This window comes from Dendropsophus ebraccatus, chromosome 13, assembly GCF_027789765.1.
Source record: "Dendropsophus ebraccatus isolate aDenEbr1 chromosome 13, aDenEbr1.pat, whole genome shotgun sequence".
Taxonomy (NCBI): domain Eukaryota; kingdom Metazoa; phylum Chordata; class Amphibia; order Anura; family Hylidae; genus Dendropsophus; species Dendropsophus ebraccatus.
The window spans coordinates 10,220,069-10,350,243 of record NC_091466.1 but is presented as its reverse complement, the minus strand read 5'-3'; the positions used below and the strand labels follow the sequence as shown (position 1 = coordinate 10,350,243).

Here is a 130,175-nt window from a genome sequence, read left to right as displayed (position 1 = left end):
ATCTCCTATCTATCTATCTCCTATCTATCTATCTATCTATCTCCTATCTATCTATCTCCTATCTATCTCCTATCTATCTATCTATCTATCTATCTCCTATCTATCTATCTATCTATCTATCTATCTCCCTCCTTCCTATCTATCACACATCTCTATATCTGTCTAATGTCTATGCCATAGATATTTGTCTCATACCTATCTATGGATATGGCAGTATGCAAGTTAAAACCATGATACATTACATTAGATAACAATAGGCTTCATATACAATTATATAGGATACATACATAGGAGAGACCCAGGTTACATGATAGATATACTAACAGATAACCAAAAGCTAAATATACAGTTATATGTTTACGATATGAAAGCGAGAGAGATAATAGATAGGAGAGGTAAATAGATAGATCTATAGATAAATTGAAAGATTGTTGGGAGATAGATAGATAGACAGATAGACGGGAGATAGATAGGAAATAGATAGTAGATATACTGAAAGGTAGATAGGAGATAGATCAATCAATAGATGATAAATCAATAGATAGTTTTAAGATAGATAATATATAGATAGGAGATAGCTAGATAATAAATAGATGGATAAGAGATAGATTGATTGGAGATAGATAGATATAGATAGATATGAGATAGATAGGAGATAGATGGATAGATAGGAGATAGATAGATAGGAGATAGATAGATAGGTAGGAGATAGATAGATAGATAGATAGATAGGAGATAGATAGATAGGAGATAGATAGGTAGGAGGGAGATAGATAGATAGATAGATAGATAGATAGATAGATAGATAGGAGATAGATAGATAGATAGATAGATAGATAGGAGATAGATAGATAGGAGATAGATAGGAGATAGATAGATAGATAGATAGATAGGTAGGAGGGAGATAGATAGATAGATAGATAGATAGATAGATAGGAGATAGATAGATAGGAGATAGATAGGAGATAGATAGATAGATAGGAGATAGATAGGTAGGAGGGAGATAGATAGATAGATAGATAGATAGATAGATAGATAGGAGATAGATAGGAGATAGATAGATAGATAATAGATAGATAGATAGATAGATAGATAGATAGATAGATAGATAGATAGATAGATAGATAGATAGGAGATAGATAGGATAGATGATAGAAAACAACACATAAATGCTAATAGACAGAATTCTCCCTGTTCCTATAGGCAGCAGAGCCCCAGCCTGACCTCTCTCTATATGTTCCCATCCTCAGGCTCCTGTACAGAGGAGGCGGCTGCAGCTCTAGGTCCTGGGCTTCTTCCTATAAGGAGGCAGCAGATTCCCGGACTCCTTGGGTTGAGCTGTTACTTGGAGATTTCTTCATGGATTGGAGTGACAGCTGAAGACTCCGCATGGTGGGATATGAGTAAGTGCTATTGTACTGAGCATTGTCTGTAATGTACAAGTCTTATGGGACAATGGCCGCTCCCACTAGCTGCAGCACAGCTAGTATAGGATGCTGAGACTTGTGGTTCCCCAGAAGCTCAGACAAATTTGTAGCATTTTCTAAACAGATGTCCTTAGTGCAGAATCAGGTGGCGGGGTCCCTCCTCATAGCTCCCATTTCCAGCATTGCTGGAAGGTAAGCTACTATAGATGGATACGTATGTTATGGAGATGTTGGTTCAGGCCAGAGTCTCCTGGCCCTCACAGATAGTCTATAGGGGACAGGCTTGATGGCCAGGCCATTGATGCCATTCATTGTCAGCTCCTCTTTGGGGTCTGCAAAGAATGAACAATGATGGAGGAGGATGGAAGTGAAGAGAAAGAGCTGCAGCATGGAGAGCTGATCCCCAATACATCTCCTCTTCCCCAATGAGAAGATCATCACGCCATAGATGAGGTCTTTGTTGAGTTGCTCATTCTCATCCAAGAACCTCTCAGGTTTGAACTGGTCAGGATTTTTCCATTTGTCCACATCGTGGTTGACTGACCATTGGTTGACAAACACTATGGTGTCTCTGGGGATGTAGAAGCCATCGATGGTGACATCCTTGGTGGTAGAGTGAGGGATGGTCATTGGCACAAAGCTGCTGTAGCGCATGGACTCATAGATGAAGGCTTGGACATAGGGGAGCTTGGCTCTGTCCTCAGCACTGGGCATCCTCTCCGGCCCCACCACCCTGTCTATCTCCTCCTGCAGCTTCTTCTGTATCTCAGGATACTTGATGAGCAGAAGAAGGATCCAGGTCAGGGCTGTAGAGTTGGTGTCCTGGCCTGCACCCAACAAGTCTGTGACTGTACTTTCCACATAGTCCTTGCTGAGGACTTCTGCTCCCATCCTATTGTCAATGAGCCCTATGAAGGCATCACTTATGTCTCTTGTGACCTTAGGGTTGTAAGTCTCTCGATGCTGGCTGACCTTTTCCTTCACAAATTCAAAAAACTGCACATTTAAGTCTTTAAAACTCTGATAGAGGCTCCTTACAGGGTTTGGGAAGGACTGGAGCCAAGGCAGAAGGTCCACCAGACTACCTGAACCCACAGTTTGACCAAACTTGTCATTCCTTCCAACAAGAGCCTTAAACTCCAGGTCATCATGGCTGTAGCGTTTCCCAAAGCACAGGGCACAGATCACGTTGGCGATGGCCACGGTACACTCATGGTAAGGGTCAAAGTACTCACCCCCAGTACTGAGGCGCAGGAACACCAGGATGAGGTCCTCGACCTCAGCCGCTACATGTTGCTCAAAGAGTCTGGTGCTTTCCGTGTTGACAGTGGAAAAGGCTCTAAGGGTGGAGTGAGCGATCTTCTTATGAGCTTTCCACACGTCGCTGTATGTGCTGAACCCAATGCTCTTGCCCCCTGATACCACCTTGAAGGAGGAGAAGTTGGGTCTACCGGCAAACTCTGCACTGTGCTTCACCAAAGCTTGTCTGATGGTGGACTCTCCATTCAGGACAACAATATCATGGGCGCCCAGCCGGATCTTGAAGACATTTCCATAGATTTGGGCCATCCTGCAAAATGTCAGATGAGGCATTAGCCCTAGTTGCATGGCATTGCCCACAAGCGGCCAAGGATAAGGACCTGGGGGTCTCTTCTTCTGTCCATGACCTCGGACCCACAGACAAGCTTCTAGGCAGATCAGGAACACAAAGGAGCACATGATGGCTGGATGGACGCTGCTCCTCCAGTCCTCCCAGGGTCCAGCTGCTTCTATGTAATTCATTGGAGACATCTTGCACATCTTAGTTGGTATTGGGTGTATGGAAGTCACCAGTTCTTCTCCATCTCGTGGGCTCCTGAGATCTCTGTAATGACTGTAAGTTCTCCACAACTTTTTGTTTATCCAGCTCTCACATGCCTCCCTATTAGAGTGCACAGCCCTGTCCCTTATATATAGCATGCAGGAGTGAGGTGGGGAGAGCCGCCCTCCTCCCAGCCTTGTGGACCCCACATCCCATCCAGCCCCACACACCACATCATCCTGTGCCTGTATACTGATCCCAGCTCCTGTCTCCAAGAGAGAGAGAAGGAGAAACCAAGAGGACTCACAGAAGGCAGGAGCATTGGACCAGATGTAACACAGGAGGTGTCCATATATACAGAGCAATATATGGGAGATAGATAGATAGATAGATAGATAGATAGATAGATAGATAGATAGATAGATAGATAGATAGATAGATAGATAATAGATAGATAGGAGATAGATAGATAGATAGATAGATAGATAGGAGATAGATAGATAGGAGATAGATAGATAGATAGATAGATAGATAGATAGATAGGAGATGGATAGGAGATAGATAGATAGATAGATAGATAGATAGGAGATAGATAGATAGATAATTGATATGAGATAGATAGATATAGAGATAGGAGATAGATAGATAGATAGATAGATAGATGATATAGAGAGTGTTATAGATATTGTTGTATACCCCAGAATATAGAAGATTGTTCTATGTGTGTGTGTGTGGGGGGGGGGGGGGGGGGGGGGGGGGAGGGGAGGTATTGCAGGATATCTGGTTTTAAAGGGGTACTCCAGTGAAAATGTTTTTCTTTCAAATCAACTGGTGTCAGAAAGTTCAAGTAAATACTCCACACTGCAGCTACCTTAGTATATATATCCGAGAAATCACACTTCGTAGGTGTTGAGACCTAAGCTCAGAGTTGTATAGTCGCGGTGTTATATAGGTGCATACATGGGGGAATAAGTGCAGCTGCACACTCACGGTTTCCCTGTATTACCCTTTGACTCCTTCACTGCTGTACTCAACACTGTTCTATCTGATTCTGAATAGTCGTTATACAACATTATCTTTTAACACTTGGTGGCTACTAATGTATATAGAAGAATTTTAATACATATCAATAGATTTAACATTATATTTGCTGCTGGGGAAAGAAAGGTTATTTGTGCGGATTTAGTTCCTTTACTGAAATTATTTTCCATATAGAAGATAGACCCTTTCTGCCCCCTATATAGTAGCCAGGCCCCCCTCTGTGCTTCCATATAGTAGTTAGATCCCTCTATGTCTCCACAAAGTAATTAGGCCCCTCTGTGCCTCCATATAGTAGTTAGATCCCTCTGTGCCTCCATATAGTAGTTAGATCCCTCTATGTCTCCACAAAGTAATTAGGCCCCTCTGTGCCTCCATATAGTAGTTAGATCCCTCTGTGCCTCCATATAGTAGTTAGATCCCTCTATGTCTCCACAAAGTAATTAGGCCCCTCTGTGCCTCTATATAGTAGTTAGGCCTCCATATAGTATAGACGCCCTCTTATCCCCCATATGGTAGTTAGACCCCTCTGTCTCCATATAGTATTTAGACCTCTTTGTGTACAGTAGTACACATAGTACATATAGTAGTTAGACCCCTTGGCGTGTCCCTCATATAGCAGTTAGGCTCCTCTGTGCCTCTAATATATTATAGGTGCTCTCTTTGCTCCCATGTCGTAATGTCCCCACTCTGTCTCATATAGTAGTTAGGTCAACTATGTGCTCCTATATAGTAGTTAGTCCTTTATTCACCCCCAGTAGGGAGTATTCCCCATATAGCTAATCCCCTCACCTGGCTGCACAGGGGCCCCTGGATTACAAGAGTGGGGGCTGTGGCAGCTGCAGGCCCTAAACTGCCCATATAACACACCACAAGGTCTTTAATGCTTCCCCAACCCTGACGGTCCCCAGATCTGAATCCTATCGAGCATCTCTGGGAGAAGATAGAACATGTCAGGACCTCCACAACGAATGGCAGCGGTTATGATGGCGGTCTAACACGCGACTAGCCGGCGGCTGTAATATAAAGGCCATTCCATGTACTTGTGATAGATTACTGGAGCAGAATTTCTTACACTATGCGGCACGTGCAGCCACATTCCACTCCGGCACACATGGAGTTAATTGGCAGGCTCTCTCCATTCAACCACAATCCATTGAGAAAGAGCGAGCACGTTAGTATGAGTCAGCATCCAGCGACTGCTTGTAACCTAATCCCAAACACTGAGCGCCGGTGTTTCCAATCACGCTGACTCCCAGCTCTCCAGTGTGTTTGCTATTATACGTTTATTCAATATCCCCCCCCCCCCACTTCTTGTCTTTTGTGGGAATTGCCAGTAACTGAAGACAATTTACCCCCCCCCCCCCCTTGTTCCTTCCTCTGCCGGACCCCCTTATATTATAGAGGGAGTGGGCCGGGATCTCGCCTAGATTTGCATGTGAGCGTATTGGCAGTGCTGGCGGAGGGGCTCCTGCAGTCACGAATAGCGAGGCGGCACTCTCTGGAACTGATCACTGTTTATAGCGCTCACTTCCCCTAACTCTCGGCTGCTGTCACGCACTGCTTAGGGTGAGCAGGACACGGGGGGCTTATTCTGGGGGATGGAGGATGGCGTTGCGCTGATTTCTTACTCCGCACCTTATTTCTTGAGTTGCAGTATACACGTGTATATAAGGAAATGTCTCCATCTCTCCTCTAATTCACAGAATAAATGGGTTTTCCAATAATTTGAATTGTTGGCCTGTCCTTAGTATCCAAACTCATCAACATGGGATCCGTGAGGATCTGACTGTAGGTGCCCCCAGAGATCAGCGACTCTGCTCCATACACTTTGTAATAGTCCTGCTCAGTATTGCAGCTCAGTCCCACTCTCTTGAATGGCACTGAGCAGCAATAAGCTGCAATACCAGACACAACCACTACAAATGTATGGCGCTGTGCCTGATAATAAAGGGGATGTGGTACTTCAGCCCCTTTATAGGCTGATTTGTTTGGTTGGGGTGCCAAAGGGTGGACCCCACTGATTGAACATTGATGGTCTATCTTAAGGTTGGATTCCCTGGAGTCCAAGTCTGACCACTGATCTAATAACCTGACCTTCATTATTTACCATAGATCACTATGGTGCTTTCAGGGTTGTCAGACTGTGGTTGGATGAGTATTTGCAGCCATAGCAATGTGTCCGTATTTTATTTGGGAGAATCCAGCCTTGGGATAGGCCATCAACGTCCCCGAAAACAAATTAGGAAACAATCAGCTGAGCCGTTTAAGCTATGAGACTGTCCGTAGGGTAAAGCCTGGCAGACATATTGATCACTGATTTTGGCTACATGAGCCGACCTTCTAATGTGTATAGGAGCCTCCCGACTGAGGTCAGGGGAGAGCTGGATCTTCACTATTTTGGTGGGACAATAAGCCACTGCCAGAGCTGTCAGGTAGCGGCTTTTTTCTCTCTATACAGAGAGCACACATCCCGTGTATGCCTGGCTTCGTTAGATTAAAGGGATTGTGTGGTGTTAGGCATTTATTATTGTTATATATTGCTGCATATAACGTAATAAACATCCTATACAAAACTCTCAATACGAGAAACTCGTACTGGGAGTGACAGCCTGCTCAGCCAATCACTGGCCGCGGGGCGGTCTCATCTCAGTCAGTGATTGGCTGTCACTCCCGATAGGAGTTTGTCTCAGAAGTGCAGGCTCTGCAGTCAGCGGGGGACACCAGAGGGGGAGTGCAGAGAGATACATGTAGAATGTTTATTGTGTTATATGCACCAGCAGCCAATTGTTAAAAAATAGTCAATGCTGGACAACCCCTTTAAGGGAGGGAAGACTACACTGCAGCATATACAGATGGCAGTAGGGGCACTGGTGTTATTTACACAAGTCACAGCTGCCTAGAACTGGTGGTCAGAGATGAATAGAAGGCCTTGATTTACCTTTCAGGTACAGTGTAGATCATGTTCAGCAGACAGATTGCAGGTACACAGCCCAGGCTGCCCCTCCTGCACAGAGCACATGGTAAGCCCAACACCCATTTGTCCTGATCTAGAAACATTTCCCTGACAGCTGGCGGTGGAGAGGAGGGAGACAACTAGTGGCCTGTTGGTTTTGGACACTGATCTGAGGGTTACTGGCTGGTTTGGTGAACTGAGCAATGGACTACACACACACCCCCCCCTCCCCCAGCAGCCGCCCACCATGCTCATGAATATAGAGGTGCCGCCGGATAAATATCCAGCGGAGCAGTGTGGTGAGGGGAAGGCTGTAGTCCCAACCCCAAGTGCACCAAACCTAACTTGCCATTAGATTCCCTTTAAAGAACACGTCAGGCCGTAGGTAAAGCCTTCCGCTACATGTGACCCGCTTGTAGTAATGGATCCCGAGTCACAGATGTGGAGGTTAGCTGGATATATATTCCAGAGGATGGATGTGTAAGTGGAGGAATTACAGAAACCGAAAAGAGAATGGCGTGTATCTGGTCAGATCCCTGGATGGCTTCCTTAGGAGTCGCTTGTTCCCTTTTTGGATTAGATAGAACTAAATATGAAGGATTACAAAACATCTTAGCGTTGGGGAGACTGTCAGACATGACGTCACCCATAAATGCTAGGCAGAAGCAAAGGAGGGCAGTGAACCAATCGACCATTGCTCTCAAGGTGACTGGCAGCGGCTTTTTCCCCCTTTAGTACATGCCTGGCTGTGTGAGACATTAAGGGCCCTACACCGCCATTGTGATTAGCTGTTTCTGAAGGTTTTATGTCCAAAGCAAATGATCACTCTATAGGACAATCAAAATTCTTGTGTGAATTGCAGCGCCATCTAGTGGTGTACAACACTTATTGCAGAGGGATAAAATGTAGATCAGATTATATACATTATATACCATGACAGTGGTATCTGCCAAAAGGAAGCGAGCGGCTCTGAAAAGGGGCTTATAGTGATTTGTAGACGGGTGGGGGTCCAGGGGCATCTCCAGAATGGCAGGTCTTGTGGGGTGTTCACAGTATGTGGTTACTACCAAGCAAAAGTGCCTCAAAGACAGAGAACCAGTGACACAGTGATGGCACCACGATGGCAGGTGTCTCTTCCAGTAGGATAATGCCCCGGCCATTCAGCTACACGTCTCTATATTATATAAGGAATAGGCACATACCTCTGGCAGGTGTGTCAAGTTATTGTGTAGTTTATTCTCAAATTATATTTCAATATATACATGTATACAGAGACAAACGCCACATCTATACAAGGCTACAAATAAAACACGTCTATATTACAGGTCCGGGAGGAGGCGACAATCTAGTGTCCTCAGTGTATACAGACAGGAAATGGTATAGAACAGAGGTGACCACTTTGCTTGGTCTGTGAAGAGTCATGAGAATTTGAGGCTTTTGCAAACAAGAAAACTTAAACAATTGCACCTTAGGGTTGTCAGGAGTCAGAAGGCGGCCAGGGTGGGCTTTGTGGCTTTGTCCTGCGTTTACAGTGGATTTCAGCTCCATGATGTGACCAAGGATCTTATGGATTTACACTGGTTGATGCTGTACAGTCTGTAAGCTTGGTAGGGGGTGGCATGTCACTAGAATATGCCAGGGGTCCAACCTCAGGGTCCCCACTAATTCTGAAGTGGGAGAAAGAATGGGGGGGGGGGGGTATCATTGCTGCTATAGTCCATAGTATATGGAGACAGGTGTAGTTTAAGTAGCTGGGGACACCAGCATGAGGAGGAGGGAAACACAAGGCACTGCTGAGGCTGCTTCATTGTCAGGATCAGCATGAGTCTCAGAGGTCAGACAGCCGCTGATCATGCAGTGTTGGCATATCCTAGAGCTGAACCATCTCCTTCACACTCATCAACCCGCTTCATTGGTAGTCGCTCTGATATATGTTCAGTCTTTAGCATCACCAACTCCATCAGCATTAATAGCAAACATGGCCTCAGCCTCCGGTAAGCAAGGAGAGTCGTAGATCTTGCAGATCCGGGTTTCTCCTCTACCCTTTCGTAAGTACAATCTGGAGAGAAGAATAAATAGTGGTAAATCTTGACATTTGAGGTTTGATCTCAGTACCTGGTTAGTACCATATATGATCACTAAGGGCAGACCCAACGCCACATGGCATATCGTATACTTAAAGGAGAAGTCTGGCGAAAATGTTTATTAAAGTATTGTATTGTCACCCAAAAGTTACACAAATCACCAATATGCACTTATTACGGGAAATACTTATAAAGTGCTTTATTCGCTGCACTTACTACTGCATCAAGGCTTCACTTCCTGGATAACATGGTGATATCACTTCCTGGATAACATGGCGACGTCACGACCCGACTCCCAGAGCTGTGCGGGCTGTGGCTGCTGGAGAGGGTGATGGCAGGAGGACACTGAGGGACACAGGGCACTGGAGGGACACTGAGCATCCCTCTGCCATCACCCTCTCAAGCAGCCCGCACAGCTCTGGGAGTCGGGTCGTGACATCACCATGTTATCCAGGAAGTAAAGCCTTGATGCAGTAGTAAGTGCAGGAAAAAAGGGGGGGGGGGGCAATACAATACTTTCATAAAAATTCTCACCAGACTTCTTTAACCCTCTCAGCTTCTTCACTTTGTGTGTTTTGGACAACATCCGTTCTCTACAGTTGCTCACCATCATTTACCACGTAGTCGCCTACCAGGCCTTAGTGTGATGCACAATCCCAGTTTTCTTCCCCAGAACTCCTTACCTTGTTGTGGATGCATGGGCCATGATGTTTCCTCCAATGGGTTTCTTAGGATCAGCAGCAAACATGGCTGCTCCGTCCACCTGAGCTACAACCTGGTTGGTGATCACCACAGCCACACCGAACTGAGGGGAAAATATTTTTACGTTGAGACGTTCATAGAGCGATATAAGATGTCAGTGTAATATAACATGTGGACAGTTACATAAATGAGCCTGTACATCCATCACTAGGGCGCCATTCACACTACATTTTGTTACTTTCACATTTTGTTATTTCAGAGTAAAAACTCCATGTGTAATGACCTCCATCCTAGAGAACCCACAGTGATCCCCCCCTCTAATCCCGGCCATTACAGGAGGCTTACCACTGATGACGGTGCAGGGACAAAGCCCAATGCCACCACCTTATTACTGGTATGGGGGTTCCCAGGACATTAGGACATGATACGACACTGGGCGGGAAGAGGCTAGGATGTCTGCACTCCGCTTACCTCATCAGCCAGCCGCAGCAACATCCTCAGGAAGCGTGCCAAATGCATCTGACGTGCAGATAACTCCCCTCTGCCCGAGTAGTCTGTTCTGTATAGAGCTGTGGCGCTGTCCACTATGAGAAGGGCGTACCTGCACAAAGGAACAGTAAGAAACAGCCGTCAGTAAACTATTTGGCTGGAGCTACAAAAGCAGATGTGGTTTCAGGTGTATGAAGAGAAAACCTGTGAGCCAGAGCTTCCCGTTCACCACAGAGCACATATAGCCCAGGTATTTATATGATATGAAACCAGGATGTCTGGTAAAATAACTCCTAAAAACATGGCTGCCATCCTTCCACTAACCGGGCTTCTGCACAAGTCAGGAAAATCTATCAGAATTTCTTATCAGAATATCTGCATAGCTTTCCTGACCCATAGGGTTCCACTGGGAACGGCAGAAAACAGGCCCACAAATTTTTACGACAAGTCTTATAACTGTCTGAAAACCCCCGTGGTGGCCCCATAGACACCTATGGGAGGATCTGAAACCCTGGACAGCTCCGGCTGACCTATAAGCCAGACTGAGCCAGCGCTTTATTGTATGTGCTAATCCGGAGCCCATACAGTTAAATGCGGTGTTATGCTTAATGGGGCGAGAAACCATTGGCTCCTGGCCCTATCAGTGACTCCCCGGGCCAGAGGCAGCATTTTGCCTCTGGCCACAAGAGGCCACTCTCTCTCCACCCTCCTCGGTGTTTTGGAACACGTAGGACGTCACTTGTTCTCACACAGCCGGAAGAGAAGACACAGGGGAGCACTGCCGCAGCAGGTGAGTATGGCTTTTTCCCTCCTGTTCAGTTGTTACAGTCAGATTAGTATTTTCTGACCTTAAAACCAACCACAGACGTGTATAGGAGGCCTTAAACAGATCCAGCTCAGACGGCAGCAGGAAGGATTCCTAGAACAGGACGAGCCTGCAGGATGCCCATCCTCAGAAGGGCCACGTTGTCAATCTACATACAGATGCGTCCTGTTACCTTGATTCTGCCATCATGGCTGCGGCCTGGTACAGAAGTTGGGTCTGGTGGTCAGTGTTGAAGGCACGAGCGTAGGCCACATTGTCCAGGACATCGCTGCCTGATAATCCATATCTAAAAGTGTGAGATACGAGACACAACATCATAAGAACTGAACCAAGATGGGTCTCAAGTACAAGCTGAAAACAAAGGGCCAGACCTACCTCTCTGCAACAGCAAGAAGCCTCTCCGGTCTGAAGGTTCCCTCTGTGTCTATGTACATGGCCTTCCCTTCACCACCACCCCTGTCAATGGGAAGCTGGAAAGTGCGAAACAAGAGTGAGACCGAGGGGGACAATCGATCTAGGTTTAACACGATAGGTAATCGAGGAGGATTACATTCATTGCTGCAGGACCTACTGATGTCCAACAGTTCTATTCTCTAGTGCCCTGTACACTCAGCTGAGAATGGGTAGAAAACAATTCTCTCCCCTAGAACAAAAGCATTGGGCATGTTAACCTTTTCATGACCTGGGGTCATTGATGCCTCGATGTCCAGGATGAGGTTTGGACATCAGCTAATGGGATCATAATGATCCCATGATCTGATGTCCCTGTGTCTGCCCCCTCTCCTTTGTCCCCTGCCGCTGTTACAATTTTGTGGCAGGGGAGAGAGGGGAGGGGGCAGAGCTCAAGGCACCCAGCCTTCCCTCCCTTTCTCACCCTGTCGGCCTCCGTAGCCAGCAAACCAGAAGCCTGAGGTTTCCCGTTTCAATGGCTATCATCGGGGCTCTGATCACTTCGCAGAGCCCTACAGATGCTGCAGTTGTGCTGACAGCAGTATCTATAGGGTTAACTCTCAGCACCGGAGAACAGCTCCGGTGCTGAGAGTCGTGGCGGGTCCCCGGCTATCATTGATAGCCGGGAGCCGCCACTGATGACGCAGGCGCAGCTTTCAATCTGCCATTGGAAAGAGTTGGGAGGTCCCATACACGATAGATTGTTGGGTGATCCAGCCAAAATTGTCGGGTTTGTCCAACTTTAATCCAAATGTTTATATGGTCAGCTTAAAAGGAGGCAATATTGCTCTGTACTAGGATAACATACAACGGCCGTGCACTGCAGAGTACACTAGCCCTGACACGGGACTTCGGAACATAAGGGGGGCTACCACTCACATATGACTGACATGAGACCATTGCAGGACATGGACATTTGTAAGTAGGGATGTGCAAAACCGCTCACTCATGAAGCAAAAGACTCGCAGACATTCTCACCAAGTCCATTACATATAAGCAAGGATGTTAGGGTTGCGAGTTCTGATGCGTACCTGACAGGTGACGGCTAGAGTGTGACATAACTGCGTCTTCCCTGTGCGAAACTCTCCAAACATCTCCGTAATCGACCCGGTTTCAACGCCCCCTATAGAAAAGCATTACCAGATAACAAATGTGAGTCAGGAATGAAGTGTATAACATCCATAAAGCAGCTGCAGACCCTAAACGCACCTTGTAATAACTTATCCAGCTCCTTTGACCCTGTAGAAATCTGTATGATCTCGGAGCGTCTCTGGTGGAACTCTGTGGCTGTGGTAAATCCCATAGGGACGAGCTTTGCCGCCTCTGCCTAGGTGGTGAAAGAAAGAGTCTATTACAAGCGGTAGATTTCAGGGAACACTGTTCTAGCGGCACCAAGGGGGGACAGCCAGCGTTACCCCTACACCAGGGAACACAACGGGTACAAGTCACGTGTCCACAGTATGTATATCCGGAGAGGCCCTCAAAAGGCGAAGACCCTTGCTCGCCTGCAGTGCTGTGCCCATTGCTGTATCAATCAAGCAGCCATTAGCATTGTCATCAGCCACACACGCCCGGGCAGCAGGGCAAACAGATGACTAGACAGAAAACCTAGGACCCCAGCGTGACCAAAGTCAAACACCACCCATCACACTGGAGCCTGCAGACATCCCCGCACTGCGGACTCTGGTCTCGCTGATCAGGACACCGGCGGCTTCTAACTTACCAGGATCTTATCGGCTTTGGCCTCACTTATGCCCTTGATATTGATGAGCTCCTTCTTCGGAGCATAGGCCACCGCCTCCACCGTGTGGAACCCGGCCTCCTCCAGCTTCTTCACATCATTGGCGTTGATTCCACATTGCTGAAACGGGAAAGAATAGGTAAATTATAGGTTAAGGTGAGACCCGATACCGTTGTTACCTTGTTATATTAGTGGGCTGCTGTAAAGATGCCACTTTTTCAAACCCCTGACCGCTTAATAGTCACATGGTGAGAAGTCCTGTCAATCTTAAAAAAAAACAAAAAAAAAAACAGGAAGGCAGAGGAGGGGGCAGGTTTTTTTGGTGGTCACCATTGTCCTTTTTGGCGGGTGTGCAGGTATGTCATGTACCCAGCTCCTCTAGCTGAAAGGTCACGTACCCGGCTGATGTATTGCCCGCTCAGCCAGTGGTGTCCCGGCCCAGTCCATGATTGGCTGAGTGGGCGATCCATCAGGCGGAGGAGGCCGGCAGGGAGAGCCGGGATACTTTATATTGTTATATTTATATTGTTACTCTGCCTTGCTGTGATTTTTTAGTCTCACAAGACTCCTGCTTTGATAAAGTACACGGACGGTTAATGCTGGCATACAGGGAGGGTGGGAACAGCCCTGGTTACTACAAGAATATAAGCACACGTTACCTCCAGACGAGATATGGCCTGAGGTCCAAAAGACTCTTCTTCTGCAGCCGCTTCGTACTGTGCCTGCATGGCCATGGTGCTCCAACACAAACCCTACACAGAAGAATAATACGTCAGTGTATATAGCGCTAACACACCAATACTAACATCAAACTCTTTTATATATTATACTTTTGTATTATGGTCTAGGAGTCACAGTCCTGCAGTTACAGGTGCCGGCTCTACTCCCCATGTACACTACAGAGCACCCGGCCGGGGGGCTCATAAGATACACCAGCTATGTCCCCTGACCCGCCACCATACACACTGCGCCAGTACAGGATTTCATCTTGGATGACTACAGGAAAAGAAAACAGCAGCATCGTGAGGTGGCGCTGCAGTCCCCATGCTCTACTCACAGTGAGGGGGCTGCAGTACATGTAGTGGCAGCATAGTGAGGGGGGAGGGCTGGAGTACATATAGTGGCAGCATAGTGAGGGGGGGCTGCAGTACATATAGTGGCAGCATAGTGAGGGGGGGCTGCAGTACATATAGTGGCAGCATAGTGAGGGGGGGCTGCAGTACATATAGTGGCAGCATAGTGAGGGGGGCTGCAGTACATATAGTGGCAGCATAGTGAGGGGGGAGGGCTGCAGTACATATAGTGGCAGCATAGTGAGGGGGGAGGGCTGTAGTACATATAGTGGCAGCATAGTGAGGGGGGCTGTAGTACATATAGTGGCAGCATAGTGAGGGGGGCAGTAGTACATATAGTGGCAGCATAGTGAGGGGGGAGGGCTGTAGTACATATAGTGGCAGCATAGTGAGGGGAGGGCTGTAGTACATATAGTGGCAGCATAGTGAGGGGAGGGCTGCAGTACATATAGTGGCAGCATAGTGAGGGGGGAGGGCTGTAGTACATATAGTGGCAGCATAGTGAGGAGGGGGAGGGCTGCAGTACATATAGTGGCAGCATAGTGAGGGGAGGGCTGCAGTACATATAGTGGCAGCATAGTGAGGGGCTGCAGTACATATAGTGGCAGCATGGTGAGGGAGGGCTGCAGTACATATAGTGGCAGCATAGTGAGGAGGGGGCTGCAGTACATATAGTGGCAGCATAGTGAGGGGGGGCTGCAGTACATATAGTGGCAGCATGGTGAGGGGCTGCAGTACATATAGTGGCAGCATAGTGAGGGGGAGCTGCAGTACATATAGTGGCAGCATAGTGAGGGGAGGGCTGCAGTACATATAGTGGCAGCATAGTGAGGGGCTGCAGTACATATAGTGGCAGCATAGTGAGGGGGGCTGCAGTACATATAGTGGCAGCATAGTGAGGGGAGGCTGCAGTACATATAGTGGCAGCATAGTGAGGGGGGAGGGCTGGAGTACATATAGTGGCAGCATAGTAAGGAAGGGCTGTAGTACATATAGTGCCAGCATAGTGAGGGGGGAGGGCTGCAGTACATATAGTGGCAGCATAGTGAGGGGGGAGGGCTGTAGTACATATAGTGGCAGCATAGTGAGGGGGGAGGGCTGCAGTACATATAGTGGCAGCATAGTGAGGGGGGGCTGCAGTACATATAGTGGCAGCATAGTGGGGGGGGGCTGCAGTACATATAGTGGCAGCATAGTGGGGGGGGGCTGCAGTACATATAGTGGCAGCATAGTGGGGGGGGGCTGCAGTACATATAGTGGCAGCATAGTGGGGGGGGGCTGCAGTACATATAGTGGCAGCATAGTGAGGGGAGGCTGCAGTACATATAGTGGCAGCATAGTGAGGAGGGGGCTGCAGTACATATAGTGGCAGCATAGTGAGGGGGGGCTGCAGTACATATAGTGGCAGCATAGTGAGGGGGGAGGGCTGCAGTACATATAGTGGCAGCATAGTGAGGGGGGAGGGCTGCAGTACATATAGTGGCAGCATAGTGAGGGGGGAGGGCTGCAGTACATATAGTGGCAGCATAGTGAGGGGGGGCTGCAGTACATATAGTGGCAGCATAGTGAGGAGGGGCTGCAGTACATATAGTGGCAGCATAGTGAGGAGGGGGGCTGCAGTACATATAGTGGCAGCATAGTGAGGGGGGAGGGCTGCAGTACATATAGTGGCAGCATAGTGAGGGGGGGCTGCAGTACATGTAGTGGCAGCATAGTGAGGGGGGGCTGCAGTACATATAGTGGCAGCATAGTGAGGGGGGAGGGCTGCAGTACATATAGTGGCAGCATAGTGAGGGGGGCTGCAGTACATATAGTGGCAGCATAGTGAGGGGGGAGGGCTGCAGTACATATAGTGGCAGCATAGTGAGGGGGGCTGCAGTACATATAGTGGCAGCATAGTGAGGGGGGGAGGGCTGCAGTACATATAGTTGCAGCATAGTGAGGGGGGCTGCAGTACATATAGTGGCAGCATAGTGAGGAGGGGCTGCAGTACATATAGTGGCAGCATAGTGAGGGGGGAGGGCTGCAGTACATATAGTGGCAGCATAGTGAGGGGAGGGCTGCAGTACATATAGTGGCAGCATAGTGAGGAGGGGGCTGCAGTACATATAGTGGCAGCATAGAGAGGGGGGCTGCAGTACATATAGTGGCAGCATAGTGAGGGGGGCTGCAGTACATATAGTGGCAGCATAGTGAGGGGGGAGGGCTGCAGTACATATAGTGGCAGCATAGTGAGGGGGAGGGCTGCAGTACATATAGTGGCAGCATAGTGAGGGGGGCAGCAGTACATATAGTGGCAGCATAGTGAGGGGGGGCTGCAGTACATAGTGGCAGCATAGTGAGGGGGGAGGGCTGCAGTACATATAGTGGCAGCATAGTGAGGGGGGCTGCAGTACATATAGTGGCAGCATAGTGAGGGGGGCTGCAGTACATATAGTGGCAGCATAGTGAGGGGGGCTGCAGTACATATAGTGGCAGCATAGTGAGGGGGGCTGCAGTACATATAGTGGCAGCATAGTGAGGGGGGAGGGCTGCAGTACATATAGTGGCAGCATAGTGAGGGGGGAGGGCTGCAGTACATAGTGGCAGCATAGTGAGGGGGGGCTGCAGTACATATAGTGGCAGCATAGTGAGGGGGGCTGCAGTACATATAGTGGCAGCATAGTGAGGGGGGAGGGCTGTAGTACATATAGTGGCAGCATAGTGAGGGGCTGCAGTACATATAGTGGCAGGATAGTGAGGGGGGCTGCAGTACATAGTGGCAGCATAGTGAGGGGGGGGGCTGCAGTACATATAGTGGCAGCATAGTGAGGGGGGAGGGCTGCAGTACATATAGTGGCAGCATAGTGAGGGGGGCTGCAGTACATATAGTGGCAGCATAGTGAGGGGAGGCTGCAGTACATATAGTGGCAGCATAGTGAGGGGGAGGGCTGCAGTACATATAGTGGCAGCATAGTGAGGGGCTGCAGTACATATAGTGGCAGCATAGTCAGGGGGGAGGGCTGCAGTACATATAGTGGCAGCATAGTGAGGGGGGAGGGCTGCAGTACATATAGTGGCAGCATAGTGAGGGGAGGGCTGCAGTACATATAGTGGCAGCATAGTGAGGGGCTGCAGTACATATAGTGGCAGCATAGTGAGGGGGGAGGGCTGCAGTACATATAGTGGCAGCATAGTGAGGAGGGGGCTGCAGTACATATAGTGGCAGCATAGTGAGGGGAGGGCTGCAGTACATATAGTGGCAGCATAGTGAGGGGGGGGGCTGCAGTACATATAGTGGCAGCATAGTGAGGGGGGAGGGCTGCAGTACATATAGTGGCAGCATAGTGAGGGGGGAGGGCTGCAGTACATATAGTGGCAGCATAGTGAGGGGCTGCAGTACATATAGTGGCAGCATAGTGAGGGGGGGGCTGCAGTACATATAGTGGCAGCATAGTGAGGGGGGAGGGCTGCAGTACATATAGTGGCAGCATAGTGAGGGGGGAGGGCTGCAGTACATATAGTGGCAGCATAGTGAGGGGAGGGCTGCAGTACATATAGTGGCAGCATAGTGAGGGGCTGCAGTACATATAGTGGCAGCATAGTGAGGGGGGAGGGCTGCAGTACATATAGTGGCAGCATAGTGAGGGGAGGGCTGCAGTACATAGTGGCAGCATAGTGAGGGGGGGGCTGCAGTACATATAGTGGCAGCATAGTGAGGGGGGGCTGCAGTACATATAGTGGCAGCATAGTGAGGGGGGCTGCAGTACATATAGTGGCAGCATAGTGAGGGGGGCTGCAGTACATGTAGTGGCAGCATAGTGAGGGGGGAGGGCTGTAGTACATATAGTGGCAGCATAGTGAGGGGGGAGGGCTGTAGTACATATAGTGGCAGCATAGTGAGGGGGGAGGGCTGCAGTACATAGTGGCAGCATAGTGAGGGGGGGGGGCTGCAGTACATATAGTGGCAGCATAGTGAGGGGGGGCTGCAGTACATATAGTGGCAGCATAGTGAGGGGGGCTGCAGTACATATAGTGGCAGCATAGTGAGGGGGGCTGCAGTACATGTAGTGGCAGCATAGTGAGGGGGGAGGGCTGTAGTACATATAGTGGCAGCATAGTGAGGGGGGAGGGCTGCAGTACATATAGTGGCAGCATAGTGAGGGGGGGCTGCAGTACATATAGTGGCAGCATAGTGAGGGGGGAGGGCTGTAGTACATATAGTGGCAGCATAGTGAGGGGGGCTGTAGTACATATAGTGGCAGCATAGTGAGGAGGGCTGCAGTACATATAGTGGCAGCATAGTGAGGGGGAGGGCTGTAGTACATATAGTGGCAGCATAGTGAGGGGGGAGGGCTGTAGTACATATAGTGGCAGCATAGTGAGGGGGGGCTGCAGTACATATAGTGGCAGCATAGTGAGGGGGGAGGGCTGTAGTACATATAGTGGCAGCATAGTGAGGGGGGAGGGCTGCAGTACATATAGTGGCAGCATAGTGAGGGGGGGCTGCAGTACATATAGTGGCAGCATAGTGAGGGGGGAGGGCTGTAGTACATATAGTGGCAGCATAGTGAGGGGGGCAGTAGTACATATAGTGGCAGCATAGTGAGGAGGGCTGCAGTACATATAGTGGCAGCATAGTGAGGGGCTGTAGTACATATAGTGGCAGCATAGTGAGGGGGGAGGGCTGTAGTACATATAGTGGCAGCATAGTGAGGGGGGGCTGCAGTACATATAGTGGCAGCATAGTGAGGGGGGAGGGCTGTAGTACATATAGTGGCAGCATAGTGAGGGGGGAGGGCTGCAGTACATATAGTGGCAGCATAGTGAGGGGCTGCAGTTCTCCTCTCCGCACAGGGGGCGCTGTAGTATATATAATGGCAGCATAGTGAGGGCTGCAGTTCTCCTCCTCTCCGCACAGGGGGCGCTGTAGGACATATATAGTGGCAGCATAGTGAGGGGCTGCAGTTCTCCTCCTCTCCGCACAGGGGGCGCTGTAGTATATATAGTGGCAGCATAGTGAGGGGCTGCAGTTCTCCTCCTCTCCGCACAGGGGGCGCTGTAGGACATATATAGTGGCAGCATAGTGAGGGGCTGCAGTTCTCCTCCTCTCCGCACAGGGGGCGCTGTAGTATATATAGTAGTGAGGGGCTGCAGTTCTCCTCCTCTCCGCACAGGGGGCGCTGTAGTATATATAGTAGTGAGGGGCTGCAGTTCTCCTCCTCTCCGCACAGGGGGCGCTGCAGTATATATAGTAGTGAGGGGCTGCAGTTCTCCTCCTCTCCGCACAGGTGGCGCTGCAGTATATATAGTAGTGAGGGGCTGCAGTACTCCTCCTCTCCGCACAGGGGACGCTGTAGTATATATAGTGGCAGCATAGTGAGGGGCTGCAGTTCTCCTCCTCGCCGCACAGGGGGCGCTGTAGTATATATAGTAGTGAGGGGCTGCAGTTCTCCTCCTCTCCGCACAGGGGGCGCTGTAGTATATATAGTGGCAGCATAGTGAGGGGCTGCAGTTCTCCTCCTCTCCGCACAGGGGGCGCTGTAGTATATATAGTAGTGAGGGGCTGCAGTACTCCTCCTCTCCGCACAGGGGACGCTGTAGTATATATAGTGGCAGCATAGTGAGGGGCTGCAGTTCTCCTCCTCGCCGCACAGGGGGCGCTGTAGTATATATAGTGGCAGCATAGTGAGGGGCTGCAGTTCTCCTCCTCGCCGCACAGGGGGCGCTGTAGTATATATAGTGGCAGCATAGTGAGGGGCTGCAGTTCTCCTCCTCTCCGCACAGGGGGCGCTGTAGTATATATAGTGGCAGCATAGTGAGGGGCTGCAGTTCTCCTCCTCGCCGCACAGGGGGCGCTGTAGTATATATAGTGGCAGCATAGTGAGGGGCTGCAGTTCTCCTCCTCGCCGCACAGGGGGCGCTGTAGGACATATATAGTGGCAGCATAGTGAGGGGCTGCAGTTCTCCTCCTCTCCGCACAGGTGGCGCTGCAGTATATATAGTAGTGAGGGGCTGCAGTTCTCCTCCTCTCCGCACAGGGGGCGCTGTAGGACAGTGATTACACAACCCCGTAGTGTTGCTCCCAGCACAGCAGTGTTATAGTGAGGGCGCCTCCTCTCCTCAGTGACTATACCGCACACATCCTCCGGTATAGTACACGGGGGCAGTGAGGAGGGAAGAAGCTGCTGCTCCGCCGGTTACAACCGACCCAGAGTCCCCGCGACCACCCCCTCCTCCCACCCGCACACATGTCAGCACTCATCCCGCCAGCTCCATGCCCCCTATACCGGCCTGAGCTCACGTCACAGCCGGGGCCTCTCACCTCACACGGTCCACGGACACCGGAGCCGCCTCACCTCCACGTACAAATATCCCGCCAAAGTCTGCGCATGCGCGTCACCCGTCTACCAACTTCCGGGTAGGAGCTCGTCGCTGCTGACCGCCGGGTCCTAGTGCCCGCACTCACTCATTGTTATTGTGATGGAGCTGCGCATGCTCCATACATTACTCACTGCTGCCCCCTAGTAGAGGAGCAGTTCCCATTACTACATCATGTTCCACATTCCCTCCCGGCAGCTGCAGTATAGGTAGAGGCTAAATACTATCACTGGTGGCTGCACAGGCATGCTGGGAGAGTATAGGGCCCATATGTGGCCCCTCAACTCTCTGTAGTGATGTCCCTGAGTGTACATGGAGCATGTGACCCCCTGCAGCCAATCACTGACCTCATTGGTCACATGTATATACTAAGCTGATGGCTGGGGTCTGATGGGGCTGTAGTGGGCGTGCTCAGCCACTCTCCATGCATTCTCTATGGCACTGCTGTTGACAGTGGTTAAAACCATGAAAAATTCGATTCTAAAACCACTCTCCCCCACGCTCCCCAAGATGCAGCGTCTTCAGGTTTAGTGCCTAGGGCAGCAGCAGCTGTTAATATGGCCCTGACAACACATACTCCTCTCTGCTACACCGGGACATAGTGGAAGTGGGCAGAGAAGGCTGGCACTGTGCTGAGGTGATGGTCTACACAGATGACTATACTGTACAATAGATGACATGTGGGAGAGAAGGGGTTACTGATGTATGGGGAGTAGTGATGAGCGAGCGTGCTCGTCCGAGCTTAGTACTCGATCGAGTATTAGGGTGCTCGATGGTACTCGTTACTTAGACGAGCATCTCGTGATACTCGAGAAAATCTCATCAACCGTTTCCTGTAAGTTTGGATGCTATTTCTCAGCCAATAAACATGCAGGAGAATCTTTGGTACATCCTGCGATGACGTGGGACCCATACATGTCGATAGCAGCGATTGGTTGGCCAGATCAGATGACCCTGCCATATAAAACGCGCAGCCGGCAGTGCTCGCTTCAGACGCATGCTGTGAGAGATCAGGGACAGAGCTGCTGCTGGTCAGGGAGAGTGTCAGTGTAGGATTTAACGTTCCAGTAGGCAGGGTATATACTAGCAATACAAACAAAAGCTTTTTTAATACTATTACTACAGACTGCTGGCTGGGAGTTGCAGTGCTGCTACCGCTATTTAAGCAGCACACTGTGGTGACCGGCTGCTGGCAGAAAGGGGACATTAGGTGTTGCATACACACCCCTAAGAAGTGCTCAGTGTACACCTTTTTGATTTTGGGGCTGGTGGTGCAGCTATATTACACGGTATTGCTGGGATTTATAGTACATCCTGCATACAACTACTTCACTGCTGATGTTGAAGGAGGTGTCATAGTGTGCATAGTTCATGTCAATAACAGATTTAACCGTCCAGCCCCCCCCATAAACTTGTGGGCACTACATGGTATTGCTGGGATTTATAGTACATCCTGCATACAACTACTTCACTGCTGTGCTGATTTTGAAGGGGGTGTCAGAGTGTGTCTAGTTCACGCCAATAACAGATTGTACCTTCCAGCCCCACCAAACCAGTGGGTACTCCAAGTATTTTTCCTGATTTCTGTATTTCATACGCAAGGCCTATCTCAGTTCCATACTGTGCAGTGTCCATAAAATGGTGAACCCCAGGGGTAAGGGTCGAGGATGAGGCTGTGGGGTTCCAAGTGATGTGGTTGCTGGAGGCCGTGTTTCAGGGCAGGGTTACACAGCAGCACCTGTTGAGGAGGTAGCAGTGGCACACCGCAGACGTGCACTCCCTAGCTTCTTTGACCAACTTACAGGGTCTCATTGTAGACCGTTATTGAAACCGCAGCAGTGTGAACAGGTGATCACATAGCGGATGTGTCCAGTAACTTATCCACCACCCAGTCTTCCATGCAGTCCACCCACGCTACCCAAGGGAGTGGAACCCTTGCTCCAGCAGCTCAGCCTCCTTCCCCACAGCCTGGCCCCTCCAGGGAAAGAAGGGATTCAGATCCACCACCATGCTCCCAGGAACTCTTTTCTGGACCCTTCCCTGAGTCACAGCAACCGGAGCAGTCGATCTGTCCCGATGCCCAAACTATGCAGCTCACGCAGTCAGTGGGGGTTGGGAAAGGTGTCTGATGATGACGACGATGAGATCTGGTCAGACAGTGAGGTTGTTGTCATGGATAAAACTCAAAGTGAGAAAGAGAGTGAGGTGACTGACCCGAGCTGGGTGGATAAGCCTAGTGAAGACCGTGCTTCTGAGGGGGAGGCAAGTTCACCCGCAGGACCGGTTGGAAGAGGAAGAGGGGTGGGTAGAGGGAGAAGCAGGGGTAGAGCAGGTAGATCAGCAACTGTTTCACGGAGTCAAACTCCCGTGGCCAGGGCTAGATGTTCCCAAGTCTGGAGGTTTTTTAAACTGTAGTGTGCAACGTGTGCCACGCCAGGATCAGCAGGGGAACCACCACTACCAGCATGCGCAGGCATATGAGTGCTAAACACCCCACTCAGTGGAACCAAGGGCGTTCAGTGACTGCAAGTGGCACCCCTGCTCCTTCCCCTGTGTCACGTGCTGGCTCTGTCAGTCCCGCCTCCCACCCTACACGCACCCCTTCACCTCCACTATGCTTCACACTCTCCAGCAAGGTGTCTAAGCGCAGCGTTCAACTGTCCCTGCAGCAGACATTTGCACGGAAGCGCAAATACACTGCCACTCACCCGCATGCACAAGCCCTAAATGTGCACATAGGCAAACTGCTAAACTTGGAGATGCTGCCCTATCGGCTGGTAGAGACAGATGCTTTTAGGAACCTTATGGCGGTGGCTGCCCCTCAGTACTCTGTCCCCAGCCACCACTACTTTTCACGTTGTGCCGTCCCAGCCCTACACCAGCACGTGTCGGATAACATCCGTGCCCTGACCAACGCGATCAGCGTCAAGGTCCAACTAACCACGGACACAGGGACAAGTGCTGGCGGGCAGGGACACTATATCTCCCTGACGGCACATTGGTTCAACTTGGTGGAGGCTGGGACAGAGTCTGACCCTGGTTCCGCTCATGTGCTGCCCACACAGAGGATTGCGGGGCCTACCTCGGTCGCGGTCTCTCATGAGTTGTACACCTCTTTCTCCTCCTCCTCTCTATTACCCTCCACGAGCACGTAGTCTCCATCTTGTAGCATCAGCAGTGCGGTGGGTAAGCGCCAACAGGCGGTGTTGAAACTGCTGAGCTTAGGCGACAAGAGGCACATGGCCCAGGAGCGGTTGCAGGGCATCACGGCACAGTCAGATTTTTGGCTCACGCCAGGGAGCCTCAAACCAGGCATGGTTGTGTGTGACAACGGGCGAAACCTGGTGGCGGCTCTGCAACTCGGCAGCCTCACACATGTACCATGCCTGGCCCACATGTTCAAACTAGTGGTGCAGCGGTTTCTTAAGACCTACCCCAATTTGGCTGACTTGCCCACCAAGGTGCAGCGCATCTGTGCGCATTTCCGCAAGTCAACCACGGATGCTGCCACCCTTAGGGCAGTGCAAAGGCGCTTGCAACTGCCGGCTCACAGACTGCTGTGCGACGTGCCCAAGAGGTGGAATGCCAGCTTCCAGATGGTAGCCAGGGTTTACCAGCAACGCAGAGCCATTGTGGAATGCCAGATGTCAACCTTGGTGCGAAGCGGTAGTCAGGTCAGTCAGCTACCTCAAATCTACAATGAGGAATGGATGTGGATGTCTGCTATCTGTCAGGTACTGGGCCCAGATGGTCAGCGGACATGACGCCATCATGAGCCTCACCATCCCGCTGCTGTGTCTGCTTCAAACCTCCCTGCTCAGCCTGAAGTCTGACACTTTGCCTTTGTTTTAGGAGACGGGTGAAGAACAGCCGCCGCTAGATAGCCAGACCACCCTGATGTCAGTTTCTCAACACCGAGTAGAGGATGAGGAGGATGAAGAAGAGGAGGAAGAGGAGCAGACTGGTGCCGCCACTGAAGAGGGTACCCATGCTCGATCCTTACTTGAGCGTGTATGGCCTGAAGAGGATGAATTGGTGGAGGAGGAGGAAATTGAAGCTAGTCAGGAGAGGGAGTTCTTGTGTGTTGGGACCCTGGCGCACATGGCTGACTTTATGTTAGGCTGTCTTTCCCGTGACCCTCGGGTTAAATTTTTTTTTGACAACACAGATTACTGGGTGTTCACCCTCCTAGACCCTCGGTACAAACAGAACTTTCCCACTCTCATTCCTGCCGAGGAACGCAGTATGAGGCTGGGTTCACACTACATATATTTCAGTCAGTATTGTGGTCCTCATATTGCAACCAAAACCAGGAGTGGATTAAAAACACAGAAAGGATCTGTTAACACAATGTTGAAATTGAGTGGATGGCCGCCATATAACAGTAAATAACGGCCATTATTTCAATATAACAGCCGTTGTTTTAAAATAACAGCAAATATTTGCCATTAAACGGCAGCCATCCACTCAATTTCAACATTGTGTGAACAGATCCTTTCTGTGTTTTCAATCCACTCCTGATTTTGGTTGCAATATGAGGACCACAATACTGACTGAAATATACCTAGTGTGAACCCAGCTGAGAGTGAATCAATATCAACAGGCCCTGGTGCAGAAGCTGAAAATGTACTTTCCATCTGACACCAGCGCCAGAGGACGTAGTTCTGTGGGCCAGAGGAGCGGGGGAGAGGAGTGGTGGAGTAGGCAGCTTGTCAAGGGGCAGGGGAACACTCTCCAAGGCCTTTGACAGTTTCATGGCACCCCAGCAAGACTATGTCAACCGTCCCCAGTCTAGACAGAGTAGGGGAGAAGCCTTCAGGAAGATGGTGAGAGAGTACCTAGCTGACCATACCACCGTCCTTCACGATCACTCTGCTACCTACAACTACTGGGTTTCAAAGCTGGATACGTGGCCCCAACTGGTGCTTTACGCCTTGGAGGTGCTGGCCTGCTAGCGTGTTGTCAGAGCGGGTCTTCAGTGCAGCTGGTGCCATAATCACTGATAAGCGCACCCGCCTGTCCGCTGACAGGCTGACGTTTATAAAAATGAACAAAGCCTGGATTTCACCTGAATCCAACTGTCCACCCGGGGAAAGCAGCTGAACATGAAGATTCTTGGTATCTCCTCTCCTCCTCCAATTCTCAGCCAACTGCCAAGTCTTCTTCCGCCATGCAGGGTCTGGCCTAACTATTGGGAGGCTCAATTGCTTCCTCACTCACTTCTAATGGTTCTCTGTGTCCTCACTGCCATGCTCTGACGTCACACTACGTCTGCGGAGGAGCGGGAATGGTTGCCGGGGCCCGCCGATCGCGCCACGCCAATCGGCCAGCTGTTTTATTTTATTTTTTTGTCTAGCCGTGGCCTCACCACCCCCAGTCGAGAGGCATCAAGTCTACTCTTGATGGTGAGTGGTGACTGACAGCAGGCCTAGCCAGTAAGCTGTCACCACCCGTCACACTACGTCTGCGGAGGAGCGGGAATGGTTGCCGTGGCCCGCCGATCGCGCCCCCGCCATTCGGCCAGCTGTTCTATTTTATTTTTTTGTCTAGCCGTGGCCTCACCACCCCCGGTCGAGAGGCATCAAGTCTACTCTTGATGGTGAGTGGTGACTGACAGCAGGCCTAGCCAGTAAGCTGTCACCACCCGCGTTCATGTCCACTACATATCCCAGCCCCTGGACTCACTCCAATTTTTGGGTGGGCTCACTTGATTCTTCACTCACTTGTAATGGTTCTCTGTGTGTTCAAGGCCCTGCAGTTTCTGGCCTAGTTTTGGGGAGCCTCACTAGCTTCCTCACTCACTTGTAATGGTTCTCTGTGTGCTGAATGCCATGCTGTGTCTGGCCTAATTTTTGGGAGGCTCACTTTCTTTCTCACTCACTTTTAATGGTTCTCTGTGTGCTCACTGCCATGCTAGGTCTGGTATAATTTTGGGGAGGCTGACTGGCTACCGCTTCTACCTTGTTCACTCGGTCCTCACCGCCATGCTGTGTTAGGCTGAATTTTTGGGTGGTTCATGATATGCTACCTCTGTTTTAATGGTTCCCTGTGTTCTCACTGCCATGCTGTGTCAGGCTGAGTTTTTGGGTGGTCCATATGCCTATCTCTGTTTTAACCAGGCTGTTGCACAGAATAAGGCATAATGGTACCATTAGGCAGCCTCAGAGGCATGCATACATGCTGCCCCTGCTGTTTCCTGTCCATTTCCGTTGTGTTTCCATCAATTTCTGAGGTTGACAGGTTTTCACACGACCTTCCCTCTACCGAACCTGAGTCCCCTGCAAAAATGCTCGAGTCTCCCATTGACTTCAATGGGGTTTGTTACTCGTAACGAGCACTCGAGTATCGGGAGATATTCGTTTCGAGTAATGAGCATTTTAGTACTAGCTCATCACTAATGGGGAGTTATACAGTACACTACTTTAGATGACATGTGGGGAGAAGGGGTTACTGATGCCTGGAGAGTTATACAGTACACTACTATAGATGACATGTGGGGGAGAAGGGGTTACTGATGTATGGGGAGTTATACAGTACACTACTATAGATGACATGTGGGAGAGAAGGGGTTACTGATGCCGGGAGAGTTATACAGTACATTACCATAGATGACGTGGGGGAGAAGGGGTTACTGATGCCGGGAGAGTTATACAGTACATTACTATAGGTGACATGTGGGGGAGAGAAGGGGTTACTGATGCTGGGAGAGTTATACAGTACACTACTATAGATGACATGTGGGAGAGAAGGGGATACTGATGTCTGGAGAGTTATACAGTACACTACTATAGATGACATGTGGGAGAGAAGGGGTTACTGATGCCGGGAGAGTTATACAGTACACTACTATAGGTGACGTGGGAGAGAAGGGGTTACTGATGCCTGGAGATGTATACAGTACACTACTATAGATGACATGTGGGAGAGAAGGGGTTACTGATGCCGGGAGAGTTATACAGTACACTACCATAGATGACATGTGGGAGAGAAGGGGTTACTGATGCCGGGAGAGTTATACAGTACACTACTATAGAGTTCTCAGTTACTGGACTGGGACTGGACTGTAAAAACATGAATAATGAAGCCCATAAGATGAATATATTACATTAGACCTGTGCACCTATAATGTGGTGTCAGTGAATGAGTGGCTCACATCTCCGCCATACTGCAACCCTACACCTCCTTATATCTTGTGTATACCTCAGAGTTGTTCAACACAGAAATATAGGAAATAATTTATTGATCTCCCGGGACACACATGATGTATGTATTCCAGTGTCCACACGTCACATCCTTCACACACAAGTTATTCTGGGGGAAAAATTCCACCCGCTTTGGCTGATCCAGAGTCCTGGAGTCACCATGGCCGAGCTGACCGTACTTCCCTAGAGAAGACAAGGAGATAGCGATATTACACAATGATATGACCCCCTCCCCCACAGCATCTCACATGGCCCCCCCATATACCTCATATCCCTCTATATACATCACCGCCTCACATCCTTCTATTTACAGTGTCAGACACCGCTGCTTCATGTACAACATTCACCTTTTCTGTGCTTCAATCCTTATGTCTCCTCCCCATTAAACCATTTTTTTTTCTTTCAAATCAACTGGTGCCAGAAAGTGCCAGAGATTTGTAATTTACTTCTATTAAAAATTCTCAACACTTCTCGTACTTATCAGCTGCTGTATGTCCTGCAGGAAGTGGTGAATTCTCTACAGTCTGACAGTGCTCTCTGCTGCCACCTCTGTCCATGTCAGGAACTGTCCAGAGCAGCAGCAAATCCCCATAGAAAACCTCTCCTGCTCTCCAGACTGGAAAGTATACACCACTTCCTGCAGGACATACATCAGCTGATAAGTACTGGAAGTCTTGAGATTTTTTTGATAGAAGTGCAGCTGGAGAATTGGTTCCTATATCTTATTAAATAGGCTTCATGCATGGAACCAACCCCGTGTGATCAAATCCTTCCAGGAACTTCGGGCAGCAGCACCGTCTGCACGCCAATCGGGTGAGTAAACCCAATGACAGGTCCCCTTAGGGTAGGTTAACATGGCACATGGTGTATATATATATATATATATATATATATATATATATATATATATATAATAAATGAGATATATCCTTACCCCATCCCCAGGTGTACAGCTCACCGCAACCTGTCAGACAAAACAGGACAAGGTTTATGGTCTTATCAGACCCCGGAACATGTATAATACATGTATACACTGTCTGCAGCCTCACACCCCTATCTACACGGAGCGGCTCTTACGGGTCACAGCGGCAGTATGGCGGGATCCACAGCTGACTATAGCTGCTTCCTTTTCTTGCGGTAAATCAATCAAAGCCGGGAAAGCCTGAATGGCGATGTAGTCGCTGTCTCCATCATCACATCCGGTGGATCGTGCTTCAGCGGAAACTCCTGCAAACATGGAGAAGTCAGAGGTGCACGAGGTGCGGCGGTCAGAGGTGAGCGCGGGGCGGACATCACATGTCACCTCACCTTCTTGTTGTACAGACTTGGAGGGAAGTCCCAGCTGTCCGGACTCATTCCACCCCCAGCAGTACAGGTCTCCGCTCTCTAGGTGAGGAGAGGATGGAAGCCTGTTAGTCATTAAAATCACTGAAATAAGAAAGTTATTTATCTATCTATATATAGAGAGTAAGGGGCCACCGGATGCGGCGGTAAAGGACCACATGGCAGCTAGCGCCCCCCAAAGCACAGAAAGATAATGTATGCTTGTAGACAGGGCCGGCTCCAGGATTTTGCTGGCCCCTCATCCATCCACTAAGCACAATCACTTGAGACACCACTAACATACACAAACACACACACTACTGACTGATACAGTCACTGACACACACACACAAACATTACTGAGACACTGACACACAAATTACTGACACACACACACATACCACACATTACTGACAGACAGACACAGTACTGACACACTGACACACAAATTACTGACACACACACACACACACACACACATACCACACATTACTGACAGACAGACACACAAATTACTGACAGACACACAGACATACCACACATTACTGACTGACACACACACATTACTGACACACTGACACACAAACACACATACCACACATTACTGACACTGACACACACAAATTACTGACAGACCAACACACATACCACATATTATTGACAGACACTGACACAAATACCACACATTACTGACCGACACTGACACAAATACCACGCATTACTGACAGACACTGACACACACACACCACATATTAGTGAATGACGCACACACATTACTGACAGACACTGACACACACCACACATTACTTACTGAATGACACACATATTACTGACTGACACACACACATGCAGCACTTACAGCTCCACATGGTAATATTGAGGACCTGAGGGTCATGTGATCAGGTCCTTCTTCCCTCTCTCTGTACATGAGGCTGACAGGTTCGGCTTCTTCTCTGTCCTCTGATGTTCAGTGCCCACATTGCTGTACAACAAGCAGGCTGAATATTACATTACTGGGCCCTTCTCCCTGTCTGGGCCCCTAGAGGCGCTGTGGGCCCCGGCACGTGCCCGGATAAGCCCTTTGCTGACGCCGGCCCTGCTTGTAGATCTATGTGCTATATGGAGAGTGCACTCTATACATGGCGGCTGCTGGCTCTGTATTACAGCTGACTCTGTCTGGGATTGGTTTAGTCCTGTTTCCCAGGTGCGGCTTACCACTGACAGCTCCGCTGTGCCATCCTCCGGCTGCCACCTCCCTCATAGCCACACCATGCAGAGCTTCCACTATCCGCGGTTCTGCTGCGTCTTCCACATCTCCGTGTCCCAGCTGCCCGTGTCTGACAATCAGAGACTCCATGTAAGAAACCCATAAAGCTTCCTCCTCCCTGGCCGTTATCTGTGATAGGCGACGTCCCCGGTCCGTACCTTCCTGATCCCCAAGTCAGCAGTGCCCCAGCATATGTCAGCATCACAGCGTGCTCTGTCCCCAGCGCCATCTTCTGAGCCTGCAGAGTGGGGGGCAGCTCCCTGAAGAAGGGGGGCTGCGGTAACACATAGCCTTCAGCCACCAGGGGGAACCCTACAACACACAAATATATAAGATATATATACGAGGACAATAACTACACTGTACATGGTCCTGTGTGTACCAGCATGGTGTCCTTCAGCCAGCTGCTTCTTCCACATGGGTTGTGGCAGCGCCCCCTCACAGTCCAGGCCGGCGACGTCCCAGCATTCTGCACCATCTTTCATTAGGACAATAAGATATTTCTCTGACGGCAGAACATCGCGACATCCCAGAGCCGGGAAACGGACAAACTGCTGCGGACTCCCAGCGATGCATCCGGAGAGCAGGAGCGACCCCTCATCTGTAGATCACACAGATCCCTGGGTTACGGCTCACAATGCACTGCTCCATAATGTTATCAGCTTCCCCCAGCACACAGAGCACACATTGATGTATGTGGGGAGCAAAGCGCAGCGCCATACTATTGTAAGTGGCTGTGACTGGTATTGCAGCTGAATCCAACTCAGGTGCATTAGACTGAGCTGCTTCAACATGTAATACCGGGTATGACCACCACCAGATGTATGGCGTGTGACAGACAGCTGGTGCAAATGGTGTCAGTGCATGATGGGAGTTGTAGTAGGTGTTGGTGGCCTCTGATCTAGGCTAAAAGAAATAGCATTTAATTTACTAGAAGGCATATGATGAGATGCAGGACTAGGGGAATGGTCTATATACTATAAAGGGACTCTATAGTGACGGGGGGAGTCTTCCTCTATAGCGCTATAACCACTTGTGACCACTAGGTGGCGCACCTGTGACGAGGGCGGTATAGCTCCAGGACGGCACCGCTCTGCGCACTCTCCTCTCCTCCGTGTCCGCCGCTCGGCTCTGTACGGGCTGCGGGAGGTTCCGGGTGATCTCTGCCCCCGCCCCGAGCTGCCCGAACCCGCTGAACCCGAAACCGAACCACAGCATCGGGGACCGCAGGTCGTACAGCAGTGCACGGGGGCCGGGGTATAGGAGACCGGAGCAGCGGGTGACGTCACGGCCATGTGATTAGTCACGTGCGCGGATAGAAAGCTGCAGCCTTGGCATTCTGGGACTTGTAGTTCTTATGTTATATAATATAGAAAGTAACATCTACAGATGACATCCTGGGACTTGTAGTCCTCTTATGTTATATATAATAAAAGCTAATAAAGTCGTAGCTGCAGCCTTGGCATTCTGGGAGTTGTAGTCCTCTCTCACACTCCCCTGACTGCAGCCCCTCCTGGTGTCCAGCTTATCTGCAGCCTTGGCATTCTGGGAGTTGTAGTCCTCTGTCACACTCCCTGACTGCAGCCCCTCCTGGTGTCCAGCTTATCTGCAGCCTTGGCATTCTGGGAGTTGTAGTCCTCTGTCACACTCCCTGACTGCAGCCCCTCCTGGTGTCCAGCTTATCTACAGCCTTGACATCCTGGGAGTTATAGTCCCCCTGTCTCACGCCCTGACTGCAGCCCCTCCTGGTGTCCAGCATATCTGCAGCCTTGGCATCCTGGGAGTTGTAGTCCTCTGTCACACTCCCTGACTGCAGCCCCTCCTGGTGTCCAGCTTATCTGCAGCCTTGGCATTCTGGGAGTTGTAGTCCTCTCTGTCACACGCCCTGACTGCAGCCCCTCCTGGTGTCCAGCTTATCTGCAGCCTTGGCATCCTGGGAGTTATAGTCCCCCTGTCTCACGCCCTGACTGCAGCCCCTCCTGGTGTCCAGCATACCTGCAGCCTTGGCATCCTTGGAGTTGTAGTCCTCTCTGTCACACTCCCCTGACTGCAGCCCCTACTGGTGTCCAGCATATCTGCAGCCTTGGCATCCTGGGAGTTGTAGTCCTTTGTCACACTCCCCTGACTGCAGCCCCTACTGGTGTCCAGCATATCTGCAGCCTTGGCATTCTGGGAGTTGTAGTCCTCTGTCACACTCCCTGACTGCAGCCCCTCCTGGTGTCCAGCATATCTGCAGCCTTGGCATCCTGGGAGTTGTAGTCCCCTCCGTCACACTCCTTGACTGCAGCCCCTCCTGGTGTCCAGCATATCTGCAGCCTTGGCATCCTGGGAGTTGTAGTCCCCTCCGTCACACTCTGTGACTGCAGCCCCTCCTGGTGTCCAGCATATCTGCAGCCTTGGCATCCTGGGAGTTGTAGTCCTCTGTCACACTCCGTGACTGCAGCCCCTCCTGGTGTCCAGCATATCTGCAGCCTTGGCATCCTGGGAGTTGTAGTCCCCTCCGTCACACTCCGTGACTGCAGCCCCTCCTGGTGTCCAGCATATCTGCAGCCTTGGCATCCTGGGAGTTGTAGTCCCCTCCGTCACACTCCGTGACTGCAGCCCCTCCTGGTGTCCAGCATACCTGCAGCCTTGGCATTCTGGGAGTTGTAGTCCTCTCTGTCACTCCCTGACTGCAGCCCCTCTTGGTGTCCAGCATATCTGCAGCCTTGGCATCATGGGAGTTGTAGTCCTCTCTGTCACACTCCCTGACTGCAGCTCTTCCTGAGATCCAGCATATCTACAGCCTTGGCATTCTGGGAGTTGTAGTCCTCTCTGTCACACTCCCCTGACTGCAGCCCCTCCTGGTGTCCAGCATATCTGCAGCCTTGGCATCCTGGGAGTTGTAGTCCTCTCTGTCACACTCCCCTGACTGCAGCCCCTCCTGGTGTCCAGCATATCTGCAGCCTTGGCATCCTGGGAGTTGTAGTCCTCTGTCACACTCCCCTGACTGCAGCCCCTAGTGGTGTCCAGCATATCTGCAGCCTTGGCATCCTGGGAGTTGTAGTCCTCTGTCACACACCCTGACTGCAGCCTTAGCATCCTGCTATACTCCCCTGGCTGTCCAATAATAAAGACATTCTGGGACTGGTAGTTCTTAGCTTTCTTGGTTTCTAGCTGCTGCCTGCTCCCCGCTGCTGGAACTTCTTAGCAGTCTCTGAAGTTATAGGTGGCTCAGCCAATCACTGGCCGCGGTGCTGTCCTGTTGCAGCCAGTGGTCGGCCTGTCACTGCAAGAGTCCGGCTCACAAGTCACAGGCCTCTGAGGATGAGGCAGCTGAAAGTCACCTGCACTCTCAGCAATTTATTACCGGTGGCTGAAGTTGTTGGATGCCGCCCTGAGGAGTCCAGGAAGACATGTACAATATATAGCCTATGGCCATATCCATGTTATCCAGGCAGCAGCCAACTTCTTCAGCCACCGGTAATGAGATGTTAAAAAAAGGAGATTTCAGCAATAAATCTGCTCGGAATCACAGGGAGGGACGTGAGGACCTAAGGGTATTCCCACCTAATAAAGCTCTGGCATGTGGCGTGTATATACAACCACTGTATGACCAGTCTGGTGCGAGACCCTCCATGGTCCTGTATACAGAGGCTGCTGCAGAGCTCAGGTGACTGGAGATGCTATATAGTTACAGTGCATAATATCTGGGGGGCCGGGGCACCTCTGTACAGGAGGAAACACTGAATGAGCCGTATACCCGTCATCCTCTGGGGGCCCTAACAATACGCTAATCACTGATTCTATCAGGAGACATTAGAGACATGCCGTCACCCAGTGTCTAGTTACCTCATGGATGGGGAACCTTCAGCCTTCCAGCTGTTGCAGAACTACAATTCCCATCATGCCTGGGCAGCCGAAGCTTTAGCTTATATAACGGCCACATGGATAAATGGTAATGATCACACTCCCTCAAGCAGAAAACTTCTATATGCTCAGAATACGGATATATTATTAATGTGTAAAACGTGAAAGCAAATGTCTGATTCACATAAAAAGCAACACGGAACATAAATTACAAAAAAAATAAATAAGCCTTAAAAAAAAAAAAGTAAAAAAAAAAAAAGTTATAGAACAGAGGTAATCAAATACTGCCTAAGGGTACGTTCACACTTACCGGATCCGCAGCAGATTTCATTGAAATAACTGAACACACCATCAAATGTGATGCGGATCCTGTAGGTGTGAACGCACCCTAAAAGAGCAAACAAAAAAAAAATATATATATATATATATACACACGCTCGAATAACGTTATTTGTAAATGGCGGCCATCCACTCGATTTCAACAGTGTGTGAACATAGCCGGTGTTCTCAATCCACTCCTGGTTTTGGTTGAAAAATACTGAGCACAAATACTGTGTGGGAACATAGCCTTAAACTAAGTAAGTGTAAGCTGTGATGTCATGTATTGTATTATGATGTCAGTATGTTACACAACAAGTAAACACATCACCCAGAATACACACATTTTTATTAAGAAACACAGAAACCAGAACAAAGAACATAAAAACAGACAACATTCCGAATCAAAAGGTCTCTCGGTAACAAACGCCATTCACAACACATAAATAACATTAATGTCTGTACAAAAGCAAAATATATATCTATAATATAACTTGTAAAACATAAAACTGGTCTCCCAATCAACATCCTACAACTTTGTTATAACCTCAACTCAGAACACAAAGAGCTGGTCGTCTCATAAGTAACCACAGAGAGGGTTAATCCAGGCTTAGGAAAAAATGGCCGCTCCCCCCCCCATAAACAGCTCTTGTCCTCAGTTTGGGTGTGGTATTGCAGCTCAGTTCCATTGAAGTAAATGGAGTTGTTATACCACACACAACCTGAGGACAGGGGTGGCGCTGTTTTTGCAAGAATCCAGATTTTTCTAATCCTGATATCTCCTTTAAGCAAGGACTAAAGATGAGCGAACTTGCCGGATTTCTGGTTCGAATGAACCAGAAATCTCGGCTTCTGATTCCCGCTGTCTGCCGGCTCTGTGCAGCGGGTGGATGCAGCGTAAGGAATGCCTAGAAAACTGGGATACAGCCATTGGCTGTATACCAGTTTTCTAGGCGTTCCTTATGTTGTATCCACCCGCTGCACGGAGGGAGCAGACAGCGGGAATCAGAAGCCAAGATTTCTGGTTCATACGAACCAGAAATCCGGCAAGTTCGCTCATCTCTAGCGAGGACCCCAAGATCACAACTGAACTGGGCTACTAAGCAGCATCCATGCGGCTCTGTCAGATCAGGTATCACTAGTGAGGAGACGTCCGATCAGAGGAGGATTGACTGGATTGTTAAAAACTCTTCTTATCCAAGTAGATTTTCGTGTATGGATTTCACCATTCTCTTCAGGTACCAGAGCCCGACGGGCACCTTTGCCATAATCCCAGCAATTCTGCTGTTTCTGCAATGTAAAGCGAGGCACGAGTTAGCATTAAAGCACAGAGGGCAGTCACATGTCAGCGTCTCCACCTTCACTGCAGATAATGGCTTCTCCATAACAGATACGCCCGTTATTATATACAGGGATGGGGAAACGTCTGACCCCCAGCTGTTGCTAAACTACAATTCCCATCATGCTAAAGCTTTGGCTGTCCAGGCATGATGGGAATTTTTGGGTAGTTTTAAACAGCTGGAGGGCCAAAGGTTCCCCCGTTACTGCTCTAATGCAATGATCACCTGTCACAACTCCCACTATGTCTTGACTGGGAGTTGTAGTTCTGCAACATCTATGGAGCAGCACACCATTGCCACCTATAGGTAGAGGCCCTCGATGTCCCACCATGAAGCATGGCCTCTAATACACCAACAGGATCTCCTTAGTGTAAAATCAATGCACTTTCCATCCCCAGAACAATTCAGCGACACGTGAGTATTTAGTGAGAGTCATCCACACTTACGTAATGCTTCCGATAAGATTGTTCACTGTGAAGGTGAGCGGGGTGGTTGGGTAGCTGTCCGATAGATGGATTATCACCTCAAATTTTACCAGAGCGGCCAAGCTTGAGAACAGCAGCCTTATCCTGGGAGAGAAGAGTTGTTAGAGCCAAGAAGAACTTTATTATTTCACCACACTACACATCTGCAGAAACCCTCACATATCTCCCTCCTTCCTGCTCCAAATAATGTCCTTGTGGTGTACATAGAGAGCAGGAGAGGTTTCCTATGGGGATTTGCTGCTGCTCTGGACAGTTCCTGACATGGACAGAGGTGGCAGCAGAGAGCACTGTGTCAGACTGGGAAGAATACACCTTTTCCTGCAGGACATACAGCAGCTAATAAGTATTGGAAGACTGAAGACTTTTAACAAAAGTAAATTACAAGTCTCTGGCACCAGGTGATTATAAAGAAAATTATTTTTTGAAGCAATTCTATCATCTATCCATGTGTGTGAAGGTCTGACTGGTGACAAAGGTGGCCTTTTACATCTCCACAGAGGCACTGGAGGGGAAAGGGGTCCACCACCTGGTTTCTATAGGCCGTGGGCCCTATTGATCGCTGTATCTGAGGGGATAAACAAGTATCTGTTGTCCAGGCATGATGGGAATTGTATTTTGGGCCCCAGGTTTATGCTGCCATAGGCTGTAGCCATGTTTTCCAGGCCAGTCCTTGGGCTCTCCCCACCTCCCTCGGAGCGGGCAGACAGCGGGATTCATAAGCCAATCACAAATCATGCTTCCCTCATCTCTCATACTCACTCTTCACCGTGAACTTGGGCCCTGAGGACGTTATATTTGGCCCCCCACTTTGTTAGGTACTCCAGCTCTTCTCCCAGTAACCTGCAGCGGCTCACCACCAGGGACAGGTCAAAGAGAAGCTGCAAAGCAAGAAGTGCACACGTGTCAGTCACCAGTCATGTTATCACACGTAGTGAGACTGTCAGTAAGCTACAGGGAAGGCGGTGTTACCAGCCATGGGTTACGTCTATAACCAGCCATGGTGTGTATCATCACTAGGCGTCAGCTCATGGAGACAGGTTACCTGTGGTAGGTCCTTCTGAGTCTTATAGGTCTCATGTAAGGCGTGCTTCTTTTCGATGTACTGAAAGATCAGTCTCTGCACTAGACTAGATGACGGAGGCGCCGACTTATCTGCAAAAAAACAGGAGGAAGTGCAACATTTTTTAGATGTATTAAAGAATCCTCATCTCCCAAGAGTTCGGAATGGTTGTTATACGGTCACTAACGTTGCATAAAAATCAACGGCACAAGCCAATGTAAGAATCCTATCAGATCAGAGAAAAATGCTTCAGTCTCCTCTTATCAGGCTCATTTCTTGAATCATCCCCCACCCAGTCTAAACCTATCATTCATTCTGGAAAACCTGGACAAGGTGGCTCTGATCACTGAGGGATCAGGTTACAGCTGCCCATAGACATCTACAGAGATGGGACAGGGTGGTATGTCACCTCTTCTCTGGATTCTGCTCACTACTGCTAGGCTTCACACTCCACAGGGACATTAGAAATGGAGCTTTCAGAGGGGAAAACTGGTTAAAAATTTCCTTTACAAGTTATATAATGACTGGTGCTACTCCTTATTGCACACATAAAAGGTCAACTTAGTTTAGTGTTAACTTCTAAAAAACCACAACTCACCGTCCAGCTGAGATTCCACCATCACCTTAGAGATTCTTCTGCATTGTTGGTTATTAAAGTTTTCACCATCTGAATTATTTAAAAATAAAATATATATATATATAATAATCATAAAAATACTAATAATAAATACAAAAAAAAATATTATATTATAAAATATAATTATTAGTATTATATTGGAATATAGAATATATTGTATGCATGACATGGAAGCCAAGAGTCACTTTTGTTACTATAAGATACATACCAATATATTCTCCAAACGAGATGAAGAGCTCAAGGGAACCATAGAGGAAAAGAAATGCCGCCTCTGTGTCCGTCCATTTAGCCATTTCCCATTCTGAGAAACTGAAATCAGAGCAGCAGAGAGGATATAAAGCTCATAGCTGTGACCTATGCCTATAGCGGAGCCTCCCCACCCTGTATACGGAGACCATCAATAAAGGAATAGAGATCTGTGTGTAAGGGTCTTCCCATTTGTGTGTACTAACTACTTAAAAAAGGCAGACACGGTAGGAGAAATGTACTACTCATCCAACAAGACTATAGTATCTCTATATATCTAGATATATCTATGTGGGTCCCCTCCCTAGAATGAGGAGCCAAATCAACATATTACAAGGACATGGACTGGTCGTGTAATATCAGCTGTATACTGGGAGCCGGAATGAAGCTTTTTGATTGGTTGGACATTACGAATGGTGTAAATTTTTTTATATTTGTTTTTACTTATTTTTTTCTTTGTCAGTATTCATCATGAGGCCTATGTCTATATCCAGAGGAGTTGAATGTCACTTTGCTACCTGGTTTCTTGTAAGCGCTTGTCAATGACTAGAGCTTCTTCTTGCAGGTGGCCAAGCTGTCCTAAGAGCTCGTGTTTCCTTTCTTCTAGCTCCAGACTTTCCCTGTATGAAGGATTACATTTAATCACACATTGTCCTAACTAAACAGGGACCACATGGGTCTTCTGCCGTAGCCATTCTGACTGTGCCTGGGTCCCTGCTGCCCACTGCTTCCTGTTGGTGTGTTAATACAGTATACGCCTACTCAGCCAATCACAAGCCACGCAGCAGTGACCCATCGTACCCAGGTGATGGCAGAATGGACATTTCCTGTGTATCATGGAGCAGTGGGGACCAGGGAATGGGGCCCCATCACAACAGAGGATGTGGCTGGAGGGCAGGTCTGTATTTTTAGGGTCACACCGACACCCTATAAGAGGTTTTTCCATCTCCATTAAAGGGGTTATCCAAAGTTAGAAAAAATACAAACCTGTTTCTTCAGATTGTGTGTGGTATTACAGCTTTGCTCCATTCACATCAGTGGAACAGAGCTGCAACACCAATGCACAAACTGAGGACAGGAGTGGCACTGTGGCACTAGGGAAAAAAGAAGCCATGTTTTTCTAATCATGGACGACCCCTATAAAAGGGTTAATTCAGCAAAAAAACGTGTCTGGGAGCAGATTTCTCACCAATCAGAACACATGGATGTACGAGGGAAGCCGGGGAGATTATATGAGGTGTACGGTCAGGCCAATCTAGACCACATTAATTATAGATGAGATGTACAGTGACTGACGTGTTAAGCTGCAATAACATTTCCTGTCCAGTACTGGGTATGTGTTACAGTCCGTGTGCACTGAGGGGCCTCACCTGATTAAATTCTGCTCCTGGCACTTTAAGGCCTCAATTTCTGTTTATAAAAGGGGTGAAAAAAAAGTAAGAACCACATCCAGGATGAGACGTCATTATGTCCTCAGAATACACTGTATTTTATACTATAAATAAGCGTACTGGTTCTTGTAGTGCACCCACCGGCCTGTAGTTGTACGCAGCCATGGCCTTTTATTGCCGGGTTGTCCTCTCCACAGTCCTCATGCAGTTTCTCAGTTTCTTGCAAGAGAAAAAAAAAAAAATAAAATTGTGATTTTTTTATTTTTTTTTAAACAAGCTGAGAGAACATTGGAGTGATCGGCTTATGCCGATGTTTACACGGAACGATTATCGTTCGAATTTGCACAATAATGATCGAATTCGAATGATAATCGTACGTGTAAACGCAGCGAACGATCAAGCGACAAATCGTTCATTTTGATCTTTGAACAAGTTCTCAAATAGTCGTTGGTCGCTCGCAAAAAATTTGCAGATTGTTCCGTGTAAACAGTCGTTCACCGATTTAACCTATGTGCGAGATAGGCTTAAGCAATTGCACGATATACCGTACGATATATCGTTCCGTCTAAACGCTGATCGTTATTCAAAAAAAAAAAAAAAAAAAGCTTGCATGGTATAGAACTGTATCCCTGCAGACAGGTTGGAGAGCTAAGGCTGACTGCTATCACCCCCCCTGAAAGGGCCTACGATCTGCACATGAAGCCGTGGAAGCCTAACACTTGCTGTTGTGCTGTGTGTCCTGGCCAAACCTGAAGATCAGGGGGTCTAAGCATGGAGACCACGATCAATCAAACAGGTCTAAAATAACTGCAGCGGCTTAAAGGAGTACTCCAACTAAATCTTTTTTTCTTTCAAATCAACTGGTCTCAGAAATAATTTACATATCAATATAACCTTCTATTTAAAAATCCCTAGTCTTCCGGTACTTATCAGCTGCTGTATGTCTTGCAGGAAGTGGTTATTCTTTCCAGTCGGAGTGTATTCTACTCTGAGGAATCCGGGGGATCACCTGCCACGGATTCCACCACTCACGGCCTTGCGCATCTCCACCCGTGCCATAGACCCACATCCTTTGGTCGGGAAGATTCCGAAAGAATGAACCTGTTGGTTCTTTGGACTGACTGCAGAATCAGTCAGACCATAGAATGCAGTCTATGGCATTGGCGAAGATGCGCGCAGCTTTGAGCGAGGGCGAGCAGTGGAATGCACGGTGGGTGATCCGCCCAGATTTCTCAGTGTGAACATATAGACAGTGCTCTCTGCTGCCACCTCTGTCCATGTCAGGAACTATCCAGACCAGCAGCAAGTCTCCATAGAAAACCTCTCCAGTTCCTGACATGGACAGAGGTGGCAGCAGAGAGCATTGTGTCAGACTGGAAAGAATACACCACTGCCTGCAGGACATACAGCAGCTGATAAGTACTGGAAGACTAGAGATTTTTTTTTTAATAGAGGTAAATTACATATCTATATAACTTTCTGAAACCAGTTGATTTCGCCTGGGTACCCCTGTGTACAATAAAGGTAACCACACTGTAGTATACATTAAAATACATACCAATCTCTAGGCTGGCAATGCAGTCATCGAGCTCTTTCAGGAGCTGGTCGGTCTCAGCGAGTCTTGCTTGCAGCTGTTCAGACTGTGCCTGTGTCAGTAAACAGCAGATTATTATAGCAGAGCCAGGCGTACCAAGCGCTATCAAACACTACATGGTCAGAGAATGAGAATACCTGAGCAGAGTGAAGCAGCTTGGTGTATGTAGAAACCTTCTTTTCATGGGCGATATACTTGCTTTTCTTGGAATACAAAGACTTCATGTTTTTCAGGGTGACTCCGAAGTACATCAGCTAGATTAAAGGGAAAGGCATACCTGCATGAGCCTTACAGTATAACAAGCACCATAAAGCTGCTCTATGGCGGTCCTAGCGTTACCTCATTCTCGGAGCACATCCTCAGGGCCTCCCACAGCACACTGTTCACCTGCACCAGAGGTTTGTGCTGCAGCTCCGTGGACACCTTCATCCTGCAAAGAGAAAGGTCAAAAATGTTCCAGGCTGCTCCGACCGCCATATAGCTGTGTGATGCTTCCTGGGAACCTGTCAGGTCTTATTAACCCCTAAACTGCCGCCATGCTGTGATACATGGCATGTCTATGTATCTACAGATATCCCATCTATATACAGAAGACACAATGGAGGAGCTGACATGTTCTGATCAGTCTGTTCTACCTCATCCCAGAAATGTCTATAGGATCTGGAGACCAAGGAAGAAAGGAGCACGGTCATGTTTCTACAGAAGGATTCCGGATGTCGTGGATTTCCATCGAATGTGGACTCACACTGAATCGGACCACTGGATTTTATGCTGCACTTAGGGGTCACGGGTTTCAGGTCCATTTTTAGCCATAACTGACTATAATACTACACGTGAACTTGGACTACCTGGTAATTTATATACCACATGCCCCATTTTTAAAGTTGGCTTTATAGCTTGTTCTGCAGCTAAAAAATACTAGGGCAAGTTTGGAAACCTAGGGACATCCTGTATTACTGCATTAAGGGGCGTAAGACCCAACATGCCCCCCTATCCCACAAGAACACATACTCCTCTATGGTTTGGTACATAGTGTGGCACTCCTCCTCGTAAACCTGCAGTTTGGGTAGATACACATACTGATCCAGCAGGATTTCAGATGCGGTTACGTCTTCGTCCATACCACGCTGTAGTGAAGGAGAAGAAAAATTAAATATTCATCATTGTGTGTGAACATGGCTGTAAATGGCCAGGACGTATATATAACCCACCTTGGATGGACGCTCACTGTATCTCGGCTTCTGGATAAGAATGTGGATTCTCAGCAGCACAAAAAACTCCTGGACTGTAATGGTGCCATCTTGAAATTTCTGAGAAAAGTACATAAAAAAATAAATAAATAAAAAACACGAATTGAAGAGGATATTAATTTAGTTAATTTGTTTTCCATGAATGCCCATTGTTACATCTGTTTTATCTCCTTAGGTCACGCACATTTTCCATTTGTAATATGGGACCAATGGTTATCTATGGGCCTATTCACACAGGCATATAACATACACCGATTATAAAGACACCGCAGGCACTGACCATGGAAGGCTAAGGGTGCGTTTACACAGACACATCTATCTGACAGATTCTTGAAGCCAAAGCCAGGAACAGACTGTAAAACAGGGAACAGGTTATAGAGGGAAAACTGAGTTTCCTCCTCTTGTCACATCCATTCCTGTCTGTGTGAACACACCCTAATACACAAACAATTGTAAAGGATGACAGCGGGTCCACCTTCAAACAGAGCAAATAAAAGGAAATAACTCAATATAGCTCAACTTTAATGCCCGACGGAGAGGATTTACCAAGACCAATGTTTTATGTACCTGGGGTATTTCAATCTCAGCTTGTAGTTTGTTATTCACTATCCCAGGGATGCTTGGCTGTCCAGGCATGATGGGAATTGTAGTTTTGCAACAGCTGGAGGGCCAAAGGTTCCCCATCCCTGGGATAGCAGATAAACTAATCTCTGGGGTCAGACAGATGGTCGCAATAAATGGAGTGCCCGCCTTCCATAACAAGCTTATCCATCCATCTATATCCCCTTTTCTCAATATAGTATAAATATATTGTAGATGAAAGTGAACACGACAACAAAAGCCATTACTGAGGGCAGGTGTAACAAGAGATGAGGGTTATAGAGTCCTACCTGCCAGAGGCTGTGCTCACATCCATTGTCCCATGGGAGCTGAGAGTCCATTTGACTGCACTGCTGACCTGTAATATAGGAGGCAATACATTGTCACCTCTAAAGGAGCATTCATACCTTACTACAATTCTTAAGATTAAGCCCTGGCCCAGCGATCCAGCTATAAAAACCTAGGAAATCTATGAAGTGGGATATAACTTTGTTCATTCAACAGCTCTGTAGAATTTTTTTTTTTGTTTTAAAGGCAAGGGACCAAAACATAGCATTTACCATGTGGGATAAGTAATGTTATACTATAGGTTTTTGGTAGTTTAATGCTTTATTTGAAAAGTAAAAGTGCAGGTAGATTTTTAATAATTGGCTTTTTTCTTAACTTTTTTTTTTTAATTGAGCATGTGGTCGCCCCTTGTCATTTCATACTATTCCTTAAGTGCCCTAGTACTATCAGGAACTTTATTAGGCCCTCAGCTGTCATGACAATGCAGCGGTATTCCATGATAGATGGTGGGAGCGTCACAGCCACCCAGTGCTAACCACCTAGATGCCGCAGTTGCTGACTGTAGCTATCTAGGGGGCTCAAAGGCTTCAATACACAGCTGACACACTTTTGGTGTCCATCAGGTCAATGTGGCCTATGACTACTTTCGGTGTATGCATCATATTTCTTGCATATCCTGTTCTGAGCCTATTTAGGGGTTATAAGTTAGGACTTGTATAGGTTCCCATTGTATAAAATACAAAAACATGTTCTATGCAATATGTATTGGTAATGTATACCGATTCCATTTGTTATACAATGGAAAAAAATATATATAGCAATGAGTATTGGTCTAGCGTGCACTTTGGATGCATGGGAGCCTATAAACACAGATGGATGCTGCTGAATACTCCTGGTCTATTAAAAAAAAAAAATTAAAAAAAAATAAAATTTATGAACAATACCTGAACTGCAGGACGACAACATGGTATGCACCTAGCCCAACACAGATAGATAAAATAAAAGCTTACTGCTCAGTTCTACAGACATGCCGCCGGCGCGGGAGTCCTGGGAGCTGCTGTAGTACGTCTGCTCCATGGTTTTACTGGCGTGAGGATTTGTATCATCACTTCTGTACGATTTGTCAGAACATCTGAAAGCCGCTGTTGTCTACAAAAAAAAAAAAAAAGTCATCACAGCATAAAACGGGGGGGAGGGGAGTGTCAAGGCCAATATAACTAGAACCCAAGGAAGTCTTTGATGTCTGTCTTCCAATCCCTATTTTTAATTCCCCTTCAAACACCATATTGGTCATTCACAGAGTGGGCGATTCTTACATGTCTCGGCAGTGAGCATGGCTCAACAGGGACAGTCAGGGCAATCCTGCCCTTCTAAACATTTCTACCAGCAAACTAGCTGAACAACATGGAGATGGTTCAGTATGGGGAAACCAAGTGTCTGGTATTTTAGAAAAACAAAGCTTCGACTTACTTGTGCCTCATCTTTTTCTGGAATCTCTTCATTCCACCGTGCTCTCTTTTCTCGCTGACTCTCCTCATTATCATCCTTGTCCTCTGTGTATCGGACTCTTTTCTGAGAGTTCATGGATTCTTTTGGCTGAGAAGTGGACACGTTCAGGTCCTGCTGCCGGGCTTCCTTCTCACACAGCTCCTCCCAAGCTCCTTCAGGCACCTCGTATTGAAACACACTGTTAATCTCTTGATCCTCTGGACAAGCAGGAAGCATCTCTTCATCTATTCGCTGCCCTTCTTCCATAACACCTAATGACTTCAGACGTGCCGCATAACTGTCAAGGTTTTGGGTTTCAGCTTCGGAAGCTGAAGGTAAAATTGGTTCGAGGATGTTACTTGTACTTGACGCCCTTTTGTTGGGCAACCTGGGCTGAAACACTTTGACCGATAGCCTGTTTGAAAAGCGATGTTCCTTGGCCGTTTCTTTAGGTTGCTCATCATTTGGTTCCTTTCCTTGAATGTGTTCTCTGTTAAGTAACTCTGTGTTCAATCCTTGTTCAGAACCTAAAGGATCCGAACCCTGGGAGGTTGCTGGGAGCTGATCGATAAGGCTAGAGACGGGCGCGGTGTGATGGGGCGAATCTTTCCACCTCTGGGACAGACTCCTTATCTTTGAGCGAATGTCTGCAACGCTTCTCCGATGATTTCTGCCTCTCAATGAACATTCTGAAGCCACAAAACCTTTAATACAGGAGGAGATGTCTTCAGGAAAACTAACATTCATTTCAGGGTCTTTGTGAAGTGATCCGTCTTCTGGGTTTTCAGCATCCTGCACGGCACCTGTAACTTGGTCGATCAAATCAGACACTGGGTCAACGTCCTCCACAGTTGTGTCTTGATGTTCAGGGTTTTCTCCTTTCACTTCTGGGACTTGGTTGGACATTACATCTATAGCCACAGTGTCTTTGACTAGAAACTGAAAAGACACCCTTTTTCCCTTTCCTTTTGTCAGCCTCCTTTCAGGTGACGTTCCTGGGTCTTTTTGAGGATCAGAAGTTTCTACAGTAGGGATACATGTCTTCTGTCCTTCAGGTTCGATACTGTCTCTAGAATCAGAGGGATCACAGTTCAATGCGCCCATCTCCTGAACAGATCCAAGTTCGCTGCACATGTTCAGATTCTCAGTTTTTGCTTCTAACAATTGGCCTTGGAATCCATTCTCATGTTCCAGTTTATCATCAGGAATATGATGTTTAGAAGCCAACATTGGTACACTTTCAGCATGGGTGCCATCACTCGATTCAGCTTGTGTTCTAGATTGATCAATTTCACATGAAGTTCTAGAAACTGGAGAACAAACCTTTACAGGAGCGGTGATCGGAGCGACTTCCAAAGCTTTGTTCTCAATGGCCATTGTATGAGATCTGGTCATTTCCATCTCACCCTGACTACATATAGTTTTATCGTAGGAAAACTTATTGATTAGACTCTCAGTAGGATCAACATTCATGTCACTCTCCTCCATGTTATAGACTAGAAGTGTAGTTTTATCACTAAATGCTACAGACTTCCTGTGGGAAGAAACACTTTTCCTATTTGAAAGAACGTCCGAAACATGAAGACTTCTACTGTGTGGTTCATCTGATAGATGATCAATAAAGACTGGCTTTGTACAGTCCATGTCTTCATCCTTGGACCATATCCTGTTCGTAGATGTACCATATTCGCCATTATTTGTTAGATCAGGAACGGCATTTCCATCAGTCAGCTTCTTCACATTAACGCTTTCATTCTTTGTGCTGTCCAGTATTTTGCTTTCGATGGCTGTAGTAAGGGATCTGGAGATGTCCATCTCATTCTGTCCATATAAACATATAGTCACATTCTGTGATTCCACAGATACAGGGGTAGGTTTCTCCAAATGGTTTCCAATTTTTTTGCCAAATGCCGGGTCTGTACTGCTATCCCTTCCCATTTCTATATCCAACGTCCTACCTTGGACAAGGGATCGTCTGGACAATAAGGAATGGTGTGGATCAGTACTTCTTCTATCGGTTAGATTCTGGTTTTCGGTCTTCGTACCTTCCTGTATTTTGCTGTCGATGGCCGTAGTATGGGACTGAGTAATGTCCATCTCACATTGAAATACAGTGTTACCCTGCAATTCAGTAGAAACAGGAATATTTTTCTTTAAATGGTTTCGTTTATCTACGCCAAATGCCCCATCAAGGTCTTTATTCCTTCCCATCTCTAAATCTAAAGTCCTCCCTTCTACATAGGAACGTCTTGACAAAGAGGGATGCTGGGAATCATTATCTGCTAGCATAATATCAGCACAGCTCTGTGTTTGATTCTCGCCATGTGTGCCTTCTAATATGGCTGCAGTATGGGACCTGGTTCTGTCCATATTCTGTTCATACAAGCATGTAGTCTTATCCTGCGACTCAGTGACAGAAGTGTTCTTCTTATCCTTGTCCAACACAAGGTGGAGACCTTTATCCTTTGTCATTTCTAAGTCTAAAGCCATCCCTTCTGCTAGGGACCGCCTCAACGATGCTGGAAGTTGCAGATTATTGTTGGTCAAGGAAGCCGTTCTTGGTCTATCGGCTGGCTTTTTAGCATTACTGTTCTTCATCTCTGTGCTCTGTAATGCTTTGCTTTCGATGGTTGTAGTATGGGTCCTGGTAATGTCCATATCATTTTGTTCATATAAACGTATAGTCTTATCTGGCGATTCAATAGACACACGAGTGTGTTTCTCTAAATGGTCTTTGTTATCCTTGTCAAATGCCCAGTCCCTTCCCATGTCTACAGTTTTCCCTTCCACAAGGGACAGTCTTGACAATAAGGAAGGCTGCAGAGCATTCCCAGGATTTTCACTGTCAATAAACACTGTATTTGACCGAGTAATATCCATATCTTGATCTGACTCGTTTCTCTGAGTAAAGTCATGCACCGAAGGCCTGGAAATATATTTTTCATCACCAAAATGGCTCTTATTTGTCAATAAAGAACCAACGGGATTTTGCAACGTATACTTCACATGATCATTACCCACATCCGTGATAAGCTTATTTGCAATAGATACTGTATGTGCTCTGGTCATATCCATATCATCTTGGTCATCCAGATACATTGTTTTATCCTTGAAGGAATCATATGGTGGCATTACCTTGTTCCAAGGCTGTGTCTTCCTTGCAGCAGTAAGATGACCTGCATTGACATGTGTCATGTCCATATCACTTTCCTGATGGACGGTCACATCAGAAAGCGGCTGCTTGGACTCTTTACATGCTGGGTCCCTCTCACAATAACTCATGTTTGTTACAAAACCTAAGTTATCTAGAGCGGATTTAAGAGGGACGTTCTTTTCTGAAGCGGATAGATCGTGTAACCCTACTTTATCTCCCTCAATAAGCATTGTATGACTTCTCGTAATATCCATGTCCTCTCCCTGAGGAAGAAGAGTTGTATCCTTAAAGCAAAAGACTTCTTCCTTATTTATTAATGAAGCGTTAACGTTTTGGGACACACTTTTTACACGGTCACTAACTGCATCTACAATCAGCTTGTTTTCTATAGCTACTGTATGCACTCTGGTCATGTCCATATCATCCTGGTCATCTGGATGCAATTGTTGATTCTTGGAGTCAAATGGGGGATTTACTTTGGTCCAAGACTGTGACTTCTTTGCAGCAATAAGTAGCCCTGCATTAACATTTGTCATGTCCATATCTCCCTCCTGATTGACAGTTTCATCATGGAGCTTACATGCTGGGTCCTTCTCCCAATACTTTGTGACTACACTGTCTACACCAGAAGTAGCAAAAGAAACATCTTTTCCTGACACGGATAGATTAAGCAATCCGACTGGATTTCTCTCAATAAGCATTGTATGACTTCTTGTCATGTCCATGTCCTCTCCCTGAGGAAGAAGAGTGGTAAGCTCCAAGCCAAAGGCTCTCTCCTTCCTTTGAGTAGACATTACATTAGGATTGTTGCTTAATAAAACTGTATTGTTTCTAGTAAGTTCCATTTCATGCTCTTTATCAAAATGAAGAGTTTTATCAGGACCGAAGCCAATCTCATTTTGGTACGTATGGGGCTGGCCTTCTTCTGCGGGGCCATCTTGCCTTATCCGAATAGTATGACTTCTCGTAATGTCCATGTCCTCTCCTTGAGGAAGAAGAGTGGTAAGGTCAACGCCAAAGACTCTTTCTTTCCTTTGCGTAGACGTAACACTTGGATTGTTTAAGAAAACCGAATTGTTTCTGGTAAGGTCCATCTCATTTTCCTTATCATAAAGAATGGTTTTATCAGAAGTAAAGGCAGACTCATTGCGGCACTTAGGCATTTGAATTTCCTCAGAGGGGCTGTCTTGCCTTATGTGAACAGTATGACTTCTTGTCATATCCATGTCCACTCCCTGAGGAAGAAGAGTGGTAAGCTCCATGCCAAAGAATCTCTCCTTCCTATGTGTAGATGTAACACTTGGATTGTTTAAGAAAACGGAATGGTTTCTGGAAAGGTCCATCTCATTTTCCTTATCATACAGAACTGTTTTATCGGAAGTGAAACCAGTCTTGTTGCAGCCCTTAGGCATTTCGACTTCCTCAGAAGGGCTGTCTTGCCTTATGTGAACAGTATGACTTCTTGTCATATCCATGTCCTCTCCCTGAGGAAGAAGAGTGGTAAGCTCCATGTCGAGGAATCTCTCTTTCCTTTCAGTAGATGTAACACTTGGATTATTTAAGAAAACAGAACTGTTTCTGGTAAGTTCCATTTCATTCTCCTTATAATGAATGGTTTTATTAGAAGCTAAAGCAGTCTCATTTCGAGATGTATGCAGCTGGACATCCCGAGCGGGGCCAGTTTGCCCTATGCGAGCAGTGTGACTACAGGTTAGATCCATGTCATCTTCTATGAACACGGACTGGTTACTGGAAGGGAATCTGTGTAAATCTTTGCTTCTTACATCACTAAGGTCAGATACAGAAAACAGCTTAGGTTGACTGGTGCCATTGTCACGGCCTGAGATTTCTCTATTAAATGTTGGAAAAAAAGAATCAATGTTGGCGGTGTGGCACTTGGTTAGGTCGAGCTCATCCTCCTGTTCTCGGAATATCACTGTGAGGTTTCCTGTATTGTCCTTGGTCAGAGCAAATGGAAAAGCGTTCTCCTTTTCATCAGCTCTTAAAGAATTTGTTGGTTTTGATTTATCACTTTCCAAACGTGCCAAAAAGTCGCTAAAGTTTATTTTGTTGTCCACCGAAGAATCTCTCTTGGACATAACGTCAGTAGGTTTCTCAACAGCGGTAACACCCTCGATGGTTTGGGATTTTAAACTGGCCAAGAACTGGCTGGTGTCTATCTTCTTTGGTTTCTCCTCAAGTAGTCCGTGAATGGCTATTGTGCTGTTTGCTGTCATTTCCATGTCATTGTCCGAAGAGAAGAAAATCGTTCTGTCTTTAGCTCCATCAGAATAATCCCACTGTAAAGTGATAAAAATAATAGGTTAGATAAAGAAAATACATACTGTAAAGACATCTTACACAACCTGCAATCATATCACAAAAGGGTATACCAGGCATGCAAGCTTATCGCAAGATACTTGAGTGAGCCTACTGCACAGACAACTACTGAATTAGGGGGCTTATAAGAAACTGAAGGCCATGTCTAAATTTGAATCTGGGGTCCGTGGATAGACACCTGGGGTTGCCTACTCTATTTCTAAAGCGGATTCCTATAGAATCTTTTTCATTGCTGGTGGATCAGAATAGAAGTGTAGCTGGGAGACGAGGGTTGAGGGACTGAGTGGGGTAGGGCTGGGCGATATGGCCAAAAAATAAAGTCTTAACATTTAGCCAGTGCTATAATAGTGGCAGTAATATTACATAATAGATCTGTCACTTGATATATGATGCCTTAAATAAGGGCAGCTTAGACTAGTGCAGACATGTCAAACTCTGGCCCGCGGTGCCATTATTTTTGGCCGCCACAATATTCCTCTCATATATATTCTGGCCCGCCGACATCGCAAATTATAATATGGGAGGTCCGAATGGCCACTCAGACCTCCTATATTATAATCTTGTAGGCCACAGGAAGTTTTTAGCCTGCGGCCTAGCAGTATGTAAGAATTGTCCAGGCACCGAAAAAGGCAGTCGTCATGCGCGTCCAGCGCCGCAAACGCAATGACGCCGTTGTGCGCATCCTGCGCCGAAGACGCGGTGAGGTTGACGTGCGGCCGGTGCCGGGCACCTCCTGCGCCGGGTGGGGCTGCAGGAAGGGAGAGTCTATGGGGGAGGGCTGGCTACTACATAAGAGGCTATGGGGGAGGGCTGGCTACTATATAACAGGCTATTGGAGAGGACTGGCTTCTATATAAGACTATTGGGGAGGGCTGGCTTCTATATAAAAGACTATTGGGGCTGGCTACTATATGGGGTACTACTGGGAGGGCTGGTTAATATATGGGACATTTGGGGGTGGTAACTATTATATAGGTCACCATTGGGAGGGCTGGCTACTATGAGGGGCACCAGTAGTAGGGCTAACTACTATGTGGGGCAATATTGGGAGGCATGGTTACTATGTGGGACACTATTGGACGAGTTGGCTACAGCATAGGGCACAGTTATGGGATAACATACTGCTTGGGGGAAATAATGGGTAACCGTTGGGGTTGGGGTTTAACAATATCATAGCAATTTATCATAGTACACATTACAGACAGTGCCAGGAACACTACACACTAATCTGAGAGTGCCAGGAGCGCCGCATGCCCTCTTTAATAAATATCAAGGTTGGCCCGCGACTTTGTCTAATTTTTTATTTTGGCTTACTGTGTATTTGAGTTTGACACCCCTGAACTAGTGACAGAACGATATATATCTTACATCATTCTGATCAGCAGTTTTCCTGATATGCAGGAGAATAGGCTTCATGCCACACTGCACCCTCCTGCCGCTGATAGACAGCTGTCTGCCTATACACATACACACAGAATACATAGACAACTGCCATTTAGCAGCCGGTGGGCAGAGGGATCTGGTGCTCATGAATATCAAGGGCTACCGAGTACATGCACACAATGGGGAGGACAAGCATGAGGTGGTCAGAGTCCTTGTTATGAGAGAGGGCTTCTCCTACTGACAGAACCTCTTTAAGAACAAGAGAAAACTACACTTACATCTGCATTGTGACCGGGGACTTGAAGAGGTCCATGAAGCAGGGTTTCCATTCCTATAATTTAATAGAAGATTGTTAGCAAAATTATATTTTACCCTGCAAGTGAAAAAGACATGTAGAAGAGATGTGTGTACCTGCAATCTCACATGGAGCAGCCGCTGCTTTATTGCTGTGAAATAAAGACAGAGAATAATTAAGAGAAGAACAGGTACAAGATGAGGGAAAAGTCTCAGGACACCCTATTATTTAAGGAATGAAAAGAAAATGACATATACTTGAACACCCCCGGCTTAAAAGTATCACAAAGTTGCAACAACCAGGAATGCTTCCTGTGGTACACCGCTATTTGACGTGTTCAATGTGTTGTGGACACAGGGAATTTAAAGATGCCATTTTTGTCTGACATTTATAAAAAAAAAAAAAAAAAAAAAAACAACAACATTGTCCACAGGGAGGCTCCATTAAAACAAAGCGAAACTGGTGGAATTCTGCCAATCCCGCCAGCCTCAGTGTCATAATGACTATGTCTATGGGAGGCTTGCGCGCCTCTGTTCTCCGCGCTGAAGAATGGACATGTTCATTCTTCAGCGCGGAGAGGGGAGGCGCGCGAGCCTCCCATAGACTGTCATTATGACAGGGAGGCTGGCAGCATTATGCCGGTTTTGCTCTGTGTGAATAGAGCCTAAGGCTGCATGCACATGCTCCATAGATCACAGGTGCTGCGGAGTGTGAAGCTGAGGGCCAGCATTGGGAACTCCAGGCGTCATGTATCGTTACTAAATTGGGAACTCCAAAGCTATTAAAATCTTCCCGCTACTGTAGTGTCACCCAAAAGTAGGGTGAAGACTTGAATAGGCCGTCAATTTCACTACACAACCAACACGCAACTCTGGATTATACATGCATTTCAGTCAACTAGCTTGTATACAGTGTTGGCTAATAGGAGAGCAGACCAGCGTTTGTAGCTGTAGACCCAAACACAAAGACTGGGATGGCGGGCCTCTCACTTTGGTGCACATTTACTTAGACATCTTCCACTAAGATTCACATAAATAAGCTAAATGATAGATTTTTTAACTTGTATCTGGCGTTTCAGGTGACTTGAAGGAGTTATCCAGCAATACAAAAAATTTTCTACTTTCTTACAGAGACAGCACCACTCTTCTCTCCATGTCAGGTGTAGTTTGCAGTTGAACTCCATTAACTTCAATAGAACAGAGAGTTACAGAACCTGCACCCAAACTGGACAAGAGCAGTGCTGTCTATGGAAGAAAGGGACCATGTTTTTCTAAATGCTGGATAATCCCTTTAAAGTGACACTGTCCCCCCCCCTTTGTGCATTCTGACATCTCTACACAGATGTAAAGGGTAAATTTAGCGGTTTTCATACCTTATTTTATTTCATACGTCTGGGGGGTGGTTCAAGTAAAAAGTCATCTTTTATCAACTGCAGATTGTTAAGTGGGCGGGGCCTCGCAGCATTAGCGCCACTTAGTACCGCCCACCCCACCGTTGGCCCCGCCCCCTCACCAGCCATTGGAACAGGCTGACCTAAAGGTCTAGGCCACACCCCCTCTAGACCAGCCCACCAATGACCACCAAGGGGGCGGGACCAACTGTGGCGTTGTGGTCAGAGCTAAGTGGCGCTAATGCCCCGAGGCCCCGCCCACTTAACACAATCTGCAGTTCATAAAAGATCACTTTTTACTTGAACAAGCACCAAGACGTATGATATAAAATAAGGTGTGAAAACTGCTAAATATACCCTTTACACCTGTGTAGAGATGTCAGAATGCACAAAAGGGGGTGACAGTGTCACTTTAAAGGAGTTGGCCACTTTATAGTAAAATTGCTCAGTGTACAGTATTAGTAAGTGTATTCACTGTATATATTACAAGAACTGTATCACTGTACTCACTGTACATACTGCTAGCAGCTCCCTGTCTACTCACTGTATATACTGACAGCTAGTTGGCAGAGCCTAATGTCTGTACTCACAGAGGAGGAGATTCTGCACTGTCTGTGTAGAGCCCAAAAAGCAGCAGCATGGAAGTAATAACAGAGCAACAGTGTGGAGTCTAAACTGTGTATAAGATGTTGGGAGGACGGCACAAAGTATTCCTAAGCTGATGAAGGCCATGCTTAGCCGAAACGCATCCTTACTGTACCTGAAGTCTACTGCACTAGAATAAATTAGCAGAACTACTTGGTGAATGCCGGGTCCTTTCTACTACCAATCTAAACTGAGTATAAAACCTTGGGGTCAGATGATCTACTGGTCTCCAGGCTGTCCCCCAGACCTCCAGAAACTACCACAGCAACAAATATGAATGGCCAGCAGAGGAGTCTAGCAGGAGCTTTCTCTCTGGGAAGATCAGGCTTTCGGTCAAACCTTCAGCTGACTGCTATCCGAAATCCATGGCTCGCTTTACCTAACTGACCTTAATATAAAGGGTTACTTAGGTGATTTTTTTTTATAATAAACTGGTGTCAGAAAGTTACAAAGATTTGTAAAAGACTTCTATTAAAAGGGGGGGGGGAGGAGTCCAAAGCCTTCCAGTACTTATCAGCTGCTGTACATCCTGCAGGAAGTGGTGTATTCTGTCCAGTCTGAAACAGTGCTCTCTGCTGCCACCACTAATCTGGACACTACCTGTCACAGACAGGAGAGGTTTTCTATAGGGATATGCTCCTGCTCTAGACCCTTCCGGACAGAGGTAGCAGCAGAGAGTTCTGTGTCAGACTTACTGCAGGACATACAGCAGCTGATAAGTACTGGAAGATGATTTATATAATTTTATGACATCAATTGATTGGAAAACCATTTTTCTCTCTCTGGTAACCCTTTAATCTATGGGACTAGACATGAGCTAGACATTATGTAGGTAGATCATATTCTGCATTGGTAAGTTCCATTATTATAATTTTTCACTTAGGGTAGCTTCACACACACCGTATCCCAGCAGATTTGATCTAAGCAACTGAACACAGAATCAAATCTGCACCATCACATCTGCTGCGGATCCTGTATGTGTGAACACACCCTTAAAGTGATAGTCACCCCCTTCACTTTAGCTTCATTTAATCAGTTAGCAGTGTCAACTCAGCGAGGTTTCACTGCAGTTGGGCCCCATCTCCTGGCTGGTGAAGGGCCCAAGTGTCAAAGCCCCGCCTAGGTGACACTGTCCACCGATAAACCCCTTTGCGTCCCATGACATACCTGGTACGTCATAGTGGCGCGAGGGGAATTCAGAGAGGGATCCTGCTGGGAGCCCGCTCTAATTGGCGCCGCTCCTGGCTGCTACCTGCAGCCGGGGAGCACCTCTATTAGCCGGCATGGGTCCCGTTGCCGCGCCGCCTAATTAAGCATTTAAATGCAGCTGTCAAAACTGACAGCTGCATTTAAATGCTGTGCTCCGCACATCCCTGGTGTTTACTGGGACGGATGGGGGGCAATCCGTTCTTCTGGCCGGGGTAGGCCTCAGCATTGCAATGAAGCTAATCCCAGCTCGGCAATACATTGCTCTGATCTGCAGCAGGCCAGAGCAATGTATCAAAGATCTAATGGATCATTGCTGTGTCCAGATGTTTTGTTTTTTTTTATTAATAAAAAACCCCCTCCCCTAATAAAAATCCAAATCACTTCCCCCTTTCCATTTTATAAATATAAACAAACATATTTGGTATTGCCACGTGCGTAATTCCCCGAATTAAATTATCACATTCCTGATCTCGCACGGTAAACGGTGTAAGCGCAAGAAAATTCCAAAAGTGCAAAATTGCACATTTTTGGTTGCATCAAACCCAGAATAAAATGGGTGAAAAAATGCAAGCGCTACGGCCTTTTAAACAACGTTGAAAAAGCAAATGCACATATCATATATGAGAATGTCCGCGAGAATTCCGTAGTGGGAACCCACCCTTAAGGGGGTGACAGTATCACTTTTACCTCCATCCCACGTTCACGAGAACTGGAGACTGGGATGGGATATACATTTCTGTAACATAATACCCATAATAGACAGAATGAGAAAATACCACAATGTCCATGATTTCTGTCTGTCTCTTTACTACAATGTATTTGTAATTCTGTTTCTCTGCTTTCAGTCTTTGTACTATGCACTAGGATAATATATTCATATACGAGATGCCCAAATTTTGTGTAGAAAGCAATGAGTTTAGAAAACCTGTCTGCAAATGTGCAAAATGCTGATATTCATGTAACCGTACTTACATGTCACTGCAGGAGGCGCCAGTCCCAAAACCTGTTATAGAAAAGCAAAGCCAGAGCATAAAACAACCTACTGTATGACATACAACACAAAGACATAACAGGAAATCCAAACTGTCAGGATCTGAGCCATTACTGATCCCAGCCATTGCTGGCTGCTGTGAGCAAAATATACTGTGTGTGGAAGAGGATCAGCTCTTGAGCCCACTCCATATGTCATTCCCGACAACATGATGTACAGACATAAAAAGCCTTAGCATGCCCCAACCAGCATGTGGTACACAGTGAGGCTCCGTTCACACAGAGCAAAACTGGCGTAATCCTCTGCTGCAGAATCCCGCCAGCCTGTGTGTCAGAATGGGAGTCTATGGGAGGCCCGCCGCCTCTTCTCTCCACGCTGAAGGAGGAACATGTTCATTTTTCAGCACGGAGATGTGGAGAGAGGAGATGCATGAGCCTCCCATATAGACTCATTATTCCAGTTTTACTCTGTGTGAACGGAGCATAAGGTCACAGTTCAGCAGGTCAATGGCATTAAAGGGATTGTTCACACACAAAAAAAAAAAAAAAGTTTCTTTCAAATCAACTGGTGCCAGAAAGTACCAGAGATTTATAATTTAGTTTTATTTTAAAAAAATCTCAGTTCTTCCAGTACTTATCAGCTTCTGTATGTCTCGCAGGAAGTGGTGTATTTTTTCCAGTTTGACAGTGCTCCCTGCTGCCACCTCTGTCCATGTCAGGAACTGTTCAGAGCAGGAGCAAATCCCCATAGAAAACCTCTACTGCTCTCCAGACTGGAAAGAATACACCACTTCCTGCTGGACATACAGCAGCTGCTAAGTACTGGAAGACTGGAGACTTTTTTTTCTTTAAATAGAAGTAAATTACAAATCTCTGGCACCAGTTGATATTTTTGGGGTGCACTACCTCTTAAAGGTAAGATGCAACTCGCATATAATAGCAAGATCAACACCTGGGACTAGGAAAGGAGCAGCCCTTCAACGCAGATCTACATCACGACAAAACATTTTCTATATCGGAATTCAGATGCTATACAGTAAAATGTCTGATGTACAAAAATGAAAAAAAATAAATAAATAAAATAAAAAAATCATCATCATCTCTAATGTTCAGCAGTTTACAATCCTCTATTGAATTACATAAATTTTAGTGCATAAAAAGAGTTAAAGCAGTTATCCAGTTTGAAAAACATGCCCACTTTCTTCCAGAAAAATCTCATCTCCTGTCCTCAGTTCGGATGATATTGTAATACCACACACAACCTGAGGACACGGGTGGTGCTGTTTAGCAAGAAAGTAGCCGTGCCTTTTCTAAGCCTCTATAACCTCTTTAAGAAACTAGTGCCATGTCTACCCTACAGAACGTCCACAGATTACCTTCATTTTCCTGATCAGCTGATCCGACTGTCTGTAGCTCTGGTGCAAAAACTCTAAAAAGTGACAAGATAAAGTGACCGATCATTTTATTGTAAAAAGATAGTATACACATCCAAGGGCGGAGTCTCCCTGCCTAACACCAACGTATATTTGCTGCCATATTACATTCACAAGTCCTGGCCCAACCGCTGGTTTGATGAACTGACAGCTCTCAGATGGCGTCAGACCAAGAGTTAAAGTGTCACTGCCGTATTTTTTTTTTTTTTGCAGAAATCAATAGTCCAGGCGATTTTAAGAAACTTTGTAATTGGGTTTATTAAGCAAATCTGCCATTATCTGCATTCTAAAAGACTTTCCCCAGGTCCCCCCCTCCATCCTCTCTCTCTCTTTCACTGCTCATTATCAGGAAATCTTGACATTTACATCAGTCAGGCCTTGTGTAATCTATGGAGAGGGGAGGAGGGAGATTAGTCACCAGCAGAGAACAAAGGATTACACAGCGGGACCTGTATGAAAGCTGGTATTCAGAGGTCAGTGCTGAGTTCAGAGGAGATAGTCCGGTGATGTAGCTGTAAATTAACTCTGTTGTCCTGTTTTGGTGCCTCATCTTCCTCCACCCCTCCCCTCTCCATAGAGAACCATGAAGACAGGGGGGAGAGCTTCAAACTGCTTTTTCATGATAAAAATCCATTTTTTAGCTAATCATCCTAATTAAAAAGTTTCATAAAATCTTCTGTACTATTGATTTCTGCAAAAAAAAAAAAAAAAATTAACGTCAGTGACATTTTAACCTCTTAGGGACATATGACATACCGGTACGTCATATGTCCCTAGGGGGTGTTCAGAGCTGGGCCGCGCGGCAACCCTGCTCTGAACCGCCACAATCCCGGGTGCCGCGAGTAGCCCCCCTAACCCCAGGGGGGCTTCTAGTATATGTGTTAAAAAAAAAAAAAAAAAAAATTATTAGTAAAAAGCCCCCTCCCTTATTAAAAGTTTGAATCACCCCCCCCTTTCCCCAGGTTTTAAATAAAAGTAAATAAATAAACAAACATGTTTGCGCACTGGTATCGCCGCGTGCGCAATCTCGCACGGTAAACGGTGTAAGCGCAAAAAAATTCCAAAGTGCGAAATTGCGCATTTTTGGTCGCATCAAATCCAGAAAAAAATTTAATAAAAAGCGATCAAAAAGTCGTATATGCGCAATCAAGGTACCAAAAGAAAGAATACATCATGGCGCAAAAGATGATCACACAGCCCCATAGACCCAAGGATAAAAGCGCTATAAGCCTGGGAATGGAGCGATTTTAAGGAACGTATATTTGTTAATGGTTTGAATTTTTTTACAGGCCATCAGGTAAAAGAAAAGTTATACACTTTATAGATCGTTGTAATCGTAACGATTTGAGGAACATATATAATAAGTCGGTTTTACCCCAGGGCAAATGGCGTACAAATACAGTACAGTGCTGGGAGCCATATAACCCCATACAATACAATACAAGTACAGTGCTGGGAGCCATATAACCCCATATTTATAGCTGTAGGCACGATTTTCTGGTGATTGGTTTCCTTTAACCTGGGGTGGGGTGGGGGGTCATGGTGTTAAAGGTGCCCAGTCTATTACGGTCTTTCTAGATAACGTTAGACCGGTGATGGTTGATGATATATGTGGGTGTAGTTATATATTACATAGATTTACACACACCCCTGCAATTGATTTTAGTTAGGCCAACCTATGGAAACAGCCATCAATGTTAGGTTTACAATACCTTATGTTCTCAGCAAAACTCACACGGCGAGAGCTCGCCCGACGCTTTTCAATGGTAGGTTCCTATCAATTAAATTAGACAAAATCAGTAATTCCTTTCTCCACTGGATCCACCATCAGCAAAGCCTCCATGTTCATTTGTAGGAAGGGAACAGAGACTCTTCTAGCTGAGAAGTTTCCTCACTAAAATAACTCTTGTAGAAAAGGCCATCAATATCCAATTGTGAGGGTGTAACTCCTCGCACCCTCAGCCTGTAGGGTCCTCTGTACTTGTCTGAAGGTCCCAGCCTCCTCAATGTTCCCATTCAAACAGAACAAGACTGCAGCTCCTTGCACCACCACTAATAAGGCTGGGGAGGATATAAGAAATAACCTGCTCTTACCTCCCCACGCTCCTACACTGGTGGCTGCATCCTGTCCCCCGCTCTAGTCCCCAACAGCTTCCTGGTCTGAGCCAGACTACAGCCGCTGATTGGCTGAGCGGACCTCACACGTCATGACCTGGGTCCCCGCACAGACCAGGAAGCGGCAGTATGTGGCCACCAGCACTGGAGCCGTGGAGGCAACACCATGTTATTTCTTTTCTCCTCCCCAGCACTTGTTTAAAAAAGAAGTTACGGGACCGTGCTTGTAATCCAAATCCACTCTTAAACCAAAGCACATTTTCCCATAAGAAATCACTGATATGCAGACAATTGGTTCCACAGAGCTGTGCAGGAGGACAGAGACAGAAACTTTATATACAGCAGTTTGAATGGCTAAGTGTAAGTGCAGGCACTTTATAGGAGCTGTGTATAGCTGAGAGTGTGGGTGCAGGCACATTATAGCAGCAGAGTGTATAGCTGAGAGTGAGTGCAGGCACATTATAGCAGAAATGGAGAGGATGTGAAACACAAGGGCTGACAGAGACTGCAGGGAGTAGAAGGAATGAGCAGGACATGTGGGCACATACACACAGCACTCTGTCCGGGGAGAGAGGGGTTACAGCTATAAAGAGATTACCCCCACAGTCCTGTCCCCTGGTGCAATCCCCAGCCTGAAGAGAATCTGCTATGATTTGGAAGGTGAGGGAGACTTCCTGGGTCAGAGTACAGGGCTGTAGACCCCGCTATGCAGACCATGTCCCTCCTCCACTCCCCCTCCCACCCAGTACAGGGAACCAAAGCAATGCTCTTACACCAAGTCACAATTTTGAAAAACTGTGAGCTCTTCTTGCAAAACGCTCTTAATCCAAGTTAATCTTAAACCTGTATTTGCCCAGACTGCTCCTTTAATACCTTCAGACGAGTGCAAAGGCCCCTACAAATAGTTTCTCGGCTTGCTCATATGAAGTACAATATACTAAGGATATAAAAAAACACCAAATAAGAAGTCTGGTGAAATAGTAGATTAAGACTGCGGCCTTACCTTACTCAGATGGCTGGTCAAGGAACTAACCTGACACAGCTCATTTCCACTTCCGAGATATTTCAGCGGACTACGTGGGGCTTTTAAAATCTGAAATACAAAAGGATGCAATCCTGTGATCTCTCATACAACAGGCCATGTTCACACTGCAGATGGAGCCTCTGTTAGCTCTTCTATTATGCAGTGCTATTCTTGCCATCAAATGACGACCCCAACTCTACAGCCGGCTATACATATACATTTAAAGTGTTAAACAAGTGTCATGCAGCAAGTTCTTATTGGTGATCGGATCCCCAGCGCTGAAGTGCAGCGTTGTGCACTTCAATCCCCAGTTTGCTGTCATCTCTGCCTGGGTACACAAGCTCCATTATACGCCTATGGGGTTTGTCTTGTGCAGCAAGATGAGAAAAGGCAGCAAGCCAGGGTGTGAAGCGCCTAACTAAGCACTTCTCCAAACTTCTTATAGATCACTGGCCATCTAAACACTCAGACCCCAAACTTTACATTATGTGAAAAGTAAGTTGGTCAAACCCACTGATTCTGGAGAGAACTGCTGACAGATGTAGGTCCGGATAATCAGTCAAGCTCCATAGAATTACATTATGAGTGCGGGAGAGGAGCGTAATTCTCCCAATCAGTACGGGTCTGACCCGGACCGATCAAAACTTTTGACATATCTCTAAAACATGTCAAAAGTTTTTTTTATTGTGACAGGGACACTAAGCCCATTTTACATGGACTGACCATCACCAGAGGCCGTTCCTTGGTCTGTATATAAGTGTCAGTGATTGGCCGATGTGCGGGAAAACACCCGCCTGTAGGCTGATTGGAGCTTTTGATTACCAGTAGAATCTATCATTTTCGGTCGCACATGTAAATGATAGCAACAAATATTAATGGCCGCACGAACGATACAGCGATGCCACTTTTTTGCAGCCACGGACAGCTAAACATCACATAACGTAAAAGGACCCTTTAGTCAGTGGGGCCTATCATAAGACCATGCATATATAAACAGACAGAAAGCATGCCGCCAGACAAGAAACATACAGAAGAAAGTCTCCTCCGATGGGCTCGCTCGGGCAGCTCACTGGAAGACAAAAAGAGAAATGCATCATTATCATCATGTGAACAGTAACGTATGTGTGATTTATGAAACCCATCTTCCCGTACTATAACAGGGGTTCTAACTTGATAGAGGGGGCCATCTCATCCCACCCAGAGGCCACAGGTTTCTCATACAGAAACTAGTACTCACCCGCTCTGCGAGGTAGCGTTGCCGTCCATATTGTCTCGTGTTTGCTGGTGCGCTGTACAAAGAATTACAGGCGTGTTAGAAATGACCAGAACAGAACGTGATCACAGCCAAACACTGCAGAGCGTTGTTTATACACTAACGAAACACACCTATACAGCATTACCGCAATGGTCTACAACCTGTGGCTCTCCCGTCATTGCAAAAACACAACTCCCAGTATTCCCCAGCCGCTGTCAGAGGATGCTGGGTGTTGTAGTCCTGTAACAGCTAGAAAACCATAGGTTGGAGATCACTGGTGTAGAACTGTTAGGTGCACAAAAATGAACTGTCTGGGACTTAAAGTGACAGTCGCTGACACTGTTACCCTACACAGGTGTAAAGGGTAAATTTAGCAGTTTTCATACCTATTTTATATCATACGTCATTATGTTTGTTACAGTAAAAAGTGATCTTTTATCATCTGCGGATTGTGCTATCTGGGCGGGGCTTCACGGCGGATGTGGTACTTAGCCCCGCCCACACCACCACCATTGGCCCCGCAACATCATCGGCACATAGGCCCTCATTAACCATTGGTATGGTCCAACCAAGAGGGAGTGGGGCCTAGACCTTTAGGCTGGCCTGTTCCCATGGCCAACGAGGGGCGGGACCTAAGTGCCGATGACGTCACGTCACAGATCCGCACAATCCGCAGATAAAAGATGACTTTTCACTGAAACAAGCACCATGACGTATGATATAAAATAAGGTATGAAAACTGCTAAATTTCCCCTTTACACCTGTGTAGAGACGTCAGAATTCAAAAAGGGGGGTGGACAGTGTCATCAAGTCCCTATTACACGGGGCAATGTGGAGAGCAAGCGAGCACCAACCTGTCAGGCTTGCTCCTTGGCGCCCCTCCTGCTGCAGGTGCTATTACACTCACCAACAACAAGTGAAGAGGAACGTATAAGAGCTGGTGGGGGGGGGGGGGGGAGGGGTGTCGCGGGGAGGCTGCTCAGGGGATTGTCAGATTGTCGCTATTTTAGCCTGTTGCCTGATCGTTGTCTTCTATCACACAAAGCAATTATCGGCCATAATAGTTGGTTACGGACAATATTCACTTTGTGTAATAGGGCCTTTAGAGTCCTCTGAGAAGGTGCTCAGCTCTAAAATGCAGTAAGATCCCTGCCGCTTTATTCAACACCGTGTACGAAGCGTTACATGTCACTCCCACAATGGACTCTTATTTTGTAGAGATGTCAACAGGTCTGGTAGGTCGGGTCCGGAGTGTTCAGATCCCGACCTATCACTTAATAAAGCGAGAAGGGGAGCACATGGTTGAGCGCCATCTCCCTGCACTCTGTGCCAGGATTCTCCCATTGACGTACATCAGGATCCAGCCTCGGTCATGTGACTCCGAGGAAGAACATAGCTAGCATGCGCTTCTCTACCCTTAATCTAAAGATCAGTGTCTAAAGTTTATTTTTTTTTTCATAGACAGTGCCTATTTAAAGGAAACCTGCCATTACCAACGCTGTGGTGTTTCAGAGTAGCCATAGATAGAACACTGGCAGTGTGTGGTCTATGCTGGCTTTTCACTGTCCCACCAGCCTTTACACAGATTTATCTGACAGATTTTTGAAGCCAAAGCCAGGAACAGACAAACAGAACAGGTCATAAAGGAAAGACTGAGATTCTCAAATCCATTCCTGATTTTGGCTTAAATAATCTGTCAGATAAATATCTCTGTGTAAAGGCACCCTTATACTTAGAGATCTGTCAATCAGGGCTTAGAGGAGTCACAGGGGACGCACCCTGATGACTGGGAGCCCTGGCTGTTAGAACTGGGACTCCTCTGCAAGGTTATACTCACATATAGTTAATTGTAGAGTATTGTAAAGCCTGATGGTGCGTTTACACAGGCAGATTTATCTGACAGATTTTTTTAAGCCAAAGTCAGGAACATACTATAAACAGGGAACCGGTCATAAGAAAATCCCCATTTTACACCTGTTTATGCCCTCCCACCTACTGAACTAATTCATTCAATGGGAACACGCAGTTTCTTTACTCCTTAAGGGTGCAAACACACGGCATATACGCTGCGTATTTACTGCTGCAATACGCAGCAGATTAGATCTAAATAACTGAACACAGCATCAAATCTGCTGCGTATCTGCTGTGTGTGTTTGTACCTGTGTGTGTGGGCCGTATGAAAAGAAAAGTTCTGGTCGGTGTTTGGCCTGTATAACAACGGCCATTGTTATACTGTGTGTAAACATAGCCTGATTGTTTCATATGCACCAACAGCAATATATTAAAAGTGAAGTCTGGGCAGACCTCTTTTTTCCCACAAGTGCTTGGGAGGGGGAGGATAAAATAACATTCTCTCAACTTTGCTGCTCCAGCCCTGGTGGCCGCATACCTCCGCTCTGGTCCCCTGGCCTATTCCTGGTCTGAGCCGGACCCGGGTTGTGATGTGTCAGGTCCGCTTAGCTAGTCTGCAGCCAAGGGGGGACCCCACTACAGCTGGTGACTGGCTGAGCTGACACATCACAACCTGGGTCCCGCTCAGACCAGGAATAGGCCAGGGGACCAGAGCGGAGGTATGCGGCCACCAGGGCTGGAGCAGGGGAGGTGAGAGAATGTTATTTCTTTTATGCTCCCCCTCCAAGGCACTTGTGGAAAAAAAAGAGAAACTCTGCCCAGTCTTCTACTTTATAAAAAGCCGACCACCAGACAACACCCAGCACCACACTTATATTATATGTAATACGGCCATTTTACACACAAAAAAAAAAAAGTTGCTAAATTTTACCATGGCAAAGTGTTTTAAACACTTAAAATCTGCAACCAAAGACCTCAAACACATAAAATGCACCAAAATATGACAAAAAAAAAAAAAAAAAAAAAAAAGCTCAAAAACATTCAAGGCCCATTTGACTTCTAGAGCCTTTTTGTGCCTCAAAATACACAGTGTGAGCGCCAATGCCGCAGCGTTTCATAGACCAATGTGATAAGGGGCCTGAGGAGTCTCATGCTGCCCGTGCGCGGTTCATAAGCCGCTGCCAGGCTCCACCACTGCTCCATTACTAAAATTCACAAATGCTTTTATTACTAGGGATTACACTGTCCTTGTCTAGTATAATAAAGTTTGTTGACACGTGTGTTATATTTACCTGGTCTCTGTTGGGCATAACTTACTGTTGCCCATAACAACCAATCACGGCGCAGCTTTCTTTAGTGCGTGAGTAAAAAGCTGCTCTGTGATTGGCTGGATAAAACCGTGTTTCCTATTAGTCAGCTTCATACCAACCAATCACCGGGCAGCTTTAATCTGACACGAATAGAATATGAACAGAAAGCTGCGCCGTGATTGGCTGAGAAGCGCCAGGTTTTTTTGTATACACTTTATTTGTATAACTACGCGTACATATAATACCGCATTTACAGGGTCCTGTCGCGTCTGCAGAGCGCACCTCAGAGCTGTACACAGGGCCCGGTCCTCTCCCCCACACAAGGTCTGTACGGAGCAGTACACACAGGCGTTACCGCTCAGCTGCGCTCCTACCTTTAACACATACGGTAAGTACCGGCCCGGTGAGCACAGTCTCCCTTCCCCCTCTAGGACCGGGAGCCGCCGCACTTTACTTCTCCAGCTTCCTGACGTGTACGAAACGGTCACACAGGAGGCGCCGGCTCCATTTTTGAATTCACCCGCCAGTGTTTCCCGCAGCTGGACACGCCCACTGCCTGCTGATTGGCTGGCGCGCGGCCTGTTTCCGCCCCTGTCCTTGCGCATGCTCAGTAGACGCTGATAACTTTCTGTCATGTGTGGCCGTCTCCGCCGCTGTGCAGTACTGAGAGCCGGGGGCGGCTGTGTACATAACGCGTGTAGCTGTGTGTGCGGTACCGCACCGTCCTAGCGGTTAGGTGTGAGCAGTGTGGCGGCGGGGCTGCGGCTCGGTAGTGTGAGGCGGACGCTGTAGAGAGCTGCGGCCGCGCTTCCTTCCACATGACGAGGTGGCCGAGTGGTTAAGGCGATGGACTGCTAATCCATTGTGCTCTGCACGCGTGGGTTCGAATCCCATCCTCGTCGCATCGTTTTATCCCTCCTGTGTGATGGGATTGTTATCTATTATCACTGATCGCCTTTTGTTGGCTTCTCACCCTCTTCCTGCTGCGCTGGTTGTTTGCGCTGTTGCCCTCGATTCACACGTTGTAAGAGTGCGGCTGTATTTGCGGCTGTAATTGTGCGGCGGTATTTTTGGTGGTTCGTGTGTATGCTGGGAAGTATAGGATATGCGGCTGCACAGTGCACACTATGTATGAATCTACGGCCCTATCGTAAACGGACCCGTAAAAAATGAACAAGACCATTATTTGCGGCTGGACATGCGGCCGAGGATTGACAGGCGGTCCGTACGGAGTACTTCAAAAATAGCCGGCAATGATGCCGAATGCCGATGCCTCTAATAGTTACTATATTAAATTAATCAAAGACATTTTATTTGTAATCAAGACACTTTCGTTGATCAATAATTTATTTCTAACGAATCCATCATTTTGCAATTAAATATACTGTTAAAAAAAATAGATATATAAATAAATGTATATTTATCTATATATTTATTTTTTGACAGTATATTTAATTGCACAATGATGGATTCGTTAGAATTAAATTATTGACAAACGAAACTGAATTTATTTCCAAGAAAATGTGTTTTATTCATTAAATATTAATTAGTACAGGAAGCTCCATAAGCCGTTAATTCATATTGCCGGCAATAGAGCATTCTGTACTAATCATCACTTTACTTTAATGAAAACATCAAATGTTTCTTCTAATTATGTTATGACAATAGCATTATTAGAAGAAACATTTAGAATTATATGTGCGCTCAGCTGATTGGCTGATCGGCTGAGCGCAGATATAAAGAGCCGGTCCGCAGTACAGTGACTTCATTGTGCTGCGGACCAGCAAAGAGACAACATCGGGGTGAGTATAGAGCTCTCCCCACCCCCTCCCCGGCACTGCACCCCTCCCAGCAAGGAAGGGGGGGTCAGTTAACCCCTTCCTTGCTGGGATGGGTGCAGTCTGACATCAGTCTGGCCCCCAGGGGGTTAAGGGGGATGCAATACATCCTCCCTTAACCCCTTGGGGGCCAGACTGTAAGCAGCGATCTGTAAAGATGCTGCATACTGTAAGGTGCACAACACCGCTCACAATGATGGGTGTTGTGCTCCTGTTTGTGTGTTTTTTGTGTGTTTCTCCCTTTTTGTTTTTCAGATATCGGTATCCTGTGGATTACGTCGGATTCCGTGGACTACGTCGATGACCAGCGGTTGTTCTTTGAATTTTTTAAATAAAATGGTCAATGAGGGGTGTGGGGGTGTTTTTATTTGAATAAAAAAATTTGTAAACTTGTGTCTTGTCTTTATTTCTTTACTTTTTAGACTTAGTAGTGGAAGCCGTCTAATAGATGGAATCCATTACTAAGTTGGGGCCTAGTGTTAGCCGGTATAAAATGGCTAACACTAACCCCCCATTATTACCCCAATACCCAATGCCACCAGGGGTACTGGGAAGAGCCGGGTGCCAGTGGTCCCGGAGCGTCAAAATTGGCGCTCCTGGACCGGGCGGCAGCAGGCTGGTAAGATTTAGGCTGGGGAGGGCCTAAACCAATGGCTCTTCCCACCCTGGTGTTACCAGGCTGCTGTCGTTTGGTTTTTAACCCGGCTGGTTATAAAAATAGGGGGGACCCTATGCGTTTTTTTTTAATTATTTATTTATTTAAAAAAAAATTCGCATAGGGTCCCCCCTATTTTTATAACCAGCCGGGTTAAAAACCAAACGACAGCAGCCTGGTAACACCAGGGTGGGAAGAGCCATTGGTTTAGGCCCTCCCCAGCCTAAATCTTACCAGCCTGCTGCCGCCCGGTCCAGGAGCGCCAATATTGACGCTCCGGGACCACTGGCACCCGGCTCTTCCCAGTACCCCTGGTGGCATTGGGTACTGGGGTAATAATAGGGGGTTAGTGTTAGCCATTTTATACCGGCTAACACTAGGCCCCAAATTAGTAATGGATTCCGTCTATTAGACGGCTTCCACTACTAAGTCTAAAAAGTAAAGAAATAAAGACAAGACACAAGTTTACAAATTTTTTTATTCAAATAAAAACACCCCCACACCCCTCATTGACCATTTTATTTAAAAAATTCAAAGAACAACCGCTGGTCATCGACGTAGTCCACGGAATCCGACGTAATCCACAGGATACCGATATCTGAAAAACAAAAAGGGAGAAACACACAAAAAACACACAAACAGGAGCACAACACCCATCATTGTGAGCGGTGTTGTGCACCTTACAGTATGCAGCATCTTTACAGATCGCTGCTTACAGTCTGGCCCCCAAGGGGTTAAGGGAGGATGTATTGCATCCCCCTTAACCCCCTGGGGGCCAGACTGATGTCAGACTGCACCCATCCCAGCAAGGAAGGGGTTAACTGACCCCCCCTTCCTTGCTGGGAGGGGTGCAGTGCCGGGGAGGGGGTGGGGAGAGCTCTATACTCACCCCGATGTGTCCTCTTCGCTGGTGCGCAGCACAATGAAGTCACTGTACTGCGGACCGGCTCATTATATGTGCGCTCAGCCGAACAGCCAATCAGCTGAGCGCACATATAATTCTAAATGTTTCTTCTAATAATGTTATTGTGATAACATAATTAGAAGAAACATTTGATGTTTTCATTAAAGTAAAGTGATGATTAGTACAGAATGCTCTATTGCCGGCATATGAATTACCGGCTAATAGAGCTTTCTGTACTAATTAATATTTCATGAATAAAACACATTTTCGTTTAAATAAATACAGTTTCTTTGTTCAATAATTTAATTCTAACGAATCCATCATTGTGCAATTAAATATACTGTCAAAAAATAAATATATATATAAATATACATTTATTTATATATATATTTATTTTAACAGTATATTTAATTGCAAAATGATGGAATCGTTTACATTTAATTATTGAACAATAAAAGGGACTTTATTAGACAGAAAATGTGTTTTATTAATTCAATATATTAACCATGAGACACATCGGCTATAGTGCAGAGGATCGCAAACCCCGGTAATAGCGATTCATGTAAACTGTGTTCCCTGCTTTCCCAGATGCATCCAGAGGTGTTTGCATCACTTTCTTAACATTTTATTTGTTATTTTTAGTTGAACCAGATTTCCAAGTAAATGACCGTATGTTTTGAGCCGCATGTCTATTTTTTCCCACGGCCGGAGTTTCACCCGCACATTTACAGCCGCATAAAAAATACAGCCGCACAGTTACAGCGTGTGAAACCAGCTTTATAGTCATATTGTGGGGTACAGATTGTTTTGGCTGTACGGGGGAGGGGGGGGGGGTAGCTTCCATCAGTAAATGACATGGTAGCTACCAACCATGGTGATCGTGTGATCCTCTATCCCCAGCCTGCTGCACACTACAACTCCCATCATACCCTGGCAGCCTGTGCTATAGTCTATAGAACATAAGATAGAATGATTAAAGGGGAACTCTGGCCCAAATTATTTATATATTCCTTTTAATATAGTTCCTATTCTCGATTATAGAACCTATGTATAAAGCCTAGTACCTGTGGTTGCCTAGATACCAGTGATGCCTACTACCAGTGGTTGCCTAGATACCAGTGATGCCTACGACCAGTGGTTGCCTGGATACCATTAATGCCTTATACCTGTGGTTGCCTGGAAACCGGTGATGACTACTACCTGTGGTTGCCTGGAAACCGGTGATGACTACTACCTGTGGTTGACTGGATACCAGTAATGCCCAGTTGTTGCCTGCATACCAGTGAGGCCTAGTACCTGTGGTTGCCTGGATACCAATAAAACCAGATACCTGTGGTTGCCTGGATACCAGTGTTGCTTAGTACCTATGGTTGCCTGGATACCAGTGAAGCCTAGCACCTATGGTTGCCTGGATACCAGTGAAGCCTAGCACCTATGGTTGCCTGGATACCAGTGAAGCCTAGCACCAATGGTTGCCTGGATACAGGTGATGCCTGGTACCTGTGGTTGCCTGGATACCAATAAAGCCCAGTACCAGTGGTTGCTTGGATACCAGTGATGCCTAGTATCTGTGGTTGCCCGGATACCAGTGAGGTCTAGTACTTGTGGTTGCCTGGATACCAATAAAGCCCAGCGGTTGCCTTGATACCAGTGACTAGTACCTGTGGTTGCCTGGATACCAGCGATGCCTACTACCTGTGGTTGCCTGGATACCAGTTATGCCTTGTACCCATGGTTGCCTGGATACCAGTGATGTGTATTACCTGTGGTTGCCTGGATACCAGTGATTTGTAATACCTGTGATTGCCTAGATATCAGTGACGCCTAGTACGTGTTGGTTGCCTGGATACCAATAAAGCCCAGTGGTTTTTTTTATTTTATAAAATTTTCATAGTACAAAATCATGTTAAAACCTCAATGATCCACATCCTACCCCATACTATCTCCATCAGCTAAATATACCCGGTCTAGTTCATTACCATCCATTATAACCCATAACCAAACAGCAATATGATCCGGAGGGGATTTCACCAGGGGGCTCAATCCATCCCTTTACCAGGATCTAAAATCTTCCCCTTACCAACAATATATCCCAGTTTACTAACACCACCACTATATCTTACCACTATACTAACCGCAGAATCCAGACACCGTCGGGAGAGCACAACAAACTAACTTAATTAAAAAATTATAAAGTCAACACTTAGCCAGCAGACTCGGTTGTCCCTCAACAGAGCTCCGCTCCCCTTGCCTACATTTCACCCCCCAAAGAAGAGGAAAGAGAAAGGGGGGAAAAAAAAAAAAACACAAAAGGGAAAGAAAACAGCCAAGAAAATAAATAAATAATTAAACTAAAAATAAACGAGACTACTAGATTAGAGAGATATACTTCTGTTCTTTATCCACCTGGTAATTCCATCCATCCATCCAATCTTGATTTAAAAAAAAATTTTTTTTGTGATTTAAATTTTTTATTAATTTTCAAACTTAAAGGGAACCTGTCACCCCCCGTGCCGGGGTGACAGGCTCCCGACCCCCCATTAGAGACCCCTATACTTACCTCATCCCGCCGGGTCCCGCTTCTGGATTCGGTCGGGTCCCGGAGATCTCAGCCGCTGCAGCCCGGCGCGCGCGCTGAGAGATGAGTCCAACGCTCATAGAGAATGACGGAGCGCTGGACTCTCCTGTCATTCTCTATGGGTGTTGGACTCATCTCTCAGCGCGCGCGCCGGGCTGCAGCGGCTGAGATCTCCGGGACCCGACCGAATCCAGAAGCGGGACCCGGCGGGATGAGGTAAGTATAGGGGTCTCTAACGGGGGGTCGGGAGCCTGTCACCCCGGTACGAGGGGTGACAGGTTCCCTTTAACAAAATTTTACATCAATAAGGTATATACCCTATATTCATGATACGAAGCAAACACATAAACAATTATAAGCAATACTCTTAGTCCCCCCCCCCCCCGACATCAGATTCTCTATGTTAGCCTGCTACTTTATATATCACTAATGCTCAGTATATTTTACCTTAATTTTTATGTTTCTTAGGCTGCATTCACACATTCAGTGATTTTCCCGGTCTGTGATTGTGGTCCGGCAGCTACCTCCGTGATCCGTGCAAAACAGTCCGTTTTGCATCCGTTTTGTATCCGTGTCCGTTTTTTTCACGGATCTGTCTTACAGCATTTTAAATTACATTGATTACATCACATCCGTGTTTATCACGGATGAACACGGATGTCACATCCGTGAAAAACACGGATTTCATTGATTTCTTTGGGGAATCCTTTCCGTGCATCCGTTCCGAGTAATGACATGTCCTATTTTTTAACGGAACGAATCACGGATCCGTGAAATCACAGAACATCTGAATAGCCCCATAGAAAGCAATGGGCTGTAAAATTGTCCGTGCGCACGGATCCGTGAGCACAGACAACTTCCCGGAACGTGTGAATGCAGCCTTATCCTAACTTCTATTGGGGTAAAGCTGCAAATAGTACATGCACCATTTTTGCCAATGTTTATGGGATCTTATAATCCCATCCGTTCCCACAGCTATTGCAGTTTATAATTGTGTTGGAGATGGGATTTCACTAGATTTCCATATTCTAGCTATGCTGCTTCTTTCTCTCATGGCACCTTCATACCAGGGACGTATTTGGAAAAAATTTTGCTAACTTCTATGGTGTCCTATACCAACGGTATAATAATTTGCGGGATGCTTCTAGGTGTCCAATACAATGAGAGACTCTAGATCAGGGGTCCTCAACTGGCGGACCGCGGTCCGAACCCGGACCGCGGAGGCCAGCTGTCCGGACCCCTGGTCAGACCTCCTAACCGCCCCGGATCCGGTCCGTCCCGCTCCCCACCGCACTGCCTCCCGCCCCATAGGCGTACTGTCCTTAGATGTCAGTACGCCTGTGGGGCTGGGGAAAGTGTCGGTCCGGCCCCCGGCTGATACGCGCTCTCTGGGGATGTCCCGGGGATTCCCCAGCAGAGCGCGCACCACAGACCTCAGTGTACGCTGCCGGCCTGTCCTTCCCGGAAGTGACGCTGAGGTCACTGATGCGCGCTCTGCTGGGGAATCCCCGGGACATCCCCAGAGAGCGCGTATCAGCCGGGGGCCGGACCGACGGGAAGAGAAGAAGACAGCCGCAGCGGGGAACGAGGTGCTAGGTGAGTTGTTTTTGTTATTTTTTTTTTTCTGTCTGGGGGGCATCTACAAGGGGAAAGCGCACAGGTGGACTATATACTACAGGGGGGACCTCACAGGGGGCTATATACTACTGAGGGGGCTATATACTACTGGGGGGAGCGCACAGGGGGTTATATACTACAGGGGGGACCTCACAGGGGCTATATACTACAGGGGGAAAGCACAAGGGGGGCTATATACTACTGGGGGGGACCTCACAGGGGGCTATATACTACTGGGGGGGAGAGCACAGGGGGCTATATACTACAGGGGGACAGCGCACGGGGGGCTATATACTACAGGGGGAGCTCACAGGGGGCTATATACTACAGGGGGACAGCGCACGGGGGGCTATATACTACAGGGGGAGCTCACAGGGGGCTATATACTACAGGGGGGAGATCACAGGGGGGCTATATACTACTTGGGGGGAGCTCAGGGGGGCTATATACTGCTGGGGGGAGCTCACAGGGGGCTATATACTACAGGGGGAGAGCACAGGGGGGCTATATACTACTGGGGGACAGCGCACAGGGGGCTATATACTACAGGGGGAGAGCGCACAGGGGGGCGATATACTACTGGGGGGAGCTCACAGGGGGCTATATACTACAGGGGGAGAGCGCACGGGGAGGCTATATACTACTGGGGGGAGCTCACAGGGGGCTATATACTACAGGGGGAGAGCGCACAGGGGGGCTATATACTACTGGGGGAGCAACAGGGGGCTATATACTACTGAGGGAGAGCGCACAGGGGGGGCTATACACTACTGGGGGAGCAACAGGGGAGCTATATACTACCAGGGCAGTCACCCCCTTTGTACCTAATATCAAAGGGCTGGTGAGAGAGAAAAAAATGCCAGTTTTCCCGCTAATAAGCAGCAATTCTGTATATAAATAGTTGAACGTTTGTGACAAAGTAACAAAACACGTTTCCTACTGATGTTCAGCTCGGACCTTCACCTGACAATAGACCCCGGTAAGTGGACCTTCACTAAAAGTTGTTGAGTACCCCTGCTCTAGATGGAATACTATATACCGGGTCCCATTGATCCTGTGTAAATATATGACCTAGGTCCTCTTCTCATTTCTTTGTAAATGTAAATGATCTTCTTTGAGATGATAAAATTGTATATGTTAGGGCGAGGCCCTTTTGACTTTCTTTTAAGTTGTATAGTAATTCTTCATATTTTGTTGTTTTAAGATCAGATAATGAATTATTTGATTTGATCGTGTGAAGGCAGTGCCTCAGTTGAAGGTACTTTCAGAAATCTTTATTGGAGATACCATATCCATCAGCTATTTCTCTGAATGGTTTAAGACTAAGGGCCCTATTCCACCGGATGATTATCGTTCGCATAATCGTTAACGATTAACGATCTCAAACGACCGCTATTGCGAAAGACCTGATAACGTTCACTCATTTCCATGGAACGTTAATCGTTACTTATGATTGTATTTGCGATCGTTTTTTCTTCGTTATTTATTCGCTATTGCGTTCGTATCTATTGTGAACGACCAAACGATGTCTTATTCAATGCGAACGTTTTGCGAACGAGCAACTATAAAAATAGGTCCAGGTCTTATAAAGCGATCAACGATTTCTCGTTCGGTCGTTAATCATTAACTGCATTTTAACCGAACGATTATCGTTTAGATTCGAACGATTTAACGATAATCTGAACGATAATCGTCCGGTGGAATAGGGCCCTAAGGCCCAGATTCTTTATTCCCTTTTCCATCCAAGTACTATAATCAGAATCTAATATCAGTAATTCCATGGTTCTAAGTGGAATCCTTTTTGGTCGTGTAGGTACTAACACTGTTTTGACTATGTTACTGTTAAAAATCCTCCAACCAGCTTCTAATGTCAGTGATAAATGAGAAGAGGATCTCTGAGATAATCTCGTATGCCACACCCATGCTCTTAGATCAAAGCATTGTGCAAATTTTTGTTCTAATTCTACCCATAATCTCACATTATCTTTTACCCACCACCATCTTAGCTGCTCTAACACTGAGGCATAATAATAAAGGGAGATATCAGGGCACCCCAGTCCTCCATATTTTACAGGTGTACATAAAATTTCTTTCCCTACTCTCGCTTTTTGGCCTGACCATGCATATTGCATTATTATTTTTTGAATACGTTTTAACCAGAATTGGGGGATATGAATTGGCAGATTCCTAAAATAATATAAGATTTTTGGCAGTAACATCATTTTTATAATTGAAATTCGCCCTATCCATGTTATTGCCAACTTAGAGTACTTAATAATATCTTTAATATATTTAGTAGCTGATCAAAGTTATGGTCCTTTTACACGGAACGGTTTATCGTTTGTTTTTGCACGATAACGATCGAATTTGAACGATAATCGTACGTGTAAACGCTGCAAACGACGAGCGAGAAATCGTTCATTTTGATCTTTCAACATGTTCTTAAATTATCGTTGGTCGTTCGCAAAAAATCCGCAGATCGTTCCGTGTAAACATTCTTTCAATGATTTCACCTATGTGTGAGATAGGCTTAAGCGATCGCAAAACAATTTTTCCGTACGATGTATCGTTCCGTCTTAACGCTGATCGTTATAAAAAAAACATTGTTCATTCAAGATCGTTAATCGGGCGAATTATCACTCCGTGTAAAAGTACCATTAGTTGTTACTAATTTATTAACAGGATATATAAGGTGCACCCCCAAGTATGGTATAGATTTATCTGTCCATTGAAACGGAAACTTATTTTTAAGTTTTGTAACAATGGAGTGCGGTATTCCCATATTAAGAATGAATGATTTAGTCAAGTTTACTTTATAATAACTAATATTGGCGAATTCAGTTAATATTTTTATCACCGCAGGTAGGGATGACTCAGGTTCTGATATGGTTAGTATGATGCCATCTGCGAACAATCCTATACGATGATCTTGTTGTATTGTTGATATCCCCTTTATGGTTTCATCTTCCCTGATTTTTTGAGCTAACGGCTCAATTGCTAAAATAAAAATAATCGGGAAAAGAGGGCAACCCTGCCGTGTCCCGTTTGTTATCTTAAAGGTTCTTGAAAGGGTACCTGGTGAGTATACCTGCGCCGATGGATCTGTATACAAAGCCATAATAGCTTTTAATATTGGGCCCTTCAGCCCAAATCTAGTCAGGGTTGCAAAAAGATATTCCCAATGGACTCAGTCGAACGCCTTCTCTGAATCCAAAGTTAGGAGCAGAGAAGGCGTTCGCTGCAACTCCACCAGGCAGATGTATTGTTCATACAAGAATCACATCTAAATATGGAAGATAGTCATAGATTGAACCATAAAAAATTCCCTAATATATTTTATGCACCAGCTACTGGTAAAAAGGGGCAGTGTTGTGATAGCAGTAAAGAACACAGTGACATTTTCAGTCCATATAGCCATAATGATGAAAAGGGCCGTTATGTTGTGTTGGTGTGCATGATAAATAATGTCCCTTTCACACTGGTATCAGTATACGGCCCGAATAAAGGTCAATACAGCTTTTTGAGACACCTTATTTCTTTAGTTAGCTCAGTAAGAAAAGGTTCATTAGTTATGGGAGGTGACTACAACAAAACCATATGGCCTTCAATAGACATAACATCACATCCCAATGCTAGTGAATCAACTCCGATTGCTACATTATTACATAAAAACCGTATTTATGATATATGGAGATTACAACACCCAATGGAGACAGATTTTACCTTTTTTTCTCATACACATAAATCATATACAAGAATAGATTACTTTCTCGTGGATCAGCTAACAATAGCAAAAGTCAAAACATCTGCTATAGGTACAATCACCTGGTCCGACTATGCGCCAATTATGCTGGAAATTAATAAACAGTGCCATACTACCTCGCAGTTCGTACGGCGCTTGAATAACTTTATTTTGCAACAACCTGAGTATCAAAAAAGAACAGTAGATGAACTAAGAGAATTTTTCTTCTTTAACAACAATGATGAAATTAAAGATGCAACTTTAGGCTAGGTTCACACTATGTAACTGTGCGGCTGTATTTTTTATGCGGCTGTAAATGTGCGGATGAAACTCCGGCCGTGGGAAAAAATAGACATGCGGCTCAAAACATACGGTCATTTACTTGGAAATCTGGTTCAACTAAAAATAACAAATAAAATCTTAAGAAAGTGATGCAAACACCTCTGGATGCATCTGGGAAAGCAGGGAACACAGTTTACATGAATCGCTATTACCGGGGTTTGCGATCCTCTGCAGTATGCCGATGTCTCTCATGGTTAATATATTAAAATAATAAAACATATTTTCTTTGTAATAAAGTCCCTTTCGTTGTTCAATAATTAAATTTAAACGAATCCATCATTTTGCAATTAAATATACTGTTAAAATAAATAGATATATAAATAAATGTATATTTATATATATATTTATTTTTTGACAGTTTATTTAATTGCACAATGATGGATTTGTTAGAATTAAATTATTGAACAACGAAACTGAATTTATTTCATCGAAAATGTGTTTTATTAATTAAATATTAATTAGTACAGGAAGCTCCATAAGCCGTTAATTCATATTGCCGGCAATAGAGCTTTCTGTACTAATCATCACTTTACTTTAATGAAAACATCAAATGTCTCTTCTAATTATGTTATCACAATAGCATTATTAGAAGAAACATTTAGAATTATATGTGCGCTCAGCTGATTGGCTGATCGGCTGAGCGCACATATAATGAGCCGGTCCGCAGCACAGTGACTTCATTGTGCTGCGGACCAGCGAAGAGGACACATCGGGGTGAGTATAGAGCTCTCCCCAGCACTGCACCCCTCCCAGCAAGGAAGGGGGGTCACTTAACCCCTTCCTTGCTGGGATGGGTGCAGTCTGACATCAGTCTGGCCCCCAAGGGGTTAAGGGGGATGCAATACATCCTCCCTTAACCCCTTTTGGGCCAGACTGTAAGCAGCGATCTGTAAAGATGCTGCATACTGTAAGGAGCACAACACCGCTCACAATGATGGGTGTTGTGCTCCTGTTTGTGTGTTTTTTGTGTGTTTCTCCCTTTTTGTTTTTCAGATATCGGTATCCTGGGGATTACGTCAGATTCCGTGGACTACGTCGATGACCAACGTTTTTTTTTTGTTTTTGTTTTTTAATAAAATGGTCAATGAGGGGTGTGGGGGTGTTTTTATTTGAATAAAAAAATTTTTTAACTTGTGTCTTGTCTTTATTTCTTTACTTTATAGACTTAATAGTGGAAGCCGTCCATTACTAAGTTTTTTTTTTTTAAATAAATAAATAATTAAAAAAAACGCATAGGGTCCCCCCTATTTTTATAACCAGCCGGGTTAAAAACCAAACGACAGCAGCCTGGTAACACCAGGGTGGGAAGAGCCATTGGTTTAGGCCCTCCCCAGCCTAAATCTTACCAGCCTGCTGCCGCCCGGTCCAGGAGCGCCAATTTTGATGCTCCGGGACCACTGGCACCCGGCTCTTCCCAGTACCCCTGGTGGCATTGGGCACTGGGGTAATAATGGGGGGTTAGTGTTAGCCATTTTATACCGGCTAACACTAGGCCCCAACTTAGTAATGGATTCCGTCTATTAGACGGCTTCCACTACTAAGTCTATAAAGTAAAGAAATAAAGACAAGACACAAGTTAAAAAAATTTTTTATTCAAATAAAAACACCCCCACACCCCTCATTGACCATTTTATGAAAAAAAATAAATAAATAAAAACGCTGGTCATCGACGTAGTCCACGGAATCCGACGTAATCCACAGGATACCGATATCTGAAAAACAAAAAGGGAGAAACACACAAAAAACACACAAACAGGAGCACAACACCCATCATTGTGAGCGGTGTTGTGCTCCTTACAGTATGCAGCATCTTTACAGATCGCTGCTTACAGTCTGGCCCCCAAGGGGTTAAGGGAGGATGTATTGCATCCCCCTTAAAGAAGCAGTTCACTTTTTATTTTTTTCTCCCCCCCCGGGTAGCCGCTGTCAAGTATACTTACAGAAGATGATCGGTGTCCCGTTCCCGTCGGTCAGTTCCGTCCCGCGGTGCCGTTCACATCGGGCGCGCGCTCACTTCCGCCGGCGCTGTGACTCCTCTTCTCTCCTTTGTCATTTGAACGCCGGAAGTCACGCGCTTCCATAGAGAATGCATGGAAGCGAGTGACTTCCGGCATATAATCACTGGGCAGAGAAGAGGACTCGCAGCAGCCGGCGGAAGTGAGCGCGCGCCCGATGTGAACGGCACCGCGGGACGGAACTGACCGACGGGAACGGGACACCGATCATCTTCTGTAAGTATACATGACAGCGGCTACCCGGGGGGGCGAAAAAAATAAAAAGTGAACTGCTTCTTTAACCCCTTGGGGGCCAGACTGATGTCAGACTGCACCCATCCCAGCAAGGAAGGGGTTAAGTGACCCCCCTTCCTTGCTGGGAGGGGTGCAGTGCTGGGGAGGGGGTGGGGAGAGCTCTATACTCACCCCGATGTTGTCTCTTTGCTGGTCCGCAGCACAATGAAGTCACTGTACTGCGGACCGGCTCATTATATGTGCGCTGAGCCGATCAGCCAATCAGCTGAGCGCACATATAATTCTAAATGTTTCTTCTAATAATGCTATTGTCATAACATAATTAGAAGAAACATTTGATGTTTTAATTAAAGTTAAGTGATGATTAGTACAGAATGCTCTATTGCCGGCATATGAATTACCGGCTTATAGAGCTTCCTGTACTAATTAATATTTAATTAAGAAAACACATTTTCGATTAAATAAATTCAGTTTCGTTGTTTAATAATTTAATTCTAACGAATCCATCATTGTGCAATTAAATATACTGTCAAAAAATAAATATATATATAAATATACATTTATTTATATATCTTTATTTTAACAGTATATTTAATTGCCAAATTATTGACCAACGAAAGGGACTTTATTACAAAGAAAATGTGTTTTATTAATTTAATATATTAACTATTAGAGGCATCGGCATTCGGCATCATTGCCGGCTATTTTTGAAGTACTCCGTACGGACCGCCTGTCAATCCACGGCCGCATGTCCAGCCGCAAACAATGGTCTTGTTCATTTTTTACGGGTCCGTTTATGATCGGGCCGTAGATTCATACATAGTGTGCACTGTGCAGCCGTATATCCTATACTTTCCAGCGTACGCATGAACCACCAAAAATACCGCCGCACAATTACAGCCGCAAATACAGCCGCACAGTTACATAGTCTGAACCTGGCCTCATGGTGTGCCCACAAGGCCTATATAAGAAGCCATTTTATAAAACAAGCTACACATGATAAACGCCAACGTCAACATAGGACAATAAAATTACAACAGGAATTGGGCGAACTACACAGGTTGAATAGGCAACATTACGATCAGAAGAGCAGATAAAATTTCATTTATAACACAAGATCTGCACGAACTAAATATGAATAAGTACAATTTTGCTCTACAGAGGCTAAAATTTCAGCATTATTGGTATGGCAATAAGCCATCTTCAATATTAGCTAAACAAGTAAATAATCAAGGAGTTAAAACAAGAATTCCATATCTTTATGACTGATAACAACAAGATAATGGATCCTCAGGGAATAATGGATAGTTTGGCAGGGTACTATGAAAATCTGTATAATTTGACAGGGGATAATGATCAGGGCCGTCTTACCCATTGGGCATGGTAGGCGGCTGCCCGGGGGCCCTTGCGTCCTAGGGGGCCCCTGCCCGCTGTCACAGCGGGCAGGGGCCCCCTAGGACGCAAGGGTCCCCAGGCTGCCGCCTCCCATGCCCAATTGGTAAGACGGCCCTGCGCGCGCCCCCTTCCCCTTCTCTTGCGACCGCAAGCACTTTCTTGCTTGCGGTCGCAAGAGGAAATCCGGCCCCGGCTGATGCGTCGCTCCCCGGGGGATTCTCCGGGAGCGCACGCATTAGGAACCTCAGTGCGCGTCGCTGGGGTTTCCTGTACCGGAAGTCCCGGCCTGGGCGCACACTGAGCTTCCGGATGTGTGCGCTCCCTGAGAATCCCCCAGGGAGCGACGCATCAGCCGGGGGCAGAAGAGGAGAGGAAGCAGCGACGGGGGAGCGCTGGTAGGTGAGTTGGGTGTTTGTTTTTTTTATCTGCTGTGCAGGGGGGAGCCATCTATAAGGGGGGAATACGGGGGAGCCATCTATAAGGGGGGAATACGGGGGAGCCATCTATAAGGGGGGAATACGGGGGAGCCATCTATAGGGGGGGATACAGGGGGAGCCATCTATAAGGGGGGAATACGGGGGAGCCATCTATAGGGGGGATACAGGGGGGGAGCCATATATAGGGGGGGATACAGGGGGGAGCCATCTATAGGGGGGGATACAGGGGGGAGCCATCTATAAGGGGGTGATACAGGGGGAGCCATCTATAGGGGGGATACAGGGGGGAGCCATCTATAGGGGGGGATACAGGGGGAGCCATCTATAGGGGGGGATACAGGGGGAGCCATCTATAAGGGGGGAATACGGGGGAGCCATCCATAGGGGGGATACAGGGGGGAGCCATCTATAGGGGGGATACAGGGGGGAGCCATCTATAGGGGGGATACAGGGGGAGCCATCTATAGGGGGGGATACAGGGGGAGCCATCTATAAGGGGGGAATACGGGGGAGCCATCCATAGGGGGGATACAGGGGGGAGCCATCTATAGGGGGGATACAGGGGGGAGCCATCTATAGGGGGGGAATAAGGGGGAGCCATCTATAGGGGGGATACAGGGGGAGCCATCTATAAGGGGGAATACAGGGGGAGCCATCTATAAGGGGGGAATACGGGGGGAGCCATCTATAAGGGGGGAATACGGGGGAGCCATCTATAGGGGGGATACAGGGGGGAGCCATCTATAGGGGGGGATACAGGGGGAGCCATCTATAGGGGGGGATACAGGGGGAGCCATCTATAAGGGGGGAATACGGGGGCGCCATCTATAGGGGGGATACAGGGGGGAGCCATCTATGGGGGGGATACAGGGGGGAGCCACCTATAGGGGGGGAATAAGGGGGAGACATCTATAGAGGGGGATACGGGGGGAGACATCTATAAAGGGGGATACAGGGGGGAGCCATTTATAGGGGTTGATACAGGGGGGAGCCATCTATAGGGGTTGATACAGGGGGGAGCCATCTATAGGGGGGGATACAGGGGGGAGCCATCTATAGGGGGGGATACAGGGGGAGCCATCTATAGGGGGGATACAGGGGGAGCCATCTATAGGGGGGGATACAGGGGGGAGCCATATACAGGGGGGGTACAGGGGGAGCCATCTATAGGGGGGGATACAGGGGGGAGCCATCTATAGGGGGGGATACAGGGGGGAGCCATCTATAGGGGGGGATACAGGGGGGAGCCATCTATAGGGGGGGATACAGGGGGAGCCATCTATAGGGGGGATACAGGGGGAGCCATCTATAGGGGGGGATACAGGGGGGAGCCATCTATAGGGGGTGGCTCGGAGAAGTTCTCATAACGGCACAGGGCAAATGGAAAAGAAGATGAAAAGGGAAGAACTCCGATCAGAGAAGACGTCTCATGTGAGTCACTTGATGTATCTGCACTGTAATGTATATGGTGTACAGAACCTGTGTAGAGCTGGGTACCTCTATATGACTGGATGAGGTGATAGTGATCTGTGTACAGTGGATTAGTCAGTAGCAGCGGTGGTGTTAGTCAGTATGCGGTGGTAATATTTGTTGCTTGTTATCTGGCATATATATAGAGAAGGGCAAAACAACATGTCTCATATAGACAGAGGAGCAACAACATGACTATTATATTATATATGAACCATGTTGTTTCCCTGTATTCTGTATAGATGAGACATGTTGCACTGGTGTGACAATAAACCCTGCAGATTGCTGTTGGAAGTGCTGTCTCCATTGCGTTTTTTGGATACTTTGAAGCCAACCTGGTCTGGTTTGGTGCGGCACGCACGGTTATTTTTTGTTTTTGCGCTGCTGAAAGACTGTATTGTGAATTAAAGTTTATGTTAACAATAATTAGTATTTTTTATTGTACGTAATTGTACTGGCTAGGGGCGGAGTTGCAAAGATGGGGGGGGTTTTGATGGTGGCGGCCGCGGGGGGTGGGGCCCAATTCGCACCTCTGCCCAGGGGCCCATAATGCTGTTAAGACGGCCCTGATAATGATAGTACCCAACCCAGTAAGACAGGTATACGATCATTTTTGGACAGCATTACAGTCCCCAGGATTACCGAGTCGGAATTGGAAGAACTGTCTAACCCAATAACAGAGAAAGAAGTAGCCTATACAATAAAAACACTTAAAACTAATAAGTCCCCTGGGCCTGACGGGATCACAAATGAATATTATAGGGTACATAAGTTAGTATTAGTACCCTATTTAGCCAGAATGTTCAATAAAATTATAAGCTCAGAGTCCTTCCCACCCGAAATGTTGAAAGCATTAATAATCACCCTTGCTAAACCCGGTAAATCCCCAGATAGGGCTGGTAACCTACGACCAATCTCACTCCTAAATGGAGATATAAAAGTATTTGCAAAACTAATAGCCCATAGATTAACTGGTATAATACCTAGCCTAATCAGAGGAGACCAACTGGGGTTCGTTAAGGGTAGGCAAACCACAGATGGAACCCGTAGGCTGATCGACCTGAACAATAATATTTTCATGTCCAATGACAGAGATGTAACTAGGATTCATGGGGCCCCATAGCAAGATATTGTACAGGGCCCGATGAATCCTGTACCCTGCCATAGCCCTTCTCCCCCATTCACACACTCACACGACCCAGCGGCCGGCACAGCCCTGCAGCGTTGCATCCTCCCAGACCCCCGGCACACAAGTGACCTCAGTGCTGCAAGGGCCCCATAGCAGTTGCCTGGTCTGCCTCCATTGTAGCTACTCCACTCTCAGATGACAGATCAAGTTATTTTTGGTGACAGTAACTGATTATATAAGTAACAAAGAAAATAGTGGTAGTCATCTCACCTCTTGTCTGGGTCAAATTGGATCCTCATACAAGAAAAGAGGGTGCATGGGTCCGGCTTCGGCCAGCTGCCAATTCGTGATGAAAGTAACAAAAAGTGATGGTCCCAGCACTCCGTATTAAAAAATATCAAAATCTTTATTTCATTCCAAAAAGTAAAAACAGCTCATGTATGGTGAACAGCGAGGACCTACGCGTTTCGCGTGCATGCGCGCTTAATCATGGTCTAATGAGCATATCACATAGCATATGTTAAAAACACAAAGCAACCAATCATGAGCACTAGTGTGCACTCGTCATAGATGACGTGTGGAAAACACCTGCAGGGTAAGTAATCTTAGCGCTACTGAGACTATATGCAAAATAGAATTCAATGTGCACAGGCACCAGTGCTAAACATTATAAGCGTATTGCAAGCATGTATATAACTAGACCCTTAGGTATATTAGTATATGTGTAACTATATATATTTAAATCATGCAGCTTCATGCTGGTAAAGATAATACCCTAGTGCCTGGTAAATCGTGCATTTGTAGAATAAACGGACAAACGTCTCACTGCAAGATGGTACGTGTGAACAGGGACTAAATGGAAAAACCGTGAATTAAATAATAGGCAACTCCCTGTTATTACTCAACAAAAGAACAAGATTCGTACCTATATGGTAATAACCAACAGTGGGTTGTCCGAAGCAGTAACAAAACTGAACTGAAACAATAAGTCAAAATCAGGGCAAAAACGCAACATATATTATCTAAACGCAGAATGAGTGACAGCAGAAAATTATCGATGTGAATAAACAAACCCTAAACATGTCCATTAGTAGAGAATGTATGTCCATATAGAATAATGTATGTCCATATAGAAAAATGAAATAAAAATAAATGGAGAAATGAGCAGTACCAGAATAATAACGTATCAATATATTAAATTATATATATGCATGTAGAAATGTCCGTGTGTAAGATGATGCAAAAATACATATGATAATGGATATGAGCCTATGTGGATGGAATTTCCAAATGAAATAAATAAAAATATGAAACCATGAAGCAACTAATATGTATAATGATAAAGTAAATCATTTTTGAAATTAAGACCATGGGGAAATCTTGTATTTAATTTAAAAATATATTCTGCCTCCATGTTCAATAATATTTTGTGTTGGCTACCGCCTCTCAAAGGTTTATGTGCCCTCTTGATGCCATAGAAACAAAAGGGTGAAATGTCCCCCTGATGTTTCTCAACAAAATGTTTGGATGCTCCCGAACAACTAGTATTGTTTTTCTTTTTAACCCTTTGAGGACCAGGCCCAAAATGACCCAGTGGACCGCACAAATTTTGATCTTTGCGCTTTCGTTTTCCCTCCTCCCCTCTAAGAGCTCCAGCACTCTCAGTTTTCTATCTACAGGCCATGTAATGTCTTATTTGTTACAGGAATAGTTGTACTGTGTAATGGCGTCATTCATTTTACCATAACATGTATGATGGAATCCCAAATATATTATTTATGAAGATATAAATTGGTGAAATCGTAAAAAAGAATGCAATATGGTAACGTTTGGGGGGTTCCTGTGTCTACGTAATGCACTATATGGTAACAGCGACATGACACTATTATTCTATAGGTCAGTCCGAACACAACCATATGCAGGTTACACAGATTCTCTAATGTTATATATGTATTTTTTTTATGAAATCCTTTCTTTTGGCAATTAAATATTAATAAAATGGGACTATTGTGACGCTTATAACGATTTTATTTTTTCACCTACGGGGCTGTATGGGGTGTCATTTTTTCCGCCATGATCTCTAGTCTTTATTAATACCATATTTGTGAAGATCGGACGTTTTGATCACTTTTTATAGATTTTTTTAAATATATAATGTAACATAAAATCGGTAATCTGCGCACTTTTTCCCCTCTTTCCGTGTACGCCGTTTACCGATCACAATGACGCTTGTTATATTTTAATAGATCGGACAATTACGCACGCTACGGTATATTATATGTTTATCTATTTATTTTTATATGTTTTATTTATATAATGGGATAGGGGGGTGATTTAGACTTTTATTGGGGGAGGGGTTTTGGGGTAGTGTAATAGTGTTTTGAACTTTTTTTTTTTTTTACACATTTGAAGTCCCTTTGGGGGACTTTTACATACACTAGTTTGATTTCTACACTGATGATTGCTATGCCATAGGCACAGCATTGATCAGTGTTATCGGCGATCTGCTCATTGAGCCTGCCTGTGCAGGCTCAGTGTAGCAGCTCGCCGATCAGACCGCACGGAGGCAGGTGAGAGACCTCCGGCGGTCCGTATCAACGATCGGGACCCCCGCAGTCACACTGCGGGGGTCCCGATCAGTAAGTGACAGGGGACTCCCCCTGTCACTTACACTTAAACGCCGCGGTCGCGGCATTTAAGGGGTTAATGACACGCGGCAGCGCGATCGCTGCAGCGTGTCATTACCGGTGAGGTCCCGGCTGCTCACTGCGGCCGGCCCCCACCTCCTATGAAGCGCGCTCTGCTCCGGAGCGCGCTTCATAGCGGGAGAAACACCCAGGGCGTACAGTTACGTCATGGGTCGTCTGGGGACAGACTTCCATGACGTAACCCTACGTCTTTTTTTTTAAACTTATTTTATTGAAATAAGTGTTCATTCCTTGAGGCCTTCGAGCCTAGCCACATGTCTCCCCTGCATGTAATATAGATCCGGCCACTAGAGGGGGTGCGTGCGCTTCCTTCTCAGAGTTTAGGCTTAGTGACTTAAAGGGGTTGTCCGGCGATAAAAAATTATTCACAGAATAACACACATTACAAAGTTATACAACTTTGTAATGTATGTTATGTCTGTGAATGGCCCCCTTCCCCGTGTTTCCCCCCACCCACGCTAGACCCGGAAGTGTGGTGCATTATACTCACCGCATCTCGTGTCGTCCACGGTCTCCGATCGTCAGCAGTGACGTCTTCTTCGGGAGGCCGGCGGATCTTCACGAGTGCCGGCCACCCTCTGCAGCGTCATCCGAAGCTCAGCCGCGATTGGCTGAGCATAACTGTGCTCAGCCAATCGCGGCTGAGCTTCGGATGACGCTGCAGAGGGCGGTCGGCACTCGGGAAGATCCCCTGGCCTCCCGAAGAAGACGTCATTGCTGAGGATCGGAGACCGTGGTCGGCACGTGACAGGTAATGTATAGCGCACCACACTTCCGGGTACACGGGTGGGGGTGGTGGGACACGGGGAAGGGGGCCATTCACAGACATAACATACATTACAAAGTTGTATAACTTTGTAATGTGTGTTATTCTGTGAATAATTTTTTATCGCCGGACAACCCCTTTAATTATTCCGCACCTGTGTCTTGGGTATTTAAGGAGGCTTCTTGCTCATGTGCTCTGCCTGAGCGTTGAGGTCGTTTGGTCCTGCAAAGATGTATCTGTGGTTGCTTTGCCTTACTGCTTGCTGTTACAGTGTTCCTGCTTTGTCCTACCTGGTTCCTGTGTTCCTGCTGTGGTGTCCTGTTGCTTCCTGCTGTCTGAACCTACAGTCCCAGTGGCTCTCAGTATACCTGAGGTAGCGACCTGGCGTATCCGCTGGGAAAGTCTATCTCCACCATCAGGAGTATCTCGTGAAGAACAGAGGATACGCTTAGACAACGCGACGAGGAGGAGGACTACTACCCACATGAAGAGTAAGTATATCACTGTAAAGTTTTTTTGTTTTGTTTTTTTATTATAGGTGACATTGATTTTATAGGGTTATAAAGCTTACAGTACATTAAGTGTTGTGGTTGCTATGGACAACTGCTCCATAGAATAGTCCAAACCTGGATATGTCCTGTTTCTCCCCACAGGTGGAAAGAGAGAGTGCAGCGCTCCAAGAGGCCAGTTCTGTAAGTACACCATAGAACTAACACTGCTGACATCATCATCACCACCACCGGGGGGTGCCAGTCATGTAGACTCTTATAGGGGGATATATGGGCACATATGGGGCAGCTCCAGTTACATGAATTGTTTTTTCTTTTATAGGATAAGAACAATGAAGGGACTGAGCATCCTGCAGACTCTGGAGACCATGTAAGTGTATAAACCTGAGCTGACAATGCTGGAGTATTGGGGGGAGGGGGGGGGCACAAACCTATTGTATGATGGCCGACCACCAATTCTCCCCAATCTCCTTACAATCTGCCCCAACAGTGGTGAGAATGATACACTGATTTACTAATATATGTATCATTTATCTTCTATGTCTAACAGTGAGGAAGACAGAGCTGGAGACAGAGGAAGGACAGAGGAGGTGAGTACAGAGATGAAGAGACCATTATAGACAGACAGACGGACGGACGGATGGAACAGACGGAAGGGATTGATCTCTGTGCTTTCTATTATAGTGACAGAGAAGATAGGCCACGATACCTGGGTAACAGATGGACATCTCTCTGCCAGGAAAGCGGCACTACTATATGTCCCATATGGAATCGGGCCCTGATAGGTGTCACTGAGGGATCATGGTGAGGTAACAGAGAGACCATTTCCAGCCATCCACCAATTACCTTAGGTTGGATTGTAAGAGACACGGCCATTTCTTCATATACGTCCGTCCTCTTCTTTCATACTGTAACGCCTGGAGTAGTGGATCCACTGGACCGTCACTAGCGATAGCACTAACCTCACCAGGGAGCGGAGTCTAAGGGGCCGCTGGTTTTCACCAGAGCCCGCCGCAAGGCGGGATGGACTTGCTGCGGCAGGCGACCCCCAGGTCGCTACCCCTGGCTTGGTTGCTAGTGACGGCAGGAGCAGTAGGCAGGAGATAGTGCAGGCAGAGGACTGTAGACGTGCTCGCAGGTGGCGGACAGGACTCAGGAACAATGGGAAGGCAGTGGGCAAGGACTAGGGACAAAGACTGAAGACAGGAACAAGGGACAAGGACTAAGGTCAGGAACAACAGGGAGCTGGGCCAAACGCTATGGGAAGCAAGTAGAGGCTCCAACACCTGTAGAGGGGCAGGGCTGGAATTTATAGGAAGTGATTAGAGCACCTTCCAATAAGGGACGGACTGGCCCTTTAAATCTGAGACAGCCGGCGCGCGCGCGCGCCCTAGGAGGCGGGGACGCGCGCTCCGGCCGGCACAGCGGGTCACGGGAGCGGGGCAAGGTAAAGCGCCCCCCGGTGCCGAACTAGTAGCAGCGCCGGGTCCCTGTACATGGACCCCGGCAGCTGCATGGAGAGGTCGCGGCGGCGGTCCGGAGCACGGGACGCCGCCGTGACACATACACAGGAAATACCATGAAAGTCGGACCAGGGACCCAGGCCACAATATAGAGCAAGAAAAGCCGCCCTCATCCAAGGAATCAGTGAGTCTCCTCTCAATGTATAGACCTCTATAGACTCATCCTGGGATCATCACATGAGGCTGATTCTATCTATTTGCTGTTTTCTTTAGGCGCAGACAGGGATCCTGGATAATCTCTAAGTGTCTGAGGAGGAAGAGGAACAAGTGAGTGATAATTTACCTGATGCTGCTGCCACAAGAGGGAGCTCACTGCACAGGGATTACTACAGCAGTGAGTGCCCCCTAGTGGTGGCAAGGATAATATAGCTATAACGCCAGGGGTGGGCACTAGGATTACCCCTATTGTTGCCCTAAACTGGACTTTTTTAATAATAATTTCTTATCTTTCCCCAACAAGAGCTGATCAGCTGGACGATCATCGAGGTAAATACTCATATTCCCCCCCATCACCAGAGCCTTGCCCCTTAGTATAGACCCTACTCCCCCATCCTGCCCCCAGTATAGACCATACTGCCCCTCACTCTGCTCTTCTCTCCTGTAGATACATCAGATGTCTTCTCGGCTGCTTTAGGAGTGACACCGTGGAGTGAACGCCAAACATGAAGTAAAAATTTTAAAAAATTAAGAATGACTTGTGTCGGACATTATGTAACCAAGTGATCAGTATGAGTCTGTATGAGCAAGAATGGCGGTAATAACAGTGCCAAGAATCAAGTCCGTAGTCAACTTTTCCATGACTAAAAATGCCATCTTTAAGCAGACACCCGACCCTCATGGTGACCTCAGAAGTACGATATCTAATTTTCCCTTCACCTCACTCCTGTGCCGAAGCGCTGAGGGAGGGGGGGGGCTCTTGTGACCGGAAGCAGAATGCTCTGATTGTGATTGTCAGTCACAGTCCTGCATTGAGCGCTCGCAGTGAATGTATCCGACATTCGGCAGGGCATGTGCAGCACCCAGGAGGACCACTCAAGTGTCTGCTCAGGGGGCCCGGTCCATTACAGGATGAGGCCACCAGTCCCTCTGATGTGGTGGGCCCCGCAGCAGCCGTAGCCGTAGTTCTGCCACTGTCTCCTTTGTGACACATGTAATACTTCAAACGCAACTCTTCAGGTGAGATGTCGCGAAAATGATGGTTTTCCCTTTAACCTCGGTCATCTTTAGTGAATGTTTGTCCGTTGTTATCTGTAATAATAAAAGCAAAATGCTATTCTCAATTCTTCCCATGTATTTACTATATTTATTCCATACAGTGGAGCGGTGTAAGTTGTGTACCGAGCCTGGGATGTAAAGAGTTACACGGAAAGTGAAACCTTCTACAGTCCAGTCAGAATCCGCTCCTCCTCCTCCTCCTTCTCCTCTTCTTCCTAGTTCCAGTCTTCTGCCGGGAACGTCACCACACGCCGCCTTGTATCTTACTGACTATACAACTATCAGGTACAGTCACCTTTAATCTATAGGAACAGTGTCTAAAAAAGCCGACTGACTGAATGTCAGTTCATGGTTGCTCCTTATCCATATATATATATATATATATATATATATATGATATGCCAGTGTGTATAAAGGGCACCTGTCACCCTGAATTGGCAGTGTAACCTGCAGGTGTGGTGTTATAGGAGGAGCAAAGGGAGATATAACCTGCTGGGAACAGTTCCAGGATCAGGGTCATACTGTAACCACAGTCACTTGTATATGGGGTGATGCAGCAGCACACCCTGGTGGTTTGTGGCTGTAAAACGCAGTGTGCCCCTACTGTCACCTGTAGCCCCTTTACCTTCTATACTGTATGTGGAGAACTGAACACTAAACTCTCTGCTGTCCTTTCATTTTAGGAGAAGAAACAATGGGACAGTTTCCTGCAAGATACGGAGAGGAGAGTGAGTACAACGTCCAGCCATTATACACATAGCAGAACATGTTGTCCGGCGAGGCTGACACAGCACTGGCTGTAAGATGCCGCATTATCTCCACCTCACTGCTTCCCTATGCTTTAGACTTTAAACCGAATGTACCATCAGGTACATTGGCTTTAACATGACCCATGTATAGATGGGCGCCGTATAGAACGGCGTGTACCTGTGGATAGAATGGCGCCATACACAGGAAACTGGGTGCAGTTCATAAAAAGGACCATAGCACCGGCTTCCGATCCGATCCGTGAGTCATGTTAAAACATATGTACCTGATGGTACATTTGCTCTAACCTGAATTTGGCCTTAAAGGGGTAATTTACCAAAGAAATTTTTCTTTCAAATCAACTGGTTCCAGAAAGTGCCGGAAATTTGCATTTTACTTCTGTTACAAAATCTCCAGTCTTTCAGTACTTATCAGCTGCTGCATGTCCTGCAGGAAGTTCTATTTTTACCAGCCTGGAGAGCAGGAGAGGTTTTCTATGGGGATTTGCTGCTGCTCTGGACAGTTTCTGACATGGACAGAGGTGGCAGCAGAGTGTGTCAGAGTGGAGAGAATACACAGGACATACAGCAGCTGATAAGTACTGGAAGACTGGAGATTTTTTAATAGAAGTAAATTACAAATTTCTGGCACCAGTTGATTTCAAAGAAATTTTTGTGGGTGAACTACCCCTTTAAGTCAAACCAGGTGGGTAGCATAGTGGCTCCACAACCATTGGGGCATTATGTACTCCTTTATATACTTATATAGGATCCACTCCTAGGATTGATCAGGGAACTTGGACATCTGTACCAGAGACTGCATCTGAATAGCGGCTATGAATCTAGCCTTAAAGGGGTCATCCGGAAGGAGGAAAAGTAATACTTCTCTGCCCTCCTGGCCATTCATTTCCCAGGCACTCACAATATCGGCAGCATTGTGCGGCCATTGGTCACTATACGTGCCAGGAGTGAGGAGAAGTATTACTTACATAAGAATGGACTCAGTAGACGCTGTGGAATTCAGCACATTATATTGGTGGTCACCGGGTCTCCTGAGAAACCGAAGGGCGGCCAGAAATGGGTGACGTATAGTAAGATTTTATTAGCTTTATTCTGCACCAACTACAAGTGGGGCCAAGAATATCCTGAGAGTATCATATCCTGGTGCTGGGGTACAGGCTCAGTAGGAGGATCGCAGCACTTTCTGTCCATCGCTTTATGGCAGGAGCCTATACACATAGTGCCCTATCCTAAATACATTGAGAAAAGGATTTTACATTGACAACTAACATCCCCTGTCTTCTGGTTATTCTCTGTACCAGGAAGGGAGACGTTGCACCAAGTGTTGTCTACATGTGATCTGCAGGATCTGAGAAGTATCTATGAATATCTCACACATGACTTCCTCTATATCGTACAGTCTCTGGAAACGAAGATCTTCCTAAAAGAATTGGCATCTCGGAATGTTCTAGAAGTAGAGGTAGGATGGGTATACAGCACTCCTTACAGGTGGGGGGGCAAAGCAGTAAGTGGGGTGTAAGGTGCTGTATGCTCCCCACTCCTGGTATTAGTCCATGCTATACAGGTCCCTCATCTGTATAAGAAGCTTTGGTCGCCATTTTCCATCCTACTCATTGGAGGGAAAGATATTGTGACTGTCTTGAAGCCTCCTACCCATTGTCTGCTAATAGCATGGTGTCTATACATTCTAGAATTTCCATCACAACCTCCCCCTATGGTTGGATCTATTGTATTTATACTGTAATCTTATATTATTTGCTATGAGATTAGATATGTAATTACATCACACATACAGATGTTCCTCCAGCATCTATTCCTGGTCTACAAGGGTAGAAAGAAGATCCAGTGTAGACTAGTCCTGCTATCAGGACTATATAGCTTGGCCACAGGTCGGCCCCTACACCTTCTCTATAAACTCATTTCTACTTAAGAGAATGTATCATCTAGTCTTTTTTTGTCAGATACTGAAACCCTGTCACCTAAGCAAGAGATGCTTTATGCTTTACAACAAACCGCAATGGACAACAATTGAGATGAAAGGGAAAGGTGTCTGGGGATGCTCTGTGACCTATGAAGAAGTTATTTCATAGGGAGGGGAAGGCTGAGCTATGAACATCATCTATTGTCTTTATCTACTGTGTCACCATTTTCTGTAAGACTACGTTCCCACACCGCAAAATAAAGGAGAAATACGGCTCTAATTTTGAGGTTAAAATACGTCTGATTCTCATTATTTACCACCTGCTTTCGGAGAATACGGACGTTTTTTATCTGTTCAGAGGCCACAATGTCCTGCGGGTCCATTGTAGAATGGGTTTGGTTCTGAGAGGGGTCGGCAGAGGTGAGGAAGGACTGCGCTGTATATGTGACGGCCATAATCCAGACTGTGACTGTCTAATCCTTGTCTTCTAGAAGTATAAGCAGATGAGAAAGGATCTGGACTCATTCGCTTTCTCTGAGAAGATGGTACAAGATATTGTGGAGCGAGGCCGAGAAGCCATCATAGCGTTTTGGGAATGTCTCTATGTAGATATGTATATCTACCACCCATGTAATAACTTGTCATGTCTAGTACAAGAGCTGGAAAATTCAGGTACGTCTATAACTGAATACACATTAAAGGGGAACTCCGGGATCAGGAATAGTTTCTGAATATACGAACACCTCAGGATATATAACTTACTATAATGGCAGCAGCTTCAGTGGGCTCTACCTGAAATATCCAACAAGAAGTTGTGTAGTCCTTTTATTCTCAGTGTGGTATTGTCTCCATCTCCTCTCCTGAGACAACACATCGTCCTCTACTGTCTCAGGAGGCCTGACTGGATCTAGTCTGGGGAGGACTATGCTTAGTATATATGTGACATAAAAGTGATGCCCCCCTTCAGTGTTGGTCAGTCCCCTCACATGGGTCCCCACTGCCAGTACAGCACCTGTAAGACAACAGCACCGGAACTATTGGATGAAGCAGCCATGATGGGGTCAGATGGGGATTGTATGAAGAAAGGTGGCAGAGAGCCCTGTATATATGTATATAGATTTATATAGTTATCTGTTTCTATTTAGGTGTCACTCTACAGCAAATCCAACAGGATAAACATGGACCTCCTTTACCTGCAGAGTTAAAAGGTAATAAATATGGGGATGTAGCAGAGCTAAGGCTGTCCGGTATACTTAAAGCCCGGTTTGGCACAGTTTCCCTTTAAGGAAATGTGTCATTAGAAAATCTCCTATTGTATAACGGGAACCAATCGTCACATTTGCTCTCAGGGACGCTGCGCTCATCTTGTAGACAATCCTACCACCATGTCGGGGGTTGCTTGTGCTGTAGCTTTATGTTCCAGTAAAATGTTGTTTAACCCCCCTCCCACCGCCGCCACACTGTTAATTAACGTCGCTGCAGCCTATACAGCACACCAGATTAAACAGCGTTTACCAAGACATAAGGCTACGGAGTGAGCAACCCCCGACATGTTAGGCGACCCGTCTACAAGATCAGTGCAGCGTCCCTGGGAGCTGGTTCCCTTAAATTGAGTTTTTATGTCAAAGATATATTAGAAAATAATCCTACTAAAGTTTTCATTTTGGTCACTATTCCTATTACACTGATACTTTCTTTTCCGTAGAGATAAATTTCCATCAGTCTCCTCCTTATCACATACAGGTTTACAGCGACACTGGTATATAGATAAGACAGGATTAGAACATTCACAATATGTGAATATTTAATAGATGTCATTTACAAATCTGTAAAACTTTCTGACACAAGTTGGTTTCAAAACATTTTTTTTTTCTCCAGCGTCTCCCTTTAATTTGATAGATGACTCTAATAGTTTCCTGGTCTTGCTGCTCTTACAGTAAAGAATGCCCTTCTCTGTTTATGTAGAAACCTTAGTAAAAAAAAAAAATTAATAAATTCTGCTTGTGATTCAGAAATCCAGGAACATCACAAGCGACATCTTCTTGGATATGTTCAGAATGTAGTCGACAACAGGACATTCACCAGTACGCATGACATGCCCCATGGTGAACATTACATGGATATGATGGTTCTTTATGCCGATCACCTTCGCAGACGTTCCCAACATGAACTTCTAGAAAGTGGAGTAAAACACGACAGATATTTGCTTAAAAATTTTAATGAGTTTATATCCTACGATAGACTCTTCCGATGGTCGCAGCATATCAAGCGCATTCCACATTTTGTGTTGATAACCGGAGCAGCAGGAGTGGGAAAGACCACCCTGATAAAGAGAGTGGTTGGTGACTGGGTGAGCGGGAAGATCTATCAAAGGTTCTCCTATGTCTTTTTCTTCAGATTCCGGGAACTGAATAGATTGGACAAGGTCAGCTTGGAGACCATGATCCTCCATGTCTACCCATACCTCCACAGCCAGCTTACAGGGATCTTACAGGCTCCAGAGAGAGTCCTTCTTATATTTGACGGCTTGGATGAGAGTGTCCACCCAATGAATTTTAGGTCTCGTCGACTCTGCAGTAATATAAGCCAAGTAGAAAGTGTTGGAGTGATTGTGGTCAGTTTGGTGAGACAGTCTCTTCTGAAGGGGTGCTCGGTGCTCATGACCAGTAAGACGTCCAGAGTCACACGGGCAGACATCGGCGCTCCCATGCGCGTAGTGGAAATTATGGGATTCCGTCCTAAAGATAAAGAATTGTACTTTCAAAATTATTTTAAAGAGAAGACGTTGTCAGACCAAGTTCTGCGATATGTGAAAACCAACGGGGCTCTATACAGTTTCTGCTATATCCCAACGTTCTGCCGCATAGTCTGTGAGGTGTTGTCCCTGCATTGCAAGGACCAACCAATGACTGATCAGAACTTTCCATCATTGCCAAAAACACTGACACAGCTGATGGCCGGTTTTGTTGGCCAAATTCTGTCCGGTCACAAGCAGGATAAGGGCCACATCCGGAAACTGTTAACATCCCTTGGCTGGATGGCCGACTATGGACTTGCCAATAATATCCAGGATTTCCAGGAGAACGTTCTGGACACATATGAAGTTGACGTCACCTCTGATCTTCTGCCACTTTTTATGTTAAAAACTGGTCGTCCTCCGAATGTCACCTTCTCCTTCTTACACCTCCTCCTCCCAGAGTTTTTAGCTGCTTTAGTCCATTATATTAACTATTCTGAGGAGAAACTGAATAAATTACTGGAGAGCGCCAATTCTTATAAGGATCGCCATGATGAACTATTCCTGTGTTTCCTCTGCGGTCTCTCTGACCAATCCACAAGGGCTATATTGTCACCTTACTTGGGAGACCTGTCCTCCACTTCCATGACATGTGCCGTCGAGTGTGTATCCACATGGCTCATCCAGCGAGCCAATAAAAAGGCTCCGAAATTGGCCAGATCTGAGTACAACAAGAGAAGATGTCTCACCGTGTTTTACTATCTCTACGAAACTCAGAATAAAGACTTAGTGAAGGAAGCTCTGGGATCCTGCTGCAGATTGATGCTGTCCTCTGTCTTCCTCACATGTCTGGACTGCACCGCGTTGTCCTTTATCCTTGGTTCGTGTAAAGAGATTGAGGAGCTGGATCTAACCTGTACAATTCACCCTGACTACTTGAGGCAATTCACCGCACATCTGCACAACCTCAAAGACATCAGGTAAATCATCGTATTCACTTTTCCCCTTCTCCTTTTAGTACCTAAGTCAGTATATTCAGTCTTCTGCTCTTTGTGGGGATCCATCTCCAAGATCTTTAGACTCATAGATCCATGGCACCAAAGCTGCTCCCCCGTGGCCCTACCATGACTGTAGTACAGGGACAGTGTATATGAGAAGTCTCGGCACTCGCCAATGTAGTTAATGTGGTTTATTCAAGTTCCATAAAATAGATAGGATCATCCTATTTTCCTATTAGGATGTGTTTCGGCACAGTGGCTTTCCTCAACAAGTTAGTTGCCACTGTACCAAAACGTGTCCTATCTATTGTTAGATTATAGACTGTATATCAACAGCAGACATGTCCTCATATTATGCCACAATAGCATATAGGGAGCAATGTTTCATATGGAGGTCCTGAAGCCTGTCAGTGACTAATAAAAACAGTTTACAGGTTCTGGGGGCATGTTAAGTTTTTATCAGTAAATTATTCGAGAGATGACTGTGCTGCCGCACGCTTCCCTCTCCGCTCTGGGTCTATGAGGCATGGACGGCCCTGTAGACTTACATTGGGATTTCATCTCGGTCAGGTGACATATGTTCATTATAGACGTGATAGTTCTATATATAATTAGTAGGAAAGTCAGTGATAATAAGCACCATAAAGTGGTCTCCACCAAAAAGAGGTCTTAACCATAAAGGGTTCTTCACCATATAGAGGTCTCCAAAATAAAGCGTTCTTCACCATATAGAGGTCTCCAAAATAAAGGGTTCTTCACGATATAGAGGTCGCCACCATAAGGAGGTCTCCACCAGGGAATATCAGACCAGTCTTACTCCTGAGATTAGAGGATTATTATTAACATGTCTGGCAATCCTGTGATTTCCATAATTCCATGACTCGGTGTTCTTGGTGTTGAGTCTATAGATGACGTGAGATGTTCCATCATATAGGAGGTAAGATCCTACGACTGTTCCCAGAGTTCAGCTCCATCACTGGGCCCCCCAGCTGTACAGTGTAGATGCCCTATGTCTATATCGGTGTCTAGTTTACTATTATGTGGATTGGATGAAACATCTAATGATAAAAGGAGACGTCTCCCAACAGACTTTGCTCCTCTTACTATGTGTAATGGTTTCCATCTCTCTTATTGCTGACAGACTTATAGGCGTCAACATGGGAGATGATGGGATCCAGTCTGTCTGTCCTGCACTGATCCATCCTGACAGCAGAATTCAGGCTCTGTGGTAAGTTCTTTATTTCATTGTCTATTTTGTGGTGTTCCCATTTAGCTATTATCATGTCAGAGGAGAAGAACCCCTTAAAACACATGGGAGGGAGGATTTATTATTCCTATTTTTTATGTTCCTGTATTCAGAGATCGGCTCTGACAGACGTCTTCCTTCTCTACAGGTTGGGTTGTAATGAACTGACTGATATTTCATGTATGTATCTGGCATCGGCAATAAGGAATAACCGCTCCCTGAAGATACTTCACCTGTCCCATAACCCTCTGTACGGTCCGCACTTCAGTCACCTGACGGACGCTCTGTCCAGTCCGGACTGCAGAATAGAGGAGTTACAGTGAGTATAACACATACCTCGCCCTGTGGTATATGATGGAAGCCACAGGATGGGATTCCAGACGATCTTTCATATAGATATACTGCCCAGGATATGAGCAGGAGATTACAGGTTTGATGCACTGTTCACACTTGGTACATTTCACTAACTAAAGCTGGTCCTACACAATGTGGGTGAGTAAAGACCTATGAGATCGTTCCCCAAGTGGTCAGCAACCTGCCGGGCTGTAGTGGGTCCCTTGGGCTCTGGTCACGGTAGTCCTGAGTGGCAATTGACCCACCCGGACTATTGGTACCGCCACCTACAGAAAGGGGAAAAATGACCGAAGGTGTGCGGCTAGTGTGTATAGGTGCTGGTGCAGAGGAAAAGATGACTGAGTCCCAGTGATAATATAACAGCTTTAATGTACAGTCTCTTAGTAGTACAATACACTTTTGTAGCAAATAGATAAATTAGGGATGGTCCGAACCTACCGAGGTTCGGGTTCGTATGAACCCGAACGCTCGGCAGCAGAATTCCGCTGTCTGCCCGCTCCGTGGAGCGGGCGGATACAGCGGGAGGACGACCTGGAAAACTGGGATACAGCCTATGGCTGTATCCCAGTTTTCCAGGCGGTCCTCCCGCTGTATCCGCCCTCTCCACGGAGTGGGCAGACAGCGGGAATCATTACAGAGGGTTCGGGTTCCTACGAACCCGAACCGAACTCGATTCGTACCATCCCTACGATAAATCTTTACACGGACTTTAGTGCTTGAACTCTTTTGTGCTGTGGCGATGCTTGAAGGAGTAGAGGTAGTTGTAGCGGTGCTTGAAGAGTTAGAAGCAGAGTATTGTAGAGAAGAAGAGTTTGTCAAGGGAGTCCCAACCCAATGTAGTCATGTACTCTGCCGGAACTTGAGAGAATACTTAAGGGTAGAGTCACACTACACCGTATAAAAAACAGCAAAACCGCACTATATACGTTTCCAATAAATTCTCACTTCCGGGACTCCACTCCGTCCCACATATTCAACATCTCAGAAATAATAGTGAGAAAAACAATATGGTGTATCACCACCTGTACCTTAGCACCTCCGGACAGCCGTCCTTTAATGTCTCCGGACTCTTTAAGCGAAAGAAATCCCCGAAGTCTTGGTCATCAATCCATAATCTTTTATTATTCAGGGTGCTGGTACAAAAAATGCTCACAAGGCTGTTTCATTCACCCAGCGTCCACCTGTTGTCTTGCGCAAGACAACAGGTGGACGCTGGGTGAATGAAACAGCCTTGTGAGCATTGTTTGTACCAGCACCCTGAATAATAAAAGATTATGGATTGATGACCAAGACTTCGGGGATTTCTTTCGCTTAAAGAGTCCGGAGACATTAAAGGACGGCTGTCCGGAGGTGCTAAGGTACAGGTGGTGATACACCATAGAGTCACACTACGGAATTCGCCCGAATAAGTTTCGGCAGATTCCGTGGCTTGTACTGTTCACTGTGGCGTGGCTATCCGGGCCGATTCCGAGTTCCGCCGAAAGAATTGAACTGTCTATTCTTTTGGTGGAATGCGGAATCGGCCCGGCCATGGAATCAGTCGGAACTTATCCGAGCAGATTCCATAGTGTAAACCTACCCTAAGTTACTTGTACCCGTGTATAGACTTTGGTCTTGTGCCCTTTTGCCCTACATTGTCGAGTGACTCGTCCTCCTAGGGTGATACAAGCCCCAGTCCTGGTTACCTGGGTGAAGCTAAGCTCCCGGGGATGTCCTAGTTACCTGCACTGCGAGATAGGATACATAGACCTTCTTGGTCGCTTTGTCCTATCCAGGCTAGTTCCTCTTTTGTATCAGGATACTGCCCTGCATTTTTTAGACTGGTTCACGGTGTGGGCTAGGATGTTCCTAGACTCTTCTCCCTGTGTAGTGTTTAGCACTCCATAGTAGATATAGCAGAAATACTGAAAGACCTGGTTGTCTCTTGCTGCATCTGCATACACGTGTCTTAGACTGAACTACACTAACTTGTCCCACGGAGCTAACTAACTCCTCCTACTGGGTGGTGTGTGTGAGAAGAGCAAGGATAGACAGAGGAATAAAGAGCATCTCCCATTGGCTAGCACAGGACACATGGTGCAACAATAACATTAACCCATTGCTAACTTTAGCAGTGCAACACATAAAAGCATACATATAAAAAATACTGACATCTAGTGGTAAAAGTATAGCATACTACCTTAACTAAATAGCATCACCACTTAACCTAGAGTTAGAACTTTATTATAGGTGCCTAATGCACTAAATAGTGGCACACCACATGGGGGGGGACATATTAATCTATCACAAATCATCTCTCCCCGTGCCTCGCCATTGCTAGATGGCCGATGGGCTCCAGGATCTCCACCAAAGCCGACATCACGACCCGGCTGATGGACTGGCTGCTCAGTTGATCAGTGACTGGGACAGGACGCCACTGTAGTCATTGATTTCCTGAGCGGTCAGTCCATTAGTCGGGATGGGAATTTTCCCCCAAGTCGTGACGTCCTTACAACTCAGAGGAAAATGCCTTCCAGCTGGGGTCCCGGGGCCGGTTACAAAGCAGGTCATCGCGGGCACAGGGAGAGGTAGGTAAGGATTGGTTGGTATGTTCACCCCTGCCCCTGACGCCTTTCAGATCTTAGCCAGGGTCGGACTTCTCCTTTAATGATGGGTTAGGGCATGCCACCACCTCTAATGCCTATCACAGTCACAGTGTCTGCGATGGTCACAATATGCATCAGATAGTAGTCTGCTGATTCTCTTCTTCATTTATTAAGTTTGGAACATGCTGGATTGACAGACACGTCCTGCATCCCGCTGGCATCTGGGATAAGGAATAATCGCTCCTTGAGGAAACTTTACCTCTCCAGTAACTTTCTTACTGGTCCGCACCTCAGTGACTTGGTGGACTCTGTGTCCAGTCCAGACTGCAGGATAGAGGAATTACAGTGAGTACAACACATACTATAGATAGGAGGAGGATTGTAGTGATAGATCTGTATACCTGTATATCATCCCTCTAATATACAGGAGGAGAATCACATGTCTGGGCTATAAGGCTATCTTGGGCTATGACTGACAGGGACAGTAGGGGGCGCTCCTGTGACTGATGTCTTACTCTTTTTGTTCCTTTATCCTTTGTTATCAGTCTCTGCAGCGTTGATCTTAGAGATGAGTACGCTCCGGTACTGGAACCCCTGGTTAGTAACCCCCGCCTCACTCATGTGGACCTGAGCTTCAATTCATTGACTCATGAAACTTTCTGTCACCTCAAAGAGTTTATCCTGAAGTCATCCAGTCCCAAAGAGATCAGGTATATAGGATAAGACTGCTTTACTTAGAGGGTGATTCCTGTCACAGAAAAGTCTAGCTGTATAAAATAATCAACAAGAGAGAATAAGGGGCCTATTACACGGAACGATAATTGGCCAAATCAGGCTGATTATCGCCCCGTGTAATAAACCCCATGATCAGCCAATGACAACGATCATCGGCTGATTATTGATATAGGTTTGGACCTATAATTGTCGGGCGCCGACCGCGCATCGCTACATGTCATAGTGGTGCACGGCCATCGGCTGACGATTTCCAAACTGTATAAACTGTATAAAAAAAAAACCAATGGGAATATGGTTTTGGATAACAGTGATAAATAAATTAACAAATAAAAATTAAAAATGGGAAAAAAAGAAAATAAATGATTTCACGTAGAGAAAGGTGACACTCACTCAGTCTTCGTACTTTATTCCATGATGAGTGGGTCATGGACACTGACAGGTGTGGCTACAGCCGTTTCGCGCTCGTGCGGTTATTTTTTGCAAGTAGAAAGTCCAGTGGGTGAGGTCCATTACAGACTAGTGATACCACGGGGGAGTGAGGCGGGTTACTTGCCGGGTCTGCAGCGATGGGATACTGTGTTGGCGTCCTGGTGGGATTCTATCTTGTGTAATTGATAAAATAAATTAAATAAATAAATATTTTTTTTCCCCACTGTTTTAATTTTATTTTTTCATTTATAAAATAAATGTTATAAAACCACATTCCTATTGTTTATTCATCATTCATTTTATCTATTTAACCGTTGTATATACAGTATAGCCTGGGAATGGGCACGTATATTTTACCATCTAATCTTACTATGTTCCCCCGCCTCTTGTTCTTTGCTCCTAGACATACATTCCTGGGGCACGTAGGGACGGCTTTAAAGATTACCACAAGACAAAGTTGTTCGACATCTTCCAGCAAGGTGGAGGAAACGTGAAATCGGACAAAGGTAAAGATGCCGCCACATTGTGCAGGTGCTATAATATATGGAGGATGTTACTGCCATCCCTGACTGACTGCCACTAATCTATCAGGCTGTGGACGTATTATAAAGTGTCCTCCATTGCAGATGATACTGGGGTAACATACAAGTCATACTTAATCAAGAACAGACCCCATGCTACATAGGGAGGGAGGACTAGTCCGCGAGGCTTACAATCTACAGGGGAGGGGGGCGGGGGGGGGCGGGGGTAAGGGGGAAGCTGGGCGCAGTGCGGTGAGATGGCAGCAGAGGAAGGACCCTATTCCACGGGGCAATTGTCTGCCCAATCAGGCTGATTCAGGCAAACAGCTGTCAGTGATTGGCTGAGCGGCCTAAGTAAGTGATTGGCTGAGCCGCCTCGGTCAGTGATTGGCTGAGCAGCCCCCGTCAATAATTGGCTGAGCGGCCTCGGTCAGTGATTGGCTGAGCGTCCTCAGTTAGTGATTGGCTAAGGGGCCTCGGTTAGTGATTGGCTAAGGGGCCTCGGTTAGTGATTGGCTAAGCAGCCTCAGTTAGTGATTGGCTGAGCAGCCACGGTCAGCGATTGGCTGAGCGGCCTTGGTCAGCGATTAGCTGAGCGGCCTCGGTCAGTGATTGGCTGAGCAGAGTGGCCTCGGTCAGTGATTGGCTGAGAGGCCGCGGCCATTGGCTAAGCGGCCTCGGTGCAGAGACGGGTGTAGAAGCTACCATGGCGGCTCCTGTCAGTAGACTGCACAGACATGGCTAAAGTTATATACATCTGAACAACCCTTGATGCACAGTAGATACGCTGTGTAATAGGCTCAATAATCAAGCGCCGATCTAGCAAAAAAGAGATTACATGAGGGGAGATGAGCACAGACAATGATGATGTGTGTGGAATTATTTTAGTAACACTATTGTACGCTTTATGGGGAGATTAATCAAACATGGTGTAAAGTGAAACTGGCTCAGTCGCCCCTAGCAACCAATCAGATTCCTCCTTTCATTCCTCACAGACTCTTTGGAAAATGTAAGATGGAATCTGATTGGTTGCTAGGGGCAACTGAGCCAGTCTCACTTTACACCATGTTTGATAAATCTCCCCCTATGTTTCCAGCCGTTCTTTTACCACAGAATCATCTCTGACTCCAAACAAAGCCGGAGAAACCTGAGGGGTCACACGCCGGACCTCTGTAATGGATGACGGACGGATTACTGAATACTGGATGGAAAATTGTAGAGAAAAATGACAAAATCAATAAAGTGAAAGAAGTAACTCATCTGTGATTTTTCATTTGTTTCACAAATTATATATTCAAAAATATTTTCATATTTTTGTTTTGCCGTAATACTTTATGTTCACGGCCCTGGAAATGTATGGCTGGTTATATTCCTATAGGTACGAGAGATGCCAGGCCAGCCGAGCTCCAGCTTATGATAGGACATCATTCACATTGTGTGCTGGAAGTCAGTACCTTTCCCACGTATCTTAGAGGGGGCACCAGTGAGATCACCGGATGGCTGAGAGGGGTGGTCCTTGTGCCACAGAAGATGAAATGTGTGTGTGTGTGTGTGTGGGGAAGGGGGCATCTGTTTTTTTCCCCCTAAATCTTACAAGAACTTTAAGAGAGAAGGATAATGTGGACCTGTCAGCACTAACCACAAGCAGAGATAGGTACAGTGGTACCTCGGTTTAAGAGTAATTTGGATTGAGAGCGTTTTGCAAGAAGAGCTCACAGTTTTTCAAAATTGTGACTTGGTGTAAGAGCATTGCTTTGGTGTAAGAGCTCCCTGTACTGGGTGGGAGGTGGAGTGGGGGAGGGGCATGGTCTGCATAGCGGGGTCTACAGCCCTGTACTCTGACCCAGGAAGTCTCCCTCACCTTCCAAATCATAGCAGATCCACCTCAGGCTGGGGCTCACATCAAGGGACATGACTGTGGAGGTAATCTCTCAATAGCTGTAACCCCTCTCTCCCCAGATAGAGAGCGCTGCATGTATGTGCCCACATCTGCCCTGCTCATTCTCCATGCTGCCTGCAATCTCTGTCAGTCCTTGTGTTTCCCATCTTCTCCATTCCTGCTATAATCTGCCTGCACTCACACTCAGCTATACACACTGCTGCTTTAATGTGTCTGCACTCTCACTCAGCTATATATACTGCTGCTATAATGTGCCTGCCCTTACACTCAGCTATACACACTGCTGCTATAATGTGCCTGCACTTACACTCAGCTATACACACTGCTGCTATAATGTGCCTGCACTTACACCCAGCCATTCACACTGCTGTATAGAAGTTTCTGTCTCTGTTCTCCTGCACAGCTCTGTAATTCTCATTTCCTGATTGGTCAGTAGTCAGTTTTTAGAGGTCAGAATTCAATATTCAGAAGTCAGTTATCAGTAGCTAGAAGTCATGTATCAGAAGTTAGTTGCCACACTTGTGTAAAAATGATTCTTGACTTTTACATCTGACTATGTCATAATGTGGACACTGTACAGGTGGTAGTAGAGATCTAAAGGTTAAAATGATGTAATACCACAGAATATCCAGCAGGTGGTAGTAGAGATCTAAAGGTTATAATGTTGTAATACCACAAAATACCCAGCAGGTGGTAGTAGAGATCTAAAGGTTAAAATGATGTAATACCACAGAATATCCAGCAGGTGGTAGTAGAGATCTAAAGGTTATAATGTTGTAATACCCCAGAATATCCAGCAGGTGGTAGTAGAGATATCAGGTTGTTAGTTCTATTATTAATAGTTTTATGTGGAGGAGATCACCAGAAAAGGGGACCCTGATGAGATCACTGTGACAGAGCGGCGGATGGTGGCCAGAGACTGCCCGTTTATTATGCCTCTTACATCTTTCTAGTAGGCGGCAGATATCATCACGGAGCCTGGAGGATCAGATAATTGTAAAATCAGATTAGAGGCAGAAGTTTTGTGCAGCAATGGGGGCGCCATCTCAAAGTGAGGACTGCCCCTTTAAGACATTTAGGGTAAGTTCAGCCACTGGAGCAGGTTTCCTGATCTGAGGTAAGGCTTCATTCACACTGACGCATCATCATTTTCCTGCAGCAGAAATTAGAATCTATTATAAATCACTGGTATAAAGCAGCAGATTCCCAGACCGACATTGTACTTAAGGAGGTTTCCCGACTCCATTGATAGATGATGTCGGAGGAGAAGTCTGACTGCAGCTTACCCCTTCCCGTAGACAACACAGGAACATACAGCTGTGCATGGGAAATCCAGGGGCAATAACGAATGATCATTCAGTTATTACAGGTGTATGGCCCAATCCCTGATAGAGAGAACGGCTGTGGGCAAATCAGACACATGTGATGAAGCCGTCCTTATAGATTTATAGATTTATCTGGCTACTGAGGGGACATGACTACTGGATATGCTACCAACAGGGGGGGACCTGGCTACTGAGGGGGCATAACTGCTGGGTATGCTACCAACAGGGGAGGGGGGCTGGCTACTGAGGGGACCTGACTACTGGATATGCTACCAACAGGGGAGGGGGGCTGGCTACTGAGGGGACCTGACTACTGGGTATGCTACCAACAGGGGGGACCTGGCTACTGAGGGGACCTGACTACTGGGTATGCTACCAACAGGGGGGACCTGGCTACTGAGGGGACCTGACTACTGGGTATGCTACCAACAGGGGGGACCTGGCTACTGAGGGGACCTGACTACTGGGTATGCTACCAACAGGGGGGACCTGGCTACTGAGGGGACCTGACTACTGGGTATGCTACCAACAGGGGGGACCTGGCTACTGAGGGGACCTGACTACTGGGTATGCTACCAACGGGGGGGGGGGGCTGGATACTGAGGGAACCTGACTACTGGGGATGCTACTAACAAGGAGGGCCTGGCTATTAGGAATACTGCCTTTGGGGGAGAGATGGCTGCTGAGGATACTACCAAATGGTGGAACCTGACTACTGGGTATACTACCTACAAGGGGGACTTGACTACTGGGTATACTACCTACAAGGGGGACTTGGCTACTGGGGATACTATCTACAGGGGGCCCTTGCCACCAGATATACTACTTACTGAGGGAGACCAGACTACTGGGCATACTACCAAAAGGGGGGACCTGGTCACTGGAAATACTACTCCAAAGGGGGCCTGACTACTGTGGATACTACCAAAAGGGGGGATCTGGCTACTGGGAATACTACCTACCAAGGGGGACCTGGCCACTGGGGATATTACCTACCAGGGGGACCTGGCTACTGGAGATATTACCTACAAAGAGGACCCACCAAATGGTGTAGACTAGCTACTTTCAGTACCTACATAATAAGGGAAATTGCCTACTGGGTGCACCCATCTATCTACAGGAGCACTCCATGTAATGGCAGGGACCTACCCCTCCCCCTCCTCCCAGCCCACTTACCTACCCACCCTACTATGCGAGACACCAAGGGGGCATCATTACCCCTTTGGGTACTGGTTGGGGAAGGCCTTATTCCCGTAATTTATGGGCTCATATTTTCGTATTCAGTATCAGGAGATTACAAAGACGCAAACCAATGCTGGAAAAAAGGACCTAGTGCGGACCCAGATTTTCTTAACGGATCCTCTTCTAAAAATCAATGGGATACGCTATTTTTTTTACAGATTATAGCCTGTTTGGCATCCGTATTTTTGTAAAAAAAAATACTGATGAGTTATAATTGACATGTTGAAGAAAAAAAAAAAAAAGGATTTACAGAAATACGGATGCACTACGGATACACTACTACTACGGATATACTACTACTACGGATACACTACTACTACTACCAGGCCCGGACTGGTAATCTGGCAAGCCGGGCAAATGCCCGCTGGGCTGGCCAGATTACCAGTACGTGGGCCGCCCAGGCTCCATAATAAAAAATAACACAGCGGCCGTTTCTCTCTTCCCGGCCCGCTCCGGTCACTGCAGCCCGCTTGGCCCACCCCTGCCCGCTCCTGAGCTCCTCCAATCCAATCAACTCAAAGAAGGAGCGTGGGGCCGCTGCGGCCGGCACCACAGCCGCCCCCGCAGCGGCCCCGCGCTGCTACACGTTGATTGGATTAGAGGAGCACGTCAGAAGTGGGCTGCGGTAACCGGTGCGGGCTGCAGTGACCGGAGTGGACAGGTGCGGGCTGCGGTGACCGGAGCGGGCAGGGGCGGGCTGCGGGGACCGGGAACCATCTATAAGGGAGGGGGGGGGGAGAAGAGAGAGAGGGGGCCATCTGGGAGGGAGGGAGAGAGGGGGCCATCTATAAGGGGGGAAGAGAGAGAGGGGCCATCTAAAAGGGAGGGGGGAGAGAGAGCGGGCCATCTAAAAGGGAGGGTAGGAGAGGGGGCCATCGATAAGGGAGCGTGGGAGAGAGAGGGGGCCATCTATAAGGGAGGGGGGAGAGGAGAAGGGGCCATCTATAAGGGAGGGTGGGAGAGATGGGGCCATCTATAAGGGGGGGGGAGAGAGAGGGCCATCTATAAGGCGGAGGAGAGAGGGGGCCATCTATAAGGGAGGGGGGAGAGAGAGCGGGCCATCTATAAGGGAGGGTGGGAGAGAGAGAGGGGGCCATCTATAAGGGGGGGAGAGGAGAAGGGGCCATCTATAAGGGGGGAGAAGGGGCCATCTATAAGGGGGGGGGAGAAGGGGCCATCTATAAGTGGGGGGACAACATAGGGGGAGAGGGGACCATCTATAAGGGGGACAACATAGAGGGAGAGGGGGCCATCTATAAGGGGGGGACAACATAGGGTGAGAGGATGCCATCTATGAAGGGGCTACATAGAGGCATGCATATACTATAAGGGGGTCACATAGAATCAGCCTACCTACTAAACGAGGGTGTAAAGGGGCCAATACAGATGTCCAGTTTGTAGAGAGATGAGGATGGTGCTACAGTGAGGAGCCTAATATGTCTGTCTGGCAGATTCTGTGGATTCGTGACTCAGAGAAGTTCTAATGGCCCAGGGCAGATGGAGAAGAAAATGAAAAGGGAAGAACTCCGATCAGAGAAGACGTCCCCCCTCTGAGTCACCTGATGTAACTTCCTGCACTGTAATGTATATGGAGTACAGAACCTGTGTACAGCTGGGTCAGCCTCTATATGACTGTATGAGGTGATAGTGATCTGTGTACAGTGGATGTTATTCAATAGCAGCGGTGGTGGTAGTCAGTATGTGGCTATGTGGTGGTATTAGTCAGTGTGTGATGGTATTAGTAAGTATGTGGTAATAGTCAGTATGCGGTGGAATTAGTCAGTATGCAGGGATATTAGTCAGTATGTGGCAGTATTAGTCAGTATGTGGTGGTATTAGTTAGTATGCAGTGGTATTAGTCAGTATGCAGTGGTATTAGTCAGTATGTGGTGGTATTAGTATGCAGTGGCATTAGTTAGTATGCGGTGGTATTAGTCAGTATGCGGTGGTATTAGTCAGTATGCAGTGGTATTAGTCAGTATGTGGTGGTATTAGTCAGTATGCAGTGGTATTAGTCAGTATGTGGTGGTATTAGTCAGTATGCAGTGGTATTAGTTAGTATGCGGTGGTATTAGTCAGTATGTGGTGGTATTAGTATGCAGTGGTATTAGTTAGTATGCGGTGGTATTAGTCAGTATGCAGTGGTATTAGTTAGTATGCGGTGGTATTAGTCAGTATGTGGTGGTATTAGTATGCAGTGGTATTAGTTAGTATGTGGTGGTATTAGTTAGTATGCGGTGGTATTAGTCAGTATGCAGTGGTATTAGTTAGTATGCGGTGGTATTAGTCAGTATGCGGTGATATTAGTTAGTATGTGGTGGTATTAGTCAGTATGTGGTGGTTGTGTTAAACTAGGCACGGTGATTGGGTCCGGAAGCATTGTCTCTGTGCCCTGTGTAGTGGTGATGACCTGTAACTGCAGCTCAGCTACACAGTACAGAGACAGAAGCTTCTGACCCCATTTACTGTGTTATCTGTAATTCCAGTCATGGCCGTAATGATACAACATGTAGCCGTGCTGCGCTCACAACATCCTCTCATAACTTATCACCGCACGGGGAGTGGGCCTGTGTGCTCGCAAATGCCAGGGCTGATTTTCAGTCCCAGTCCGACCCTGTCTTTACCTAACAATGATGAACGGAAGAAGACACCTTCCCAGCGTGTATAGAAAAAGAGTACATAAACAGATTAGAAACAGATTCCGTATATCCAAAAGGAATAACCAACATTAGCTACAGATAACAGGTAATTAAGCCTTTGTAAACCAGCAGCGGGTTGACCGCCCCTGCTCTCAGCGTGAAAGGGTGGATGCCCTACAGTGAAGCGCAGGGATGCGCACAGTAAGCTAGGTTCCGTCAGCTAACGCATAAAACATACGGTTACATGTTCAAGGTATCACAGCTCCCTCAGATGACTGGGAGAAACACCGAACATAAAGTTAGAGGAAACAGGGAACAAGAGATGACAGGTCCCAAGGGGGACAAAGACTGACCAGACACTGACGGATGGGGGGGGAAAGAGGGTAGGGTAGAGTAGGCTAGCATAGCCAGTAAGGGCATAACAGAAGGCGGTCCTCTAACAAGTTAGCCATGGGGCAAATAGTGGACCCCCTTTGTAAGTCGTCCAGGACAACCACAAACGGTCCACCTTAGTCCCTCTCAAGTGTTCCTCTGCAGTCAAGGATTCCATACGGTAGAGAAGATCCATCTCTGCCACCCATTCCCAGATGGATGGAGGGGCCCTGGATTTCCAGTGCCTGGGGATCACGGTTCTGGCTGCGGTGAGAAAATGGCGCAAAAGGCCCTCCTTGACTGCAGAGGGAGGCCCCGGAATCAGTGAGAGCAGAGCCAGACTAGGAGAGGGTGCGACCGATCTGCCCGTGACTTGCTTGTAAATTGTGAAGAGTCAGGACAGAGCAGCTCCACCACACATGTACCATCGCGCCAGCACAGGTCCGGCACCTCGGGATAACATTGGTGCAGGAGCTGTGGGTGTCTCTACCAACGGGACAGTATCTTAAAGTGTTTCTCCTGTGCAAGACAGGCCATGGGCATCTTGGAAGTCTTTACTCCTCCTGTGAGGATACAGGGAGCGCCCAGTCTCTATATGAATAGTAATCCTATTCCTGGCTAATCTGGCATCGGCTATTACCTGATAATGTCAGGAAGGCTACAAGATAAGTGTCAGTAAATAAGCTGGCAGCCATTAGCCGGACGCCGTCCTCACACATACTTCTCTGGGAAACCTTTCATAAGCCTCTATTACACCGGGCGACTAGAGGAGCTGTCAGCGCTCGCTTGCTCCTCTTTCTCCGCTCGCTGCCACCACTATTACATGTGGCAGCAGTGAGCGGGTGAGTACAGGGGGTCACCGAAATGGATGATACCGCGGGAACTGAATGTTATTAAAGGGGTTATGCAACACTACAAAAACATGGCCGCTTTCTTCCAGAGACAGCAGCGCTCTTGCTTCCAGCTCAGGTGCAGTTTGCAATTAAGCTCCATTCACTTCAATGGAACTGAGTTACAAAACCTGCACAAAAGCTGGAGACAAGAGTGGTGCTGTCTCTGGAAGAAAGCGGCCATGTTTTTGTAGTGCTGGAGAACCCCTTTAAAGTACAATATAATGCCCGACAGGTGCTGCCACCATTGTGTATACAGTAGTGGATGGGCATTGTCCACAATAAGGTTATGGATGTATATACTGTATAGGGATGCATGCACATGCTCTGTAGATCACGCATGCTATGGAGTGTGAAGCATCAGGCTGTGCGGCTGTGCGGCTGGGTCACTACAATAGCAGGAAGATCTGAGGAGGTTTGGAGCTCCCGGGGTCATAATGATACATGATGCCGGGAGTTGTGTCACCTCTGGAGAATGGAACATTCCAGCACAAACATTTTTTGCTGTATTTTTCCCATTAACTATTATGTATTTCAAGAAAGTCTCTTTAAAGTGAACTTGTCACCGCTCCTGACCTGTAAAGTGTTAGTTCACCCCTAAAAAATTTATTTCAAATCAACTGGTGCCAGAAAGTGCCAGAGATTTAATTTACTTCTATTAAAACATCTCCAGTCTTCCAGTACTTATCAGCTGCTGTATGTCCTGCAGGAAGTGGTGTATTCTCTCCAGTCAGACACAGTGCTCTCTGCTGCCACCTCTGCCCATGTCAGGAACTGTCCGGAGCAGGAGAGGTTTTCTATGGGGACAGTTCCTGACATGGGCAGAGGTGGCAGCAGAGAGCACTGTGTCCGACTGGAGAGAATACACCACTTCCTGCAGGACATACAGCAGCTGATAGGTACTGGAACTACAATCATGTCTGGACAGCCAAAGTTAAAGCTTTAAGAGAAACAGATCGCTGATCTCAGAAAGACCAGCCAAACAACAACACTGCCGGCTGCTAGTGAAAGCGCTCAATGCAGTGACATCCTAGGTGCATTGCCCCCTGGGAAACATGAATATGCAAAAGAAGAGCCCGTGGAGCCTCATCAAAGAGTCTCGAAGCACAGGACTAGCCAGATATCTTGCCGGGAAGGACCCAGCCAAAGCTTTGGCTGTCCAGGCATGATGGGAATTGTAGTGTTACAATAGTTGGAGGGCAGCAGGTTCCCCACCTCTGTTCTATACACTGTCTGTGAAGCAGCTCCATAGAGAATGAATGGATTGGTGGCGCTCTGCTGCTCCATTCATATCAAAGGAGTCATGAGGCCATTCTGGAGATTTGAGGGGGGCCAAGAAGCCAGATTCCCTGGGATCTCACACATAGCCCCTATAGTAAATAAGTTAGTTAGAATCCTTCTTTAACATCACTGACAGCACTGTGTGTGTATAAATTATATATATATATATATATATATATATATATATATATATATATATATAATGACCAGTGTTTCCCACACCTTCCCCATGTTCCCCAATGTTCTTTCTACTTACAGAGATAGATAATGAGCTTCTCCCCTACCCCTGTATACGGAATAATTGCCCAGCCCCCGCCTGACTTCTCCGCAGGCCACATCTCCACGCTGTGCTTAATCTCCCATTGAGGCTTTTCCTATTAGCAGACTGTTAAGGAACATCTCCCATAGATTATAGGATTGTCTCAGTGGGACCCTTATCCCCTAAGTGTATTTAACTCTTCTCTGCTGCTGCTGGTATAGCTGACAGCGCCGCCATTCTTATTCCTCCTGCTGCTATTACTAGGCCTCACCCATGCTATATACCTATATACTTTACCTCTGTAGCTCCTTTATACCCTTCTTAAAGGAGAAGCGTTCCTTCTTGTCCCGTCTTAACCCAGTTTTGGTAGAAAGCAGAAGATAAGGATGTCAGGGCTGATCAGACATTGTGCGGAGAAGAAGCCTGGTGTTATTACGGGTTAGGCGTCACCCACACGGCCATATAATAGTTAGTACTTTGCATCAGTATTTGTAAGTCAGAAGATAGAACGGAACCTACAGAGAGATAAACTGGACAGGGAAAGACTGCTACTTCTGCTTTCTCTTCTTCTGATTTTGGCTTACAAATTATAATGCAAAATACTGAGATAAAGAGACATGCGAATAAGTGAATAAGGCCTATAGACAATACTGATCCCATCATGGATCTGTACGCTGAATGACCCCCATCATGGATCGGTACGCTGAATGACCCCCATCATGGATCTGTGTGCTGAATGACCCCCATCATGGATCTGTACGCTGAATGACCCCCATCATGGATCTGTACGCTGAATGACCCCCCATCATGGATCTGTACGCTGAATGACCCCCATCATGGATCTGTAAGCTGAATTACCCCCATCATGGATCTGTACGCTGAATGACCCCCCATCATGGATCTGTAAGCTGAATGACCCCCATCATGGATCTGTAAGCTGAATTACCCCCATCATGGATCTGTACGCTGAATGACCCCCATCATGGATCTGTGTGCTGAATGACCCCCATCATGGATCTGTACGCTGAATGACCCCCATCATGGATCTCTACGCTGAATGACCCCCATCATGGATCTCTATGCTGAATGACCCAGATATTGTAGCGGGTTGGATCTCCTCTGACCTTCAGGACTGCAGCAATACACTGTGCCAAAGGTTATGAAATCGTTTTGTTGGAATATTGGTCCATGTTGGAATCGTTGATGGGTTCTCACACATTAGATGGGGGTCCTGAGCCGCTCTGATCAGCTTCTACCTCATCTGAGAAGGCCAAGGAAGAAGGAAACTCAGTCATGTTCCTGGAGCTGTTCCATGACTGTACAGTCCTTGCAGATGATGCATTGTCCTGCTGACGGTCTCCTTCTGCCTTATGGGAAACAACCTCAAGGAATGGATGAACTTGTTTGGCCACAATGCTTAGATAATCCCTACAGCCTGTAGATTCTTCTACAAGTATCAGAGTAGCTCAGGGAAACCAAGAAAACATCACCCCCACCATTATACACATTCTCCACCTGCCTGACCTGTTCACGTCTGACAGAAAGGGGGGGGGGGGGGTCATCAGCTTTGACAAATTTTGACCCTCCTAGTATGGCACCACAGAGATCTGGATCCATCTGACCATGTTTCTCCACAGAGATCTGGATCCATCTGACCGGCCATGTTTCTCCACAGACATCTGGATCCATCTGACCGGCCATGTTTCTCCACCGAGATCTGGATCCATCTGACCGGCCATGTTTCTCCACCAAGATCTGGATCCATCTGACCGGCCATGTTTCTCCACCAAGATCTGGATCCATCTGACCGGCCATGTTTCTCCACAGAGATCTGGATCCATCTGACCGGCCATGTTCCTCCATAGAGATCTGGATCTATCTGACCGGCCATGTTTCTCCACAGAAATCTGGATCCATCTGACCGGCCATGTTTCTCCACCAAGATCTGGATCCATCTGACCGGCCATGTTTCTCCCCAGAGATCTGGATCCATCTGACCGGCCATGTTTCTCCCCAGAGATCTGGATCCATCTGACCGGCCATGTTTCTCCACAGAAATCTGGATCCATCTGACCGGCCATGTTTCTCCACAGAAATCTGGATCCATCTGACCGGCCATGTTTCTCTATAGAGATCTGGATCCATCTGACCGACCATGTTTCTCCACAGAGATCTGGATCCATCTGACCGGCCATGTTTCTGCCCAGAGATCTGGATCCATCTGACCGGCCATGTTTCTTCACAGAGATCTGGATCCATCTGACCGGCCATGTTTCTCTATAGAGATCTGGATCCATCTGACCGGCCATGTTTCTCTATAGAGATCTGGATCCATCTGACCGGCCATGTTCCTCCACAGAGATCTGGATCCATCTGACCGGCCATGTTTCTCTATAGAGATCTGGATCCATCTGACCGGCCATGTTTCTCTATAGAGATCTGAATCCATATGATCGGCCATGTTTCTCTATAGAGATCTGGATCCATCTGACCGGCCATGTTTCTCTATAGAGATCTAGATCCATCTGACCGGCCATGTTTCTCTATAGAGATCTGGATCCATCTGACCGGCCATGTTTCTCTATAGAGATCTGGATCCATCTGACCGGCCATGTTTCTCCTCTGCTCAGTAATATTTTTCTCTTTATTTGCGCCCCTGGAGTCGCCGTTCCCCTTAGACACAATGGTGCTGGAGCTACATCCTCCTGTTACACCCCATCTGTTATAAGGAGCAGTGAGTTGTGGGTTCGGGCAGGTTAATCGGACACCAGCGTTGGATTCGGCTGCAGTCTCCTGACTGTTGTCCTCAGAATGATTCCTGACATCCTCCTCCCTTACTGTAGTTGTTATGGTCCACAGGTTCCCCGTTTCTCTGGATAGTTTTTCTTGATCTCGCCATTATACTCCATATACTCTCCACAAGGTTGGCAGTGACATCCTGGCTCCGGACAGTCTACCCCCTGATGGCTTCACTCCAAGCCCCTCCACTCTCTGGATTTTTCTCATCTAGGGTGTATTCACACAGAGTAAGGGCCCTATTCCATGGAACGATTATCGTTCAAAAAATTGTTAGATCGTTCGGATTTGAACGATAATCGTTTTGTGTAATAGCAGGCAACGATCAAACGACCAACGAGAAATCGTCGATCATTTAATAGGATCTGGACCAATTTTTATCGTTTGTATGCAAATCGGTCGGTGGAATAAGAAGTCATAGCTAAGACGTACGCAATAGTGACGACTAAACGACCGGAAGAACGATCATACATAACGGTTATCATTCCGTGTAATTGGGTGAACGATTTCGGGTCGTTTGCCGTACCGGTTGTTTAAAATCATTTTTTTTCCTTAATCCTAAAAAAATCGTTTGGTGTAATTAGTGCCCTGATTTTGTCGGAAAACTCGTCCCCATGCCCCGCTTCCCTTCCCACCGGCTCCATAGACTCCATTATATGCTCCGGTGGATTTCGCTCTCCACCCAAAGAGTTGAAGAGCGGCGGATTCCGCACAGAGTTATCCAACAGAATTACTCCACGTGCATATACCCCTATTGTGGATCCACACTCAACCCGATCACTGGATTTTGTGCTGCTCCCAGATCACAAATCTAATCTCCATACAGAAAAAGACCAGCTCTCTAATAAAGAGACCATTGACTCTCCGCATCTCCCTCTCTATACACCATCGCCCTCTCTATGGAGCCTCTTCATGTTATGTCTGCTATTGAGAGCCTAAAAGTAAGAATCCAGAAGGTCACCTCCTCACCCCAGTGCTGAGCCACCTTCCTACTGACCTCTGACTGCTGCCATGTTAATCATTACCAGGGTCCTGTGTTTAAATGCAGAATTCCTGCCTTTGGAGTGGGTGGGAACCATTAACCCCTCACTCCCCAAGGTGCTCCTGGCAGGAAGCCTTGTGAGGAGCCTTAGTACTTAGGAGCCACTCACTGTCCTGAGAATGTGCAGGAGTTTCCCAGTGAGGATCGGGCAGGGGACACGTTAGCTATGCTGTACCCTTAACAGGATCTAAATCCACCAGACTCCGCCTGCAGGGAGTTGCAGCTACACCCAGCTCTCTCTCTCTGCAGACGATTGCAGCTTGCTGGCACTGTGCACAACTTCCTGAAAGTCTCCTGGGGGATCATCCAGCTCGGGGGGGGGAGGCTTTGTGCATCCATTCTCCCCTCTTCCAGCTGATGCCAGGACCCCCCTCTCCTTCTCCAGCTGGCAGGTAACTGATACTTTGTGTTCCTTCTATTTACAAACACATCGGATTTGATACATTCTGTGTGACCGTTGCAGCCGTTAGGAGCCGTTGCCTCTCTAGTCTCTGCTTCTTATAACTGATAATATGTAACACCTGTATACTCCTAGTGCAGCTGCTATAACAGGTGTCTGTGAGGGTGCCCTGTCCCTGAGAGGGCATGGGAGGCGGGCAGACTGCCTGGCACTACAGACATCTATTATGTGCACTTGGCATTTGCAGATTGCTGCAGTGGCAGAAGTTGGAGCCAGTTTCTTTGCATTTTTTTTTATAGATCATCCTCATCCTCCTCATCCTCCTCATCAGGCCATGTTGGTTTCCCAGCTGCTCAGAGATGTGATGGTTATTAGAATAGTCAGACTCAGCAGTGTATCAGGCCGTCCCATGATGAATCACATGCACTGGGGATGCGCAGGGCCAGGGCCGCTCCATGCACATGGATAGAACGCTGTTTGTTACAATCAGACAGTGTATTGTATCCCCTGAGGTCACCAATGGCTGAGCTCTCCATGTTATTGGGCGATTATACTGGAAAGAACGACACGAACGCTGAACGCCAGAGTTATAGAGATTGTCGCCGCTTTACCTGTAGCTATCAGCATAAAGGTGGTTATTGGATAAGGCGTCTCTCTGTATATTATACATGTAGTGATTCTAGTATTCAGTAAGTTTTGGGGATTTACTATATATATATATATATATATATATATATATATTTGCTCTGTGTAATAGAATCACCAAATGTGCATTTTTTTTTTTAGCCTGTGTTCACACATTGCAGTTTTATTGCAGTATTTAATCAATTGATTGAAAATGCTGCAGTAACGTAACATTACATCATGTATGAACACGGCCTTAGTGGGTTAAATCTGCATTTGTCAGTGTGTGTTGTGCAGCTGAGGCATGATGGGAGTAGTGGTCTGCACCGACCATCCAGCTTGTGCGGCCTAAACAAATCTGCTAGATAGCTGCTTATTTAATGCACGGTTCAGCCAATTTAAAAGGGGTAGTTCACCAAAAAAATGTTTTCCTTCAAATCAACTGGTGCCAGAAAGTTATAGAGATTTGTATTTACTTCTATTAATAAATCTCCAGTCTTCCACTACTTATCAGCTGCTGTATATACTGCAGAAAGTGGTTTATTCTCTCCAGTCAGGAGAAGTTTTCTATTTGCATTTTCTATGGCTCTGAACATTTCTTGACATGGACAGAGGTGGCAGCAGAGAGCACTGTGTCAGACTGGAAAGAATACACCACTTCCTGCAGGACATGCAGCAGCTGATAAGTACTGGACGATTTGAGATTATTGAATAAAAGTAAATTTGATTAGATTTAAAAAAAAATATATATATATATATGAACAAGCCCTTTAAAAGTTCCCTTATGTTGTCGATAATCCTGGCAACATTGCTCGCCCATTGGTGAATGCATGGGGGGGGGGGGGGGATATTTTGCCGCATTCCTTCATCTATATGTAGGAATGTGGCTCTAGGCCTTGTGCTCATGGAGTTTTTCATCTGGATATCACCTTCTGTGCAGATCTTTACAGTGTGTATTTGAAATTCGCTTTGACTTTTTATAAAAAGTTTTCAAATTCTGTTATTTGATAGTAAAGCCAGAAACCTAGCCACCACAGAGATAACTATCATGGGGAGATCCCAGTACTGTGCATAATACTATGTGTAAGCTCCGCCTTATACTGCGCATAATACTATGTGTAAGCTCCGCCTTATACTGCGCATAATACTATGTGTAAGCTCCGCCTTATACTGCGCATAATACTGTGTAAGCTCCGCCTTATACTGCGCATAATACTGTGTAAGCTCCGCCTCCCAGCACAATAGGCTTGTTATGTAAATGTCACATCCATTGTCATGCAGTTGTTGAGATCTGTTGCTGTTCTGCATCACAATGTGCGGATCTCTGGGCTGATATAGCTGCGGGATAATTATACAAAGAATGATGACCCCAGTATATGAGCTATAAGGGAACCTGTCGCTAGTTTCAGGCTGTATGAACCAGGGACAGGAATCCTTAAAGGGGGACTCCAGCATTGTTTTTCCCTTCCAAATCAACTGGTTTTAGAGAATTATACAGATTTGTTATTTACTTCTTTGTAAAAAATCTCAAGTCTTCCAGTATTTATTAGCCGCTGTATGTTCTGCAGGAAGTGGTGTATTCTTTCCAGTCTGACACAGTGCTCTCTGCTGCCACCTCTGTCCATGTCAGGAACTGTCCAGAGCAGCAGCAAATCCCCATAGAAAACGTCTTCTGCTCTGGACAGTCCCTGACATGGACAAAGGTGGCAGCAGGGAGCACCCTTTAAGGGTCCTTGTCAGTCTTTGATGGTATCCATGGTTCGGGCAGCATGAATCTAGTGATCCCCTTCTGCACCTACATTCTTCAGCAGGCACGGACACAGTATAATTTTCACAGGTTCATAAGGAAAATCCATCAGAGATTCTGGAAAGTAAACAAGAATACTGAGTTCTAGCACCTGTGCACTGCACGGACTGCTGGGTATTAACCCTTTCACTGCCAGGGATTGCAGAGTGTTCATACTTCTGACATGGACAGATATTGCGCCCTGCTGCCAGTATGTTTTATAGTAGATACCAAGTTATAGAGTGTCAGTCAGAGCGTTACACCCCCAGATGCCCGGCAGTAATATTGTCTATCTATCTGACCCATGTAGGGCTCCGGCCGCTCATATCATATTCTCCTGTCCTCTTGATACTGCTCCTCATTAGAGTAACTGTACTATAATATACTGTACTGTACTATACTATGGAGGGGGGCCCCATGGGGAGCGGTCTGGCAGAGTGGAGGGGGGCCCCGTGGGGAGCGGTCTGGCAGAGTGGAGGGAGGCCCCTGGGGGGAGCGGTCTGGCAGAGTGGAGGGAGGCCCCGTGGGGGGAGCGGTCTGGCAGAGTGGAGGGGGGGCCCCTGGGGGGAGCGGTCTGGCAGAGTGGAGGGGGGGCCCCTGGGGGGAGCGGTCTGGCAGAGTGGAGGGGGGGCCCCTGGGGGGAGCGGTCTGGTGGAGGGGGGGCCCCTGGGGGGAGCGGTCTGGCAGAGTGGAGGGGGGGCCCCTGGGGGGAGCGGTCTGGCAGAGTGGAGGGGGGGCCCCTGGGGGGAGCGGTCTGGCAGAGTGGAGGGGGGGCCCCTGGGGGGAGCGGTCTGGCAGAGTGGAGGGGGGGCCCCTGGGGGGAGCGGTCTGGCAGAGTGGAGGGGGGCCCCTGGGGGGAGCGGTCTGGCATGGCCTACTGTTAACTCAGATCCTGGCCCTTTAACCCTTTAGATACTGTGGTCTATAGTGATTATAGCACCATTATAATTTCCCTATGCGGCATGGTCTGCTGCTCCGTCCACCATCTTTCTTTACATTTCTGGTGTCTCCTGTTTGTTAGATAATATTTCCGCATCATTCTGGATATAAGCAGCATGGTGGCGGTACATACTTGTACTTGTGTATTACTCTTCTGTATGAGTGGTACTATACGTTACACAGCGATGTCCCCCGCACACGTGACTCTGGATGGAGCAGCTGGGAGCGGCAGCCGGAGGAGATAAATCATTACTGATCCGTCTGAGTATTAGCAGGTGAGAGGTGACGGGCTGTGGCAGACATGGTTATTCCCTGCCAGGGCCCCCGCACCCACCACCGGCCCACAGACATCACAGAAGTCAGTCCTATCTCATCCCAGTCCAGTGGGGTCCCCCGCTGATACACATACTGGTGAAACCCGCAGCACAAGATTCCGCTTGTATTACTGGCTCCCAGTGTTTAGGTTAATGGCGAAAGCCATTGGCTCCGATACAAGAACCAACAGAGCAGAGACTAGAGGGCGGCCATGTTGTGTCCTATGTATGGCAGGAGGAGATGGGGAATACATTGGCAATTATTAGGTTGGAGTATAGGGTCTGGTCTTGAGGGCTTGTAGGAAGGGCCTATATACACCACAGCTATACTGAGTGGAACTGGCTCAGTTGCCCCTAGCAACCAATCAGATTCCATCTTTCATTTTCCAAAGAGTCTGTGAGGAATGAAAGGAGGAATCTGATTGGTTGCTAGGGGCAACTCACCCAGTTTCACTGTACACCATGTTTGATGAATCTCCCGCTATGAGTATGGGATACATAGTCACTCCGATGTGAAAGAGAAGGCCGTTCCTTGTATTTCCTGCAGTATAAGGGCAGATCTGTCTGTCTATGCACTCTGTTAGATTTGTTTCTACGCACTAAAGACGTAATAAATACTTGACTTCACCCTATGATAGTTGTTATACAGTGGTTTGTCTACAAGTAAAGTCATGTCAGGAACTGTCCAGAGCAGCAGCAAATTCCCATAGAAAACCTCTCCTGCTCAGGACGGTTCCTGACATGGACAGAGGTGGCAGCAGAGAGCACTGTGTCAGACTGGAGAGAATTCACCACTTCCTGCAGGGCATACAGCAGCCGATAAGTACTGGAAGTCTCCATATTTTTTAAATAGAAGTAATTTACAACCTACCTACCTTTTAGGCTCCATTCACTTCAATGGAACTAAGTTGCTAAACCTGCACCCAAACTGGAGACAAGAGCGGTGCTGTTTTTGGAAGAAAGTGGCCATGTTTTTTTCATGCTGGATAACCCCTTTAAGGGCTGCTCTGCTCCAGTACTGAGGGTTAGTTTAGTCTGGAGTCAATATTACAGGGGTGTTTGGGGGTTCATTCGTACCCATCATTATAAAAGAACTTTGCTCCCTGAGAATAATTATCTGTAAAGTTGCTGCTCCTTTAAGTAGATTATGAGGGACAGAGAAAGGGTTAATATGAGTGACTGGTCTTGGGAAATAAAGATTGCTGGGTCTCTGGTTGGTGTCTCTGTGCAGTTGTAAGGGTCCGTTTACACACACAGATTATCTGACAGATTTTTGCAGCCAAAGCCAGGAATGGATTTGAAAAAAAGAAAAAAAATCTCAGTCTTTTCCTTATGACCTGTTCCTTGTTTATAGTCCATTCCTGGCTTTGGCTGCAAAAATCTGTCAGGTAATCTGTGTGTGTAAATGGACCCTTATGCTGGGTTTACACGGAACGATTATCGTTCGAATTTGCACGATAACTATCTAATTCGTGCGATAATAGTACGTGTAAATGCAGCGAACGATCGAACGACGAGCGAGAAATCGTTCATTTTGATCTTCTATCTTGTTCTTAAATCGTCGTTCGTAAAAAAAACTCTGATCGTTCCGTGTACACAGTCGTCGAGCGAAAGCCCAGCCCCCCCCCCGCTCATCCACAGCCCCTGCGCCGTCTCGATTGCCACCCCTGCTGCTACTCTGATCGCCCCCGCCGCGAGCATACGTTACCTTCTTTGCGTAGCAGGTCTTCGAAATCCCTGGTCCCCTCTTCAGTGCATTGATTGGCTGAAGAGGTGAGTCGGGAATTTCAAACGGCTCCCCTTCAGCCAATCAGTGCTGAAGAGGAGCACTGATTGGCTGAAGAGGAGCCTTTTGAAATTCCCGACTCACCTCTTCAGCCAATCAATGCACTGAAGAGGGGACCAGGGATTTCGAAGACCTGCTATGCGGAGCAGGTAACGTATGCTCGTGGCGGGGGCGATCAGAGCGGCAGGGGTTGCGATCGGGGCAGCGCAGGGGGCTGCGGTTGACCGTGGAGCCGGGCTGCGGATGAGAAGGGGGGCGGGCCGGGCTGCGGGCGCACGATCGCAAAACGATTTTTCTGTACGATATATTGTACCGTCTAACGCTGATCGTTCTGTAAAAAAAATCGTTACTCCGACATCGTTAATCGTACGATTGGGCCAATTATCGTTTCGTGTAAACCCAGCATTAGTTGGCTGAGTTTGGGAGAGCTCGGGCTCTGGTCACACCTGGTCCATACACAGTATGTCTATTATTAGTCGTCTATACGTCACAAAGACAAATAATATCAGCCAAAGAAAAGGAGATAAGATAGATGACTAACAGCCCTATTACACGGAACGATTATCAGCCATTATGGTCGTAATAAAAGGCAACAATTAGCCAACATGCACAGTATCGGCGGATTGTTGTCTTATTACGTCTTCCAACATGTTGAAAGACGAAAGACAACGATATCAACGATCTGCTGCTTCACTGTGTGTAATAAGAGCAGCGGTAGCAGATCGCCACTATCTCCTATGGGCTGCCTGGACGATCTAACAATCTAACCCCCAGCTCTTAGGGTGGTATTACACCGGCCGATGGGGGCCCAATAATACCTGTAAACGAGTGCCAATCTGCTAGATGGGCCCCGATAATCTTTAACAAGAGCTGCATGGACATCGTTACCGATGTCCTTGCAGCCCTTGCTTTAACTACATACATTACCTATCCATGCTCCAGGGCTGCTGCTGCGGTCTTCTTCTTCCCGGGTCCCGCGCGCTCTAGCTTCAGAGCGGCCTGTCAGCTGACCGCGGCGGTTCCGGCCTGTGATTGCCTGAGCGGCCACTCTGAAGCTAGAGCGTGCGGGACCCGGGGAGAAGAAGACCGCAGGAGCAGCCCTGGAGCGTGCATAGGTAATGTATATCGTCAGTCGCCGGCCGCGCACCGCTATTACACGTAGCGATGCGTGGTCGGCGTCCGACAGATATAAGTTCTAACCTATATCAACGATCAGCCGATGACAATGATCGTTGGCTGATCGTTGTCTTTATTACACGGAGCGATTACACCGATTATCGTTCCGTGTAATAGTACCCTTAAAGCCGTATTACACAAAGCGATTATCGGCCGTACTCTGCTGATACCGGCCGTTACGGACGATAATAGCTTAGTGTAATAGAAGTATATAATAGAAGAACATGTTGAACCAACAACGATGAGGATAGCAGCGATCTGCTGCCATAGCTCCGTGGAATAGGAGTGGGCGTAGCTGACAGCCGCCATCTGCTGCCTGAACGATCTAGCAATCAGTTATGCTCAGCCAATAGCGGCTGAGCAGCTGATGACGCGGCCAGCACTCGGGAAGATCGAAGGTGTTCGGGCCGGCTGGCCGAAGATGACGTTTGGCACAAGATGGCGGACGCGTGTCGGCACGGATCAGGTATGTATAGCGCACCACACACTTCCGGGTACACGGGTGGGGGTGGTGGGACACGGGGAAGGGGGCCATTCACAGACATAACATACATTACAAAGTTGTATAACTTTGTAATGTGTGTTATTCTGTGAATAATTTTTTACCGCCGCACTACCCCTTTAATCCTGACGCTACACAGATCTTATTATTACCAGGATCTGAGTGTCAGCGGTTTTCTATGTGAGTTTGTAGAACTTCGTAGAGAGAGCGGTGGAGGGAGGAGACGGCTCGGGGTATAATGGTCTGACAGATGGAAGGTATCACAGACGTGTCTGTACTATTAGGCCTATACAGACAACACACTGGCTTAGAGCCATAGGCGGGGTGTATTATAGCCACAGTAATATGGAGCTCCTCCCCCTTTGGCAGGTATAGCAGCTTCCATCTTCTACTGGATTTTGGAGACGACCGTGGGAGTTTTTGCCAATTCACGTGTGAGGTCAGACACTAATGTTACAGACAGGAGCAAAAATGTTTCTCTTTCAGACCAACTGGTTTCAGAAAGTTATCCAGATTTCTAATTAACTTCTATTAAAAAATATCCAGTCTTCCAGTACTTATCAGCTGCTGTATGTCCTGCAGGAAGTGGTGTATTCTCTCCAGTCTGACACAGTGCTCTCTGCTGCCACCTCTGTCCATGGTTCTTTAGAGACATATTTATTAGTTATACTTGTAGGACTCATCAAGTCCTCAGTAGAAGGGAAAGAGCAGCGAATCTGGAGAAGGGGGCAAGTTTGCTACATGAAAGTATTTACTTTGACAAGTCCTACAAGATTAACTATGTCATTTGAGATGAGAATACCCCTTTAAGGTTGTATATTGAACTGTAGTAACACTTTAAAGGGGTAGTTTACAAAAAAAATAAAAATCTTTCAAATTTGTAATTTACTTTTATAAAAAATCTCCAGTCTTCCATTACTTATCTGCTGCTGTATGTTCTGCAGGAAGTGGTGTATTCTCTCCAGTCTGACACAGTGCTCTCTGCTGCCCCCTCTGTCCATGTCCGGAACTGTCCAGAGCAGCTGCAAATCCCCATAGAAAACCTCTCCTGCTTTCCGGACTGGAGATAATACACCACTTCCTGCAGCTGATAAGTACTGGAAGACTTCAGATTTTTTTAATAGACGTAAACTACAAATCTATATAACTTTCTAGCACCAGTTGATTTGAATTTTTTTTCCCTGAAATACCCCTTTAAGGCCATCATCCACTGCCCAGCTGTGCAGCACTGTACCTGGAGCAATAAGTCAGGCATGGCGGCCAGCAGAAGCCTGTGATAGAAGTGGGGAATGCTTGAATATTGGAGAGGCGGAGGTGAAGGGGCAGAGCTGAGGTCCTGGCTCCGGGCAGCTATTGCTGCGAGGATTTCCTGCACCTCCTTACTTTCTTTTCCTCCTCGCCCTCAAGCACTTCTGGATGAGAACGCCGCTCCTCATTGCCTTATGCAGCCGCATGGGAATTAGTCAGACCGGGGATTTCTGTAAAAAAAAAAAAAAAAAAAGAGAAGAGAATATTTCCACTCATGAGCATAAGACTGGGAGACTGTGATGGATTTGATACTGGGATGAGGAAGAGGAATGTAATATCTCGGAGAGGACTGGGGAGGGTTTGGCAGAGTACACAGCAGTCACAATGCTTATGTAAGACGGCCGGGCTCAGGACATTCTTGTCCTAAAAAAAAAAAAAAAAAAAAAAAAAAGTAGTTTTTTAAAATTCGGACAAAAAATGACACAAACCATATTAGGGAACCTACGGCCCTCAAGCTGCTAAAAAAACAACAATTCCCACCATGACTGGACATTAAACTTGTTTTCTTTCAAATTAACTGGTGCCACAGATTTGTAATTTACTTCTGTTAAAAAATAAATAAAAAATAAAAATCGCAAGTCTTCCAGTACTTATCAGCTGCTGTACGTCCTACAGGAAGTGGTGTATTCTCTCCTGTCTGACACAGTGCTCTCTGCTGCCACCTCTGTTCATGTCAGGAACTGTTCAGAGCCATAAAAAATACAAATAGAAAACTTCTCCAGACTGGAGAGAATACACCACTTTCTGCAGTATATACAGCAGCTGGTAAGTACTGGGAGACTGGAGATTTTTTAATGAAGACATTTACAAATCTCTGGTACTTTCTGGTACCAGTTGATTTGAAAGAAAAAGTTTTTGGGTGACTACCCCTTTAAGGTGGGACACCACTGGGGCTGCTAAATACCCAACCCCAGAGGTGCTGCACAGCAGGATCAGGGCTCTGGGAGTATAGTGATCAATTTAGTGAAAAGTTGCTGTTAAAGCGAATGTACCATCAGGTACATACGCTATAACATGACCCACGGATAGATTGGCGCAGGGAAGCTGGTGCCTCGGTCCATTTTTTTGAACCACGGCCCTGTTCCAGTGAACGTCGCCGTTCTATCCATGGGTACCGGGCTGGGGCTGAAGCACTGGAGGTAGGCCGGCCCCCAGTGGGAGGAATCCGCCGCCCCTCTATGACGCAGCTCCATTGATTGTAACGGAGCCACGTCATGGGGGGGTGGGGGATTCCTTCCACTGGGGGCCGGCCTACCTCCAGTGCTTCAGTTGGATGCGCATTGGGGAGTAGTGATGAGTGAACAGTTCAAGAGTAAGGTTCGGCCATGTTTTTCTGAACCCAAGAGCCCGGCATTTGACTCTCAGCCTCTGGAGAAGTTGGTTGCCGCTATAAAAAGTCTTGGAAAGCCTGTATACAGCCATAAGCCAAAGGCGGTATCCATATTCCTGACAGCCCTATAGTGGCAACCAGATGGCAGCAGTCAAATGCCAATCTCTTGGGTTAATAAAAACGTGTGTGGTGTTGTAACAGCTGTGACCGGTCACTTGCTAGATGGTACTGTGTGACTCCACTGCAATGGTGGTCGGTCGGTGGAGTATAGGTCGGTCGGTGGAGTATAGCTCAGCCAGGTGGGAGGTTGTCGTGACGCCAGTACTGACTCAGCACACAGGTATGGAGCACACCTGCTTTTAGTCTTTCTTAGACTGGCTATACTTGTCCCCAATGGTCGGTGACCTGCCGGGTTGTGATGGGTCCCTTGGGCGCTTATCACGGTGGTCCGGAGGGGAGATGTGACCCACCCGGACTTTCGGTACCGCCACCCACAGAAAGGATGACCCAAGGACGGTGTAGCTTGTGTGTAGGTGCTAGTACAATTACCACTGAATCCCGGTAAAATAAATAAACTCTTGATGGTGAACTGATGAATACTTTGGCATACAAGTAGACAATACGCTTTGAACTTGACTGGACTAGATTTGCACCGAGAACTGTAGAGGTAGTGAACGCAGAATAGCAGTGCTGAGAAGAATACAGAGTTCAGAGAAGTGGAGAGGAGTAGGTCGTGAGAGTCCCAACCCAATATAGTACTGTGCTCTGCCGGAAATTTAGAAGTAGTAGAAGAATACTTCAAAGAAGAAGAATACTTGTGCCCATGTTTCGACCTTTGTCGCTATACCACCTTTTGCCCTGCAGTGACGGGTGACTTGTCCTACTAGGGTGACAAAAGCCCCAGTCCTAGTTACCTGAGTTGAGCAAGGTGTCCAAAATTATCTGGTTTCAACTGCATTGCGAGATAGAGTACGTAGGCTTGCATCAACTTTGCTCTATCCGGATCAGTTCCTCTGGCTTGTAGGATAATGTCCTGCACTTTTAGAGACGTTCACAGCATGGGTTGAGGTGATCCCTGACTTGACCTCTCTGTTGGTGTTTAGCACTGTATTATAGGTTAAAGTGTTCCTTTAAGAAAGAAAGTCTCTGTGTCGTCCATAAGGATACACTACAGCTGCTCTGTCCCGGAAGGGGAACCTGGCAGAGCCAGGCTCCTGGCTAACTCAGCAGGGATGCCTGATCTGTGTGTCTTGCTTCTCTGAGAAACAGAACTGCTCAGCGTAAGCTGCATCTGTACTCTTGTCCCTGACAGGGGAGCTGGCATAAGCCCGGGACCAGCTTGACTACAGCAGGGACTGTCATGTCTAGTGTCCTCTCTGTACAGGAACCTGACTAAGACTGACTTACACTTCCTCTCCCTATGTGACAACTTCCTACAGGGTGTGTAACAGCTCCTGTGAGTGGTGGAGAACAGAGTGCAACAAGAAAGGAGGATAGAGATAGGTTGAAGAAAAGAGCAGCTCTCGTTGGTGTGCAGAACCATGTGGTACAGAAATAACAGTAACCCATTATAAAGTACAGCTGTGCAATACAAATTCAAATACAGAGCATTTAGGTTTGGACAAACCCAAACGTGCTCTATGTTCACTCATCTCTAGTGGTGGCTAATCCCTCTGAGAACGGAAGGGTCAGGCGGTGAAATCCATCCCACCCAACCACTATTCCCACTGATCTCATCTGTTCATGGAGAGTTTGGAGGCCCCCATACTCCTCATACTGTTGGCTGAACCTGCCACCAGAGATGGGCTCAGCTGGCTTTAGCATACAGTGTATAGGCACCTTAGGTTTGCACTGTGGCGTGATAGTTTACACCAGCTATGAGGTTGGTTTACAGTTTATAGTGCTTGGCATATGACTTTTTACGCCACGCTCATTTTCATAAAGGGGTTTTTCGAGTTCTGGAAAAACTTGGCTGCAATCAGGAAATCACGGCAGCTAAATAAATAATGATCCAGCAGGGAGAACCGGACAGACAGTGCTGGAGTGCTAGAGGAACTTATCATTTACTTTGTTTATTCAGAACCTGGAAAAACCCATTTAAAGGACAATGATGCAGTGTACCGCCGCTCTGGTCCCCCCGCCGCTTCATGACAGTCAGGAACGCTCAGCCAGTCAGTAGCCGAGGCAGGTCTCTGTTACGGCCAATGAGTGGCTGCCCTGACACATCATGATTGGTTCCCCATTACGGCCACTGAGTGGCTGTCCTGAGCTGCCCTGACACATCATGACCCGGGTCCCCTCTCTAACCAGGAAGCGACCGGAGCTGCGGTACTTGGCATCTGAGTTATTTAGGTATGGATGGTTGTGTGGGACAAAAAGAATAATAAAATGATGGAATCACTTGGTAATTTGCATTTCTAAAATTCTAATTAGTCTGTAGATATATAAGGGAAGACACTTACCGAGCCAAGGACTTGGCTGAGAAAGCAGAATCTGGATTATAACACACATTAAGGAAGGAAATTCAGCACAGAGTGCAGCACAAGATGTTGGTTGTTCCGCTTTATTTCAATGTATTGGAAAGCTATAAAGTTAAAGGGAACCTGTCACCAGGACAATGCTGTCTAATCTATCAACACCATGTTATAGAGCAGGAGAAGCTGAGCAGATTGATATATATCTTTGCAGAAAAAGATCCCGTAGAGTCCAGTGAGTGATCAATGATTGAGTGACACCGCCCACTGGACTCCTTTAACCCAGATAGAACAAGGATGTCAATCAGCATGTTACAAGTTATACTCAATCTTTACCCACTAAGACATATATCAATCCGCTCTGCTCCTCCGGCTCTATAACTTGGTGCTGATAGGTTAGATAGCATTTTCATGGTGGTAGTTTCCCTTTAATATCACACGGCTCATAGTCTGTAAGCTTTTGAGATCTGGGCCTTTACTTCTCATGTTTGACTTGATATTCACATGTGTGTCTCTGCAAAGTCTGATGATGTCCGTGATGTCCGTGTCTGACCCATCAAACAACGGGCAGCCGCAATGGCCATTGGACCCCCCTGACTTACAGCTGGACTGTTGGTTTTTGTTGTTGTGTCCTTTGCCTCAGTGATTTGTGTGTTGCGGTGTTGCTTCTGTCAGCAGTGTGAACATGGCCTCATGGATCCCAGACTGTAGCACTTTTCCTACAATTGAGTTTACGTGGTT

At 46.8% G+C, this 130,175-nt stretch overlaps 4 protein-coding genes, 1 long non-coding RNA gene, 1 other non-coding gene and 1 pseudogene across 14 annotated transcripts; 3 read left to right on the top strand and 4 right to left on the bottom strand.

The window, feature by feature from the left end:
- Positions 1-1,144: 1,144 nt before the first annotated feature.
- Positions 1,145-3,343, bottom strand: LOC138770855 (cytochrome P450 1B1 pseudogene; annotated as a pseudogene).
- Positions 3,344-8,736: 5,393 nt separating this feature from the next.
- On the bottom strand, positions 8,737-20,995 carry RAD51 (RAD51 recombinase). 4 transcript variants are annotated; one of them, XM_069949381.1, is made up of 10 exons: positions 20,892-20,995; positions 14,174-14,266; positions 13,497-13,634; positions 12,983-13,100; positions 12,805-12,896; positions 11,699-11,793; positions 11,496-11,609; positions 10,480-10,609; positions 9,990-10,111; positions 8,737-9,281 (listed from the first exon to the last, which is right to left on the bottom strand). In XM_069949381.1, exons 2-10 carry the CDS (start codon positions 14,246-14,248, stop codon positions 9,158-9,160), a joined length of 1,008 nt encoding a protein of 335 aa, XP_069805482.1. In that variant the 5' UTR covers positions 14,249-14,266; positions 20,892-20,995; the 3' UTR covers positions 8,737-9,157. The 4 variants fall into 4 exon arrangements, with proteins under 4 accessions (XP_069805482.1, XP_069805481.1, XP_069805483.1 ...); XM_069949380.1 differs by lacking the exon at positions 20,892-20,995 and adding an exon at positions 20,703-20,785; XM_069949382.1 differs by lacking the exon at positions 20,892-20,995 and adding an exon at positions 20,637-20,717.
- A 7,175-nt stretch (positions 20,996-28,170) lies between these two features.
- RCCD1 (RCC1 domain containing 1) lies at positions 28,171-32,041 on the bottom strand. Of its 2 annotated transcripts, XM_069950052.1 has the most exons (8): positions 31,795-32,041; positions 31,122-31,340; positions 30,898-31,051; positions 30,688-30,809; positions 29,458-29,535; positions 29,227-29,376; positions 29,084-29,113; positions 28,171-28,332 (listed from the first exon to the last, which is right to left on the bottom strand). In XM_069950052.1, exons 1-8 carry the CDS (start codon positions 31,955-31,957, stop codon positions 28,184-28,186), a joined length of 1,065 nt encoding a protein of 354 aa, XP_069806153.1. In that variant the 5' UTR covers positions 31,958-32,041; the 3' UTR covers positions 28,171-28,183. The 2 variants fall into 2 exon arrangements, with proteins under 2 accessions (XP_069806153.1, XP_069806152.1); XM_069950051.1 differs by having other exon boundaries at positions 29,227-29,535.
- A 3,898-nt stretch (positions 32,042-35,939) lies between these two features.
- On the bottom strand, positions 35,940-66,256 carry KNL1 (kinetochore scaffold 1). Of its 5 annotated transcripts, none has more exons than XM_069950172.1 (26): positions 66,054-66,256; positions 62,501-62,552; positions 62,293-62,332; positions 61,243-61,332; positions 59,837-59,898; positions 58,068-58,120; positions 56,674-56,704; positions 52,574-52,608; positions 52,441-52,493; positions 45,268-50,739; positions 44,808-44,946; positions 43,800-43,867; positions 42,871-42,969; positions 42,671-42,786; positions 41,999-42,089; positions 41,797-41,913; positions 41,624-41,711; positions 40,171-40,284; positions 40,045-40,084; positions 39,193-39,294; positions 38,637-38,737; positions 38,390-38,458; positions 37,774-37,883; positions 37,491-37,609; positions 36,693-36,815; positions 35,940-36,196 (listed from the first exon to the last, which is right to left on the bottom strand). In XM_069950172.1, the coding sequence occupies exons 2-26, from the start codon at positions 62,527-62,529 to the stop codon at positions 36,100-36,102; spliced, it is 7,458 nt and encodes a 2,485-aa protein (XP_069806273.1). In that variant the 5' UTR covers positions 62,530-62,552; positions 66,054-66,256; the 3' UTR covers positions 35,940-36,099. The 5 variants fall into 5 exon arrangements, with proteins under 5 accessions (XP_069806273.1, XP_069806277.1, XP_069806278.1 ...); XM_069950176.1 differs by having other exon boundaries at positions 40,186-40,284; XM_069950177.1 differs by having other exon boundaries at positions 40,207-40,284.
- Positions 66,257-66,499: 243 nt separating this feature from the next.
- TRNAS-GCU (transfer RNA serine (anticodon GCU)) lies at positions 66,500-66,581 on the top strand. The gene has a single exon. It is a non-coding gene; the product is annotated as a tRNA-Ser (tRNA).
- A 21,081-nt stretch (positions 66,582-87,662) lies between these two features.
- On the top strand, positions 87,663-88,991 carry LOC138770890 (uncharacterized). The gene is made up of 4 exons (XR_011359523.1): positions 87,663-88,201; positions 88,341-88,388; positions 88,569-88,608; positions 88,703-88,991. It is a non-coding gene; the product is annotated as an uncharacterized lncRNA (long non-coding RNA).
- Positions 88,992-89,754: 763 nt separating this feature from the next.
- Positions 89,755-104,448, top strand: LOC138770888 (NACHT, LRR and PYD domains-containing protein 3-like). The gene is made up of 14 exons (XM_069950178.1): positions 89,755-90,717; positions 90,858-91,041; positions 91,440-91,484; positions 92,825-92,982; positions 93,936-94,116; positions 94,590-94,652; positions 95,457-97,161; positions 98,321-98,407; positions 98,574-98,744; positions 101,539-101,709; positions 101,910-102,074; positions 102,932-103,034; positions 104,146-104,291; positions 104,428-104,448. The coding sequence occupies exons 3-12, from the start codon at positions 91,451-91,453 to the stop codon at positions 103,020-103,022; spliced, it is 2,826 nt and encodes a 941-aa protein (XP_069806279.1). The 5' UTR covers positions 89,755-90,717; positions 90,858-91,041; positions 91,440-91,450; the 3' UTR covers positions 103,023-103,034; positions 104,146-104,291; positions 104,428-104,448.
- Positions 104,449-130,175: the final 25,727 nt, after the last annotated feature.

Coding starts and splice junctions, on each gene's coding strand:
- RAD51 (XM_069949380.1), bottom strand. Junction 13,635..14,173: donor AGGCCATATCTCGTCTGGAG/GTAACGTGTGCT, acceptor TTCCCGTTTCAG/CAATGTGGAATCAACGCCAA. Junction 9,282..9,989: donor GCCCATGCATCCACAACAAG/GTAAGGAGTTCT, acceptor TCTTCTCTCCAG/ATTGTACTTACGAAAGGGTA.
- RCCD1 (XM_069950051.1), bottom strand. CDS start 31,957: ATGCTGTGGTTCGGTTTCGGGTTCAGCGGGTTCGGGCAGCTCGGGGCG. Junction 29,114..29,226: donor CCATACTGCCGCTGTGACCC/GTAAGAGCCGCT, acceptor TTTGTCTGACAG/GTTGCGGTGAGCTGTACACC. Junction 28,333..29,083: donor GCTGTACACCTGGGGATGGG/GTAAGGATATAT, acceptor TGTCTTCTCTAG/GGAAGTACGGTCAGCTCGGC.
- KNL1 (XM_069950172.1), bottom strand. CDS start 62,529: ATGGACGGCAACGCTACCTCGCAGAGCGG. Junction 42,090..42,670: donor ATGTACCAAACCATAGAGGA/GTATGTGTTCTT, acceptor TTCTCTTTGCAG/GATGAAGGTGTCCACGGAGC. Junction 36,197..36,692: donor AATCTTATCGGAAGCATTAC/GTAAGTGTGGAT, acceptor TTTACATTGCAG/AAACAGCAGAATTGCTGGGA.
- LOC138770888 (XM_069950178.1), top strand. CDS start 91,451: ATGGGACAGTTTCCTGCAAGATACGGAGAGGAGA. Junction 94,117..94,589: donor ACAAGAGCTGGAAAATTCAG/GTACGTCTATAA, acceptor GTTTCTATTTAG/GTGTCACTCTACAGCAAATC. Junction 98,745..101,538: donor TGCAGAATAGAGGAGTTACA/GTGAGTATAACA, acceptor TCATTTATTAAG/TTTGGAACATGCTGGATTGA.